The sequence below is a fragment of the Triturus cristatus genome, chromosome 7 (genome assembly GCF_964204655.1).
Source record: "Triturus cristatus chromosome 7, aTriCri1.1, whole genome shotgun sequence".
Classification (NCBI taxonomy): domain Eukaryota; kingdom Metazoa; phylum Chordata; class Amphibia; order Caudata; family Salamandridae; genus Triturus; species Triturus cristatus.
Window position 1 is genome coordinate 1282994497 of NC_140590.1, and position 144179 is coordinate 1283138675.

General features: G+C 45.0%; 1 protein-coding gene across 1 annotated transcript; it reads right to left on the minus strand.

Moving 5' to 3' along the window:
• Positions 1 to 19571: 19571 nt before the first annotated feature.
• On the minus strand, positions 19572 to 76576 carry LOC146811884 (sulfotransferase 1 family member D1-like). The gene is made up of 8 exons (XM_085618848.1): positions 76352 to 76576; positions 75912 to 76060; positions 75484 to 75609; positions 74781 to 74878; positions 45525 to 45651; positions 38313 to 38407; positions 28593 to 28773; positions 19572 to 21219 (listed from the first exon to the last, which is right to left on the minus strand). Exons 2-8 carry the CDS (start codon positions 76057 to 76059, stop codon positions 21107 to 21109), a joined length of 888 nt encoding a protein of 295 aa, XP_085474974.1. The 5' UTR covers position 76060; positions 76352 to 76576; the 3' UTR covers positions 19572 to 21106.
• Positions 76577 to 144179: the final 67603 nt, after the last annotated feature.

Genomic DNA, 144179 nt, shown 5'->3' on the forward strand with positions numbered 1-144179 from the left:
TCAGCCAGGTTTGCTTAAATCCAGTGGCAAAGCGAGCAAGGGACTCACGTCTGAGCATACCCTGCCAACTTATGGCGAACAAAGCAGTACAAAAGGGGGTGGTGATGGGCGGAGTATCAGAACCAATCAAACACTCACACCCAGTCAACAGTTCTGGGTTTGATCCATCACCGTTCTTTAGCCCACTCTGCCACCCCAGTTCAGACATGGCCATATGCAAATCAGTCTGACCCTGTGCCTCATGGGAACAGTCCAGCCCGAACTGCCAAGCCATGCCTTCCCTGGACCAGAAACAAGCTTCCTAGGACCGGTTTCTGGCATTTCAGCCGTCTTCAGCCAGGCTTGCTTGAATCCAGTGGCAAAGTGAGCAAGGAACTCACGTCTGAGCATACCCTGCCAACTTATGGCGAACAAAGCAGTAGAAAAGGGGGTGGTGATGGACGGAGCATCAGAACCAATCAAACACTCACACCCAGTCAACAGATCTGGGTTTGATCCATCGCCGTTCTTTAGCCCACTCTGCCACCCCAGTTCAGACATGGCCATATGCAAATCAGTTTGACCCTGTGCCTCATGGGAAAAGTCCAGCCCGAACTGCCAAGCCATGCTTTCCCTGGACCAGATACAAGCTGCCTAGGACCGGTTTCTGGCATTCCAGCCGTCTTCAGCCAGGTTTGCTTAAATCCAGTGGCAAAGCGAGCAAGGGACTCACGTCTGAGCATACCCTGCCAACTTATGGCGAACAAAGCAGTACAAAAGGGGGTGGTGATGGGCGGAGTATCAGAACCAATCAAACACTCACAACCAGTCAACAGATCTGGGTTTGATCCATCACCGTTCTTTAGCCCACTCTGCCACCCCAGTTCAGACATGGCCATATGCAAATCAGTCTGACCCTGTGCCTCATGGGAACAGTCCAGCCCGAACTGCCAAGCCTTGCCTTCACTAAAGAACGGTGATGGATCAAACCCAGATCTGTTGACTGGGTGTGAGTGTTTGATTGGTTCTGATACTCCGCCCATCACCACCCCCTTTTGTACTGCTTTGTTCACCATAAGTTGGCAGGGTATGCTCAGACGTGAGTCCCTTGCTCGCTTTGCCACTGGATTTAGCAAACCTGGCTGAAGACGGCTGAAATGCCAGAAACCGGTCCTAGGCAGCTTGTATCTGGTCCAGGGAAAGCATGGCTTGGCAGTTCGGGCTGGACTTTTCCCATGAGGCACAGGGTCAGACTGATTTGCATATGGCCATGTCTGAACTGGGGTGGCAGAGTGGGCTAAAGAACGGCGATGGATCAAACCCAGATCTGTTGACTGGGTGTGAGTGTTTGATTGGTTCTGATGCTCCGCCCATCACCACCCCCTTTTCTACTGCTTTGTTCGCCATAAGTTGGCAGGGTATGCTCAGACGTGAGTTCCTTGCTCACTATGCCACTGGATTCAAGCAAGCCTGGCTGAAGACAGCTGAAATGCCAGAAACCGGTCCTAGGAAGCTTGTTTCTGGTCCAGGGAAGGCATGGCTTGGCAGTTCGGGCTGGACTGTTCCCATGAGGCACAGGGTCAGACTGATTTGCATATGGCCATGTCTGAACTGGGGTGGCAGAGTGGGCTAAAGAACGGTGATGGATCAAACCCAGATCTGTTGACTGGGTGTGAGTGTTTGATTGGTTCTGATACTCCGCCCATCACCACCCCCTTTTGTACCGCTTTGTTCGCCATAAGTTGGCAGGGTATGCTCAGACGTGAGTCCCTTGCTCGCTTTGCCACTGGATTTAAGCAAACCTGGCTGAAGACGGCTGAAATGCCAGAAACCGGTCCTAGGCAGCTTGTATCTGGTCCAGGGAAAGCATGGCTTGGCAGTTCGGGCTGGACTTTTCCCATGAGGCACAGGGTCAGACTGATTTGCATATGGCCATGTCTGAACTGGGGTGGCAGAGTGGGCTAAAGAACAGCGATGGATCAAACCCAGATCTGTTGACTGGGTGTGAGTGTTTGATTGGTTCTGATGCTCCGTCCATCACCACCCCCTTTTCTACTGCTTTGTTCGCCATAAGTTGGCAGGGTATGCTCAGACGTGAGTCCCTTGCTCACTTTGCCACTGGATTTAAGCAAACCTGGCTGAAGACGGCTGAATTGCCAGAAACCGGTCCTAGGCAGCTTGTATCTGGTCCAGGGAAGGCATGGCTTGGCAGTTCGGGCTGGACTGTTCCCATGAGGCACAGGGTCAGACTGATTTGCATATGGCCATGTCTGAACTGGGGTGGCAGAGTGGGCTAAAGAACGGTGATGGATCAAACCCAGATCTGTTGACTGGGTGTGAGTGTTTGATTGGTTCTGATGCTCCGTCCATCACCACCCCCTTTTGTACTGCTTTGTTCGCCATAAGTTGGCACGGTATGCTCAGACGTGAGTCCCTTGCTCACTTTGCCACTGGATTTAAGTAAACCTGGCTGAAGACGGCTGAAATGCCAGAAACCGGTCCTAGGCAGCTTGTATCTGGTCCAGGGAAGGCATGGCTTGGCAGTTTGGGCTGGACTGTTCCATGAGGCACAGGGTCAGACTGATTTGCATATGGCCATGTCTGAACTGGGGTGGCAGAGTGGGCTAAAGAACGGTGATGGATCAAACCCAGATCTGTTGACTGGGTTTGAGTGTTTGATTGGTTCTGATGATCCGTCCATCACCACCCCCTTTTGTACTGCTTTGTTCGCCATAAGTTGGCAGGGTATGCTCAGACGTGAGTCCCTTGCTCACTTTGCCACTGGATTTAAGCAAACCTGGCTGAAGACGGCTGAAATGCCAGAAACCGGTCCTAGGCAGCTTGTATCTGGTCCAGGGAAGGCATGGTTTGGCAGTTCGGGCTGGACTGTTCCCATGAGGCACAGGGTCAGACTGATTTGCATATGGCCATGTCTGAACTGGGGTGGCAGAGTGGGCTAAAGAACGGTGATGGATCAAACCTAGATCTGTTGACTGGGTGTGAGTGTTTGATTGGTTCTGATGCTCCGTCCATCACCACCCCCTTTTGTATTGCTTTGTTCGCCATAAGTTGGCAGGGTATGCTCAGACATGAGTCCCTTGCTCACTTTGCCACTGGATTTAAGCAAACCTGGCTGAAGACGGCTGAAATGCCAGAAACCGGTCCTAGGCAGCTTGTATCTGGTCCAGGGAAGGCATGGCTTGGCAGTTCGGGCTGGACTGTTCCCATGAGGCACAGAGTCAGACTGATTTGCATATGGCCATGTCTGAACTGGGGTGGCAGAGAGGGCTAAAGAACGGTGATGGATCAAACCCAGATCTGTTGACTGGGTGTGAGTGTTTGATTGGTTCTGATGCTCCGTCCATCACCACCCCCTTTTGTATGGATTAAATGGGTAACAGTTCTGACAGTAGAAACACAGCTGTGGCATAGTACCTGTGGGAAGCATGTAGTGGGTTTGGTAAGCTTCCAAGCCTTGGACAATATTGGTATTTCAACTCACCCATCACCCATCATTCACATACCCTTCATAGGTGTAAGCATTCTATAAGTGACTTCAAGATCACATTAATACCAACCATTTCCTACACGACTACAAATCGATTTTTGTTCACGTTGCAGCACAGAGATAGATACTTTCCATATCATAGATGATGCAGTCCTGAACACAGAAAAATTAAACCCCTGCTTCCTGATATTGCTAGATCTCTCAGCCCCCTTTGAGACTGTCGATCATGTCACCCTCAACAACACCCGAAATCTTGAAATAGATTCACTGGCAATGTCCTTCACTGGTTCTGCTATCCATTCAACCAAACCCATTTTGCTCCCATGGGTGCCTACATGTCCCTAGACATATTTACTACCTGTGGAGTCATGCAGGGTTCCATTTAGTTCCATTTTGTCTTCAACCTCTACATGGAGCCCTTTGGTGCTCTACTCACTATTAATAGCATTAACATTCACCAATTTGTCAACGACATACACATCAACTTGAAAGGCTCCTACAATCCAGATATCCAATTTCTCAAACACCTCCTACACCTCATTCTGGTCTGATTATCCAGCATTTTCTTAAAGCTCAACTTAGACCACACACAATTCCAACCATTCGCCAAAAAACAGCATTCAACAACTCGTCCAAATCTGGCTAACTGACATGACTTAAATGGATTTGAACCTAACTTTCACTCGATGCCTGTTCACTCATATTTATCCTTGATACTGACCTTAATCTCAAAGAACACATTGCCAAGAAGACAAAGATGGCCTGGTTCCAGCTTTCTCTACTAAAGAAAGATAAATCATTCCTCCAAGAAAGTGATTCAGAAGATTCCCAAGTTCTTCTTGACCAAGGAAGAAGTGCTCTGCAGTGTATTCAAAGAGCTGCTGTGTAACCAGGGCTGGTGTCAGCCTGACAGCCAGTCTCCTAGAGGTAAGGAGACATCACCTCAATGTTTCTGTTAGAGAACCTGAGGGTCTGCCTAGAATCCTGCCTACCTGTTAGGGATGGAAGGAGAGTGCTTGTTTCCAGAAGAGGATATTATCTATGAGGAGGTGCCTAAAATGATTACCAGTAAGGAGAACACCAGAAAGCGGAACACCCAGCAGAGTGTACTAGGAGAGGCCCTGTGCCGTGAAAAGATCTCTTCGACCTTTATATGCCGTTATTTGAGTGAGCTGTGTCAAGTCAGCTGGCAACTGATTTCTGATTTGATAAACTGATGCTACTGCTACTGGCAAGGAGTGGAAGACTGTGCCAAGGCCAGCTGAGAGCCTGATCAGGCCTGGGAATACCCCTGCCGCCCAAGAGATCACTTCAGAAGATTCAGGCTAGAGGGTCAAATAGCCCCAGGAGAGCCTGCCCATAGCGGACTTTGAAGGTTACTGGGCCAGGCACTTCCGTAAAGACCAGACTCCCCATGTCTGTCTTCTGAGCCCACCAAGAAGGCAGCAACTCTGGCTCCCCATCAAAGATTTGTGGAAATATGGATTTTTCTGGTCAGTTATGTCCCCTATCTTGGACCCCAACGGTTTCATGTATAAATCACAAGTACATGTATGTTCCCTCCAGTTCCAGTTATGAAGACGCAAACACATGTGCGTCCACCGCCAACATGTCCTCTTTCAGATCCGCCATGAATGGGCTGGATATTCCATTCCTAAGTATGAAAGGCCACCGCCTTTATATGGTTCACTTATGCCATTTTACAGTCCAGGCAAGTAGGCCCTGTTTCTGCCATCAAGCCTTTTTCTGCCTTCTGCCTCTGAAAGCTCCAGTTTGAGCTCGCATCTGTACCCATGAACTTTGTCCTACTCTCTGCGCAGCTAACGGTGCCTGACATCAGCCTGTTGCCTGCCAAAAACTGTATTTCACCTTCGAAATTATCTGCTCCGCTCCCTACCCAATGCATTCCTGTCTAGTAGTTTAAGTAAACATTCTTCCAGCTACCGAGCAAAAGGCCCGGTTTCTCTGTCTTTTTGCAAGTAATTCATAGCCCTGTTACTATGGAAGATTCCTGCCCTCGCATCTAGTGTAGACACTTAGACGCTTGTACACGCACTAACAGTCAGTATAGTCAGTATAGAATAAGATTCTACTCTAAGAGACCTCTCTTTTGGATAACATAGTTCTCTAAACATAGGATGTTAGATATGATTTGGGATTAGGTTGACTTGACCCTCCAGACTTCTGTCGCCACATGTAGAGCTAAATGTCAAGTCCCCTTCACCCCCTAGTTGCACGTCAATCACACGTCATGCTGCTGCGCGCGCATTTCTGCCAAGTATTTCTGCTGACATTGCGAAATTCTTTCATGGAACCACCCTATTATGACATCATACCTGATGACGTTCTTTAGTTACGCCCAGTTACACCCACTCTAGCTACGCATGTATGTTTTATCTTTACTATCAATTGTTACGCCTCCTCCATTTGTTTCACTGTAATGCCTATTGTATAAAAATGATTACCTATCAATAAAGTACAGTCTTCACTTCCTGAACCTTCGTGGTGATGGAATCTGGAGCTCATCGATTTAAATTGATTATGGAATAAAGCCCGTTCCGAACCTCTAATACCACGGATTCTGCCTCTTATTTTACTGAGCTATTGTTATAGATTTTCCGCATCAAATTAAGTCCCGGTAATTAAATTATTTACCACATAAATGGCGCCCGAATAGGGACACTTTCTCATCTCACGCGCCGGCGGTGCGTTGCAGGCCCGGTCTCCTGTCACAGCTGGACGGACAACAACGCGTACCCACAGGATTTCCTGTATCTCCCTCCTGCCGAGCGGGGGTAACTGAGGCTGCGATCAACACCCAGACGAGGCGGTGAGAAGTGCGAAGTATCCCGACCAGAGCCTAGCTGAGAGAGCAAGATCCGAGGTATACAGAGGCCCACCAGTTCCGAAGTTCCGAAGTTCCGAAGTATCGAGTCGAGTCCAGTCCGGTCCGAGTCCAGTTCAGTTCAGTTCCGAGGCCTTCCGTTCCGAGCTACCCGGTGAGTACCATTATCGGGGAGGCGTTCTGACGTGCACATAGGTTGTGCCGGTCAAGACGGGTTTGGGTACACAAATCCGGTCTGCACTGTTTCAGCAGTGTATCTGTACTGTTTAGCAGTATATCAAGTATGTCTAGTATATGAAGTCAGAATTATCTAGTTAGTATCGAGTATTATGCTTAGTGAACGGCCATCATTGTTGTTCATTAAATGTTAAATGTTTTAAATACGTTCTGCATATTGTGGTGTGAATGACTGTTCATTATTGTATTTTCGTTGTATTAAACGTGTTCAAAATTTAGGTATCAGATCAGATCAGTTCTCAAAATGCCGCTCTTTTCGAAATTAAGACAGATCAAAACTAGAAAAGGGTTACTCGAAGAAGCTGTTCCCATTCCTCCTAGGGACACTCCAGGGTACTTTATGTATCATAAACATGGCCTAGACGCCATATTATTTCTTGATTTATGGGTAGACTACACTAAGGAATTACCAGAAAATCAGAGGTGGCCCGCAGCTGGGACCTGGGATGCAGATTGCATCGTGAAAGTAGAGGAAGAATTATGGAAAAAGAAAGCTAGACAATCACAGAAAGACGCCATTGAATTATGGCGTAAAGAATCGTATAGACGCACGGAAAAAGCACGTAGACAGGAAGAGAAGAGTAAGGAGAATTCAAATAAGGTTCGAGAAAATATATTAATTGAAGAAGGTATTCGAGTAAAAACAGAACAAGTAGACAGACAACGAAATACCCTTATGAATGGTATGTATCCTCTCCTGGCCAAAGGATTACCTAAGGCTACTCCGGAGATACCAAAAGACTTGCCACCCCCATTGTTTCCGATAAAGGTACATCCCAAAGGACATCCCAGAACCGCAGAAGATGTTTTTCTTTCCTCTTATTTAGACGACGCAGCTCCCGAGTATACTAATGCTGCGCCACACAGACCGCCTGCAGAGGGGGTTCAACGCCAAGACCCTCTTCCGTCTGTACCTCCGCAACAGCAAACTCCGACACAAGTTCAGGCAAGCACATCTGCTTCGACATCTGTATCCACACCTATAGTTGCTATATCACGTTCGACGAATCCTTTCACATCCAGCACCCCAGGTGGGGCTACCGGAGGTACATCAAACATTTTTTCCACGCCACCCAGAGTAAATAAACTTTCCTTTCAAGAATTAGCTCATCAACGTACGCCCAAACTAGTAACTCCCAACACGCTCAAGGAACTTCTAATAGATTGTAGATATGACCCGGTGCCCGGAAAAGGGGACGAAATGATGCTAGCATCATTACGTATCCGACGAGCTGCTATATATTTAGGGAAGCTACCAGGAATGACTACGCACTTAGAAAATATATATCACTTTGTCCAGTCAGGACGAGATTCCGAAAATATTGACAGAGCCATGGAGTACCAAAAAGTGGAAATACAGGGGGAACTGTTACGTTTCCTCATAAATTGTGTGATCAGAAATCAAGACCGACCAGGGGTAAATCCGAAAGAAATGCAAATTCTTACCACATGGAGTCAGAATATATCAGAGGGGAGACATGATAAACGATCATGTATAGTAGCCATGTGCCGAAAGATCCGCAAAGAAATAGAACGAATACACGAAGACAGATTAGCAGTGGACGAACCTGAACAAACCGAGGAGGAGGAGGAATTAGAACTGCCCACAGGACAGTTAGAAACCATGGCCTATGTAGGTAGAGGAAGATCTTGCAATAATACTAGATGCTTCACTGATCCGATACGTACGGTACGTCCAGATAATAACAGAAAATTCCAAACTCCTATAAGAAATATAAGGTCCCCCGAACATTCATTCCAAGCCGCTGACAAATTACTCCGAGAACGAAGGGGTTATCATATACTCGATTCTATGGACGAACAAGAATTAGCCAGGTCAGCCGTTCACTGGGTTGATAGTCCTGGAAAATATGGTGATGATACACTAGTACATACGTTTTTGAACCTCGCCCCAGATGAACAGCGTTTAGCTGGTACCTATATGATTCAACAACTCCTTATATTATATAAAGGCCAACACTCCGATCCTGGTCAATTACCTGATATACTGACTAAATTACTCACGAATAAATGGAGAGGTTCAGGTACTGAGTTAATTAGAGAAATACTAGAATCCAGAAAGCAGTACATTCTTTTTGTATGTCCCGAACATGTTTCACTGCCCATCAAGGAAAGAATGACGTACTATATGGATAGACAGAATCCCTTACGCGAAGTGCACCCGATAAAAGGTGATGACAATCAGTTTAAACGTGTGTTTGTATACACACCCATATCTAAAATAGAACTATTGGAAATGAAGAAGGTGGTACCCAGTCATGACAAAGACCCAGCGGGTTTCCACCGTGAAATTAAAGATATGTTACTCATGGGAGAATATACCTACCCCGACATTATGACAATATTGAAGGTATTAATGCCTGCGGGCATTTACGAAAAACTCAAGGAAAAGGATTGGGAGGTGGGAGACCAGAAGATAGATTGGACAGCATTAGAAAACGAAGAAAAAGCTCGAGGTCCAGGTTCAGGGCTCGGGGACAAGATCAAAGCACTACCAGGTTTACTAGTACAGGTACTGCCACGTTTATTAACTACGAAAAAGGAAGACTGGGGTGCAATCTCAGCCTGTAAACAAAAGCAAGATGAAGACACTAGTGATTTCTATGCCCGATTCGAAAAATGTTTTGGTATAAATAGTGGAATAAAAGCAAGTAGCGAATCGTATCCACATCTGTTTGTAACAAAGTTAGTTGAAAATTCTTTGCCCCAAGTTAAGAATAGAGTATTGAAATTCGAGAGTACCTGGCAAGGTAACACTCCGTCGCAAATGTTACAAATGCTACAGTACCATCACAATAGAATTAGAGAAGAACAAGAACATGAACAAAGACGCATGAAAGACACGAAAATGAAAATGCTAGTTTCCCAGACAGTTCCAGCTGACGGTCATAAAAAGGGTATGACACAGTCCAGTGTTTCAACAGGTCCTGTAAAAGGGACGTGCAACTATTGTAAACAGCCAGGTCATTATGTACACGATTGTCCAGTTTTAAAACATAATATCGCCATAGGTAATACAAAAGAAAGACCACGGCCACCTAGACAGGATCAGAATCAACAAGGAGCTCCGCAGCATGCACAGTCCATGCCAGCTCCGCAACAGTCCATGCCAGCTCCACCACAGCAGCCTATTGCTGCCACACAAACAACGACACGACAGATGTACCAGACCGCACAGTATGACTATCCTGATTATCAACGATACTCATGAAACAGCCTAGAGAGGGAACTTGGCTTACCCCTTATCGAGGTCCCTGTAGATCAAGAAGGACCTTATGTACACAGTGAACTATTAGGTCAAGACAGAAAATTTTTACTTGATACAGGGGCAAGCCGAACAACCATAAAACGTAGTGAAGTTCCAGGGGCACCCCTCTCAGGCTCACAGAATATTTCCCTTGGGTTTTCAGGAAAACCTATCGTTAACGAAGTATCACAGCCTCTTCCCCTTACGATTGGTCCTTTGACACGAACTACAGATTTATTGCTTACTAAATCATGCCCAGAAATCTTGTTAGGTATAAAAACTTTGAAAGCTCTAGGAGCTATAATATGTTGTTCTCCGGAAGGAGTAAGATTGTTTTTACGTGATTTCAAAGGGCACTATGTGTCCCGAGACATGGATTCCCGACTGCAGACTTTACCCACACATTTATGGGCACAAGGCCCTACAGATGTTGGTTGCATGAACATTACACCATATCGAGTTACACTAAGGGCAGGAGTGGTACTACCACGAATGCGACAATACAAGTTACCACCAGATGCTGTAGTGGCTTTACTGCAAATCATTGACGAGCTTATTGGCCAAGGAGTGGTTGTGGAGACCGACTCCAATGTATGTAATTCACCGATAATTCCGATTCTTAAACGAACTGATCCAAAGGCTCCGCCAGTATATCGATTGGTTATTGATCTGCGCGAATTAAATAAATGTATTGTACCACAATACCCCGTAGTTCCAGACATTTCTTCATTACTGACAGCTATTGATTCCGAAGCAACATTCTTTACTGTAATTGATCTCAAGAATGCCTTTTTCAGCGTCCCAATAGATCCGGAAAGCCAATACTTGTTCGGATTTAGTTTAAATGGACGAAGCTTTAAATTCACACGCGCACCTCAAGGATTCACAGAAAGCCCCAGCATCTATAGCCAAGCACTGAAACGAGAACTTGACAGTATACATATGCCAGTCAACACTGCCCTGCTTCAATATGTCGATGATCTGCTGATCACCGCTAGAAGCGAACCTGAATGTGAAAAAGCCTCACTGACGGTATTACAATTTTTGGCCGAAAAGGGGCACAAGGTGTCCCCTTCTAAGCTGCAATTCTGTGTCCAGCGAGTTGTTTACCTTGGTCACTCGCTGTCCAAGGAGGGAAGGCAGCTTACACCAGATCGCATCCAGTTAATTGCTAACATGCCAATACCCAAGACACAAAAGGAGGTGCGGGTTTTATAGGTCTCACTTCATATTGTAGGCAGTGGATCCCTCAGTATGCATTTCTAGCAAAACCACTCATTCAGTTGACAACACAGGAGGCGGCCACATCGACTGTCCTCCCTTGGACACAGGAACATACACAAGCTTTTGAAAGCCTAAAGAAAGCTTTATGCCAAGCACCCGTTTTAGCAACACCATGTTACTATAAACATTTTACACTCTTTGTTACAGAACGCGAAGGTACTGCTTTGTCAGTACTCACACAGGAACAAGCAGGATCACACAAACCGTGTGCTTATTTTTCTAGTACATTAGATCCCGTAGCCCAGGCTTTGCCTGCGTGCCTGAAATCAGTGGCAGCAACAGCTTTAGCAATTAGACAAAGCGATGCCATAGTGTTAGGACACCAATTGACAGTACAAGTACCACATGCAGTAGAGGTTCTCTTGAACCGCACACAGACACAACACTTGACTATAGCACGACTTACTGGTTACGAATTAACATTGTTTCAGCCACATATAGAAATCAGACGTTGTAGTACATTGAATCCTGCCACACTGTTACCAGTAAACGGAACAGACCCACTTGCACATGATTGTATTGAAGTTATCACTATCACGACGAAACCTAGACAAGACTTGACAGACGTCCCATTGTCAGATCCAGACCTGACGTTGTATGTAGATGGTTCATGTATGAGAACAAGCACAGGAGAGTTAGTGGCCGCGTATGCAGTCACAACAGACACTGAAGTCATTGAAACAAATCGTATTAATACCTTGTCCGCTCAAGCAGCAGAGCTCATCGCTCTGACACAAGCCTGTATTCAAGCTACGAATAAGAAAGTCAACATATATACTGATTCACGTTATGCATTCGGAGTTGTACATGACTTCGGCGTGCTGTGACGAGAGAGAGGTTATTTAACTTTTCACGGTGCCCACATTCAGCACGGACCCCTTATTCATGCCTTACTAGATGCAATACATCTACCTACTGCAATATCAATTATGAAATGTAAAGCTCATACGAAAGTTACTGATATCATTTCCCAAGGCAATGATTTAGCTGACAGAACAGCTAAACAGACTGCTCAAACCCACACGTCTGACATGACAAAGACAATAGTTCCGACACCCACACATTGCATGATGGTTAAGGATCCCGCTCTTGACGTAATTGACATACAGACACATGCTACACCAGAAGAAATAAAGAAATGGACTGAATTAGGAGGGACCTAAACGGATCAAGGATGGATGACGAAGGAAAAATCTGTGTGGTTCCTTCCTGATTCAATGGTCCAAGTTATCATTAACACTGTACATAGTCCAGCGCACCTAGGAGAAAAAGCTATGCTAGACAGCATTCAACACATTTGGTTCAACAAACATTTACGAGCAGCAGCTAAACAAAAAGTCCGTACCTGTATGATCTGTTGTCAGTTTAACCCAGGTAAAAGCATTCCCGTAGAACAGGGTGGATTTCAGCCTCCTGATCACCCTTTTGAAGTCCTCCAGATGGATTATATCCAGATGGAACGATGTCGAGGATTCAAATATGTTCTCGTAGTTGTTTGTGCTCTTTCCCGTTGGACAGAGGCATACCCGGTTTCAGATTACACTGCCCCGACTACTGCCAAACAGTTGGTTCGAGAATTTTTCCCACGATACGGTTTACCACGTGCTGTCTACTCAGATAACGGCCAACCGTTCTCCTCCGAACTAATGAAACACGTTTCACTTTTGTTAGGCTATCAGTGGAGATTCCACTGTGTCCGACACCCCGAGGCAGCAGGTCTCGTGGAACGACATAATCAAACTCTGAAAATTAGATTGTCCAAAATATGTAGAGAGAAAGGTGTCGATTGGGTAGTAGCCTTACCCGTTGCACTTTTTTACATGAGAATGGTAGCACACTCTCGAACAGGGCTATCCCCTTATGAACTGATCTTTGGTAGACCACCAAATATGTGGGGGACGCCTATACCACGAAAAATAACTGATGTTGACTGTAATATGATGACAGATTACTTGGCTTCCTTGATGTCTGCACTACAATCTTGTCGTTCACAGGTAGCTGCAGCCTTTCCCGACAACACCGAGGTGAAACCCCATGACGTAATTCCAGGGGATTTAGTTTTAGTGAGGAACTTTGATCGGAAGTCTCAGCTGGATCCTAGGTGGAAGTCGCCTCAGCTCGTACTGCTAACGACGAGGACAGCCGTAAAGATCGAAGGACGAAAAGGCTGGATACATTCAAGTCATATCAAGAAATTTCATGGACTACCGTCAGACGTAAACGACACACCTTGCGTGTCTTACCCGAGTGACTCTAAACTTCCTTTGGTTGAATTGAATAACCATGAACAATACAAACTAAAACTTAGGTCTAACAAGTCAGGCAATTTGATTGTTTAAGTCCTCTCCAAGGTGAATCGGTCGAATTTGTCTCTGACATGTATCCCTTAGACCTGTACAGAGAAAGAAACAGAAGGATAAAGTTGAAACGACATGCGTACTGTAAATCACTGCGTAGTCATTGCACAGTGACGTTATTAATTTTGTTTTTCCTAAGTCTTTTAATAATTACTGCAAGTATATTGTTGCACACATATTATCCTATTTCTAGACATGTTTATAATGTTACTGCTGAACATTCTTTTAGTGAATTACCTCCGCATGAATTGTCTTATAGATTTGCGCTGCGCAATAACACTTTTATTAGTATGTTACATCATTCCCATCAGGTTAGCAATGCTACAAATTGTTGGATATGTGGCCGACTCCCTCCCTATCAGAACTATAAAGGAATTCTACCTCTCTTCCCATACCCGTTCACACACAACGGCTCCTGTGGAGCATGGTTTAGTTTAATTAATTCCCTAGATTCGAATTCTGCAATTTACCAGAATAACTGGGTATGGGGAAATCTGAACTTAGTTTTACTCAAAGTCTGCCACCCCAACAAGGAGGGACTTCCCAAAAGAACAGGAACTGATCTAGAAAATGAAGTATATGGATTAGGTAATTTTACGCTCAATCTCATGTTCTTGAATGTCGAATCCGAAGCTACTCCAATTTTGCCCGCCATGTCAGTATTTCCAGTTAAAGGTGAATTATGTGTAAGAAAGAATGGTTCCATACATATGGGCCATAGTAGATGCACCACTGTAATAGAATTTAGTGATCAAGGCAAGTCTACATTTAGAGCTTCTCGCCATTCCTACTTTGTGTGTGGTCAGACTGCATATATACGTTTGCCTCTAGATTGGGATGGTACCTGCTATATTGGATTCCTTTTGCCACCTGTTTTCCTAGCTCCTCCTGATTATCACAGAAATACTCATTTAGTACACAATAGAGAAAGGAGAGATCTCCCAATAGTCGATTACACTGAGACAGCATGGGAAAAATACACAGATTTCAATAAAGGTCTCTTTCCCTATATAGGTACAGTTACCAATAGTAAGCTGATACGTAGATTAACCAGAACCCTTGAAGCAGTAGTGAACGAAACTATTTCCGCCTTAGGCAATTTAACAGAAGAGCAGTCCGCTATGCGGATTGTTGTGCTTCAAAATCGTCTTGTCCTTGACGTCATCCTGGCCGATAGGGGCGGAGCTTGTAGGGTCATCGGATCAAGTTGTTGCATTTTCATACCAGAAAATTCGCCATCTGTATATAAAGCCATAACTCGCCTTCATAAGATTGTAAGCCAGATACACCAGAATCCAGGCACCTGGACTTGGTCCGGTTGGTTTTAGAGTGTATTATCTACCTTTGGATGGAAGGTCCTATCCTTCCTAGGTATTGGCTTTCTCATACTATTCAGTTGCTGTCTATGCCTACAATGTGGACCAGCGATCTGTGGTCTGTGTGCCACATCGTGTATTCCACCACCAAGATTTCATTCATCACGGAAGAAGAAAGAAGAACAAATGATGCTATATGAACAGATCGATGGATTAATGAAGATTGATATCTCTTGACGGGCAAGTAGGGAATGTGGAAATATGGATTTTTCTGGTCAGTTATGTCCCCTATCTTGGACCCCAACGGTTTCATGTATAAATCACAAGTACATGTATGTTCCCTCCAGTTCCAGTTATGAAGACGCAAACACATGTGCGTCCACCGCCAACATGTCCTCTTTCAGATCCGCCATGAATGGGCTAGATATTCCATTCCTAAGTATGAAAGGCCACCGCCTTTATATGGTTCACTTATGCCATTTTACAGTCCAGGCAAGTAGGCCCTGATTCTGCCATCAAGCCTTTTTCTGCCTTCTGCCTCTGAAAGCTCCAGTTTGAGCTCGCATCTGTACCCATGAACTTTGTCCTACTCTCTGCGCAGCTAACGGTGCCTGACATCAGCCTGTTGCCTGCCAAAAACTGTATTTCACCTTCGAAATTATCTGCTCCGCTCCCTACCCAATGCATTCCTGTCTAGTAGTTTAAGTAAACATTCTTCCAGCTACCGAGCAAAAGGCCCGGTTTCTCTGTCTTTTTGCAAGTAATTCATAGCCCTGTTACTATGGAAGATTCCTGCCCTCGCATCTAGTGTAGACACTTAGACGCTTGTACACGCACTAACAGTCAGTATAGTCAGTATAGAATAAGATTCTACTCTAAGAGACCTCTCTTTTGGATAACATAGTTCTCTAAACATAGGATGTTAGATATGATTTGGGATTAGGTTGACTTGACCCTCCAGACTTCTGTCGCCACATGTAGAGCTAAATGTCAAGTCCCCTTCACCCCCTAGTTGCACGTCAATCACACGTCATGCTGCTGCGCGCGCATTTCTGCCAAGTATTTCTGCTGACATTGCGAAATTCTTTCATGGAACCACCCTATTATGACATCATACCTGATGACGTTCTTTAGTTACGCCCAGTTACACCCACTCTAGCTACGCATGTATGTTTTATCTTTACTATCAATTGTTACGCCTCCTCCATTTGTTTCACTGTAATGCCTATTGTATAAAAATGATTACCTATCAATAAAGTACAGTCTTCACTTCCTGAATCTTCGTGGTGATGGAATCTGGAGCTCATCGATTTAAATTGATTATGGAATAAAGCCCGTTCCGAACCTCTAATACCACGGATTCTGCCTCTTATTTTACTGAGCTATTGTTATAGATTTTCCGCATCAAATTAAGTCCCGGTAATTAAATTATTTACCACAGATTCCAAGCTGCAAAGAGGAGATAGTGTAGCTACCTACAAAAAAGATTGTGGAGAACATTCTTACAGCTAAACTGTGGGGCTCAGCCTGACAGAGAACGTGAAACACGAAGACGGACTGGCCAATCCATCACACCTGCATGAGACTATTATTTTGGTAATAAAAAAAATATTAAACTGTTGGTAAACCTAGATGCCTATTGAAACCATTGAAAGCATTTGAGCTAACTGCACCCAAACCTATAGAAAGTGTGTGATGATAACAGTTTTACTCTTGGCCCTGGAGGGAAAAGAGAAGGCTCATTGGAATGGAAGAGGTTGAAGCACATTATGATCAAATTCGGAAATCTGCAATCCTGCATGTTTTATTCATTAAATAGTGCAGTATTTAGTTGTGATGTGATATTAATAGCACTTTCCTTAACATAAAGACAAGCACTGGGCTGTACAATACCTCATTGTGTCAATTGGTTGATAGTTGAGTTCTGAGGTCTTGCTCCCCACACTACCTCCATGAGAAGTTTGTGACATCTCATCCTCACTACCCTGAAAGTCAGGTGTGGAAAGGGTTGCACTTAGGCCAATTTGCAAAGTCATGGAGAAGTGTGGCTCAATGGTTAGAGTGGCAGACCCTGATGCAGAGGTCTGGCCCGGGACCAGGGTTCAATTCCCGCCTCGGTGGGTCTTGTTCTCAATTTCCTCGGACCTGTTAATTCTCGCCTTGGTGCCTACTCTAATCATGGGTCCCACTCTGCAACTCTGGGCAATAGCTTGCTTAATCTCCACAACGGCCCCAACAGCGCTGGGATGCCTGGCTTCACCTTGGGGGTGCCCAGGAGTGGACATTTCACAGGGAAAAGCCAGGAAGGGTTCCCAGCGGTATGAGTACAGCGCCAGGACACCCTAGGGTCACAGTGCGCTATACAAGTACAACACATTTACATGGTAGGACAGCCCCCAGGACACCTGCGGCAAGAGACCTCAACCACCATGGTTGGAGTTCAGTAGCCCTTGTCTTTCTCAAGGTCCTAGAATGGGGTTTGACTCCTTGCCAGCTGAGCTGACACCATCTTCAAAACCATCTGCATCATCTGCAAAGCCATTACAATTAGCACTCATGGCTATAGGGCGGACAAGAGAAGCACTTCTGGGGGCGCTTAGCCCACCCACACACAAGAATCACAAGCAGGGGACATATACATGGAAAAAAGGGAAAAACAAGGCAACAGGCATTCTCCTTTTATGCACCCAAGGCAGCGCAGTCTTTACAGCAGGGAGGAGTGTTCCAGTCTGGCTTCTGTTAGTCAGGACATGCCACTGGAATTTTGGATGACTTTGTTTTTGAGAGTTAGGAATTCAAGTGTTTAATATGCCTCTGTCAAGTGTTTGACGTATGGACTATTGTGTCCCAAGACTTTGTCCCCATATTGTAACCTTAAAAGCATCCCATTCTATCAATTTAGTGGAGGGTGTGTCGCTGTTATTGTTGACGTATTCGGTGGTCGCGGCATCAAGGGAATCACAAAAGAGTGAGTCTTCTCGAAGTGAATGTTGTAGGCACCAGCTAAGGATGGGAGAGGGGTATATGTCTCAAGCAAATTGTAGAGTTTGAGAGTTGTGGTCTGAGTGGGTTTGACCCAAATAGTCTGTGTTGGATATTGTTGGGAGTAAAGAGAGTGAGCTAATGATTCTATCAATGCTGACATTTAATTGGTGAGGGGCACCTTCGTGTCTGGGTTGCGGTACCACCTGATGTCAGTTAAGTACCAGTGTTGGAGCCAAGTGTGTAATGCTTGTGCAGTGTAAGTGGCGGGTTTTCGCGATATGGGGGAAAGGAGCAGCCAAGAGGGGTGTCTAAGAAACAGTTGAAGTCCCCTTCTATAAGCCATGGTAGCCATTCCAGCAAGATAGTATCTCTATTTCAATTTGCTTTGTTGTTCTTGCTACATTCAAGTGTAAACACACACACACACGCACACCCACACAAACACACACAACTACAAAACTGAGGGCCTTAATTATGAGGCCTTGTGATACTTTTGCACCGTCGTTGCATCACTTTTTGTGACGCACCATCAGCGTAAAAAATGCACCATGTTGCGCCCTATTTACAAAGTGACGCATCTAAGCAGATGTGTCACTTTGTAAAGCCCTGCACTACATTATACCTGCGTCAGGTATAATGTATGCAGGGTGGGCATTTCCACCTAAAAAGTCACGTAGAAGTGGCGCAGTGAAATCTATCAGATTTCACTGCCCCACTTCTAGGACGTCACTGTGTCAAAATCTTACCCCTGCCTCACAGCAGGCGTAAGACTGACACAGGGCCTTTCACATGGGGCTTGCCCCATGTGAAAGGCCATATTGCTGGAGTTGCGTCACATTTGTGACACACTCCAGCAATGCATCATTACTGTGCCTACAGATACGTCAGGAAAACTGACGTAACAGTGACTTCTTGGTTCATGATGCCTCATACAGGAAATATTATGCATCTATCATGTCGCAAGGAGGGTGCAGTGAAAACTGTTGCATCATTATTTTCACGCAGCGATGCAACAGTTTTCATAAATAAGGCCCTGAAAGCTTTGAGGATATGCTGAACCATGGCTTCCATGAAGATGTACACAAGTGTACAGTACCAATGGATTCGGAAAAATTATTTATAAAAACACTTCTAGTTGAGGGGTTTGGCAGAAAAAAATGTTTTGAGAAAGGTGCAATATTGTGTCATTTAGAACGGTGAGCACACTGAATATCGAATCCAAGATATCGAGGCATGCTGCTTTGAGGTTAGTAAAAATACATGTATAATTTCCCGTATGCACTTAGATTTTATACTTTGTTCCTCGATATTCTGGCCAGGATATTCTTGTATGTCAATATTCTTGGGCTCGATTTTCAGCAGTACAACTATTTAGATCACGTAAGAACCAGTACATTTGCAAAACAAATTAATGTTAGTGTCCTTTGTTTGCACTGTTTGATTGGCAGCTGCATTCCCTCATAATCACTCATCTTCTCTCACTCTTTCTGATCACATTTCTCTCCCAGGTTCTGGTTGAAGTTGTTCGAACCCAACCACAATAAGGGAGTCGACCAGGGGAACTATAAACGAACCCACACACAACACTATTCCGCTCTCCCCACACTCTGTTCTCAAAGTTCATAGACCTCAAGAATAAATATGTCCGACTACATTCTTGTTTAGCCAAAAACATATGCTGGCCTATGGAAGCAAAAATATAAACCTCGGCACTCTTATTCAGTTTTCTATTGATTCATAAAGTTGTTTAGCCAAGTCAATCCAAATACCAGCAGGACATCAGTCAGTATAATTCTTGCTGAATCCATTTAATATGAGTATATAACAAAGTCTGAAGTTACAAAGTTAAAAAGCAGTAGCAACATAGTCAGGATTAAACAGCTTGATGTGACAATCCATGCGTTGAACTGGCAGCCGACACATGTTTCGTTTCTTAAAACTTTTTCAAGGCTTTAATCAGTATTTGCATAGGCGACCAAAAAATTTTAGAAAAATGTCCAAGTCTTGCAGAAAGAAATCATCTGTCCCTAGGTATGTTTTAGTACCCTGTTGTAACAAGCAACTGCGTCTCGTATTTTTCTTATAGAAACACTGGTTATTTTCTAGTTTTGATAGTCACACAATCTTGTGCTATGGTATGCCCCTATTTGTATTGAAGATTCCCTCATGGCGCAGACGTTCCCGATATGGCATGCTGGCCTATGACAAGTGGACCCCCTCATAATATTTGGGTACCGTAAGTTCTTATTCTTGGCAGGAAACACAGAGACAGGCTCGGTCTGCACCAGAGGGCACATATGGAGGGGTGTAATAAAGGACCTTGCATGCAGCTCTGGGGGGAGCAACCTTTCCGTGGGTGGGGGCCGTCATGAGTCCCACGCTCAGCCCTTGGCCAATAAACATCTGCGTGTTATGGGGCACTGAGGAGGCCCCTTCTTACATTCTGCAGGTGGGCCCCACCATTTCGCGTTATGCCACTGCACATATGGCACACAAGCAAATATTTGGCTTACACCGGGAACACTCTTCTTTATGCACCTCTGTGAATGGCTTTTATGTACTATGCTTGGCCATGTAACTTAAGTTGCCATGTACTGTAGTCTTTAATGAATATTTTCAGGAGTTTTGTTTTAAATAAACAATATTTGGAAGTGTACAAGCAGGCAGTAGTTATGAAGAAATAAAGAATAACAAGCATTAGCAATTGTTCTAGCTTGCATTTTGAGTCCTCACTAATTCATTTAAAACGCGTGCAGCACTGAAAAAACATAACAAAAACAAAAACAATTGTTTTCTGTACACAGTACATCTATGAACTAAACAATGTAATGTGTGATGATTCGGAGTGATTTTGCAGTGAAACAATAGTCCCTCATGCATTGCAAAGCAAGAACTCCAACATGATGAGGTAGGAGGGAAATACTCCGTTGGGTAAAGCCAAAACCTACTCTATGTATATTTAAAACATTTATAACAGAAAATAAGGTAGACAACTGCACTGTCAGGGCACATGTAAAAAGGAAATCAAAATATTACTGTTTGGTAATATTCTACTGCAGTAAATCGGATACCTGGCAACTTCAACTCAAAAATGAAATATATCTACAAATGGTTTTCTTATGTGAGAAGAACATCTCATTTGCCATAATATTGCCATAATATTGATAAAGACCTGAAAGAAAGAAATGTATAAGAGGTAAACAGTAGTAACTAGGAGGGAGATTAGCCATTTAATCGTTGGAGAAATGATTTATTCTTCTTTCGGATTTAAGCTAAAAATATTACAAGTCCCTGTATCAATGTTGGGGGGAGTGCTGCATGTGGCCCTCATATCGCTGTCCGGAATCGCAGCGTGCTCCCTGCCATTTTCATTTCATAATCTTCATCAAACGTCTCATTCTGGGCCACCGTGAACATGTTCTTCCAGTCCCCGGAAATCCCTGTGTGGAAAGACAGAGTCAATGGACAATATACAATGTCACTTAGTACGCCCTGTTCCAAATTCTTTTGCAGTACTTTTGCATTGCTCTAAGACAGGGTAGGACTAGGACAGAAACTAGCCTCTGTCACCAAAATAAAAGTGACACCTATCAGGGAATCAGATAGATAAAAGAATGTCTCACGTTTGCATGTCTGGGCAGTTCAGGACTTGTACAGATGCGTTGCACAGGTGTTTTACTAGGTATGGGAGACTGCATGCATTTGAGTGTGGTAATGAAGATCAGGTAGCGGAAGTGTTGCTTTAACTTCTTTATTCCGTCTCAGTTGCAAGTTGGCAAATCCATGAACAGCAGCCCCACCAGGAGCAGTCTGTTTGATGCTCGGCCCATACTCCAACTGTCACACTTCACCTCACAGGCACCCAAACATTCCATTCATCATCACCACTCCAACATTCCATGCAGCACATTCACACTGGCTGAGCAGCTAAGGGCACAGAAACTTGAGAGAAGCATGAATGCATTTGCAAGATACTACATCGAGATTGCAACAGGCAATACTTGTGGTAATATCAGGGAAGTTAACAGTGAATACCAGCCCACCAGCCCATAAACCAGGCCCAAGAACAGCAAAGTAAAATAAACTGTCCACAACCTGACTTGTTAGACCAGCCCTTAAGGCACTGCCGGATCCTCTTATAGGCCAGTCCAATCATCCTCTAAGAGGGACCATAAACTCCCCATAAGTGTTGTGGTGTTTTAGATGCACTCCATAAGCAGGAGCAGTTCTCCACGGGACATACCTAGAGAACTGTCACGAGGAGCCCGGCCTAAGAGGGGGTGATGGCCTACCTATACTAACTGTCCGTGTGAATCCCCTCCTCTCCCCTCTTTGTCCCCAGCAACCAGAAGTACGAGCCAGAGAGGATAGCTCGCTGCATGCGAGCAGACCAGAGGACGCGTGTTTCTTTAATTGGGCTGAGCTGGACACGCACCCCGCCCACACGGATGACGAGGATAAAAGGAGGAGTCCCGAACCAGGAAGAGGTCAGCAACCGGGAGTGGAGAGAGCGGACGGAGCAGACGAAGAGTGGAGAGCGTGCGTAGAGGAAAGACGAGACCGAGAAGAAGACGAGAGACCAGAGACCGGGACGACGGAGCCTGGAGGCCTACGACCCCACGACTCGCCCCGCCACGTTTCCGGAGAAGCGTGGCACCTACAGGTACGGGACCGTATCTATGGTTGGGCGGGACGACGGAGGCTAAAGAAACCTTAGTAATCGCACTTCCCAGTTCCCATACCCTCACCTCACCGCCACTTGAGGGACCTAAAGAGCACTGTGTGTATTCCTCACTCCCGACCCTTCACCGTAGTTGTTCCCCAGCACACCTGCCTGACATCGGTGTTTCTTGTTTTCTTTTGGGGACGCCGACACCGGGGACCGGAGAAAGCCGCACCGGCCCGAAGAAGCCGACATCCTGGACGGGAGCCGATACCGAGCGAAGAGTCCTCACCAGCGACCAACCCTTAAGCAGGAAGCCGAAGTCCCCCTTCCCTATTATAGGCCCAGGACTCACAGGAAAAAGGTGTTACAACCAATAAACCCTACCGTAACTGCACACTCTGACTCCGTGCCTCCTTTGCACCCGCTACAAGTGGTGGAGAATGCGGGCATAGGAGCACCCATCTGTACGGCAAAGATGGACGAACTAATTCAACATTTGGTCAAGGGGCAGGAACAGCTGGGATGGGCCGTAGAGCAACAGCTGCACGCCGCTCAAGCGGACCGGGATTCCTTAAAATCAACGTTGACCGCCCACCTCAAAGGCCTACGGACGACGTTCAGGGACCCGAGTTCAGACAACCCTCCACCCCCTCGTCCCGTTAACCCCGGACCCTCCGGGATCTCGTTGCAGAAGTATGTGGCAGGCGAGGACCCTGATGCCTTTCTGCTGAATTTCGAAAGGGCCGCGTTAGCATGTGGGTGGCCTGTGGAGAAATGGCCTTTCTTTCTGGCTCCGTTGCTGACGAGCGAGGCTCAGGCAGCCTATCAGGTTGCCAATGCGACTGGCAATGTACCCTATGCCACCATTAAAACGGTGATCCTAGATCATCTGGGGATGGATGCGGAGGCATATCGGGTACGTTTCCGGAAGGAGAGAGGCGCCATGGGGGAGAATCCCAAAACGCTATTTCTACGCCTCAAACTGGCTGCAGACAAGTGGCTGACCCCGGCCTCCAGCACAAAAGACGAGATAATGGACAAGATCTATTTAGAACAGTTCCTGGAGTCCGTACCATTCGCCACCCAGAAATGGTTACGGCAACACTCTCACTTGACCACCGCACAAGCCATTGAAATGGCCTCTTCCTATGCCAGAGCGCAACCTCGCACAAACCCTGGGGACTATGAGAAACTCTCCCGGCTCATGCCGCATAAAGGAGAAAGGAAAACCCGACCGACAGGGGAAGCCTATCCGCATAAACCCGTGAGAGCTGAGCCCATCCCCTTCAAGGGACCTCAATGCTTTGAGTGCGGAGCATGGGGACACATTGCCCGATTGTGTCCCCACCGGAGGCCCTTGGAAGAACCCATGGAAGTGGGATACGTCCCCAAACCGGTTCTCTACACAGCGGAGCTGGGCAGTTCCTTCTACGTGAGTGTAAGGGTGAATGGGAGACCGGTCCGGGCCCTACTAGACTCTGGGTGTAGACAGTCCGTGATAAGAGGGGTGTTCATAGAAGCCCGACAAGTGGTTCCCCAAACACGGGTTTGCATTAAATGTGTACACGGGGACACGAAGCCCTATCCGGTAGCTCACGTCTCCCTAGAAACCCCGGAGGGTGGACAACACCACGTGAAGGTAGGGGTACTAGACACGCTACCAGAGGAACTGATCATAGGAACGGACAATCCCAACTTCCTGGACCTGTTCACACGTTCCACACATATACAAACCCCCCCCCACGAGGACAAGGCGAGAGTAGAGACGTCCCGTCCAGCATACATCACACCAGAGCCATGGGCAGGGGATAGGAACTTCAAGTTCGCACAGGCCAACGATCGCTCCCTATATAATGCCTGGGAACAGGCTCACCACACCCAGGGAGACGCCTCTCCAGTCTTTCCCCGTTTCCTTATACACAATGACTTGCTGTATCGCCAGGGGAAAAAGGAGGAGCCCTTACAGCTGTTAGTGCCGCTCTCCTTTAGGGAACAAATCCTGTTCTATTCTCATTCTCATCTCCTCGCTGGCCACATTGGTACGGAAAAAACGACACAAAACGTCCTGCGACATTTCTACTGGCCAGGCATTTACGCAGACATCAAACAACACTGCAGGGCATGCGAGCTCTGCCAGAAAAAAAACACCCACAGGCCCCCTGGAGTTCCATTACGACCCCTTCCCGTCATAGGGACCCCGTTCGAGAGGGTAGGCCTAGACCTGATAGGCCCATTGCCCAAAACCAGAAGAGGGAACCAGTATGCACTGGTTATGGTGGATTATGCAACCCGCTTCCCAGAAGCCTTTCCCTTGAGAGCCCCAACATCACGAGCCATAGCGGAGAGAATGATTGAGCTCTTCTCCAGAGTGGGCTTCCCGAAGGAGATATTGACGGACCAAGGGACCCCCTTCGTGTCCCGGTTGATAAAAGAGGTATGCAGCCTGGTGGACCTACGGCATATCAAGACATCGGTCTACCACCCCCAGACCGACGGACTGGTAGAGCGGTATAACGGGACGCTCAAGGCCACGATAAAGAAGATGCTGGCTGTGAGTGGAAAAGAATGGGACAATCTTCTACCTCTGGCCTTATACGTCATTAGGGGACAAACGCAGAGTAGCCTTGGCTGTTCTGCGTTTGAGATGTTGTATGGGCGACAACCCCGAACACTGCTTGAGATGACAAAGGAGGTCTGGGAGAAGGAAGCAGGGGAGAGCCAAGGTCTGCTGGAGTATACTCAGGACCTAAAAACCAAGTTGGGGAAAATACGTGACTTGGCCTACATCAATCTGGAACGGAGTCAACAACGACAAAAGACTGCATATGACAAAGGGAAGAAATGGAGGAGGATGGAGGTGGACGACTGGGCCTTGGTGTTGTTACCATCCGCGACCCACAAGTTCCAGACCGAATGGAGGGGACCCTACAAAGTAATCGCCACCGTAGGCAAGACCAGCTACAAATTGCAGATGGCCCCCCGAAAGACCCAACTCTATCACATAAATCTACTTAAAAAATGGATTGGGCCCCCCCCTCAAGACATACATCTAGCCCTACCGACAACCGGCTCCTCCTTGTCCACGTTACAGGAGTTGGTCATCAGCGAAGACCTCATACAAAACGAGAAAAGGAGCCTACACGACACATTGGAACAGTTCTCCTCTGTGTTTTCCGATGTCCCCGGGAAAACCACAGTGATAGAACATCGCATCGAGACTACCCCAGGAGTGGTCGTCGCAAAACGACCGTATCGGATACCCGCTGCACGGCGACCTGCCATACAGAAGGAGGTCCAGGAAATGCTACATATGGGGATAATCAGGCCTTCCCGTAGCGAATGGTCATCACCTATCGTGATGGTCCCGAAACCGGATGGCAGCTCCCGGTTCTGTATGGACTTCCGGGCCCTAAATCAAGTTTCTTCCTTTGACACATATCCGATACCACGCATAGACGAGCTGATCGAGCGCCTCGGAAAAGCCAAATATATCAGCACGCTAGACCTGACGAAGGGCTACTGGCAAGTTCCACTGAGAGAGGAAGACCGTAAGAAGACTGCCTTTTCCACCCCAAGCGGGTTGTTCGAATTTAACGTCTTGCCCTTCGGCCTACATGGAGCTCCCGCGACGTTCCAACGACTGATGAACGAGGTACTACGGGACCACCAAGACTACACGTCCGCATATCTTGACGACATAATCATTTTTAGTCCCTCATGGGAGAGCCACCTCAACCACCTAACCCTAGTCCTTCATGCCGTAAAGAAAGCGGGCCTACGGGTGAATGCAAAAAAATCGAGAGTAGGATTCCACAAGGTGAAATATCTGGGGTATGTGTTGGGCCATGGGGTCATCGAACCCCAAATAGAGAAAGTCCGGGCCATTTCAGATACCCCGTTTCCCTCAAACCAAAAAGACATGAGAGCGTTTTTGGGACTCGTCGGATATTACAGGAGATTCATACCCTCGTTTTCAGAAATAGCCACCCCTCTCACTGATACCCTTAAGAAAGGGACAAGCACCCAGCTCTTTCATTCCCCCACGCCAGCCATGTGGAACGCGTTCTCCACCTTGAAAAGGGTGATAACCACCAACCCCGTGCTGGCCTCACCAGATTACACCCGACCCTTCATATTACACACTGACGCTTCCGACTGTGGAATAGGGGCGGTATTGTCTCAGACATCCGTGGAGGGAATAGAACACCCCATTCTCTACATAAGCAGGAAGTTGTTCCCCAGGGAGGTGAAGTACCCCACGATCGAGAAGGAATGCTTGGCGATAAAGTGGGCCGTTGATAAGCTTAGATACTACTTGGAGGGCCACCCATTCACCCTTTTCACGGATCATGCCCCGCTGCAGTGGATGAGCCAGACCATGTCCCACAATCCCCGGGTATTGCGGTGGTTCCTTACACTCCAACCCTTCTCGTTCACGGTACACCATCTGAAAGGCATAGAGAACAACAGTGCGGACTACCTATCAAGGCATCCTCTCCCCGAGCGGGAGAATCCAAGGGGGGTGGTGTGTCACGAGGAGCCCGGCCTAAGAGGGGGTGATGGCCTACCTATACTAACTGTCCGTGTGAATCCCCTCCTCTCCCCTCTTTGTCCCCAGCAACCAGAAGTACGAGCCAGAGAGGATAGCTCGCTGCATGCGAGCAGACCAGAGGACGCGTGTTTCTTTAATTGGGCTGAGCTGGACACGCACCCCGCCCACACGGATGACGAGGATAAAAGGAGGAGTCCCGAACCAGGAAGAGGTCAGCAACCGGGAGTGGAGAGAGCGGACGGAGCAGACGAAGAGTGGAGAGCGTGCGTAGAGGAAAGACGAGACCGAGAAGAAGACGAGAGACCAGAGACCGGGACGACGGAGCCTGGAGGCCTACGACCCCACGACTCGCCCCGCCACGTTTCCGGAGAAGCGTGGCACCTACAGGTACGGGACCGTATCTATGGTTGGGCGGGACGACGGAGGCTAAAGAAACCTTAGTAATCGCACTTCCCAGTTCCCATACCCTCACCTCACCGCCACTTGAGGGACCTAAAGAGCACTGTGTGTATTCCTCACTCCCGACCCTTCACCGTAGTTGTTCCCCAGCACACCTGCCTGACATCGGTGTTTCTTGTTTTCTTTTGGGGACGCCGACACCGGGGACCGGAGAAAGCCGCACCGGCCCGAAGAAGCCGACATCCTGGACGGGAGCCAATACCGAGCGAAGAGTCCTCACCAGCGACCAACCCTTAAGCAGGAAGCCGAAGTCCCCCTTCCCTATTATAGGCCCAGGACTCACAGGAAAAAGGTGTTACAACCAATAAACCCTACCGTAACTGCACACTCTGACTCCGTGCCTCCTTTGCACCCGCTACAAGAACTTTTTATATTATAAACATAAAATTCCACAATCCTTCTATAACACAGCCCACGCCTACTTTCCGTTTTGATTTGTATGCCTTGCATCCATCTAATGCACCAGAACATCACACATATGGACTTAGCGGTGCATGACTTGCAGTTATGCGTTCAATTAAGTTATTTGACAGGGCTTCCTTATATACTTGGTGACAGGAGAGGCTATTAAGTCATATTCATATGTTATTCTAGGACAATGGGGGTTCACTAGAATAACCACTTTTTGGCCATTCTTCTGGGTATGCTACAAGAATATTGGCTGATGTAAATATTGTATCGTAAATATCATCTCATTGAGTTTAGATTTTCTAATATTATCTATCTCCAATGGGGCTATATTTTTGTAAACGATATTTAGGGCACAATATTTACATCATGAAACAATATTGACAACGATATTCTGACATACAATTTCTTTCTGTGTTGTTCAAAGTTCCACATAGTCCAGCTAAAAGGAGTTATGGGCTGAAATTGGGAAATACTAGGTTTCGAAGAAACCACAAATCCCATTTTTCCCATAGACTTATCAACTGCTAGAAACATGTGAATGTGCAGGAAGGAGGAAAAACAGGTGGGAATAAGCAAAGAAACTCCTGTTGCTAGTCATCATTTTGGTTTGACTACCTCAGAATGGCCCGGTAAGCCCACATCCCAGATTTACTGGTAACCGTGGGTCAGTAAATTTTTTTTTGCCCTGCTGCTTTGAGGATTGGTTGGGCTTTGAATCGTCTTACCTTTTCTCATGAAAGGAGACACATTTTGGTCCATGAGCGCGTTCGGTATGGCTCTATAGTTTGCCATGGGGTTGTTCTTCATCTCTTGGAAGGATGTGTGGTGCAAAATTTTCTCCAGAACTTCATCTGAGACTTCCCGCTCCAGGAATCGCAGCACTTTCAGGACCTCACGTCTTGGATCCTGAGAAGCAGACACGGAAATTGTGTTATACAGCAAAACAGGCTAAAATATTACTGGGAGATTAATCACCAGAAACTGGAGAAAAAGATCATGGTCATCAGTAAATATAGTCATCCATTTTAGGTGTAATGTGGGAAAAATGCATTCTATTTTACTTATTCTGATACCTACAGCATTTTTCTAATTCAACTTAAATCGAAAACAAAATAGACTACAGTTTTGATATGACATTAAGACTTTAAATCGAGGGACACTAAAATAATAAACCACAAATTTTTATTTTAACACACATACATAATTTTTATGTCTTATTGCTCATTTAAAGTTTTCTAGATTTTAATTTTTTGCTAATTCTGAAAATGTTTTTACAGTATTTAAAAAATACTTCTCCTAATGAAATGAACTAACGCAGCCAGATGTTCAATCCTAGTGAGATCACGGCGACAAACGGTGTTATTTACATATGATATGAATGGATGGCCCAGCCAGCACAAGTCTGACACATGGTTCATTACATTTACATTGGTGATTAGTGGGGAACAGCTGCAGCAGAAAAGGTGTAATGTACAGTACAGCCTTAGAAACATGTTTATCTTTAGTGATGCTAATAGGAGGAATGGGATCACGTGCAATAAAGCAGCCTATCTGACGGCCAACTGTACATTCAGCTGGTAACTGCCAGTTCACCCAATTGGAGCAACAAGTCCCACATCACAAAGTGTTCTTGTCTAAAAAGACAGGCTGATCAAAAGTTTCAATCACAAAAGACACATCCACTAGCCAGCTTAATGGGTTTATATGCAGCCTCTTCTTCCCCTTCCCTAAACACAGACATATTCGTGCAAGGGAGTATACGACTTTAATTAACAAAGATTGAATGGTGTTCCCCCAACCTTTTAGCTAATCTTTTGGAATTGGAAAACTGTGTCTCCTGTAAAATGAATGTTGTCCTCATATAAAGATCTAAGGATTTGTCAGAACTTGTACAACCCACTTGTTCTGCAGAAAGCTGAAACTCAATATTGGCTGCTCGTGAAGCAGTGCTAGGTCATGACAATGCAGATGAACTGCCAACCTGCATGGTTGGCAAGCCACCTTAATGGGTGGAACTATCAGCTGGTACTGGCTTTTTAGCCAACAGCAACTTTGCATTTTGGGGGTTTGTAGTTTATCTGTAGGACCGTGCCTGTGAAGAAGTTGGCTAAAAAGCAAGAAATAGATTAAAGTGTCGCTCATACTTCTAAATCTTTCCCTTTACCTTGAGAAGAAGTGGGAAGGGAAGCCTTGGAACAACATATTTACTACTGCTTTAAAAATCATTAGCTTATTTTAAAAACCCACTAACCGTAAATATAGTCCATTCTAGGCTTTGATAACTGCTGCTGACTTTGTGGCCAAATCTGCACCACCAAAAAGACAACGATGTTAATGTGTGGTCAGGCATGCAGATAGTCTTTTTTTAATATGACACCCTGTTTGCATGCAAGCGTACAATGCTGCAATTCATAACCAAATTATTTGTTGATCACAAAGGACCTGAAAAGGAAATGCCCCACTACTCTAGTTCTGTAGTCTGAGAGAGATTTGGGCCTTGGGCAGAAGTCAGCGCACATGATGTGTAGAACACACACAGCATCCATTTTAGGACATCCTCATTACTCACTACTCATCCCTACTTTTTATCCATCATTCCTACTTTTCTTCCATCAGCCCTACTTTTCATCCATGTTTCTCATCAATACTTCTCAACCATCATCCCTTTTTCTCATCAATACTTTTCATCCATCATCCCCACTTCTCATCAATACTTCTCATCCATCATCCCTACTTCTCAATCCAATCAAATCAAATCTTTATTCAACACTTAAAAACGTCATAAAAGTTTACATTGATAAAATACGTGTATTCATAGGACAAATCCAATAAAATGTCCAAATATTTTAAAACTACATCTCATTACAATTTTAAAAAACAGAGCAATAGAAACTGGTGCATAAAGCTAAAAGGATCTGATTTAAAAGTTTGCTGTTCATTACGGTTTCTGATTTTCAAAGGCACCCTTAATAAAATTCAATATACCAGTGCGTATCTCGTAAGAGGATAAGCTTTGTAAAAATTTCATAGTGGGCAAATAATTTTTAAAACCAGCTTGGTGCACTAACGGTTTTAAGAAAACAGATCCTGGCCTTACATACAGGGGACAAAACAGGATAAAGTGAAATGTACATTGCTTGGATACATAATTGCAATGACATGGTGGCAAATCGAGGTTCCAGGTACATTGAATGGGGAAGGCCACTTTAAAATGTATAAGATTAAATCTAAAAAGAGTTAAAATCAAATTATTAAAAGGATTTTCAATCCAGCACAAGTATGGTTCAAGGCTTTTAACTGTCACAATGGGGATATAAGCTTTCACAGTCTTCATATTCAATATCTTACATAATCTTTCGTTGACATAAAATTCCTGAAAGCGCAACTTCACTGTGTCTTTTGCATGACCATTAATTAATGAAGATTCAATGAACATTTCCTGGAGGCCAACATTATCAAAGCATGTTTTTTTATATATGTCAACCATGGTATCTTGGACATGTTTTGGAGATACAAACAATCAGATATACACTGTCTTGTCAAACCTGTCTCAGGATTTAGCCAACATTTCAACCAAAGCAAAAGTGGCGCCACTTTCATTTGGTCCTCTAAAAATGAAAGGCTCACTTCTTCATGGCAGAAATGTGCTACATTTTATGGGACTGCCAGTCTGTGTATGAAGCTGTTTTCAATATGCCCATATTCTGTTTCCATAAATAGCAGCTGAGATGCATTCTGTTTTAAATAAAGTGATCATCTCTGGCAATGGCTTTTGTATCCTTGAAAAATGGAAAATGGCTTCTATATTTCTTCCTGTTTATTGAGTTTTTATTTGAATATGTGCCTTCCAGCTTCAGTTGGAACTAAAAGTAATCCCCAGATAATTAAAAACTTTGTCATTACTGGGCGTGGTCCCCCATGCTAAAAAATCTGAATTTAATGTTTCAGGGTCCACATGTCTTTGTATAGGATTTAGACTGGTTTATTTTAAGACCCTGTCCCTCCATAAACTCGGTAAAAATAACCAAGCAATTTCAGGAAGCTTATGGGTGTGTGGGCAAGCAGAACAGCAGAACCGCATCATCAGCATATAAGAGTATGGGTAGTGAATGGTCAACTACCCTTAGTACATCTACTGCATCATTCTTACTTCCCATCCCAACTTCTTATCCATCACCCCTACTTCTCATCCATAGTCCATACTTCCCATCTATCATACCTCCTCCCTACTTGTCATCAATCATCCCTACTTCTCATCTCTACTTCCCATCCATCTTCCTTACTTTACCTGCATCATCCATTATCCCTACTTCTCACCCATCATTCATCATCCCTACTTCTCATCCATCATCCCTACTTCTCATACATCTTCCTTACTTCTCATCCATCATCCATCACTCATCATCCTTATCTCATATCCCTACCTTTTAAGAATTATCCATCATCCCTACTTCTCATACATCATCCTATGTCTCATCCCTACTTCTCATACATCGTACTCCATCCCTACTTCTCATTCCTCATCCCTTAGTCTAACCATCACACTTTCAATGTTGTGAAGCACACCTTCACACAGATTGTTTGGCACCAGCCAATCAGACTTAAGAGAGGGCTCCGTTCTTTTGGTCTAGCTGTGGAAAAAAACTGCCTACTCATTGAACACTATGCAGATGGTTCCATTGAATTCAAGTGTGTACAGCATTTAATTTTTATTTAAGTTTTTGTAGGAAGCCGGCTCTGTATATACTATACCAAAAAGAGGTATAGTGTGCACAGAGTCTGGTGAGTCCCCAATGCAAAGGCAGAGGTTAAAGTGAATAACACCTTACTCTCATTTTAGTGGTAGCTGTGCTGAGAAGTTAAACTTATCAAAGGGTAGTGCGAATGTACTTGTTGTACACACTCATAGAAGATGGGACCAAGCGCTCAATGACCAACTCCAGACTAGTGTTTTGCAAAAATATTACTTTAGTTACTTTTATTTAAGGAACCAAGTTGAACTCAGTTACAGGTAAGTAGTACTTTAAAAAAGGCAGTAGAACTATTGTATTATCTTGGAAATACTTTTGTTATTGTCAATCCGAAATAGTAACAGATAGTACTGGCACAAGATAGACAGTTGTAGCTAATCCAGAAATTGCAATGCAATCCTAAGGAAGGAATACAGGGTTATGCATCAGCAGGTAAGTACACAACTTACTTTTCCAGTCTTTGGGGAGTTTTTAGGCCAGCCCTGGGCAAGGGTCAGTTTAAAGTGGGCAGTGCACCATCAGCAGCACTTTGGCAGCCCGTTGCGGAGTTTGCTGAGCCTAAGGCTAGTCAGTAGAGACTGGGGATCTCCGAAAAGGTGCGTAGTTCAGTATCTATGCCGCGGCGGTTGATACCGGCAATGTTGTCCTCCTTTCACAGTTGGCGGAGAGCAATAGGGGTAAATTGGAGTCAGTAAGCAACCAATGCCAGGACCGTCGCAGTCATCTTCAGCAAGTTACTGTAGGCTGAACGGAGGCAGTACCAGCCCAGCAGTCACGGTCTTGGGAATGGAGATGCTCACGAGTTAGAGAAGTTCCGCCAAGGTTGGCCTACCTCAGAGAGGCGGCAGTTGAGCAGGCGAGCAGGAAGAGGCCGACAGGCCCACTTGGGGGGGGGGGGTGGGGTACTGGCTCTCGGTAATGGAACTGTGATCAACTTGGGCCGTTGGGCCGAGAGGATCCCTCCAGGTTGTGGGGGCCATCCAGCAGGGGTGCTTTCTTCTTGCACGGCAGAATCGCATTCACACAAGTGTCCATCCACTACCGCTGCGGTCTTGCGGTTCTTTTAGCAGTAGTGAGTCGTGTTGACACCAGTGTCGGTCCTCAGCTACTGTGGTTCTTTTACCGGTGGACGCCAGGTGCTAGAGCCTCTAGCTCAAATGAAGGTTCTTGTAGATTGGTTGAAGGCTGGAATGTCTCTGGAGTTTCTTGGATGCCTGACAGGGTTTTGGGAAGGACAGCAGGCCCAGTTGTTGAGCTGGTTAAAGGCGGCTGGGGTTCTTGCCGGGTTCTGTCTGCAGCAATTCCGTTCCTGGTCCGACAGCGGTTTTATTCCATCTACTTCTTTGGTCCATTGAATCTGAGGAACAAGGTTCAGGGAAGCCCTTAAATATGACATTTTAAACGTTACCGAAGTCGAGGGGCAGCAGCCAAACAGCTACTGTCCCTTAGGATGACCACACCCTTTGGGTGCTCCCTCCCTTTGGGGAGAGGGGCACAACCCTCTTCCTATTGGGCCTAATTCTCCAATTCAAGAGGGAGAATTTTAAGAGAGGGGTTAACCTCAGGTCCTGGAGACCCTAGGGGTGTGCCAGGCTGAAGAGGACACTCCTACTCTGATTACTAATTTTCACACCTGTCCTACCACCAAAAGTGGGGTCCGGACAGCGGGTTGAGCATCTCAACTAGTTGGAGCTAACAAATCAGCACATCACAAGGTGACAGCATTTGAAACTCACCGTCAAGGGTTGCTGTTCCTTCCAGAGGGAGGTGTGAAGCATCTCCACCAAGCAGGCCTTGTTCCTGACCTTCGGTAGCACAAAGGCTCTCACCCCATGAGGTCAGAAACATGTCTGGTGGTGGCTGGCTGGCAGGAACCAGCCAGCCAATACAATAGAAGTTGGTCATTTTCAGGGAGCATCTCTAAGATTTTCCCTGAATGAATTTTATAATAAATCCAACCCTGGCATCAGTGTGGGCTTATTATTCTGAGAAGTTTGGTACCAAACTTTCCAGTTTTCAGTAAAGACATCATGGAACTGTGTAGTTCGTAATGACAAACTCCCAAACCATGTACTCAAAATGGTTTCACTGCACTTACAATGCCTGTGGATGGCACAGACACTGTAGGGTTATATTGCTCATGCAGTTATGCCCTCAACTGTGATCTGGTACACCCTGCCTTCGGGTGGTAAGGCCTGATAGAGGGGTGACTTTCCCATGCCACAGGCAGTCTTGGTGGGCATATGTGCCATGTCGACTCTTTAATTTGGTCTGAACCAAAACATGCAGCCTGCAATGGGAGTGTGTGGGTGTTAAGGTGAAGGGTCTCTGAAGGTGTTATGATACATTCTGCATTTCTTCAGAGACCCTCTCTGGTCACAGGGCTCTTAGTACCAGGAATATCTTTTACAAAGGACTTATATGTGGCCCGTAGGTGTGCCAATTGTGGAGAAAAAGGTACAGTTTTGGGAAAGAACACTGGTGCTTGGGCCTGGTTTTCAGGGTCCCAGCACACATGCAGTCAAGTTGGCATCAGACATCTGGCAAAACATTAGGGGGTAAACCTGAAAAAAAGGGGCACTTACAATGTAGTTCTATTTACACAGGCCTCTGCAGAAAGCTCTGGTGGTTTGGGAAAGAAAAGGGACCTGGCTTGGGACATTTTTCAACACTTGGAGACTGGGGCACACAGGTCATGATAAAATTTGTCTGGTTTCAGTTTGATATTGTGACAAAGAAAATGTTTAAAATCAACTCTAGGAGACAAAGTAATACAGTTTATCACAAACCTTTTTTAGTTTCAGACTTATTTGCAACAAAGAAAATGTTTTCGTCTTAGGCTGTCTTTAGCTCAGAGAGCTGTGTTTTTTCTTTCCTTGCAGTTTGCAGATATAATGGACTGGACTTCAGTTGTGTATGAAACCAGGAAGAGCAAGGCCTGGACAGAGTTGTTACATATGACACTGTAGCCAGAAATGTTTTCCCAATGAGCTCTATAGCCTCCATACAAGAGCTGATTTATTGCCCAGGTGGAAGAACCTTTGTCTTCCCCAAACCATTAGAGCTTTCCACGGAGGCCTGTGTAAACAGAAAATCACTTACTTAAATACAACGAAAAGCTTTACAACCTTGGATTCACTGGAAGCAAACACTATTTGTGTTTCACCTCCACTGTCCTCAACAGACATGTGCAATGAGATGGCTATATTTTTCAGTGACGGGACCAATGGAATGCAGCCCTCTTTCCTAAATCTGAGTGGTTGTTGCCAACCAATTAGTGTGAAGGGGTGTTTCACAACATTGAAAGTGTTTTGGTATGACTGAGGGACGACTAATGATAAGAAGGGATGTTGGATGAGAAGTAGGGATGAGAAGGAAGTGTCTTAGTAGAGAAGTAGGGCTGAGAACTAAGGATGATGGCTAAGAAGTAAGGATGTGAAGCAGGGATTATGGGTGAGAATAAGGGATGATGGATGAGAAGTAGGAATGACGAATGAGAAGTAGGAACGAGAAGCAGGGATGAGAAGTAAGGATGATGGATGGGAAGCAGGGATGATGGGTGAGAAGTAGGACTGTGAAGCAGGGATTATGGGTGAGAATAAGGGATGATGGATGAGAAGTAGGAATGACGAATGAGAAGTAGGAATAAAAAGCAGGGATGAGAAGTAGGGATGATGGCTGAGAAGTAGGGATGGTGGGTGAGAAGTAGGGGTAAGAAGCAGTGGTGAGGGATGAGAAGTAGGGATGATGAAAGAGAAATAGGAATGATGGATAACAAGTAGGAATGATGGTTTAGAAGTAGGCATGAGAATCAAGGATGAGGGATGAGTAATAGGGATGGTGGAAGAGAAGTAGAGATAATTGGTGCGATGTAGGAATGAGGAGTAGGGATGATGGATGAGAAGTAGTGATGATGGATGAGAAGTAGGGATGATGGGAGAGAAGTAGAAATTGCGGATGAGAAATACGGATGATGGGGAGAGTATGTAGCCTTACGGCTAGAGCGGTCGACCTCGAAGCTGGGGAACCGGGTTCGAGTCTCAGCAACGATGATCAACATCCTGTGATTCTGGGCAAATCACTTAATCTCCCTGTGCCTAACAAAAAAAATGAATGTGTCCTCATGTAAAGCGCTCTGATACCCGATGTCTCGGGTCTAGTTCGCGCTATATAAAACTAAAAAAAAAAAAAGAATGGATGACAAATAGGGATAAGAAGTAGGGATGAGAATTGAGGAATGAGGATGTCCTGAAATGGATGGTGTAAGAACACCAACTGTCCTGTCTTTTCCCTTTTAATCGTTTCAGCCCTGAATCTTCAGCTCCAGCCGTTGGATGCAGACACTGGGATATGCACCTGGGCGCCACCAGCATTAGGAGAGCGTGTATCATCCAGCAGGGACCAGGACCTTTAACAGGTCCTACTGAGGAAATTATGCAACAGGTTTCATCAGGTGCTACAGGTAGCACTTTTGCTTGATACATCCCATTGAGGCAGACAGACCGGACTTTAGTGGGAGGAACTGTTTGTAGGTATAGAGAGAACAGCTCCAACAATGCTAATTTACAAGACAATGTCCATAGGTATGTTCCATGTGACAGGCTCACAAGGTAAGCTTTCGAACAGGTGGGGGTCATACTCCAAAGACATTTAAAAGAAAATTGCAATTAAGTTGGTTTAAAAATTTCAAGACATGATCTACGTTAGTTTGGAGGTCCAGTTGTGCCCTTCTGTTGTCCAGCTGGGGCGAGAGACTGAGTCCTTTGTGCGATTGTGATTGTCCTTAACCACAGTGGGTACTTATGTTTGGCCACATGCAGTGAGCAATGATATATCATCTCAAATGCAGCGAAGTGAATAAATATACATTTAAGATTCTGCTGTCAGAGTTCTGCATCGGCTGATTCGTTATTTGAGGTAATATGGGTCTTCAGACTAAATACAATATATTTGTGACTTTTGGCAGGGCTGAGTGTACTTTTCAGATGTCAAATTGACCCTTTGGAATACATTGGAAGGACATCCTAGGAGGTGCAATGATACACCAAACAGCCAATGCCATTAGGTGAGAGGTGTACACTACTCCAGATGATAAATGACGGGGCTGACCTAAAGCCTACTCTCTGCACATTGAGTACAATTCATCTTTCGGACAGCCATGCTGTCAAGACACACCTAATTAGAAGTGAAGAGGACTAGTGTGTAAAGTAAGATGGCACAGAAGAAGTAGAAGTGAAAGACTTAATAGCAGATTTCATTTAAGAGCATCTATGGAACCAAGCTCTGAATTGCGGCCAGAGAGGATGAAAGTTGACTTGGTGGGCATTCATTTTTTCCTATGGGTTGGATTTGATGGTCATGTCATCCTGGCTCGTTTATTCATCATAAGCAAAGTGGGAGTGACCGGCTGGATAATTGGGATTGAGTTCCATAAATGACTGGAGCAAGATCTGTCAGATGCCAGGCTCTCTCCATTCTTCAGTGGCACTTGGGCTGTTGTTGGGAAATATCACAATTTCTAGTTGACCATTTTTCCACTGTTCATGAGTTTCTTTCAAGGCACCAACACTATGCTCTAATATACTGAAATAATCTCCCTTATTTCCGTTAATGAGACAGAAAACCTCTGCATTAAAATCTCACTGGTGTCGTAAGTAGGATTCAAGATGGCAGTTTCTATCCTGGAGCACTCACCTCCTTCATATCCTCATAGAACAGGTAGAGTATGGGGTGGTCCCGGGCTTTCTCCCACCAGCCTTTCACATGGTCGTACCAGGAGCCAAATGCCACTAGGTTTTAAGGGGAGGTGACTGTTAGAAAATTAACAAAGCAATCACTAGCACAAACAAAGCATACAATAAGAACACAAGACAGTGACAACAACTCATAATTACATTTGGGGTGAAGATGAAACACAATATAGAATGTAACAAAGGCAGGCCAGGCTTCAGGGGATTTTACTAACACCCAACTTGCCAGCCCTACTAACAGCCTTGCATGACTAAGTCCTCCTTTCACCCATGTTAGACCGTAAATGGCATGGTAGAGAATCTGATCTAATTCTGCACACCGTTTTAGGTCTCGCCTAGGCAGCGCGCAAGCACTGCTCAGGATATGACCTTTAGAAATCGGTCTTCACCTTTTCAAGCACACTCGTGCTTGTGGTGGCATCCACCTTGCGGGAGCGAAGGGAGGTGCGCCGACCATATGTTTATAATTAGCATGGCCATGCGCCACTGCTCCCGTTCCCGCAAGGGGCAAGCTAGCACAAGCACGAGTGTTCTACATTGCGCTCTCTCACCCATTTGCTTTTTCTGCTCAGCTTTAAAGTCGGCAGCTTTGGCCGTAAGTCCACATTCTCCCCCCCCCCGCCCTCTCCGCAGCAACAGAAACAACAAGCATTTGCAATGCAATAGGTCTCGCATTATTGAAGTTTGAGCTATTGGCATTGCTAAATAATGCAACACCAATAGCTCAAACTTTAATAATGCGAGACCTATTGCATAGCAAATGCTTGTTATTCTTGAAGACAGCTTCTAAAAATGAGCAGCAACTGCAGAAAAGAATCTAAAAATATAAATGCGTCAAGCAAAGTGGCAAACCAACTCTTGACTATGGAAGAGAGAGAGAGAGATTCACCTCGGGTATTCTAAAGGGGCTTGAACTGCTCAGCGTCTTTCTGCAGCTCTTCATCCGTCAGAAACGTGTGAAGTGACAGTTTTGATTAGGCAAGAGTTGCATGTATTTAAAATAATCAAATCCTTTTCATGGATGTCACACAGTGTATTCTCAGCCTGACAAGAGGGTTTTTTTGCCCAGGAAGCCTCCTTTTCAAACTGATTAAAGCCTGGGAAGCAATCCTCAACATAATAAGACCAACAAAAGAATCTCTAAAATGTGAAATAACTGTGATCACATTCCGTTAAAGAACTGCTGTTGTCTATAAAAAAATATAAAACAAAAGCAAATAGCCTTCTTGGGAACAGCCCTTTTAACAGAGCATTTCAGCCAGTATCCTAGCTTAAAATCAGTGTTACGATGTTTCAACCCCATAATTTCACGTGCCACCACCTGATACAACTCTTCTTATCAAACATCGCACAAGCACATTTTAGCCACCAAAATAATAAGCAAAAGTAATACCTAGCTAACTTAAGTTAGAAAGCGGTCCATTTATCAGAGGGTGTGGCTTATCAGCCAGGACGGCCGACTTTGAAACAGAGGAACCAGGTTCGAGTATGGCCGAATGGGGCCAATCACTTAATCTCCTCGTGCCTAAAAATAAATATGAATGTGTCCGTCTGTAATGCTACTAGTGCTCATTTTAAGGCTTTGATACCTTCCTTCGGGTCGAGTTCAAGCTATATAAAAACTGCAACAAAAAACATTAAAAAATTGTGCAAGGCAATGAGGGTCGGTAAACATGTCCTCGTGCATAGCAAAAAAAAATTGTTTTTTATTCTGTACTTTTATGGCTTTTTTTGAATCGCCGGAATAAATATTTTATGATTGACCGGCCATTTTGTACATTAAAAAACGAAAGCTCTTTACAGTACATTTGCAGCAACTGACAATAGCTCTACAGCTGCACCACCACACGAGGGCACAGGTGTTGGAATTCCCAAAAGGTCCCGTCGTCTAATTTAAAAAAACAAAGCCCAGCAGCAGCGAGAATGATGAGACGTGCAGGCTAACAACATACGGCTCCGCTGGGTACTCTCTCTGTAACACAAGTGTGGTTTTCCAGCTTGCCAGAAACCGGTCCTAGGAAGCTTGTTTCCGGTCCAGGGAAGACATGGCTTGGCAGTTCGGGCTGGACTGTTCCCATGAGGCACAGGGTCAGACTGATTTGCATATGGCCATGTCTGAACTGGGGTGGCAGAGTGGGCTAAAGAATGGTGATGGATTAAACCCAGATCAGTTGACTGGGGGTGAGTGCTTGCAATGTTCAACACTCCGTTCATCATTTCCTTTGGTTTTTGCTTGGTTTTCCAGCTTGTCATCGTGGATTAAGCTCCAAGAGAGGAAAGAGGTGACTGAGCCTCGAGCACTTGCCACTCCTTAACCCCCTCCATGCTTCTGAACCATGCAAAGCAGCCCATGGTCTTTAATCAAACCTCCCAAACCAAGAGTGACAGACCAAAGATAAAACATGAACAATAGACTGCGTTCTCTCCAGAAAAGAATAATAATGTGCCAGCGGTTTCACTTTATTCTGTGGCATACCTTAGTCATTCGCTGCATGGGAGTGACTCACTGTGACTGTGCCAACACTCCCACAACTTTCTATGTATAAAAATGTGGTGACATCACAGCTGAACAAGATGGCTTATGTGGTAGTTGGTATAGATACTCTTAACAAACCTCCATTCAAGACAGAATTACTACAGGAGAAACTGTGTTTTTACACTTGAAACCATTAACAAAGCAGACGCTCAGTCTCGCCGTGAGGACTGCCTCTCCTTCAGAGAACTGTGGAGAGCAACACTATCCTACTTATCAGAACCACAGAGAAAAGCCGACTCGGTGCTAAAAAAAAGTGATCGCTATTGTTAAAAAAAAAAGACAGGCCCGCGAGTGGTGCGCGCGTGTGCGCCACTGCGAGCCATATGTTTTCAATTATCGCGCCCGTGTCTGGGCACGATAATTGAAAACATATGGGCTTTGGTGTGCGTAACAGACACCAATACGCCATGGGCGGAGCAATGCCCCAGCCTTTGGCCTATTGCATGCTCTGTTTAAAAAAAACACGCACGCAAAGCCCAATAGCGGAACCCCAAATGAAAAGCACACGCACAAGCGTGTGCAATTCCAGGGTCCGTTTTGGAACCCTCCACAAAAGGGCTCTCGCCTGCGCGAGCAATGCTGCGCACTGCATCGCTAGGGGCGAGCCCTAAAAAGTGGTCTTTCACACTGATGTTTTCTTTAGGCTTGTTTGAGCTCTGAAATGTTACACAAAATCCTTTTGCAGCATGAACCCGCTGTCGATTGATTTGCACAGGCCTGCCATCTAGTGGATTTATCCAGTTTAGTTTTATATATATTTTTTTTTTACGCACCACACCCTCTTTAAATAGACAGAGGAATTGTTTACAACCAGACTTTCCAGGAAATTCATCATTAGCTCTAGTTAAACAAATTTTCAGAGAGTCCCCCAAAACTATCGGTGTATATCTAGGCTGCCTGCCTCTACCCGTGTCTCTCTATGTATTGAAACGAACACTACTCCTACAGTGATCAACTTTTGTCCCGGGAAGTAGTTTTTCCAATGCCAATCGTGTCCAATACTGAGTCCGTCTACAAAAACCTAGAACTGACCCTACTAGAACGAATCCAAGCGATCTACTCTGTCGAAATTCAGAGCTGATGCTACCATGTGGTCATAAAGTTAGTTCGAACTGTCGCATGGGTAGCGGGACTGGCTCTACAACTTCTGCTTTGCTATGCCCCGGGCCATCGTTAGAATTAATAAATGCCTTACACTCTCAAGTTCAAACGAACAAGAGCGAAGTATGTCCCCAAATTTGGGCTGGTCCTCGACTCTCCCCATGCCTATCATTCAACTGAATGTGTCTCTGCCTCCTCCATTTTTCCCTCAGATGCACCTAGACACCTCTTCATTGATAATCCTTTTATTAAAAAAGTTTTAAAAAATGACCATTTCACCAACATGACTGTGTTCACCCACACTTTATCAAATTTACAATCGACATAAGTAATTCACAGCCTCACTTACCCATGGACCTGCCTTTCAAGCAATGGCTAGAAATATCAAACCATTACCAAACAGAATTGTCGCTTACTATCAAATAATGGTTTACACTCCCTACTACTATAATTTGTCTGGTCAGAATTTGTTATGGGGAGTGCACAAATGTGTAATGATCGTTGTGTAAGCTTTCAACTCATTTGTGTAGAGATTTCCTGGCATTTAGGAAGGGAGAACGCCTTCACATGTGCTTTTGTAACACAATATCACAACTACCAAACAAGGAATGGTTGTATATTTGCTTAATTGAAGCAATTAAGGGTAAGGTGCACGTTTCCTTGTTTACAGCAAGCTAACTGGGGAATTTGGTATCTAAAAAACATATCAAATAAATATGAAAACTGTAGCGGGCAGAAAGGTTTGTAGATTGAACTTTTAGATTGCAGTGTTGGTTTTTAAACCTGCACTTTTGTCAGAAGATAACACTTCCAAATAGTTTACACAGACTTGTCTGAGATCATGCCTGCAAGTTCCATTGAGGATGAAATGTTGGAATTGAAAGACTAAATTGTGATGTTGTTTCATGGGTGTGGTGAATTTCATACTACTTTATTGTGGTGTTCAAATAAAATCCATAGAAATAAAGTCAAAACCACGTGTCTTTAAAATGCCACACAAGCATACTGCAAATAAAAAAACTGGGTGTTTGATTGCGCATAAAAGCACATAGCAAAGACAAACTTACAACAATAAACAGATATCAATACTGTTTCCTTAAGATCACTTCACACAAGTGCAGAATCCGGTCTATTCTGCTGAGCTAGTAAACATTTTATTTTCTCTCCTTGTCCTTACTTTAAAACACACCCTCACACCATAATATCTTTGCTGGCATCAGCTGTTATAATATTGGTAACTGTATAGCTCATACCGAATACAACTTTTACATAATTACCACAGTTACAGCTTGGATATTTCAAAGGATAAAATCACATTACAGTTCTAGAGTCACCCTAACATGTGGTGATTTTGGGGAATTAACACTGATTAAGGCCCATTTACTGTCCAGACTTCAGGGGACTGTTACAAAATCTCCTCCCAGGGAAAAGGCAGCCAGCGTGTAACACTATTTTGGTAAGGTTTCAGTTTGATTACTTTGTTTTGTAAAGCATATGCTTTAGCCTCCCTCAAAAGACCCACCCGCTCCTTCCATTGACCCTCAATTGACTAGTGACCCACCGTCCTCTAGACATGTCCTGAGTCAGTGTACCACCCCTCCTTTCCCTCATGGTTACGTATCCGCGCCTCATCACCAGTAACTCTCTGTTGCATGAGCCATTGGATATTCAAAGATCACACAGGAAAAAAGATATGCATGTTGTATAGACTGGTTTCTGGTGCCCCTTGACATCTGACCTCACACAAGCCTTCCAAGTGTTGGTTATCATAATGCCACCCAGGAAGAAGTGCATGGCAGAGGCAAGCATATATTCCTGAATCAGACTGCATGACCCAGTGTGTAGTAATTATATAACTATTCAATCCGTAGCAGGACAGCTCCCGGGATAATGTGCTGCATCGCTAAACACTTAGAAGGTCCCAAAGGCGAGACCTATTGGCTATGCCAGTGCTTGTTATAGGTTTCAGGCGGTTGTAGATACATCTTCTAGGCAAAGCCCTCTGTAAAGAAACTGAACACACCCACTACGAATGTACCAGCAGCCCCAGGGGTAACTCGCCATTCAGGATACAAATCAAGAGGGGCAGGCAGAGACAAACTGGAGCTATTGTGGTAAAGTGGCTGCACAAATCAGGCAAAGCCAAAGAAGAAACAAAAAGCACAGGAATGTAAGCAAACAAGAAATATGCAAATATAAGGCAAGGCAGAAGTGCTCTTAAAGGGTGACATTTTGATTCTACTGGTCCTTGAATATGAATACAACTAGCCCAACATCTATGATGTTTTCATTGACTTTAGAGCTACTTGAAAAGGATACACTTGACCAAAAATGTGGGACCCTATTATTCCTAGCCTACCTGAACTCAAATGTGACTCCAAATAATTTGCTTACACACATGCAAAGCCTCATATTGGCACCACGGCTAAATATCGACATGGCTGCCCCTGGATTTTCATGTTAGCCACCAAAGATTTTCAAAGGAGAAAGGATTTTTCCGTGTTTAGGTTCCTCACCTAAACAAGGACATATAAAAAATAATTCGGTATAAGACTGACTCGGTGACTACCTTCTGAGTATTCCTGCAGCCTACAGACTACATTGTGAAAACCTGCCATCTGATCCTAAATATAAGAGTGTGCCTGTCACCTCCAGAAGTTGCCCGTGTTGATGTGGGACATGATGGGACATTTTCAGGTGAGTTCAGCTGCCTCCATATATTTTTAAAGTTGAATATGGAAAATGCAATCGACAGGGTTGTGTAAGGGGATTTCAACTCTCACCGTCCATGCCCTGTAGTGAGAGATATGGAAAACAGGAAGGTGATGCTGGATACACCTGCCACATTGGTGATTGTGGAGGTGGCCATCAAATTAGCACATCATTGGTCACCTAACAGGATGTGGGAAGCACACTGGCAGCAGCAAAAGAGGTCAGACTATGGCATGTGGACAGCACATAAAGTACAGTGGAAAAGGTCAGTCTGCAGCGTGTGCCCTGTATGAGAACGGAAATGGGAAGGTCAAAAGCTGAGAGATGCATGGACTAGTATTAATTGCCAACTACAGCAAAAGGTGTTACGTTTTTCCTATGGCATATAGTTATTACAAGGGTGGCACGTGGGGAGGGGGCAGTTTATCACACACTGGCAGTATCTGTGTGTGAATAGAAGGGTCAGGCTGCTCCAGTTTATTGGTATGTGGATAACAGTGGCGGTGCCAGCCGGTAGCGCAGGGGTGGACTGCTGGGGGTAGAGGCAGCCAGAAGCACCATTAGTAAATGGCAGAAGTGATGGGGAAGGTCTGTGATACATAAGCAGTAATGGAAGGCTTGCATTACATGTTCAGTCCTTTCACATACGTGGAGAAGGATGTTAGGCTATACCAAGTGTCCAGTTTATGACAACATAGTCAAAATGTGCTTCCTTACTATACTGCTGGTGACAGTAAATGCTAACATAAATAGATTCTATGTGCGAACGCTAAGATCCTACCATACAGTCCCCTGCTTCCTTCTCACCATCTCCAGCCATAAACGTTTCCAGGTACTCTGGCCAGGTGCCAGGCTCTGGATGTACCTTCGCCATCTTGTAGAAATTGAAGTAGGACACAGCTGAATCCTTGGCGTTGCGTGCCACATAGATTATCTGTGGCATTTTGGGAGAGCAGAAGAACATAAGGTTAGGAGCAGACTCTGTAAAATTCTTCAGTGCATTAGTAGAAGCCAGAAAATTACAAAACCAGACAATTCTTCCCAAATTCTGAAGCTGCCCTTGGTCGACTTTAAAGACTCCCTCTGACCTAAATCCCCCTCGTTAGCAGTTATCTTTCTTTGGCCCTTTCTTAGTTCAGGTTGCAGGTCTTCCTCGGTTAATTATATATAGAAAAATGATCAGATGGGCGAACAGGGTCCCTATACTTTAGATGAATCCATATTTAAAGTAACATTTGTCTAATTTGACTTAACCTCCCTTGCCACTGTTGTTTCTTTGTCCTCCTCATAGTGTAATATGTGGCACACTTTCCCCATTGTTTGATAAGGTTACAGGTCACAGACTTTGATGCATGTTATAGTGGACCTTGCGTGTGCTCTGAATGGATCCGAGTGCATGCCAGAAGTACTAAGGCTACAAAATTCTAGCAATCAATAATGTGGGCTTTTTAGCTTCAATTCTTGGTAACAGAAATTGTATATGCTAACTTATGGCATATTTTTGCTGCTCATGTATGGATGTATGTCGTTACAACGCACACTTTTACAACGCATGCATTTACAACGCATTTTTTACAACGCAAAATCCATTACAACGCACTACACTTACAACGCATGACACTACAACGCATTTTTAAAAACTACCTTTACAACGCATACCATTACAACGCATAATATTAAATTGCATTTAAGGTAAGTATTAGATAGTATAGGGGTAAAAATTACTTTTCTAACTCCAGGGGGTGCAACAGTAGGGTAAGTGTTGGATAGTATAGGGGTAAAAATTACTATTCTAACTCCAGGGGGTGCAACAGTAGGGTAAGTGTTGGATAGTATAGGGGTAAAAATTACTATTCCAACTCCAGGGGGTGCAACAGTAGGGTAAGTGTTGGATAGTATAGGGGTAAAAATTGCTATTCTAACTCCAGGGGGTGCAACAGTAGGGTAAGTGTTGGATAGTATAGGGGTCAAAATTACTATTCTAACTCCAGGGGGTGCAACAGTAGGGTAAGTGTTGGATAGTATAGGGGTAAAAATTACTATTCTAACTCCAGGGGGTGCAACAGTAGGGTAAATGTTGGATAGTATAGGGGTAAAAATTACTATTCTAACTCCAGGGGGTGCAACAGTAGGGTAAGTGTTGGATAGTATAGGGGTAAAAATTACTATTCTAACTCCAGGGGGTGCAACAGTAGGGTAAGTGTTGGATAGTATAGGGGTAAAAATTACTATTCTAACTCCAGGGGGTGCAACAGTAGGGTAAGTGTTGGATAGTATAGGGGTAAAAATTGCTATTCTAACTCCAGGGGGTGCAACAGTAGGGTAAGTGTTGGATAGTATAGGGGTAAAAATTACTATTCTAACTCCAGGGGGTGCAACAGTAGGGTAAGTGTTGGATAGTATAGGGGTAAAAATTACTATTCTAACTCCAGGGGGTGCAACAGTAGGGTAAGTGTTGGATAGTGTAGTGTAATAATATGCGTTGTAATGGTAGGCGTTGTAATGGAATGCGTTGTAAAGGTAGTTTTTAAAAATGCGTTGTAGTGTCATGCGTTGTAAGTGTAGTGCGTGTTAATGGATTTTGCGTTGTAAAAAATGCGTTGTAAGTGTAGTGCGTTGTAAAAGTTGCGTTGTAAAGGTTGTTCCCCCTCATGTATTAATAGCTAGAGATGAATTTTACCAATATCTCCAGCATCCCACAGTAGCTACAGATTTACTTGCAAGTTGACCTTGTGGAAGTTCGATGCTGGTGTCAATAAGAAGGTACAATTCAGTGGCGCAAGTATGGTTCCTAATCAACTAAAAATAGTATCTTTGTTACAAAGAAGAAGCATACGAAGCGTAGTTAAGTAAGGAGTCTGCTTTATTCGTTCCTTTCACCATCACAGGTTCCAGTCAGCTGGAGTAAGCTGTGGAATGTTCATCTCACTTCTTTTGTCCTTCAAACAACAGGAAGGCAGACGTGTGAGGGCTCCCCTTTGCTCAATAGACGCCAGTGCATGAAATTGGAATAAAACACCCCAACATTGGCATGGGCAAGCAAGCTGACTGATTGTTGGTGAGAGATACTGAAAAACAGGGATCTGATTTCAGGCCTCCGGGATGCAAGTACGTGGGGGGGAGGGGCTTTATATGAAATATTTTTAAACAAAAATATGTAGCTGCAAGCCAGTTAAATGTAATACAATTAGAATTTTTTTTAATTAAAAGTTAGGGATGTGTAATGAACAATGTTTGGAGCGTATTTGCAGTTCACTCGTTGTATTTAGTTGCCAAGGTGCCTACTGTTTTGATGATAATTCTTACTCATCTACTTTACCTGAGAATAACCCATAGCGAATCCTAACTCAGTATAAAATGTCTAACATGTGTGCCCACTAATTGTGGAGTTGAGGGCGTGGCTTTGTGACATTTCCTTCATATGTAAGAGTTTCTCTGACCAGTTTCTCTGGCTCTAAAACCCCTAATCCACAAGAGCATAACTCGTGAGAAAAGTGAGAGCAGCGCAGTAGTCATAAAAAATCAAATACCCCCCACTTTGCACCATGTCTCAAGTATCTCTGAGTGAGAGAGTGAGGCACCTGATTTCAGCAGTCATTCAGGGAGTTGCTACTTCTGACGTAATTCTGAAATTGTAAAATTTCCCATCATTCATTCTCCCCAACTTTCTTTCTGCGTATTTCCATTTTGCTTTAGTTCCTTTTTCATTTATCTGTACTTTCAAATTCATTAACTCATCCATCCATCTATCTATCTATCCATCCTTTATTCCTTCTTTCTTTGCATCCATGCATCCTTTCTTATCTCCATCTTTATGGTATCTGCCCTTCCTTCTCTTCATCTTTCTGTCTTCTTCCTTCTTCCCTTTTTGATCCATCCATCTATTTCATCCATTCATCTTATCTTCCGTTCTTCCACCCATCACTTTATTTTCTTTCCATCCATTCATGCTTCTCTCCATCCATCACAATCCTTCTCTCATCTAACCCTCCATCCACTTCTCCATCCTTCTCAGCTTCCATCCCCACATCCTTTCTCCATCTCTCCCCCTCTACACCCCCTCCCTTTCTCCTACCACTCCAAAAGGTTGTTTTAATGATTGTTTTGGAAACCAGAGCTTGTCATCAAAACAAAACATATAGCATATCAAAAATATCAATTACCACAGTATTGCTCACAATATTATTGCTAATATAACTAACAAATCCTTAAACATACCCCCCAAACTAATTCAATTTAGAACAATTATTTCAAATAAACCCAAAACTTATGATAACCAAAAAGTAAACAAACACCCCCAAAAAATCATAAACCTAAACCACATATATTTAAAAGTACCAACATAATTATTATCAATTCTAAACATAAGAAAACGTATTAATACAACAATATATATATATATATATATATATACGCAATAATTCATATATAAATAAAGCAAACTATATATTATACTACAAAAATAAAACATAAATCAGCGTTTACCAAACAACTTTCAGCAATAAAATCCAACATTTAAGCCAACAATATAAAAGGCACACTAATTATACAACAAAATGCTCCAAAAACGATAAACGCTGCAAGAGGAGGAAACTGTTCCAGATTCTCGCAAGAAACTATTAATACAGAAATAAATCATCCCAACAACTAAAATTTCAAGTAAGTATTACACATATTTAATCCAAAAATTAACTGGTATTAATCTCAAATGTACAATTTAATAAATAAATTGTAACACACTCTGTAAATGTTATCTTTTTACAAAGACTACCTAAAGGAAAAGAAAACCATCGTCCAAATGAACAAACTGCCTGAAAATATCAGCTTTAACAAAGTGGCAAGAAGATATAATAAAGTAAGTATATATATTAATTTTAAAACTCTCACAACCAAAGACCAGAAATAAACCTAACTCCTTAAACTCTGGGAAACTTGCAACAAAATGCCATGTTTAATTAATATAACAGTTTTTTCTCTTTCCACAGAAAACTCAACACTTGCTCCATGTTAAAACTAGATAAAAAAAGCTTCAAAACGGTTCAAAACATCTCAACAAAACTTACAAGTAAGTAAATAAATAACAATTAACTGCATTTTTTAAAATTTGCAAAAATGGAGGAACAAAAGAAACAAAAGTCAATTTATTATATATATATATATATATTTCCACCACACACCCAAAGCATTAAGGACGCACTCGACAACTGGTGCAAAACCATCCGGTTTATTTCACAAAGGCCAACCAACATCTTCATTCCGTTTTTTTTTTAAAATCTTGTGCCTAGCACGTTTAGGCTCCAGCCTCTTATTTATAGGCAGCTTAGTGAATGCCTGACAGAAAGCTCTCAAATAGCAAGCTAATTATGTGCATGCTGTTATGTTACCGCCCTCAGTGGGTGTTGCTAAGTGCATGTTTGCTCCACTTTACATAGATGCATGCTGGGATTTATAGTCCGTTCTTAGAGCACTTTTGACCCTGAGTGGGTTCTGTTAGCATTCTTTGCAGCAGAAATGATTATCCTTAAGTAGCGCTCCGGATAGAGCGTTGGTTATTTTTACCGCATCAGTTGTGCTGCATAACGGGCGTGGAATCGTTCCCACCATGCAGCCTCTCCTTTGATCTTGAGATGGTGCAGTCCTCCATGGGAGGGCTGCCGCGTCCATGTATTTCCACCAAACGTCCAAAGCATTAAGGACGTACTCGACAAGTGGTGCAAAACCATCCAGTTTATTTCACAAAGGCCAACCAACATCTTCATTCAGTTAAAAAAAAATCTTGTGCCTGACGCGTTTCGAGGCTCCAGCCTCTTATTCATAGGCAGCTCAGTGAATGCCTGACTGAAAGCTCTCAATTAGCAAGCTAATTATGTGCATGCTGTTATGTTACCGCCCTCAGTTGGCGTTACTAAGTGCATGTTTGCTCCACTTTGCAAAGATGCATGCTGGGATTTATAGTCTGTTCTTAGAGCACTTTTGACCCTGAGTGGGTTCTGTTAGCATTGTTTGCAGCAGAAATGGTTATCCTTCAGTAGGGCTCCGGGTAGAGTGTTGGTTATTTTTACCTCATCAGTTGTGCTGCATACCGGGTGTGGAATTGTTCCCAATATGCAGCCTCTCCTTTGATCTTGAGATGGTGCAGTCCTCCACGGCAGGGCTGCCGCGTCCATGTATTTCCACCAAACGCCCAAAGCATTAAGGACGCACTCGACAACTGGTGCAAAACCATCCCGTTTATGTCACAAAGGCCAACCAACATCTTCATTCCGTTTAAAAAAAAATCTTGTGCCTGACGCGTTTCAAGGCTCCAGCCTCTTATTCATAGGCAGCTTAGTGAATGCCTGACAGAAATCTCTCACTGCTTGTTGTTATGTTACCGCCCTCAGTGGGCGTTACTAAGTGCATGTTTGCTCCACTTTACATAGATGCATGCTGGGATTTATAGTCCGTTCTCAGAGTACTTTTGACCCTGAGTGGGTTCTGTTATCTTTCTTTGCAGCAGAAATGTTTATCCTTAAGTAGGGCTCCGGATTGCATGAGTAAATGGAAAAATGACCAGAATAACACAAATAGAATAAAAATATAGAATGCTAGTGGTAAAAAAAACATGACCGCCAAATGAAAATATCTCCCCATAGAAATCAATGGGAAATATAGAAAAAATGTTTAATAAATGTTAAAAAAGTGTAATACATGTTTTCAAATGTTAAACTTGTCAAACAATGTTGTAAAAAGGTTTATAAAATTTGTAAAGTATAAATTAAATAATAATATAAAATGTATATAATTATTTAACATATACTGATAAAAATGTTGCAATATTGAAAAAAATGTATTTAAAAAGTCTAAAAAAAGTAATACAGTTAAAAAAATGTTAAACCCTTTAAAAAAATGTACACAAATGTTAAATAAACTTCTAACGTGCATATTAAATAATAGTATAAAATATATACAATCATTTATTATATATTAATGAAAAGAATGCTAGACTAATTTAAAAAATGTAATTAAAAAATGGTAATAAATGTATTAAAATTGTAAGTAATGAAAAATAACAAATGCTAATGTACATTATACAAATATATTTTAAAAGATGTACTACTTTTTCACAATAAGTAATTAACAATGGGCTTTGAGGGGCAGCCAACTGCAGGGAGCTGTGCCCCCCGGGGAGATTGGGACACGGTGTAGCCCGGGCTACATGGGCTTCTTTTGGGCTCCTTTTGGGCTTTAAACCCATTATGTAACCAGTCAGCCATTTTATATGGCTAATCACCATTTTGTGGGTGGCCGTCAGTGCTTAGTTAGTCGCATTGTATTGCATTTTTCAAGAGCGACTATAGCGTAATTAATGAGAAGTGTTATGGAGGATTTGCGAGTGCAGGAGGCCATGTAACTGCTGACTGAGGTAGGCTGCACGGATTTACTCACCTTGAGCACAAGGATCGTGACGCGCCTGGCAAGGTTTGGTGCTGAAAAAAGAACGGGCATTTTGGCTCATACAGCACTTGTCATGTCCAAAGAGGAACTTGGTTAATGACTTTATCCCAGGTGAGATGACGTTGGTTTCACATTCTTCAGTGGATGGGGATATGGCATTGGTGGGGCAGATTGGAAAGGGCACACTCACAGCGAAGTGTGACATGAAGTCAGTCTTCTGGCTGTTGCCAGTTCATCAGGAGTATTTTTAGTAGCTAGGCATATAGTTTGAAGGCCAATGGTATGTGGATAAGGCATTACCCATAGGCTGTGTGATATCTTGTACACTGTTTGAGTGGTTCAACTCCTTCCTACAGTGGCATTTTACATCACACATGAGGAAGAAGATCATAACGCACTATCTGGATGATTTATTTTTGTGGGGGCTGCCCGGTACTGCAGACTGTCAATGCCAGTTGTCAAGTTTTCAAGAAGCCATGGGCAACATTGGGGTACCACTGGCTCTGAAATAACCTATGGGGCCATTGACGGTGCTTTTGTTTTTCGTTTTTGGGTATCAAACTGGATTCTGTATCCATGGAAGCACCCCTCCTGGTGGACAAGAAGATGCAAATGCAACTGTTATTGGGTGAAGTGCTGCACAAACCAAAGGTGACAGTGAAGGAGGTGCAGGTCATGCTGGGATATTTGAACTTTGTGTGTAGAGTAGTCAGGAAGGGTAGGGCTTTCTGTAAGCGCCTGGACATGTCTCTAGAAGGACTGTCCTTGACCCATAATCATATGCGTTATATGTGGGCACAAGGGAGGACCTGCGCATGGGGTGCAGGGTCCTGGACTATTTCAATATGATACCATTGGTCAGTCCAAAGGAATGTGAGTGGGACATGCAGATATTACTCAGACACCTCTGGGGGATAGGTTTGGCCTTTACTGGCGGGGTAGGTGGTGTGCAGAAGAGTGGCCGGCACTGTGGAAGCAAGGGGGTAGGAGCATTGCTTTTCTGGAATTCTTCCCATTATTCGTGGCAGTGATGCTATAGGGGCAGGAGTTGCACACAAAAAAGTTTTACTCAGAGTCGGTAATATGTCAGTTGTACATGTAGAGAACAGGCAGTCAGCGAGAAATGAACATGTACTTAAGCTCCTGAGAGTTTTCATGATGTGGTTTTTGAAGCATGATGTTGCCTTCAGAGCAAAGCACGTGTCAGGGGTGGACAGTGTCATTGCAGACGCTTTGTCTTGTTCACAGTGGGAGAGGTTCCATGGGATGGCCATGGAGGCAGACAAAGACAGGACGATGATACCAGCAAACTTGTGGAGCACAGCAGAGAGAAGAAGCTGCAGTTGGTGGTAGGGTCACTGGCTGTATCCACCAGAAAAGCATATGCTCTGGACTGGAAAGAGTGACAGGGGCTAGGTGGCGGTCAGGGCAGTGGGGAAGGGAAAAGGATGTAGTACAGTACATCCTTACACTGATTGGTAAAGGTCTTTTTCGAGGGTCACAATTGAAAGAAAACTGGTGGGCATTGTCTTCATGCGCAAGCTTGTATGGAGCTACATGCCTGCGGGAGGGGAACTGGGAAGCAGAATGTTAGATGGATGATCCAGGGAGAGGGGTCCTTGGTACCGTCTGAGGAGGGCTTTATCCAGGCGGTTCCTCTGCAAAATGATAGCGATGCTTTCTCAGATATGCAAAGAAAAGGGGACATTTTTTTTATTCAACTGTCATGTCCTGGATGTTTTTTCGGGGCCTCTTGGGTTTCAGAACTGCTGGTCAGGAAAGATACTCCATGGTTGGACTGGGGAGATGTGGAAAGCCAGGATGGCAGGCTGGACCTGTGCATTCAACAATCCAAGACAGACCAGAGGGTGCTAAGGGAGAGAATGAGGCCCAGGATGTGTGTCCAGTACAGTGGGGAGCGAAGTGGTGGGAGGTTAACGGGGCATCAAGGGGGGAAGACGTTTGTCACATGGACGGGTCCAGGTTGACTGCTCATCAGCTTCTGTGGGTCATGCAAAGAATATTGGAAAGCATGGGGTAAAGCCTGGGGGACTTCGGGACACATTCTTTTAGGATTAGTGGGGCCAAAGAGGCAGCCGAGAGAGTCTAGGGCAGGGAAAGGATTATGGCATTGGTCATTGATTCAGGCAATATGTATGTGGGGAACAGGAAGGGGGTTTGGTTTATGAATGGTGTAAATTGCATATCTCGCATTTGTGTTCTTTTTAGGTGAGGTAGCTATGCTGAAAACAATTGATTTGTCGATATGGATCATGGGACATTTATTTCTTAAATGGGCCAAAAGTGAAGAAATCTAGAAGGGTGACGGCTGTAACCTTGGACTGGATGAGCAGCTTTTTACAGTAAAGTGGCATGGAAAAGGTGGTATAAGATGGCAAGAACTTCTGCATTGCTTGAATCAGCTACTGAGGAGGCACAGATGTTCTGACATTCAAGTGTTTTATGTAGGTGAAAATGATTTACTGGTATGTAAAGGCCTTTACAGGAGGTGGGCCGGTGGGCCTTTTCTGAGTGATGATGTTGCCAATTATATAACAGCCAAATTTATAGTGCTAATCACCATTTTGTAGGTGACACAGTGGCCGTAAGTGCTTAGTTAGTCGCTTTTTTTCCCACCCACCTTTCCCAAGGAAAAAACAGTTTCTGGGTTAGTTAAAAGGGGGGGGGGGTAGTATTTGGAAGAGTGTTTGGCAGTTTTGGTTGAACACAGGTGCGAAAAAGGGGATTTTGTACTTGGTTGTCGCTTGGACCAGGTGCAGGCTGTGGGAATTTCGGTTGCCATGGTTTTACATTAAGATGATGGTTGTGAACATAGGGGAAGCAGGGCAGTGGGGGGTTGGTAATAAAGCCCAACCTGGAGGAAAGAAAGGAAAAGTTAAGCTTTAGGATACTTAGTTAGATGATAATAGATGTAGGTTAAAGTGTTTATCAATGTAAAAGTTGATAGCCAATGCCAGGGTAGGAGTTACAATTGCAAGTGTCAACCATGCAATATTGTTGAATCGGGTTGCTGCAGCTGGTCTCAGAGGCACTGCCTTGGGTTGGGTCAGATCCTTTTTAGAGGGCTGCAAGCAATTTGTATGGCTCTCACCCTTTCAAGTCCAACACTGTAAATATGAATTGTGGAGTCCCGCAAGGTTCTTATCTTTCCCCGATTCACTTCAATGTGTAGATACGCCCACTCATTTCCAGACTTCGTCAGATGGAAATTAAAATATATAACAATGCTGACGATATGCAGCTAACTTTTACCATTGAAGAGTCACCTAAATCAGAGGAATTTGTTAGGAACTCAATGCTGTTCATCAAGAATTGGATGAACAGCAACCAATTAAAACTGAATTCGGAAAAAAACGAATTCATTATCCCCAAAAACAAATTTCTGTATTGGACTCCCGCACACTGGCCTTTGGAGTTAGAGGTGCAGCTCCTCACCCTAAGCCCATGATCAAGAATTTGGGCATACAAATAGATGCGGACCTCTCAATGAGTTTGCAGATTGGCTCTGTTACATCTGCTTGCTTTGTCCAACTTCGGAAATTGCGAAAGATTAGAAGATTTTTCAGCAGAGAAGCTAGCATCCAAATCATTATCGCCTTGATACTTTCCAAAATTGATTATGGGAACGCGATATACCTCGGCCTCCTGCACAATCAGAAGCATTGTTTGCAGATGATTCAGAATCAAGCAGCCAGAATCATTTACCAACAAGATAGACGGTGCCATATTAGGCCGCTGCTGAAAGAGCTCCACTGGCTGCCGGTGGATCAGCGATCTCTGTTTAAAACTGGATGTATTCTATTCAAAGCCATACATGGTCTGGGTCCCAAATTCATATCTTCGAGAGTCCTCAAATACTCCCCTCAGCGCACCTTAAGATCCATGCATATGAATCTTTTGGTAGTACCGAGATTCAGACGCAAACGCACCGGAGGGTCGCGGTTTTCTGGACTGGGCCGGAAACTGTGGAACTCTCTGCCAATTACCCTGAGACTTGAAGAAGACTATCTGCGTTTCAGAAAACTGCTAAAGACTTGGCTTTTTACTCTAGCTCATAATTTGACTGTTTCTGGTGTCGATCTCTCCTACTTAAACCTTAGCGCCAAGAGACCTGCTGGTGTACGTGCGCTTTAGAAATTTACAATTAACATAACATGTCAAGGGGGGTGGACAATTTAGAGGTTTGGGCTAGGGGGCATTAAATGAAGTACTCTATAGAAAGGTCTAGTTTTGTGAGGCGAAGACCTACGGTGAATTTTAGGTGAATTCCACCTGTCTGCATTAAAGCAGCCCTTTTCACATAAGAAGCTAGTATGTGGTCTGGATTGCCTAAAGGGATGCAGTATTCCAGGACCTGGGGGCCATATTATGATGGCATCTGTAGGCCCAGTGCAGAGTAGAGTGCTTGTTTTTATGCTTCTGCAGTGCGTAAAGTGAATTCATTCAACCCAATATTTCTACAGAAAGAGGCAAGCCCTGCCCAGAAAACGCCTCCTCAACTTGTGGATTCAAGAGTTCTTGGTAAACCTGCTCAGCATGTCCCCTGGAGGCATTCCTAGCACTGGCAGAATTAGCCTACTATTCTTTTATATTGTTATGATGCAGATGGACTGCGCCATCTTCCAAAGCGTGCAGAGTGATGAAGTGGAGGAGGCAGGAAAGTGGGAAATGGCTAAAGGAATACAGAGTGCAAGGACATGGGGCCATATCATGATGGTACCCGCTGGCTCAGTGCAGGGTACAGCGCCTGTTATTATGCTTTTGCAGTGCATAACGTTAATTAATTTAACCCAGAATTCCTCTGAGTGGGTGCACTTTTTTAGACGCACAGCTCAGAAACAGAGAGGCAAGGCCTAACTCTGAAAAAAATTAGGTTAAAGGAATTAAGTTTCCGCACTGCAGGCACCCGGCTCTGTGCTGAGGCAGCGGAAACTATCATTTTAGGCACCAGGAGAAAAGCTAGATTTTTTTTCCCATTTAGTAGTAGTCGGAAGCAGATGTGCATCTGCAAAATTTCCCTGACCCGTTACCTGCCACAGATGGATAAAAATGGAAGGCAGCAAGCAACCCCATTGTTACCTAACCACACCATGTAACAGGTAGCTCTTCTTCCTGGACCTCATATTTCTGGCCAGGAAGAGCCACATGAAATGCACAAAGTGATTGAAATCCTTCCATTCCTTCATTTCACCAATGGGTATTATTTTCACAATGCGTGTAATTGTCAAAAAAAGTATTTTGCCATCTTGCAATTCACCACTTGTTTGCCCATCTATAGGCCTGGGCATAGCAGCCTCAGCATCATCTCCAAACTTTATCTGATGCTAAGCAGGAAGACAAAGAAAACAACACAACCAGACACTTGAGGGCATATTTATGAACCCCTTGTGCCTCCGTAGTATCACTGTTTGTGACGTTTCAGTGGGGAAAACCACAAAATCATATTTATGATGCCACGCAAAGCTACTTTGCGTAGCTTAGAATGACCTCATAGATATTGAGTAAGGCAAGCCAGAGCAAATTGCTGTGTTACCTTACTCCGAGCTAGGGAGGTGTTCCATGGGTGTTGGGTGGATGTTCCCATGCAACATCCATAGATTTTGACGCTTCCCCAAGTTTTTTAAGACCATGCAAACCTGGAAAGTGACAAAATGTTACGCCTTCCCAGGGGTGGTTGAAGGAGGCGAAATAACTTTATTTCTCCTCGTTTTTCATCTTTCTATGTGTGCTGCATTCTGCAGCACACCCAAAAAGAGGAAAAAGCATCCCAGGATTGTTTTTGTTCAGAAAAGCTATCCTGGCGACAACACAGACACCCGTGCACCTTGGTTTAAGGGTGCTTGCTCTCGCACAAGGCTGCCACAATAGCGCCAGCACAGTGTGAAAGGACAGGAATGCACCGTATTAGAGAAATATGGTGCATTCCTGCCCTTTCACTTTGACGTAGGGCAGCGCAGCAAGGTGACCTGCTGCACTGCCCTAGGCCAAACCCCCATAAATCTGCCCACTCAATTATTGCTTGTGTGATTGGTGCCCAGGGTATGACTGACTTTGAGTGTAGGCTGTTGAGCAACTACAGAGAACACATTCGCCATCAGGAATCGAAATCAGTCATGTGATGCCCGCCCGAGTGTCGGTCTATCTTACATTTAGCCTGTAATTCCAGGTCTCGCATTGCTTGTGAACAACCCAGAGAATGAAGATCTGTAACGTAACATGCACTTGAGTCGAAACGTATCAGCTTTCTTGAAAGTATCTCATTAATCACAACCAGGGATGCATAATCGCAGTGAAGCAAGCCTCAATAAATGATGTTGCATTGACCATATAAATTTATTGCCTCCTACAGTACTTTATAAGACATCCTGTTTCATTGTTTTTTACAGCATAGGGACATAATATAGGGTGCCAGGAACATGGGGCTTGATATCTGCACCACACATCCAATAAACCTGGGCAATACAGAACACAGGGCCAGATGTACGACTTGATTTTGCATACGCAAACGGGTTTGTGAACCCGCTTGCACATGCATAATCACTGTTGGCCATGTACAATTCCTAAATAGTCGCAATTTATTTGTGACTCACTATTTAGGAAATACGAGTAGCAATTAGGAAGTGGCGTTCCCTTCCTAATTTGCATCTGCAATGCTATGTGTGAATGTTCTGTGATCGCAATTGTGGTCGCAAAACACTCACAAATTACCACCCTCTTTAACAGGGTGGTAATCCAGTCGCAATTTGGAAGGGGTCCCAGAGTAGAGTATCAGAGTTCAGGGTTGTAGAGTGCAGGGTCATGGAGGGCAGGGTCATAGAGTGCAGGATCGTGAAGTGCATGTCCTTAGATTGTTGCAGAGTAGAGTGTTGCAGAGTAGAGTGGTGCAGAGAGTGGTTATGTAGAGTACAGTGGTGCAGAGTAGAATAGAGTGGTGTAGATCGCAGTGGTCTAGAGTGACATAGCATGTAGTGGCATAGAGTAGAATGTTGTAGAGTATAATGGAGTAAAGTGCAGTGCTGCAAAGTAGTTGACACAGGTGCAGTGGCATAGGGTGCATTGGTTTTGAGTAAAGTGGCGTAGAGTGCATTGGCTTAGAGTGCAGTGGTTTCGAGTACAGTTGCATAGCATTGGCTGCAGTGGCATGGATTGGAGTAGAGTGCAGTGGCAGAGAGTTCAGTCACACAGATTGTTTCATAGTACAGTGAAGGAGTGGAGTGGTGCAGGGTAGTGTTGAGTGGTGCAGGGTATAGTGGAGTAGTGGCCTAGAGTGCATTAGCATACAGTGCAGTGTTGCAGAGTGGAGTGTCCTAGACTGTAGTGGTGTAGAGTGCAGTGTCATAAAGTACAATAGATTAGAGTGGCATTGAGTGCATTGGCATAGAGCGCAGTAGAGTAGCATAGAGTGGTGTAGAGTAAAGTGGCACAGAGTAGAGTGGCATAGACTAGAGTGGCATAGAGTTCAGTGACAAAGAGTGCAGTGCTGCAGAGTAGAGTGTCGTAGAGTGCAGTAGTGTAGAGTAGAGTGGCACAGAATGCACTGGTGTAGAGTTCTGTGGGGTAGATGGTGCAGAGTAATGTGGCAGAGTGAAATGGTGTAGAGTGGCGTAGAGGGCAGTGTCAGAGTATAGTTGCGCACAGTGTAGTGGTGCAGAGTAGATTGGTATAGAGTACAGTGGCGTAGAGTATACTGGTCTTAAGTAAAGTGCTGTAGGGAGCATTAGTGTAGAGTGCAGTGGCATATAGTACAGCAGTATAAAATTGAGGGGTGCAGTGGAGAATGGCGTAGATGGGATTGGCACAGAGAGGAATAGAGTGGCGTAGAGTGCAGTGGAGTAGATTAGAGTGGTTTAGAGTGAATTGGTGTACAGTGGAGTAGAGTGGAGAGATGCACAGTAGAGTGGTGTAGAGTTCAGTAGCAATGAGAGCAGTGTTGCAGAGTAGAGTGACATTGAGTGATGCAGGGTAGAGTGAAGTGGCATAGAGTGCAGTGGTGCAAGGTAGAGTGGGAGTGCAGTAGCATGAGCGTGGAATGATGCAGAATAGAGTGGTGTAGAGTGTATTGGCATAGAGTAGAGTGGTTCAGTGGCATAGAGTACAGTGGTGTAGAGCGCAGTCATGCAGAGTAGAGCCTCACAGATTGGGGTGTCAAGAGTGGTGCAGAGTAGAGTGGTGCAGAGAGCAGTGACATAGAGTACAGTGGTGCAGAGTAGAATCGAGTGATGTAACATGCAGTGACATAGACTGCAGTGGCATAGAGCAGAATGTTGTAGAGTATAGTGGTGTAAAGTGCAGTGGTGCAAAGTAGTTGGCATAGGTACAGTGGTATAGGGTGTATTGGTTTTGAGTAAAGTGTAAAGTGAATTGGCATAGAGTGCAGTGGTTTAGAGTAGAGTGGCTTAGCATATAGTGCAGTGACATAGAGTGTCACAGCTTACAGTTTAGTGCGTAGAGTGCAGTCGAGTAGAGTGGAGTGGTGCAGGTTGGCATTGACTGCAGTGGAATAGAGTGGAGTGGTGTAGAGTAGATTGGTTCAGAGTAGAGTGAAGTGGAGTAGAGTGGAGTGGTGCAGGGTGGCATTGACTGCAGTGGAATAGAGTGGAGTGGTGTAGAGTAGATTGTTTCAGAGTAGAGTGAAGTGGAGTGGTGCAGGGTATAGTATAGCTGTGAAGGGTAGAGTGCAGAAGCATATAGTAGTGGCATAGAGCACAGCGGCATATAGTACAGTAGCATAAAATAGAGGGACGTCGAGTAGAGTGGCACAGCGTTGATTTCAGTGGCGTAGAATGGAGTGGGGCATTGTGGCATAAAGTGCAGTGGCATAGAGTGTAGTGGCATAGAGTAGATTGTTTCAGAGTAGAGTGAAGTGGCATAGAGTGGGGCATAGTGGAGCGGTATAGAGTAGAGGCATAGAGTGCATTGGTGTAGAGTGCAGCGTTGCAGAGTGGAGTTGTGTGGAGTGGTGTTGAGTGCAGTGGTGTAGAGTGCGGTGGTGCATAGTAGATTGGTGTGGAGTGCACAGGCATAGAGTAGAGTGGTTCCGAGTAGAGTAGAGAAGCATAGAGTGAAATGGTTGGTTCATAGCAGATTAGAGTGGCATAGAGTGCATTGGCATATAGTGGTACAGAGTAGAGTTACTTACTATTAACCCTGTCAAGTGGGATCATTAATAAATAAGTATACAGGCACCCACATAAGCAGTTTTAATCAAAAATACTTTCTGTATTAGGGATCCCTCCTTTGGAGCACTCTCTCATTTTTTTCTTTTGTCTTCTTTTTTAAAAAAACAAGCGCTCCACCCTGAGTGTTGGTCTGCACCAGGGTGTTGTCAGCTGCCCAGTGATGAAGCATGCCACTGCATAATGGGTGAGGGCAGTCTTAAGAAACCTCTAGGACCTTTTTCAACAGGTTTGGGTGTTTATTGGTATTTTCTTTCCTTCTGTTATCTTCCTTTCTAACACATTTTATACTTATCTGGACAGTATCCTTTTTTTCCAGCTGTCTTTAACAAGCAGCTGTTCACTGTCCTTCTATTTGTGTGAGGTCTACAGACTTATTAGGGAGAGCTAGGGAAGGCTCACTCTCTTCTCTCTTGTATTGTGTGAATACGGGATAGGAACCACTGATCTAATCTAATAAAGCATGTAGAAGTGTATTATCTTCTTCTTGCATATGAAAGAGACTCAGCAGACAGGTCGAAGTGATTGTGTCCTGTCTGTTATTTAATACTTTCATTAATGATGTTTTCCATACTGTAAGGTAGGAGTCATTTCATTTTAAATACCATTATTTGCTGGCCTATAGCTCAAGCATTAAAAATTGTATTTTTGTATTCATTTTATTGTATTTATCTTTTATTTTGAGTACGAACAGTCCTGATGAAACCTGCAGAAAAGAGTGAAAGAATGTCTATCACTGATGAAGGAGCAAAGTTTTAAGGTGGTTTTGGAATATCTGAAAGTAGGTGACTAGATGAATAGAACTAGGAGGAAGATTCCAAATCTTGAAATCAAGGTAAGAGTAGGAGTGACCTGCTAGTTTGTAATTAGGGCTCCCGGTTTTATGGTATTTATTTTTTTGCCATTTCCGTCTGTATTTATCCACATTTATTTTTGCCGCAAGAAAAAGACGACACTACAGCTAGTATTTTTCCACATTTATTTAAATTGACAATGCACACATGCACCCGGTTGTTATTGGTCAACACTATACATTAATCTGAAAACTTTGCCATTTGCAGAAAGTCCCAAATATTCTTAAAAGTGCTATAACAAGCCATTTGTCTCAGAGCCTTGCAGTTTCTGTCATCGTCAGAGTGCCACATCCTCTCCCCCACTGAACACAATACTGCCCCACTGAGAGAAACTCGCACTGCCTTCAGCTACAACTCAATTGTGCCCCGCTATAAACACCTGGAAGCAATTCAATTCAAATTATGCACTAGACTACACTAATCTGCTGCCTGAAAAAAAGTAACAACATACTGGAAAAAAGCAAACACTCATAGGGAATACAACTTAAAGCTTTTACACTCATTATTCAGAAATCAATGAGTGTTTTTGCTTGAAAAGCTAACAACATGAAAAGAAAAGTCTTTGAGGAAGTGAATGGCAGGTGGAGGGTGAAATTTCGAGAGGCCCCAGCACAGTGTTCGATGAGTGTGAATGGTGGATGGAGGTTGAGATGAGAAGAGCCACCGGCACAGTGTCTAATGGGCAGGAATACAGGTGGGAGTGAAATAACAAGACGCACAAGATATTACGAGAGAAGCAAGCCCAATGTTGGATGGATGTGAATTATGGGTGGAGAGTGAAATAACAAGAGGGGCCAGCGCAGTGTTTGATGGGTATGCATGGAGAATGGATGAAGAGAGACGCTAACACGTTTGATTGGCATGAATCCAGGTGATGATTAAACAAACAAGAGTCACCATGTCCAGCTCAGACATTATCATACATTCTGAAATCCTTATTGTTGGTGACTGCTCATCCTGCCAAATTTGGTTAAAAGACATTGTGGGATCTGTTTTTCCTTTTCATGGGTTGGACCTCCTAGGCCACGCCGGGATGGTGATATCCCGGTCGTCACAATGAATATCCAGACATCACGGACAGCCTTGTACTTTTGGAGTGTCTGATGGTCTAGGAAAAAGAACTAAGGGTCAATGCTGAAATGTAGCGCCTTGATGATGCGTGATGCTCGTCTTTCACTGGTGTGCAAGGACATTTGAGGGACACGCACACTCGGCCTAACTCAGAGATGTTACTGTGAAAGTTGCACAGGGTCACTTTGCAAGCAGTGAAGGCTGCGGGTCTCTCTCCCTCGTCTACAGAAGCACTGAGGACCAGGCAAAACAGAAGTCGCCCATGCTGAAGTAGCTGAGTCCACACTCAGTAACCAGTCTCAATCCTGCACCAAGGCCGCCATTCACAGGGAGACAGCAGAGATCTTAGTCTCGTGCCCATCCAGTCGTAGGGTAGCACAGGGCTCATACCTGCTGAGTCCTTGCCACAACTAAGGATAGATTAGCAGTATGTACCCATCCCTTCATTGGACTCTCACCACTGTGTGCCATCCCTAGATCTCCCCTAACGATAAGATGGGGGCCGAGATCGGACAGTGGATTACCAGTGGAACAGAACCTGTGCGCGTGATACATGTTCGTACCGTCCTTCGCCTGTCACTGGAGCAGTACCTCTGAGTGCTAGTATGAAGCTGGTTACAGAACAACAAAGCTTCATTAACAAGCAAATGGTCTTTCAAAGACCTGTGAAGTACTCGCTGTTTCTGCCCGGGCTGACACCTCTTAACCCTCTAAGGAGGGGGAGACACCAGATGGTTGGGGGTGTGATTCTATTGATGTCAATGAAGACCTCACTCGAGGGGCGGAGCGGAGCCCCGGGAAATGGCTGGGGCATCAACAAAAGCGTTTTGTGTTACTGTAGGCAGGTCTGCTGGCGCACGGCAGCGCGGCAAAATGTACTAGCATTTTCCCGTTTTTGTATATAAATACAGACAAAGGAAAACTTGTTTACCGTCTGTATTTATATGTAAAAGACTGTTTAAACGGAAAACCGGGAGCCCTATTTGTAATGCTTGGTCCTAGGGATTAGAGTAAGCATTTGATTAGTAAACCACATGGATTGCTAGGATAGTGGGGTTGGAGACTTTTCCTGAGATAATCAGGACCTGTAAGTCTTGAAGAATGGCTTAAACCCATTCACTGATGCCTGATACCTCTTTAAAAGATGTTTGGTTTGTGAGATCCAGTTACATAATGCTTTCCAACCACTTGCAATGCCCAAAGCAGTCTCTGATGGGCGAGTAAGTAGCTACTCCATTTGTGGGTCATGGTCAGATGAGTGAGGGGTGAGGTGTGACCAATGAGTAATATGTTTTGGTAATAAGCTTGAACTTTGGATGTGTGTTACAAAATGACTGTGTACATATTGGCTTTTTTTCTTTAAATAAAACCAACATGGCTCTAAGTCTTTTTTTTTAAAGTATTTTTTAGCCCATAAAATGTAATTAAAAAAACTACCACAAGAGGGCCCTGCACTCCATCTGGAGAGCATAAAGATCCAACTAGGAGTGCTTTAAAAAAATATGGTAAGCTCTCATGGGGTCATGGCTTAAAGACCCAGGAGACTTACTGTTTTTTTATATTGCTGGGGGGCTGCTTTACTTCCTGCAGCCCCCCACAACATTAAAGAAATGCATGTTGGTGCCCCTCCTTATTCAAGGGGCACCGCTAAGGTTAAACAATAATAATCAAAAAAGCTGTTATAAGGCATTATGGGGTGGTTCAAGAAAGAGCAGTGAAAAATAAATGAGTTGCTCCTGCCGCTTATTAATTCTTCTTCTTGGTGTCCCGGTGCCCAACGGGGACACAATTTTAATTTTAATTATTGGGAAGGGGAGCACTTGGCCACCGTACCTGAGCCTTTACAGCCTAGTAGACCCCATCCCCCGGGGCCTTTCATTTTTATTAAGGGGGGAGCGCACCGCCCCCCTCCTTGAGCCACGTCTGGCCATGGGGATCCCAGCCCTTGGAACCTTTATTTTTTAATAAGAAAAGTGGGTGCACGGCCCCCTCCCCTTGCCACTTAGGGCCCTGTGAACCTTATCCCCTTTGGCCTTTTTTTAGAGGAACCAATGCCCTGGAATGGGCAGCCCCCTCCATGAGGCACTTTGGGAGGACCATGTGCACCTACAGCACACACTGTTAGGGTGCGCGGGGGGATCCCTAGGGCCCCTATACCCACCCCATCCCAGGTGCATTGAGAGTCAGCTTTGCTCTTGCTTCTATGAAGCAACTGTTTTAGGCTTGGTCCCTCTGGGGTGGGAGCAATCTGAGTCTCCCTACCCTCAATTGTGCAGGCAGAGAAACACGTCAGAATCCACGCAGTGGGGGCATTTTTAGTGCTCCGGCCGGGAGGGTGCAGACATACCATCTATGCCCATGCTCCTGCTGGCATGGAAATGACGGGTGGGCTCCTCAGGGCACAGTCTTTGAGCCAGTCCCGGCGGATGGGATACCTGGTGCCATTTCAGGCTCAGAAAGGGGGACCGTGTGCTCCTTTTGCTGTTTTAATATTTGGTTCTGGGATATTGGGTCCCCGGGCCTATTAGTTGCTCAGGGAGAGGGCCTGCATGACCCCTCCCCTGTATTTATTGTTCAGCCCGAGGGAGTAGGCTCCAGGGGTCCATTATTGGCTCAGGGAGTGGGGCTGTGAGACGTTGGCCTGGTATATGTTGTTCACTAATTAAAGTGGGCACCTTGCACCAGTCCAAGCGACCCTTAGAATGTATGAGGTCAAAGATAACCTTTAGAAAGCTATCCTAGTGGTAGTTGTGGAGAGCAGCCTTCAGGCCTAATCATGAAGGAATGTAAAGCAGCTCGTTTTACCATAATATCACATTTAGTATTAATTAAATGAAAGGAGAACCACACAGTAGTTATAAAAATATGTTTTTATTTATGTAACACTCCCTAGTATTCTCTACACAAGGGTACAACACAAAGCACACAATACTTTAGCAAAGAAACAGTTGTAAGTAGCAAATACACAGTGGGTTCCAGGGGGAGACCAAACCATGTACTAAAATAGTGGTATAAGAACCACGCCTGGAGTCGAGACAGTGTCTGGAACGCGTAGAATCACTGGGACCCCAAGGAACCACCCAAGGTGAGTAGAAAGGGACTCCACAGAGGACAGATGCAGTGTGCTAACACGACCGCAGGCTCCGTAAAATTCTATGGGGAAGTCATGGTTACAATTTTAAAGTTAAGGACTCTTCTCGGTGGACTTCGAGGAAATCCTTTGGAACTCAGGAGGTTGGAGAGCAGGGTGGATACGTCTGTAGTGGTGTCGGAAACCACCGTCATTTTCAATGGAGGGCTTCAAAGAAGAGCGGCTACCGGGAAAGAACTGCTCAGGGTCAGGACTACACGGAGTCCAATGCACAAGCTCAGGAATCACCAACAAACATATGCCCTTGCAAAAGTACGCGTTGCACAGGGGTTCGGTCCCCACGAGGGATGCTGGCCTCAACCTCAGTGAGAGGACAGCTCGTTCTCAAGGAACTTCGGAACCCACCTCCTGTATTGCTGAGTCCGTAGGAGCTCAGGATCAGCAGTTCAGCTGCGTTACGGTGCCTACAAATGCAGGGGAGTGACTCCTTCACCCCAAGGGAGATTCTTCAGTTGTCCTTAATGCTACACAGGTCCTGCACGGAGCCTGTATCGTGCAAGGGCACAGACGATGCTTTGGACGGAGAGGGAGATGAAGGCGGGCCCAGTTGAAGTCCAGAGTGCCCAGACGGTCGAGGGTCAGTGGTTTCTTGTTCAGAATCTTTTCCACGTCAAATCTAAGGTCCTACAGCCAGGTAAGCCCTTATGTACCCACGTGAGAGGGTTGGGCAGATTCAGGGGATCCTGCTAGGAGAGGGTCAGGACAGAGGGGAGGTTACTCCCATGTCCATTGTCCAGTTTCGTGCCAGAGCAGGAGCCAATGGCTCCCAGAACTGGTTTGAGCTGGACTATGCACAGGGACACCAAATGTGCCCCAGATGCAGACTTTTAGGCACTTTGGAAGTGTACCCACCCAGCCCCAATACACTAAATCCTGTCTGGGAGGTGGTCACACCTCCCTGAGACAGGATGCCTATTGTGCTGCCTTTGTCTGCTCGAGCCTGGGTCAGCAGCAGGAGGGCAGAAATGTGTCTCTGGTGGGCAGCATCCATTTTGTGCTGTTCGATTCGAGAAGGCTGGCACCGGAATGACCAGTGACCCCACGAAGCTCGCTTCAGAAGGGTGGAATCATACCTCCCACACCAGTTAACCGTGTAAAGGTATGACTCCAAGGTGTTTGATACCAAACACGACATGTTTTATTTCAGCGGTTTTCGAGATAGCTTTTACCGCGAGGTTATAATGCACCTCTATCTATATTTCTGGCTGAGTCACAGACAACCCGGGAGAATGGGCTCCGAAAGCTGCAGAGGGGCCCTGCACCCTCTCATGTAAAACCCAGTGCCCTACTTGTAGGATTGTTAAGGCCTGCTATAGGGGTGACTTATAAGTTTTAAGTGTAGTGACCTATAGATATAGTGAACCTATATCTAAAGTAAGTGGTGCAAGCACCAGCTTACACAGGCTGCAATGGCAGACATGTAGTTCCATTTTGCATGGCCTCTCATGGGTGGCATAATACATGCTTCAGCCCATGGGAGGCCTCTGGGGTACCTATGCCCTGGTTACATGTGTACCATATACTAGGGGCTCATAAGGGTACCCCAGTATCCAATCTGGAGTGTACCAAAGTACATGGAATAACATTTTAAGGAGAAAGCAGATAGACTGGGGTCCTAATTAGCAGGATCCCTGTCAGACTAGCCAAAACAGTGTTACATCAGGCAAAAAGTGGTTGTAAACATAAGAAGCAAATCCTACTTCCCTACAGGGGCCACATTTCCCATTCCCCTATTTTTAATATTCAGCCCTGCGGGATGGAGTCCCCGGGGCCTAATGGAGACTCATGGAGCACTCCTCCCTTTTAAAATCCATTTGTGCTCAGGGGATGGGTCCCCAGAGTGTCTCGGGTTTTGGGGCCCCACTCATGCCCCCTTCCCAAATATTGCAAAATACAGACTCCAAGGTCCTGGCCACCTGGGGTTCAAATTGTTTGTTTTAAAATGCTGAGTGGTGTTTTCCTTTTTATTTTGACCCCAGGTGATCCCTCACAAAAGCTAGGCATTCAAGGCATCCATCTCAGCTTACATCTTTGTTTTAAATAAACTCAGCACAGGGGACTAAGTCCCCAAGTGCTGTAATGGCTGCCATCAACATGTTTCTCATGTTACTGGCAGCCAATCAGAATGCTCGCTCCCGCTGGATGGCCCAAGGGAAATAAAGCTCCCTGGGCCAATCAGAATGATCTATATTTAAATTGCCGCTCCTGCAAAAGTCTCTTGAGAGTAATCGCTACTTCCAACATATTTTCTGATGTTGCAGGCAGCCAATCAGAGTGCTCGCTCAAAATGGAGAGTCACTCCTGTGGAAGCCAGAAGGCCCAGGGGAAACAAAAATCCCTAGGCTAGGCCAATGAGAGCGCTCAATTTTTCGTGAGAGTCCCTCGTTCCCAATCGTCCAGATATACAAATAGTTTTGATTCATAATTTCTTTAAACCTACTGAACGGATTCAAACTAAATCCAGTGCAGCGAGGCCCCCTTTCCCTGAGCCTTAAAGGCAGGAGGATGCCATCCCTGGGGCCAGCACAATTAGTCTGTCCCAGTGAGTTCACTCTTGGGACAGTGTCATTTCCCTGCCTAAACTAGCACAGAGAAACATGTTTGCTCCCTCCTGGCAGGGTCATTTTTAAATCTTCCACCGGGTGGGAGCAAACATGATCGCGGGCAGGAAAGGCAAGTCTGCTGCCAGCCTATGGGCAGGGAAACAGATACTGCTCTCGCTCAGAGGGGGCATACAATGACAGCTCCTCCCTCTGGGCAGGAGCAAAGCCGGCTCCCACACCATGTGGAGAGCCGGTTGGGGGCACCACGGCTCTGGTGCTGCATGCCCCCTTCCCCTAATAATAGAATTTGGTCCCACGGGGATGGGGTCCCCCGATCTATTAAGGCTTGGGGGGGAGGAGCCATGTGGCCACTCCCCCCTTTAATAATAGAAATGGACCCCGGGGATTGGGTTCCCACGGTCTATTAAGACTCGGGGAGAGTGCCACGTGGCCCCTCTCTGCTTAGTAATAGAAATGGGCCCCATGGGATGGGATCCCTGTGCCCTCTTTAAACTTGGGGCCACATACCTTCTCCCCTATTATAAGTGATTGGGCCTGGTGGATGGCGTCTCTGGGACCTCTTAAGGCACAGGGAGTGAGGCTAGGTGCCCCCTTACCTATTGTGAGCAGTTGGTTTCAGCAGATGGGGTCTCCGGGGCCCATTTGCGCTCTTGGAGGGGGGCTCACATGCCCCTCCTCAATAATAACTGTTTTTGGCCCGGGCCTATTAAGGCTTGGGGAGGGGGGGCATGTGCCCCCCTCATCTATTATTATACTTTGGCCCCGGGGAATGGGGTCTAGTGGTTCATTTGGGCTTGGAAAGGTTTGACCATCCGCTCCTTCCCCTAAAATAATTGTATTTGGCCCCAGGGGATGGGGTCCATAGGGCCTCTTAATGCTCAACGTTAGGTGCCACACACCCCTATAGTTAATATATGGCCCTACGGATAGAGTCCCCAGGGTCCATTGGGGCTCGGGACGGGGGGCGCATGCTCCCCTCTATAATAAATATGCTTGGCCTTGGGGATGGGGCCTCTTAAGCCTTGGTGAGGGGGTCCATGCACCTGCTACGCTATAATTAATGTATGGCCTGAGGGATAAGATCTACATGCTCCCTTCCCCCAATATAAATATTTTTGTCTCCAGGTGATGGGATACCAGGGGTCTGTGAAGGCTCGGGGAGAGTGGCCACATGCCCACTCCCCTAAAATAAGTGTTTTTTGCCCCAAGGGATGGGGTCCCGAGGCCTCTTAATGCGCGGGAGGGGTACTTAACATACAGCTCTGGAGGAGGGGTTGCCGGGACCCATTTTGGCCACGGAAGGGTAGCAGTGCACCCTCCCTTAAAATAAATGTTTTTGGCTCTGGAAAATGGGGTCCCCTGAGTCAATAATGGCTTGGAAATGAGGGCCACGTTTCCTCCTCCCAAGGCAGGGTCAGTCAGGGCCTGTGGCCAATCACACACAGCACACTGCTTTCCTGCGAGGAGTTCTTCAGCCATGTGCGGTGAGGGATTGGCTTTATGTATGGTTATATATTACTTGACATAAAAAAAATCTAGACATTCATTAAAAAACACCTTATAAATTCACTGAAAAAAACAAAGGTTAACGCGATGTTATAGTTAGGTAAAAATTTCAGTGCCAACGTAACATTTCGAACTAATAAAACACCGAACTTCACCAGTTAGAGTTACCAGAGCTAACTATAAATTGTGCCCCTGCCATGCACTGCTTATGACCTCACATATTACATCACTGATGACAGGTTCTATGGCATAATTTATAACAATACTGATGACAGCTCAAATGGCAATGTGTAAAGTATTTATGCAGCACTTAAACAGTAATGAAGTGGCACAAGAAAATCAGACACAAATTTTGAAAAATATAGTAAATGTTAATACATTATCGGACACCAAAATGACATAACTCCAATCAGTAGAACTGGAGTTATGCGTTTTTAAAATTTAAAGTGAAAAATAGCACCTAAAAGATCAAAGCACCCACTGAGGACAGTTAGTCGCATGTTATGGCCGACCGTGGTGGAGCTCAATTTAAATACACAAAGTGGACTGGGCTTGGTCTCCATTTGCTTTTAGACTTGATACATTTTTTCAAAAAAAATGGCTGAGAAGGTAAAGTTCAGTGGGTCAAGACAGCTGCCGGTGTCCAAGGAGGAGGGATCGTTTTGCGGGAGCTGCAGGAAGACATTGCATTGAAGAATTCTAGGTTTAGACTTAGGGGCATATTTATGAGTGGGGCTGTGTTGCGCTTGCACCACATAACAAAGGGCATGCGCAACGCAAGCTCAAAATTCGATATATGAAGCCATGCAAGGCCAACTTGCATGGTCTTGAGTGGCATTATAAATCCAGAGTGATGCAGCGCAAATCCCTGCATTGCAGTACTCTGTGCCAGGGAGGCACTCCATGGGTGTTGCAAGGGTGTTCCCACGCAACATCCATTGATTTTGACACATTCACAGACTTACCAAAAGTGGTAGACGTGGGAATGTGCCAAAATACTTCACCTTCTCAGGTGAGGTGTAGCGAGGAGAAACATCTTCATTTCTGCTCGTTACTTTTTCTGTGTGTGCTGCATTCTGGAAAATGCCTCAGGGGATTGTTTTTGTGCAGGAAGGTGCCCCTTCCTCCACAAAAACAATCCTCCTTACAACGCAGGCACCCTTGCACTGTTTTGCTGAACATATTTTAAATCTAAATTTTTGGATTTAGGTTATCTGGGCACCTTTTAGAACCACTTCCAACGGTCCAGGACTGGAGGGGACGTCTTGGTCCGTTGCAGGGTCAAGACGTTGGGAGCCTTTTCTGTCCCTGAGACTCTGATCAGGAAGCTAGCCAACTACCCCTTGGAGTCACTCTAGACGTCTTGGGTTCAAGCAGAAAAACAGGTTTCAAGCAGCATTTCATGCCTCTGAGGGCACAGGGCAGGTATCAGGCCACAGGGCTGTTCTCTTGGTGCAGCAGGATAGTTCTATAACATATACAACAAGCCACAGGCAGGAGGGCAGTCCCCAGAGAGTCCTTCCAAAGGTCCAGAAGTGAACTTAAGATTGGGTCAGATGGTCCTAATTGTATACCTGATGCCAGTGTTGAAGTAAAATAAACTTCTGGAGTTTTTACCCCGCAGACGTGCATGGAATTTCCTGCCTCCCTGCCATGATCACAGACTGTCTGCAGTCACAATAAGCTAATATGAAGTTCTTTGTGTATGAGCTTAGGCAGTGTCTTTGAAGTGGGGCTGTGCACAGCTCCACCCCCTCATTCTGCTTGGATGGCCCATCCTGCCTACACCTAGTCCATTTCTTGTGTGACTACCCGGGAGGCATACCCAAAGGCCAATTTCTTCTACACCTAGTTATGTGCCCCAAGAAACAGACTGCAGGCAACAAATGGTTAGGACAAGATAATGTTAACTCTCTAAAAGAAGCATTTTCAGAATTGACTTTACCATTAAAGAGGATTTAAAATAATTCCTGGACACCAAACATGACCTTTCCACATTCTCCCAAACAAAAGTTAGCACTTTTTAAATGTAACAAGATGTAGGCCCCACAGCAGTAAAAAACAAATTTGAGAATGTTTCACTGACTGGACATGTAAAACTTAAAAGTACATGTTCAACTTTTTTTTTTAAATACCTTGCACCCTGCCCTGTGGGCTGTTTAGGGTCTAAACTAAGGATGACCTAATTTTATTAAAAAGAGTTTTCAGCTTGGCAAAAGGATTGTTTTGCTGTGTCTAATTTGCAGATTAAAAGTGCAGACAGGCTGCAGTGGGGGGGGGGGGGGGGGCTGAGACATGTTTATACTTAAGTGGGTGTCACAATAAATGCTGCAGGCCCACGATTAGCATTTCATTTTCAAGCCCAGGGTACATGTAGTACCACTTTATTAGGGGCGTTTAAGTAAATTAAATGTGCCCATTGGTTGTAAGCCAATTTTACCCTATTTAAGCGAGAGAGCACAAGCACTTTAGCACTGGTTAGCAATGTTTAAGTGCACAAGGATCTAATGACAACAACAAAAAGAAATTCATCAAAACAGGAGGGGTAAAGGCAGAAGGTCTGGTGTGACCCGTCAGAGAAGGCCGACTCCAACAATGTTGATTCGAATACTGTGAGGCAACGAAAGTTAGCAAATGAAGTACATTGAAACATGCATGCAGTGTGAGGCACATGCTTTAAGCAAAATGAAGTTGATTTAAATACGCCCACAATGCTAGGCACAAGTTGTGGGCAAAGTGAAGTTAATTTAGATGCGCACGTCCGTTCTCTGCGCTTGCTTTACAGAGCTGCTGGGTACACAAGCGTTGGCAAACACAATAGCTTTGACGTTTGCACTGTGTGGATATACCTTCCAAATACAAAACCCATTAGCTTTGCTAATTTTGTATTTGTTTTTTACTGAAAGATATAATGAACTTACTCTCAAGGGAAAGAACCTTCATCTTATTTTAGACTTTTGTCTGTTAATCTCTTTACCAGAGCTGATTGTGCGGTGTGCATTTCAGCCTCAGCTCTACTGCAGGTGTGTCAAATGAGGCAAAGTCCCCTGCATGCACTTAGCGCTTAGAGGCCAGCAGATGTCAGCAGATTGTGTGAGGTACCTTGACAGGTTAATGAACCGTCAGACCAGAGAGGCTCAGGGCCCGCTGGGTTACAGATAGCATCCGTGCCAACATTTAGATAATTTGCGTAAAAAAAATAGGGTACTTTATTGAAGCTCCTGTTTTAGCTGTACTGACTGTGTTTGTAAGCTGTGCGGCCCAGATTCAGGATACCTGGTTAACTCCAGCCTGCGGGGAAGGGAAGGGAAGGGTTACTTGTGGCGAGGCTGGCAGCTCACCGCACAGAGATAATCTCTTTAATCAAGGAGCACGTGGAGAAGGGGCCGGTAAGGACCAGCAGGGCCGGACTGGCCGTAACGGGCACCGAGCAATCCCCCGGTGCGCCGCAAAGGTGGGGGGGCGGTATGGACCAGCTGCTGAAACCCAGCGTCCGCTGCCACCCCTGCAGCTCCTTCAAAAACATGTTTTCGTATTTTATGTACTACAATCACTACAGCTACCTGAAACATTTTATACTGATGCGTGGATTTCCTTTTCATGTTCATGACATTTTGCTTGTTTGCAAAATTACTAGACAAATCAGGTCTCCCAATTTCCAACAGTAAGAAATTCTAGCCTCCTAGTCTTTCTTCTTTTGTAGATGAGAGGGGCAAGACCAGCTTGGACATTAAATACCATCTCATGGCATGTGACCAACCTCTACATATAGAAAATGATATGCCAAATACTTTGTTTATTCCTTACACATATTAGTCACCACAGGGCCATTTACCGATGAGAAGGGAAAGAATGAATTAAGTCACACATGAAAAGGTCATTCAATCTGCCCGTTATCTAGGAGATAAAATATCCTGGACCGTTCAGTCTGCCTAGTTATTTGCACATAAGGCTACAAGACCGCAACTCAGTCTGACCATCTTTTTTTAATTTTTTTATACAAATAAGCAGTCTGCCCAGTTTTGTACAGATAAGAACACTAGACATATCACACCAGCCTATTTTACTACGCATAAATATCACCTAGGTCCATCTAGCCAGGCCATACCCATCTCCAACACACTAAATGCCCCCTTATTTTCCCGCTTTATTGCTGCTTTTCTACTCTAGGTGATGCTAATAGCTATGTCACTGCCCACCCATGTTGCTCTCTTGACCAGCAGTGACCCCATCTTGTTGACTGTTGCTCTACCACTCTACTGCTGACCCCTGGCATGGGTTACCTTGCTCTTTTTGTCCCAGAAGGACTTTGGCAGGAGCTGGGCTGGAAGGTGAGTCTTCCCCAGGCGTGGGGGTTTCATAACATTCAATTGCTGCACCCCTAAAAAAAAATGGTGTCACGTAAGAAAACGTCAGTGCTGAAATTCTTGAATTCAAACAGAGTCATGGATTCACTGGCAATGTCCCTAATCCTGTCATTAACCCCCACGTCAGCCTAAAGTTTGTTTTTTTAAGAGTCTGAAAATGTGAAGGCAAGGACGGTATCCAAGGGCTGTACAGAGATTATTTGATTTCGGCCTGCCATTGTCAGCCATGAGTGTATGGACTCCTAACTGCAATGCACACTGAACATCTGATGCGCCACAGTTTATCTCCGCCCCAAACCCAGCTTGGGTATGACCATTTCTGACCATTTTAAAAGATGTGGAGAAGATGCATCCAGATGTAGAAGGAAACCCCTGACTAACAGGTAGAATATGCGAGGCATGCTGTATAGAAACAGGTGATGGGGGCATAATAACTTGCCAAATGCTGTCAATCTGTTCGACCCACTCCCCTTTAAGTAATGTAAAACCAGTGCTTGTGCACAGCTTGTTATCTGGGACATTCCCACACCTCATCTATTGCCCTCTCTTTGAGACTGTGTATCTTCCAAGATCCCCCCTTCTTCCTTCCGCCAGCTGATCTATACGTGCGCAACCTCACCTGTTGGGTGTCCCGGAAAGGTAGCTTCAATAAAGGCCAGACGGACATGGATAGAGTCACGTTTGCATTTTTCAGTATCACCGTTGTTGTAGATCATGTCCACAATTTCACTGATCCAGGTAGTCCCTTAGGAATGATAAAAAAAAAAACCTTCATCAGGACTCACTTCTATTGGTTTGTGTTTCAGATCAGTAAGGGCCAGGCATGGCCCATGGGATGACTAACCGGTACCTCTGTATCCCAGAGTTGGTGCTTTTGGAATGGATCTGGCGTGTCCTACTTTGGAGCTATAATGCTGTTTTTTGACTCACCGTGGCATTTAGTGCCTAACTGTGTGGACTTTAAAGGCACAAGTGAATCTTACATGCTATGAAATGGGAGATCAACACTGCCCTCCTCTTAGGGCTTGAGACCCAAGAGAGACTCACCTGCCTTGGGGTAGGTGGCGATGATCAGGTCATCAGGCCTGGCTTGAGTTGCTTCTATCTCCGGCCAGTTGTCTGCAGTAAGTTTAAGCATAGGCACCCCCTGCACCGGCACCAGCTTCAGGCGCAATAAGTGGTCGAAGTTCTCCATACTGCAAATCAAGATGCAAACACTTGTCAACACATAATGGACATTGAAGAAACCATGCCAATAGTCCATTCCATCACCTCACAGGTCTCAAAAACCTGGAAAATGTAGGTACTGAGATCACCTTCAAAAGGTGCCATCAGTGGAACCACCAAGAGGTCCACGCAGCGTGACAGCAGCAGCCCACCACAAAAAGATGGACAAGTCAGATGAGGAAAGAAAGGAATGAATACTGTCTCGAGGTGATTACTTCAGCAAGCAGCAAATATGGCACAGGGAAAAAAACAACACCTACCTCTGAAGTGTGTGCTTCCCCACGGATTGCCCTCCAAGTCCTATGCCAAAGACTCTGTTGGTGGTCAGCCTCCGAACACCAAGCTGCTTGCCCCTTCACAACGATGGAGTCTGAATCCCAGCAGCTAGAAGGGAGACCAGGGACTTGAGCGGTGTCTGCACCTCGTTCAGGCTTGAGGAAGCAGAGAACTTTGTCTGCATCCCTTCTTGGCACCTGTCCAACTGTAACACCGAGCAAAGGTCGGAGCTATATCAGCAAGCAACGCCCAACACCAGCAGACCAATCCCACCCAGAAAAATGTCCTTTGTAGCAGCAGAGCATTCTAATAAAAGTCTTTTAGCGTGTAAGCACACAAGGTCACACAACTGACCCTCCTGCCTCTGTTGTTTATGTGTCATACAGAAAGAGTATCACATTGCAGTGATGCAGTGAAAAGTAACACATGCCGAAATACAGAAATTAATTTGGTCAACGCTTTCACAAACGCCAAGTCTTTTTCAAGGAGTGAAGGCGAATCTGGGGGAGACACATCTACTGCTGGGGCGGGCACTGCAGAACAAAACCTTTAGCTAAAACCTAACAAAAAAAAACCTCCTCTCGATTACTCGGAGGAGTTCTGTGCGCCCAAGGTCAGATTTGCACTTTTGTGCTTTTTGCCTCTAATTAATTCTAGACAGATATTTGCAAGCATGTGCACATTCCACATGTTATGGCCTTATATTTCATGTGCACTGGGGTAAAGGTCTGTGGAGAGAGGAGGTTTAAATGCAAAAAAAGACACCTATCGGCTCCTATGCTGCATTTTCTATTTTTATGTTTAATCAGCTTTATTAAAGTCAAAAATGCATAATAATAAATAGATCTCACAAGAAGAATATAAGACAACTAAAATATGCATATTTACAAACATGAAACACGAAAAAACTGTTTATACTTTTTATATAATCTAAAGGAAAAGAGGGAAGTGTACAAAAAGGAGGGGACAGAGCAATGTCAATACGCAATTCAAGATTGAAAAATGTAGTATGTATTGAAATAAGAAAATATACATAATAAATAGAAAAGATACAGCCAGTAATATAATACAAATTTGGTACATAGCAAAAAGCAGAGAAAATTACATTTAAGGAGGTTTACATTTTTCAGAACGAGTAAGAGTTGCATGTTTATTAGCAAGAAAACACAAATAATTAGTTAGTGCCATCCAATATATGTCACTATTAACCTGCGATCTACACAAAGAAGAAAAAACAGCGTCTAACCTATGATAATGGCAAACATTATTGCACCAGGCTATGATCTATTTTCTAACAGACGTCCTAGATTGAACTTGAAGATTTGAATTAAGGTGGTAGAGGGTATGGACCCGAGCATAACTTGAGCAGGGGTTTGCCTGCGCTCATCCCTGGACCTATTGGAGAGAGCCAGGATTCATTGAGGTTTGTGCAGTCATTATTGCCCTCTACAGGTCCTAGACATTCATACATTTTGCTTGAAAGGAGCACTGCTTTATTTTTTTTTATTTTTTTTTTTCATTTCAGAAGATTTTTATTGATTGTTTCCAATGCAAGGACTTACTTACAGTACAATACATGGGGGTTCTAACAGAATAGACATAGACATATCAAAATAAACAATAGGAATAGAGCAATAATTACACGACCAATCATCGTCACAAGTACACAGAATGATATGCTGTATCTTGCAGAATAGCACATGTAGTATCCCTGTAATAAGGCTATAACACTCTTTGTTCGGCTGAATCTGTCGTCGCTCACATGGGGAAAATTGAAGGGACATCGGAGAGAGTTAGTAGAGAGCCCTGGCATAAGAGGTCTTGTAGGGGGATATAGCTATAAGTGGGGAGATTCATGGAGGCTTGTGAGAGGTTAAAGTAGTGGTCAAGGGTGTCCCACATGTGTCTGGAGGAAGGCCTCCATGGAGAGTTCTGGAGAGTTATATTGTCCGCTCCCCTTAGGTTAGTGATCCAGTTTAGCCAACACTTAAAGGAGGCTTTGCGGGTGTCTTTCCAGTTGTTAAGGATAGTCTTAGCGGCAGCTATAAGTAGTAAGTCAAGAAGTGCCTGATCATTACCGTTGAGTGACCCCGCTTTGAGAAAACCAAACACTAGTGTCAGGAGATCTCTACTAGGGGAATATGAAAAAAGATCATGTATGAATTTGAAAATCTTGTTCCAGAATGGTGTCACACAATCACAATGAATTAGTAAGTGTTCGAGGTCCCCTGTTTTGTCTTTGCAATTCCAGCAGATGGGGTCCTCCCTGAGTTTATGGGAGTGGAGTCTGGCTGGAGTCCAGAAGGCCCTATGCAACAGCCAGAATTTTGTCTGTGACAATACTGGGCTGATCTTATATCTCATGGTTTTATTTTTAAATTGGACTCCTACCCAGTCAAAACGGTGGTGTCACCAGTAGTACTCAAGCCCTCTCCTAGGTCCTGCCACGCCATGATGCATGAATAGTAGCTGGCTCGTCTACCATAGGCTGATTTGAGCCAGGGTAGGCCAGACTAGCACAATATTTCCAGTGCGCCTCCTGCTCACCGGTCAGCAATATGGGACTGGCTGGCTTCTGTGGAAAAAGCTTATCCAGTGTTACAAGTAGGAGCTGTCAAGTTGACTCACCCAGGCCAGCCCAGTAATCGATCCAACCATGATTTTTTAAATGTAATTCTGTTACTCGTAGTTTGTTTTGTGTTATAAATTCTGGACCGCAAAGAATACCAGAATACAAAATTAAAAACGAAAGTGGACAAAATTACTCACATCACACTTGGAACAACTCTCTCTCTCTTGAAGAGAATAAAGTGGTCTTCAGCCACAATTGAACTACTGGCGCAAAGAGGCGAACAACACCTACAAAACACCTGGAGCAACAGGAAGTCTGAAAGGGAAAACTGGGAAGCATTAACAGACTATTTTCCCAACCAACACGCCTCAAGAGTCTACCCAAAAAGGGCCCCATTAGCAGCTCACTCACTGAATAGCCGAAATCAGCACAAGAGCGGGGCAATGCAACTACTGGAATGGAAAGTCAATAAGGCCTTGCGAGCAGTCTGGCACTCTCCACACAATTCAATCTGCATAGCGGAACTGAGGCACACAAAACGGGAGATAAAATGTGCAGCCTGGAGTGCAAAGACTAAACACAGAGGCCTTTGGGTCCAAATTAATCGGGGATATCAAGCACATTACTCCAACACATTCTGGTGAACAGTGAATGCCTTAAGAAATCCCTTCCAGCCTTGCCTGGAATCCAGCCTCTCAGAGGAAGCATGAGATACTTTCCAGTATGCCCATTTCAACTCATACCCGACACAGCGGCCACATTAGAAGTTGAAGGGGACGCTTCATCTGAGGGAAATGGCATGCCAAGCAAACAGCCCAAAAAGATCCATCCAGATAGTGTGCCTATCACTGAAGTAAATGCCATACATTGGCAGATAACTAATGGCGGAACCACCAGAGCCCCAGGTCCAAATGAAATCCCCCAGGCCATCTACAAGGTCGATCGGATAAAATGCGCTTAGCATATGGACCCTCTGTTCGATCATGCTCTTATAGGAGCGATGATACCAACATCATGGAAGGGCTCCATTACATATCCCATCTTCAAAGGAGGCGACAAATCAGATGCAGCGAATTACAGACTTACATCATTGACAATGAGGCAAAATACTATGCGGGCATTCTACTGGAGCGCCTCCTTGACTGGGTCACTACAAACTCAAATATCCTGATCAACCAGACTGGGTTCACAAAAAAAAAGGGACTTCGACAAACATCATGGCCCTATTCCTATGGTCTAACTCCTCAAAAGCCGCTAAACTTCCTCTTTACCTCTGTGCATTGACTACAAAGCCGCTTTGGGTTGCGATAATCGAAACAGGCTCTGGAGGAAATTAAGAAGCTGGCTCATTCCCCTGGTGCTCCTAAGAACAATTGAAAATCTGCACTCTAATACCTCGGTCAGAATCAAGTTGGGAAACGGAGCCAACCTTTCCAGGGCAATTCCAACATCCTGCAGACTTAAACAGGGGTGTATCCTGGGCCGCCCCACTTTTCAATCTATTTCCGGCAGACCTTACGCCCATGCCCCGAAGCTTGGTTCCATACTTCTCTCAAATCATCTCTACGCTGATGACCTGGTGTTGATCAGTCGGAAGAAGGTCGGTCTGCAGGGCCTTATGAATGCCACCCAAGGATACTCCACCATAAACGGCCTTACAATAAACACTAAGAAAACTAAAATTATGAATTGCTCCGGAAGAACGAATGGAAAGGCTAGTTGGTTTCTTGACTCCATCAAGTTTGACGGAACAAGTGTATATAAATACCTCGGCCTGTTATTTGACAGCAACGGATCTTTCAAACCCCAGAATGAGGAAATAAAAAGAAAAGGAATTGCCCAGGCATTGGGGCTAAGGGCCCTTTTTAGAAATCTAAATGATCTGGATATAGCCCGACTCTAGAAATTGCCATGGCATCAGTGGTGCCTACCCCGGCCTTCAGAAGTGAAGCCGTATGGGGCAGAGATTCAAATGATCTGGTCAACAGGGTTGCAAGTATACATAGGCAAACTTTCCAACTCCCCAGCTACACTTCTCCGGCACAGATCAGGCTGGAGTTTGGTTTAGTTGAGCAGTCATTTCGCAGGCATGCAGCATTTGTCTCAGCATGCTTCAAATTTATATCTGCCGAGGAGAACATAAATTACCATGCATGGTTGGAAATGACCAAGAGATCCCACTCAACTGCCAGAGACTAACTCAATGCAACAATTGATTTGTTTGGTGTAGCAGAATTATGGTCCTTAGCAGAGTACTATGAAACCTTCAAAAGAGCTGTCAACAAAACGTCCAAAATGTTATCATCTCTAGACAACAGGGAACACCAAGAGAAGCGTTTACACACCTGGATGGTACTAGACAGCTATACATCCTTGAAACCACAGCAATATCTGAGAGAAGTTTTAAATAGCAGGATAAAAGGCCAATACTGACTGGGGATCTTGCCTTCAAACTTACATGCCACCCCCTGGTCAATGGCAGAAGGAAAGGTGGCTTGCAGGCTGTGCGGCCATCCAAAAGAGTGCACAATTCACATTATATACCTTTGCAAGTCTACCCTAAGCCTCCGTCCACGCTGGCTGCATCCTCTTTGGAATCAGTCCAGGGTGCACTCCTGCAGACAAGCGACACTGGGCTGCCTTAATTCAGTTGAGTCACAATCAATGCCTCGAACAGTGAAATAACTTCAGGGGTTGAAGGAGCCCTAAAGAAGGCATTCAATCGGTTTTAACAATATTACCCACCCTGAAACCTCACCCCATCAAGAAAGGCAGAGAGACAAACCAGCCTTTGGGTCAACCCAGTTACAGCAGTTAACACATTTTTTTGGTACTCCGGGGTGGCACTGAACAAAATTCCCTCCATTGAAACTGTGCCTCAACAAGGAAAGGGTGAGAGACCCCAGCCTTTAGATCAAATCAGACACACCATTTAACAATTTCTTGCCACTTCGGGTCACACAACCGCACTCTAACCTCCCCCTTTTTAATTCCCTGTTCACCAAAGACCCAATCATCTGTCCTGCAGGACATGCCATATAAGGGACAGCTAAGTATGGTGGAAGCCCCAGGGCACCCTAGCCAGCCCTTTAGCTATATCTTAGGATCAACCGTCCTGATCAGGTGGGGGAGGACTTTTTAATGCCCCGACAATGGGGCATATCAACAACAACCGGCGATAATTATCTCTAAGCGCACTTAGTGCTAGGATAATTATCGCCGGCTAGCGTGAATTTTTATCGCTGAGATAGCGTGCTATTAGCAACGCTTATCTCAATAGCGATAAAAATCCTCACGCTAACAGGCTAACGTGAGATTATCGCAGGAAACCCAGCGATAATCTCACGTTACCTTGTTGATAGGGACAGGCAAACTTAGCCATGATATCCTCCTTCCATAGGATATCATGGCTAAGTCAGAAAAATACCAGACGTAAAAAAGCAGCGTTAACCGCGGTTAGCGCTGCTTTTTTTTGTCTCTAACAGGGTTAGCGACATTCTTGATAATAGGAGAAATGTCGCTTAGCGACATTTCTCCTATTATTTTACTCTGGCACGCCCCCTTTGCATCTCATTAGAGATGCAAGGGGAAGCGTAAAAGGGTGCTAACATGCAAATTTGCATGTTAGCACCCTGTTGTTGATAGGGCGCTAGTTTTATCTCTCCTTTTTTGGCTTTTAAAGCCAAAAAAGCAGAGATAAAGCCCTTGTTGATATGCCCCTAAGCTCGTCAGATGAGTCAACCCAAGTGGCATCAAGGGGGACACATTCTAGCATCGCAACCAATTCCTCAAACTATTACCCCCCATTTGTTTTAGGCCTGCCATGTCCCTCTGAGGCCACATCAAAGTAACATAAGAAGATCAAGGAATACAAGAAACCAATAATACTTAGGATCTGAAGCTCAAATACAAGCCCTCCAGATAAATCCTCTTTTGCACCCTCCATTAAAATGAGACAACCATCCTTCAAGTTGTTTTAAAGGGTTTTTATTCAAAATCAATGCTGGGTCTGTATAGGGATACATTGTGGGAGCTTTGCACAGTAAATCATTACTTACACACTCGGCCAAAGGACGAACCTAAAAGGCAAGAAGAGCAGGTCGCTAGACGCTGTTGCTTATTAAAATCAACAAAGCAAACGGTAAAATGCTGAATAGAGCTTGGCATTTCTACAATGTTGTAAAATTGTGCCTAGGAATGTATGGAGTGCCGTGCAGAGCAAAAGGGCTAAATTAGGAACTATGGGGCAGATTTATAAGAACTGACGCATCTCCGCATGGTAGCAGAGATGCGTCAGTTCAATTGCATCATGCAAAAAAAATAAGGATTGCCAGCTGCGTCACGCATCTGCTGGCGTAAAGGCAACGCATTGCTGGACATGTCGCAAGTACGATGCACATCCAGCAATGCTAAGGAATGCCTATTCCTTTTGTTCTGCGTCACTCCTTATGCCTGCTTCAAGCAGGCGTAAGGTTTTGACGCAGTGGTGTCGTAGAAGTGACGCAGTGAACTCTTGTAAATTTCCCTGCGTCACTTTTACGAGGCTTTCTTGCATCTGAACGCCCACCCTGCATACATTATACCTGACACAGGTATGCTGTAGCGCAGGGCTTTACAACGTGACTCATCTCCCTAGATGCGTGGCGTTGTAAATGTGTCGCAATGTGGCACATTGTTTACGACGCCGCTGCGTCACAAAAGTGATGCAACGGCGGCGTAAAAGTGTCGCAAGAGGCTTGTAAATCTGCCCCTTTGTCTGAAAAAAGGACAGGATAATTGAGGCAGCAATGGCAACTGCAGTGGGCCACTCAAGAAGTGTGTACTGGAGGGGACAACCATTATATATTAACATTTTAAGCTCTACAACTGTTTTGTTTACTTCTTAAGCACTGGACAGCAGTCTTAACCCAAGCAGACATTATGAACAGGTGAGATGCCTTGTAGTGCTTCATTTTGTAAGGAGCAGCATGAGTCCTTTGGCACAATTAGCTATGGGACCCACATCTGGGCCTTAATGTTGTGCATAGGCCATAAATGAGATGGCCTAAGTGTAACTGGTAGAACGCTTGAAATAATCTCAATTAAAGGTAAACTGCATAACATTCAAGTGCATCATCTTTTGCTAAAAGCACCGAGCACATAGGACCCGATTCACAAGGCAATCTGAGACAAAAGTCTAACTTTACAACTTTTGGTATTCACAGAGGTCATTTACGAGGCAAATCATTACGTCCCCAGTCGGGCTGGAAGGTCAGTTAATTCACATAAGATGGTTTTGCGGGGAAAGCTACTCCAAGAAGTCCGGGAGGGAAGGATGGAGGGGCCATTTACAACTTGGCTGCTGAGATATTTGATCATTTCACCTATTGGGTTAGTACCAAAGAAAGACGTGGGTCAGTTTAGGTTGATACAACACTTGTCTTGACCAGAGGGAGCTTCCTTCAATCATATCAGTGGGATTAAAGCAAACACAAGGAGATGATGGACGGAGTGCTGAAACTTTTCAGACACTCACCCCCAGTCACAGATCTAGGTTGAATTGTTCTTTAGCTCACTTCGCCACTCCAGTTCAGACCCAGCCATATGCAAATCAGTCTTGACCCTGTGCCTCTTAGGAACAGTCCAGACCGAACTACCAAGCCAGGTCATCCCTGGACCGGAAATAAGCATCCTGGGGTAAGACCCATCATCAGCCAGGCTGGCTCGAATCTAGTAGCAAAGTGAGCAAGGGACCCACGTCTGGGCATATCCTGTCAACTTAGGGGGAACAAAGCAAACACAAGGAGATGATGGATGGTGCTGCTGAAACTTTTCAGACACTCACCCCCAGTCACAGATCTGGGTTGAATCCATCATCATTCTTTAGCTCACTTCGCCACCCCAGTTCACACCCAGCTATATGCAAATCAGTATTGATCCTGTGCCTCCTGAAACAAACCAGCCTGAACTGCCAAGCCAGGTCTTCCCTGGACCAGAAACAAGCATCCTTGCTGGGTCTGAACTGAGTGTTTGCTGTGTTTGAAAATACCACTTTTAGAAAGTAGGCATTTTCTTGCTTAGCCATTCTGTGTGCCTCTGCTGGGTTTGTGGATTGACTGGTTGAGAGAGTGGGACAGAAGGCAGAGATGGCAAAATTAGACAATGTCAGCTTTTCAGCTGTTATCGGTGAATCCAGATGACTATTAGCTATCGGGCATTCAGTTTGAAGGACACATTTTTGTAGACAAAGCAATACCTATGGGGTGTTCCATATCTTGTGCCCTGTTCAAAAGTTTTAGCTCATTCTTGCACTGGGTGTTCACATAGGCAAGCCGGCAAGGATAAGGGGATGCATTACCTTGACAACTTATTTCTGGTGGGCCAACCTGGTTCAACGGACTGTCAACAATATTTGACTAGTTTTCCAAGAGCTCATGGAGGTATTAGGAGGGTCACTGGCACCAGAGAAGACACAAGGTCCAGGCTTGGTGTTGTCATTTCTGGGGATCGAAGTGGATTCTGTAGCAATAGAGGCATGCCAACCGACAGACAAAAAACTGCACTTGCACATGTTGGCTGAATCAAAGGTGACAGTCAGGGAGAAACAAGTCCTGTAAGGACATCTGAATTTTGTGTGTAGAGTAGAACGGACATGTTGGTCATTCTGTAGGAGACTGAGCATGTCTAGCAGGGCTTTCGCTACCACACCACCACATGTGTTTGTCCGCAGGGACCAAAGAAGACTTACGAATGTGGTGCAGGTTTTTGGAAGAATTCAATGGGATCCCCATGCCGGTGCTCAACAAATGGGAAAGGGATGTACAAATATACTCTGATGCTGCAGGAGCTAGTGGTTTTGGATTATACTGGCAGGGTTTGTGGTGTGCGGAAGAGTGGCCAAGTCACTGAAAACATTGGTACAGATGTATACATTTCTTAGAATTCTTTTCTCTAGTTGTATCGGTCACAATCTGGGGACTGGAATTCTCACACAGGAAGGTCATTTTCATGGTGGACAATATGGCAGTGGTACATGTGATCAACAAACAGTCGGCCAGGGATGAACAGGTGCTTAAGCTCCTGCGGGTCTTCATCATGAGTTGCTTGAGACATGACATTGCATTTAAAGCGGATGCATGTCGTTACAACGCACACTTTTACAACGCATGCACTTACAACGCATTTTTTACAACGCAACATCCACTACAACGCATTCCATTACAACGCAGGACACTACAGTGCATTTTTAAAAACTACCTTTACAACGCATTCCATTACAACGCATACTACCTTTACAACGCATACCATTACAACGCATAATATTACATTGGATTTAAGGTAAGTATTGGATAGTATAGGGGTAAAATTACTATTCTTACTCCAGAGGGTGCAACAGTAGGGTAAGTGTTGGATAGTATAGGGGTAAACATTACTATTCTAACTCCAGGGGGTGCAACAGTAGGGCAAGTGTTGGATAGTATAGGGGTAAAAATTACTATTCTAACTCCAGGGGGTGCAACAGTAGGGCAAGTGTTGGATAGTATAGGGGTAAAAATTACTATTCTAACTCCAGGGGGTGCAACAGTAGAGTAAGTGTTGGATAGTATAGGGGTAAAAATTACTATTCTAACTCCAGGGGGTGCAACAGTAGGGTAAGTGTTGGATAGTATAGGGGTAAAAATTACTATTCTAACTCCAGGGGGTGCAACAGTAGGGCAAGTGTTGGATAGTATAGGGGTAAAAATTACTATTCTAACTCCAGGGGGTGCAACAGTAGGGCAAGTGTTGGATAGTATAGGGGTAAAAATTACTATTCTAACTCCAGGGGGTGCAACAGTAGGGCAAGTGTTGGATAGTATAGGGGTAAAAATTACTATTCTAACTCCAGGGGGTGCAACAGTAGGGCAAGTGTTGGATAGTATAGGGGTAAAAATTACTATTCTAACTCCAGGGGGTGCAACAGTAGGGCAAGTGTTGGATAGTATAGGGGTAAAAATTACTATTCTAACTCCAGGGGGTGCAACAGTAGGGTAAGTGTTGGATAGTATAGGGGTAAAAATTACTATTCTAACTCCAGGGGGTGCAACAGTAGGGCAAGTGTTGGATAGTATAGGGGTAAAAATTACTATTCTAACTCCAGGGGGTGCAACAGTAGGGTAAGTGTTGGATAGTATAGGGGTAAAAATTACTATTCTAACTCCAGGGGGTGCAACAGTAGGGCAAGTGTTGGATAGTGTAGGGGTTTTAATGTAATATTATGCGTTGTAATAGTATGCGTTGTAAAGGTAGTATGTGTTGTAATGGAATGCGTTGTAAAGGTAGTTTTTAAAAATGCGTTGTAGTGTCCTGCGTTGTAATGGAATGCGTTGTAGTGGATGTTGCGTTGTAAAAAATGCGTTGTAAGTGTAGTGCGTTGTAAAAGTTGCGTTGTAAAGGTTGTTCCCCATTTAAAGCTAGACACATGCCAGGGGTGGACAATGACATTGTGGATGCTTTGTCTCATTCACAGTTGGAGACGTAACATGGGCTGGCCAGGGAGGCGGACAGTGTCCAGACAGCAGTGCCGGCAGGGATGTGGTCCATTGGCGACAAAGCATGCTGCAGTTGGTGGTAGGGTCTCTGGCTGGTTCCACTGGGAATGTATATAATCAGGTTTGGAAGAAGTTTTTGGTTGGGGGTGCACAGAGGAGGTCAGTAGCCTGGCACAGGGAAGTAGATGTTTATATTGACAATGATTGAAAAAGGGTGGTCCAGGATTAAAATTGCAGGCAAACTAGCGGGAATTGGCTTCATGGGTACGCTATTCTGGGGTTACGCTCCTTCTGCATGTCAGCGGGGCAAACGCATTCTTGAAGGATGGGCAAGGGAAGCAGGGAACAGGTCAAGGGCCAGGAGGCAGTTGTCGAGGGGACTGTTGTCAAGTATGTTAGGAGTGTTGCCAGAGATATGCAGAGGGAGTGAGTAGACAGCATTGTTTTCCACCTTGATGTCTTGGATGTGCTTTGGCGCATTTAGGGTATTGGAGTTCTTGGGGAAAAAAGGAGTGCCAGGGTTGTACTGGAAGGAAGTGGAGGGTGGGAGTAGGGATTTAAGGAGTGTAGCAGTGAGACAGAGACACTCTAAAACAGACCAATGAGGTAAAGGTAAAATAGTGCTGCTGAAAGCTTACTCAGAGCTAGCTTTGTGCCCTGTCCAGTGGGTCCTTAAGCTGAAGAAAATAAATGGCACCAGCTTTGGGGCAGTTTTTTTCAGAGACACTGGAGAAATGGTGACCCCCGTCCAATTGCTGTGGGTTATGCGTAGGGCTCTGGTAAAGCTGGGGGAACCCCCAATTGAATTTGGTACTCACTCTTTCAGGATCGGGGTGGCCACAGATATGGCACAACAGGGTTGGGATAGGGATAGGATAATGCAGTTGAGGTGATGGACTTCAGATTGCTTTTGCCGGTCCGTCAGCCTGGGGGATTAAGTATATTGAAAAATGTAATTTATGTTAGTGATTACATGTGTGTCTTTTTCAGGTGCAGTAGCGGTGCCAGATGCGGCGGAATTGTCAGTCTAGGACACTTTTACAAGAAATGGGCTGAAAGGCACAAACATCATAAAGGGAAATGGCTGATTGTTGAGCTCAAGACTCGTTGTGTAAGGTCTTTTTGCCTGGGAAGAATGGTTTGCTTTGGTGAGATCTGATGCAATGTTTGAGCAATATGATGAGGCGGCACATTTGTCCAGTTGTTTTAATCCTACATTTAGGGGGAAATTATTTGGTGGTGTGTAAAGGTTTAGTGTTATTGAAACAGATGAAAGGGGATTTACTGGAAATCAGGCAACAGTGGGCTGGATGTATCATCATGTGGATGGAATTTATTCCACGGAGACAGTGGAGGGGGCAGATAGACCTACAGCATTTGACAAAGCCAGGAGAAAAATCAACAGGGACATGAGAGCATCTTAGAGGGAGGAAGGTTTTGGCAGGGTTGAGCACCCAGAGTTTAAGTTTATGGCACTTGATTTCTTTAGAGGGGACAGGTCCATTTGTCCCGCTTTGGGATTGAGCTGTATTTGATTCAGATAAAGGAAGCATTGGACAAAATACTGAACATAAGGAGGAACCCTAGCTCTTCCTAGTGAGGCAAGGGGTCAGAAAAGTTGGGGAAGAGGAAGGATTTTTCTGAGTGGCATTTGGCAGCTACTTTTTGCATGGCTACAAGTTAAGTTTATGGTTGTGAAGGGGGAGCGTGCCCAGGCTACCGCCCAAGATGGTCGCACAGTGCTGAAGCTCCGCCACTAAGCCCGACATACTGGCCCTTTCCTATGCACATTCTGTGTAACCTGCCCGAGATTTGTGTGCTGTGTCGAATGAGGAGATCCTGGCTGCCAAGTGGGAGGGAGCTGAGGTGTTTGAGAGCGAGAGAAGTGGCATTTGCCTGCGAGTCCTACGCGCGGGCTGGATTTACGGAGGCTGTTGTCTCATCTGCGGTGGCGGTTCAGAAAGCGGGTCTAGATTCCACTGCCCGTGACCCCCCGCTCGCTTTACAGTGAAGTCACCCTGCCTGTCCCCTGAGGCCCTGCGGCGTGAGACAGAACGGGCTGACGGTGATGGTGCAGGGGGGCTCTGAGGTTCTGACCCATGTGGCAGCCTGATGGAGTACATCGCTTCAGTCGAACCGATCGGAGCTCCTAAATTGAGCCACCAGGTGTGTGGTGTGTCCCGGCTCTCTGAGCCTGTCCCTCCGGCAGCTGGAGTGATCCAGGCCTGCTACTGGAAGGAATTGACTGCGACAAATACTAGTAAGTGGCCCCCGGCCTGGACACGGTGATGCCTGCATAAAGCAAGATCCATTGCCTGCTAGACATTGGGTGTTTGTGTGCCCACGTGTAAGCATTATTGTCTGCTGCAACCATTTTAATATACTTTGGGTGGTGCCTGTTTGATGAACTGCTCCCCTCTCATGGCTGCTTGAGAAATCGCCCACTACCCTCATTTTTGGGCGGTTAGTGTCTGTATTCGTGTGCATGGTCTGGGATATGGGACGCAAGGACCCGAAACAGCGCCTACTGCAATTTGGCCGCCCCAATACGGCTAAGTGGAGACTGCTGTAAACAAGGCAGAGGGGGCAGTGGAGGGTGCTAGTTTGATTACTCCCCTCGCCCCGGGCTCAGGGGCTCTGATGCGAGAACTCAGGACAGGATTTAGAGTGCTAGGTGGGCGTTTTGATGCCCTAGAAAAATGGCTGGACACTTTGGGGGCCAAACTCAATACACACGAAAGGAGGCTGTATAATGTTGAAGGGAGGGATTCGGCTTGGAAGATGACGCTGCGCAGTCCACAAAAAGAATTGATCAGATGGAGAAAAGCCTTAAATCTGTAGTCTTAAAGAATGAGGACTTGGAAGCGCGCAGCAGGCGCAATAATATTCGCATTTTAGGTGTCCCGGAGTCCACCAACATGGGGCGAATGGACTTATTTGTAGAAAAGCTGCTTATTGATCTTTTTGGCAAAGACGCTTTCACTCCCACCTTCCTAGTAGAGCGGCACATCATTCCCTTGGCCGTAGGCCCAATCCAGAATGCCCTCCCAGACTTATAATTGCCCGCCTGCTGAACTTCTGAGAGAGGGACACAGTGCTTAGACTAGCTAGAGAAAATGGCGCCACAACCTGGCAGGGTTCATCTTTGGCGCTGTTCCCTGACTTCACAGCTATGGTCCAGGGAGCGAGAAGAAAGTACACGGGAGTGAAGGCCACACTCCGTAATCTGGGCCTGCGTTATGGCATGATATACCTGGCATGCCTTCGGATGGATGTGGACGGCAGGTCCAGATTCTTTGATACCGCTTATGCGGTCCAGGCGTTTTGCCAAGACTATAAAGCAAATTCCAGTGGAAAGGCCAAAGATATATCCAGATGCTCCTCATCGCACAGCCATCGTTGGCTAGTGGAGAACTTTTCTCATCCGAATGATCTATGTCATTGTATCTTGTACACAAAGCTAATGTTTTTCCATCCCTTTTTGCAATTAGGGCTATTGTATATACTGTTAATGCCTTGCCACTAGTGTTGTATTCCCTTTAATCTTCTATTTCTGTTGGAATGTGCGTGAAACTGATTCCTTCTTGCTATACATTATGTTCCCATGATACATTCTACAGGTTTGCTAGTGGGGATCTTCCCTGTTTTGGTCTGAGCAGGGATGGGTGGGGGGTGGGGCGATTTGTCTCATTTGGGTTCTATTGCGCACAGTGTTAAATGTACACCATGATGAGATTTGTACTTGTTGTCACTCATACACACGATCAGGCTTAAACTATTATTATTGCTTCAGGGGGTAGGCTTTCGGCATTTTCAGACCTTACATTAATCACTTGGAACGTGCAGGGACTTAATAATGTCAGAAAATGGAAGCAAGTATTGCAGTATCTACTGTGACACCATGTAGATGTTGCCTTTTTGCAAGAGGCGCATTTGCCGAAGTTAACTTCCACTTGCTTTGCTTCCTACTTGGGCCCCCATCGTTACTTTGCAAATTATAGTACATATGCCAGGGGGACTACAGTTTTGCTACATAGGTGCTTGCCTTTCCAGGTGGAAAGTGTCCGTAGCGACATTGAGGGTCGCTATATGATGGTAACGGGGTGATTATTGGGCTATCGGGTGGCATTTGTTTGTGTGTATGCTCCAACTACTGATAACCCAGATTTTGTTCGTGACCACCACATGCAGCTATTGCAGCTTGATGCAGACTACATTTATATGGGCGCTACGTTTAACTTGTTGTTAGACCCAACAATGGATAGCACGTCTGGCTCCTCTGATTAAAAGCCGCAGTCTCAATGTGCATTATTGGAGCTCTGTAACTCGCTGGAGTTGGTGGATGTGTGGCGGCCCTGCCACCCCGGGAAAACTGCCTACACCCACTACTTGGCACAATATGAAACCTGGACTAGACTAGACTTCTGGTTGCTGTCCCCAAATCTAACTTCTTGGTACCGGGAGATGAAGCACCTTGCCAGAATGCTCTCCGAACACAACCCCTGTGGTTTTCACGGTTAGGGTTCCAAGACCAGAGGATTGTGAAAGACAGTGGAGGTTCCCAGGTCAGGCATTGATGGACACGGTGTTCAATGCTGAGCTCCATTCAGCTTTCATAGAATACTTCAAGTTAAATAAAGGTTCAGTGCAGATGTGGGCCGTACTATGGGAAGCATTTAAAGGCTATGTGCGCGGAGTTTGTATTGCTAAACATTCAGGGGTGTTGAGAGATCTAAGGGGCACATTATCTCGCACTGAGCAGCAGCTTAAGGCACTTGAGAAGGAGCAAATGGTGCAACCTGACCAGACCAGACAGAACCGCCGATTGACGCTCCTACTGGAGTGAAGGGGAGCAGCGGAGCGGTAAATGCTTTTTTTGAGCAAATACGCCACCGCTCGGCGATATGGCAAAGGTGATCGGCCTGGCCGCACCTTGGCACGCCTCCTTGCAGCCTGAGATGGGTCAGTCTTGTATTCCCTGTATCCGGTCCTCTGATGGCAGGACACTGACTGACACCCGGGAGATACAGGACGTATTCCTAGAGTATACTGGGCTATATTCTTTGCACACTGAGCACAGTGACGAGGTCTGAAATGGCTACTTATCTGAAATCGCACTTGTTTGGCTTGATAAAGTGATGCAAGAGTTCTTGGCGGAACTATTTTCCATTGAGGAAATCATTAGCACAATTGATGCCATGTAATTTTTAGAAAGCTTACAAGGACCTCTTAGCTCCTTATCTTCTTGAGGTGTATAATGAAGCGCTGGAGAGCAAAGAATTGCTGACCATGCTGCGTGAGGCAGTAATTATCCTTTTACCCAAGGTTGGGAAAGATCCACTCATGTTAGGATCATATAGACCGATATCGCTCTTAAATCTAGATAAAAAAATCCTTGCCAAACTGATTGTGCTAAGGTTAGCCCTTCTGTTAGACCGTATCATCTCTCCAGCCCAGTCGGGGTTTGTCCCCCATAGGTCAACGGCATTAAATCTCCGAAATCTGTTCAAGGTCCTACAAAGGATATCACCCAAAGTTCCTGCTGCGGCCGTCTTATTAGACACTGAAAAGACTTTTGATTCCTTAGAGTGGCCCTTTTTTCTTACGGTCATGAAGAGGATGGGAATGCCCAAGGGATTTGTGGAGCTCACTTCACTTCTATATACCTTGCCAATGTCCGACTCCGAATAAATGGTAGTTTGTTTTTGCAGTTCCGGCTCTCCTGTGGCACTCTGCAAAGATGTCCGCTCTCTCCTTTACTCTTTATCATTGCGCTTGATCCATTAGTTCAACATTTCCAGGAGAGGCATCTACACAGAGGCCTCCAGTTTAAGACGGGTCCTTTATTAATTTGACTCTATGCAGATGATATTATCCTCTATGTTCGTCATCCAGAGGAGAATTTAGATCCACTAATCAGGGAAATTATTTGATATGGGGGTTTCCCTGGACTTGGCATTAATTGGGGTAAATCAGTAATTTTCCCTCTAACGTCTAGCATTGTAGAATGGGATTGTGGGTTTCCCTTGCAATGTTGCGTGGAGTCCACTAGATATTTATGAATTCAGATACACCGGGACTCTCAACAGCTTATAATGCTAAACTATGGCCCAGCTATTTATAAGCTTGAGGAGCAGATAGAGCGCTGGCTAAAGCTCCCCTTATCAATGGCGGGCCGTGTTGCAATTATAAAGATGGTGGTGCTCCCAAATTTTTTATATCTGTTTCACAATATCTCCATACCACTCTCCAACTGTTTTTTTAAAAACTATTCAATCCCATCTTATCAGGCTTGTTTGGGGTGGAGATAGGGCCAAAGTTGGCTGGGACACCTTGACCCTGTGATACAAGAGTGGTGGGTTTGGGGTTTCAAACTTCCAGGTATATTATCTGGTGACTAAATGTAGCTTTGCGCACTCCTGGTGTCACCCTGATGCCCGGATCCCTTATGCGAAACCTGAAACTGACTTGGTGCTACCTGCCCCGCTGAGAACAGTTCTACTGCTGGGATTCCCTCAGTACCCTGTGACATTCAAACAGTCTCAACAAGAAGTTAGGCTTGGCATAAGATGGCTCGGGTGACGGGCGAGTGTGTATTGTACTCGTCTGAGATTCCATTGAGTAATAACCCATGGCTCCCCGTTACGGAGGAGAGATTGGTACAGCGTACTCTTTCTTACTATATCCCTGGAGAAATTCAGGAATTTGTTTCTGGGGGGACATGTGTTCAGCAGTTTGGAAGATGGGCGGTTCAGTGGAGCCACTTTTATGAACCAATTTGTCTTGTGTAGAGTTCGTAGAGTTCTTAGAGAGAGGCTTTCTAGCTTCCCTCTGCAACAGGAGTCCTTCTCTCCATTAACGTTATTGATTACCAGCAAAGAGGGATCACTTGATTTCTAAACTTTACAGAGCATCCATGGCTCTGGTTCCTTGTAGAGATGCCAGAGTTAGAGTAGCGTGGGAGCGGGATTTGGGACACCCAATACAAGACTCACATTGGGCATATTGCTGCTCTCAGACAAAGGAGGTTTCACTAAACAGCAGACACAAGTTGATTCATTTCAAATATCTGTGGAGGACAAACATGTCAATGGCGAAAATCAACTCTATTGACTCTGATAAGCCACACAGCTTCCCGAAATGTGGGGACCCACATGTCGACTTCGCACATATGACATGGAACGGTGCAAAAATAGGAGAGTATTGGAGGTCTATTTATGAGATTTTGTCGCACATGGTAGGACAGGAGATTGTACCCCTACCAGAGGTGGCTCTGTTGGATTATGTTCATGGTTTCCCTAAGAAATTGCGGAAATTCATAGCAATTGCTTTACTCCTTGCGAAGAGGGAAATCGCTATTCGCTGGGGAATTAAGGTCACCCCCACAACTAATGCCTGGCTGGCGAGCCTTACGTATTGTAACACTAATTGTGAACTATATGCATCCTTGCAGCCCCCTGCATCCAGGCCCAAAGACATTTGGCGTCCCCTGAAGGGCTACCTCCTTCAGATTAGCTCCACCCTGTCAGCATCACAGCCTGCTGGTTTTGTCCCCACTGGTGTGGGTTAAGTTTTAATTGAGAATGTTTTCCTTCAGCTTCTTTGTACTTTACTACGTATGAGATGTGTAGACTGGGTTTCTCTGATAGGAACTGACCAAATGCATCATTTTGAAGGCCTTGTGGGGTGGGAGAATATATGTAAACTGATTGGACAATCTAATGTACTCTTGTGTGTGGACCAAGTATGGATTATCCATTGCAAACACTTGTTGCAAGTACTCTGTCATGTTGTATGAAAATGACATTCCTTTATTGTGAGCATTAATAAAAGGATAAATAAAGTTTTTAAAAGAAATTACGGTTGTGAACAAGTTACACAGGGAGGTAGCAATACATGATGGGTTAAGATACAGATAGATAGGTAGATGTTTGGAGAAGTAGTGTCAGGATCTCTTACCTTGTGCCAGAGTTTTTCCACAGAAGCAGATGATAGCTCCCAAATCCCCTACGCGGTTGTCAAATCAGATTTCTGAACTTGACACTCACGAGGGGGAAAGGGGAATTGGATAAGAAAAGAGAGACTGCTGCACGTTTAGGAACTGCCCAACCTCTTCTATTAGAAATCTTCAAGTGGAATTTCCTCATAAGGAATTTGATTGTGAGGAAATCGGGCCGGACCTGCAGAGGATGAAAGAACAAACTTATGCCTCAAATTACATTGCCCTACTAACTCCCTCCTTAACCCTCTGGGAAACTGATGGCTACCTGAGGAACACTGCAGACTAGCTTCTCTCTTACTGGTAACCTTTGACTTTTATGACGTCCTGAATATACTCAAAATTCGATATAACCAAGTCTCTTCAAGAATTGGAATAGCTGTCAATTGTTCAAGTAAACCTCAAAGGATACAGTTCCAGCGGAGTAGTTCTCACAAGACAATTCGTCTTACTTATCTCTGGTAGATTGGTAGTTCAAGAAATGATAGTCTCTTCTGGGAATTCTTCGAACTTCAAAGACCTCTTCAAATCCTGACGAGAACTTCTCTCAGGAAAAACGCAAGATTCAAAACTAAATCGTTACTGGGAACAGCGTTCCCGATGTGCACATCCTTTCCGCAACAGCGGAGAAAAAATCATGAAGTAAACAAGGTGAAATTCTCTTCAGAACAGGAACAGGAAACAAACGTTGCTCTCAGCCGAGAACTTCAGTTGAAGTGCGCGGTTTGTCGGGAGCTCGCGCTAGAGATTCGCTTGGGCTCGAGACTTTAGCCCAGAGACTAGAGCGCTCAGATTTCGCTCGAGGGTTGTCGCCATCTTGGATTTCCTCTACGCCGGTTTCAGCAATCAAGAGGAGCAATCTCTGCATTAAGATCCATAAGTGCTGCAATGCTCTTCCATACCTGGAACGAGGAATCATTCTTCTTCTTCTTTTCTTAGGGGAGGGGGTAACAACGGCTACTAGTGAGTTCTTGACAGTACCTCCCTCTAAAGATCGCCCCACCAACCTTGGCTTGTTAGGGTGAGTGTCATGAAATTGTTTCACTAATCTAGCTGCGTGAACATTATCTGCTGGTTCCCAAGATCTTTCTTCGGGGCCATAACCTTTCCAGTCTATGAGATAATGCAACTTTCCTCTCTTAACTCTTGAGTCTAAGATTCTTTTAACTTCAAATTCTGGATGAGAATCTATTGTGACTGGATTCGGAGGGGTAGTTAGTCTGACATTAGTTGGACTCTTTTTTAGGAGAGAAACATGAAATACTGGATGAATTTTCATTTGAGGAGGTAAGGTAAGTTTAACTGTCACTGGATTGATAATCTTGTTGATCTTAAAGGGGCCCAGAAATCTAGGTGAGAACTTCCTGTTTCCCTTGAGATGCAAATGTCTAGTGGATAACCAAACCAATTCTCCCTTGGAATAATTTGGATTCGACCTTCTTTTTACATCAGCATTCTTCTTGTAAGTCTCTTTTGCTAAGTTTAAATTTTTTCTGGCTGATTGATAAGTTTCTTGAATCTTATCTTTAAGATCTTTAATTGCTGGGACCTTACTTTCTGACCTTCCCAAAATTATATTTGGATGTCTTCCAGAGTTCAAATAAAATGGAGAAAACCCCGTGGAAGCATGAACCGCATTGTTATATGCGAATTCGGCTGTCCAAATGAGGTCTGGCCATTCGCCTTCTTGATCTAGAAGGTACAGACGAAGATATTGTTCAATTTCTTGATTTACTCTTTCTGTCTGACCATCTGTTTCTGGATGATAACTTGTCGAGAATCGGGAATCAATTCCCAACTCTTGCATGAAGGCCCTCCAAAAATGAGAAACAAACTGGGTTCCACGGTCAGAAATTACAACTACTGGAATTCCATGTGCTCGAACTATGTGTTGAGAAAATAGTTTGGCCAACTGGGGAGCGGTGGGAAGCTTCTTTAAAGGGATAAAATGACTCATTTTGGAAAAGGTGTCTACAAATACCAAAATGGTGTTGAACCCTTGACTAGTTGGCAAACCTACTATAAGGTCCATCGTGACAGTGTGCCAAGGATGAGGGGCTGTGGGGAGAGGTTGGAGTTTTCCCTCAGGGGCTTGTCTATTGGATTTTCCCCTGATGCATTTGTCACAAGAGCGAATGTATTGTCTCACTTGAGGGATCATGGTGGACCACCAGAAGTATCTTTTTAGCAATTCTGTAGTCTTCAAAATTCCCTTGTGCCCAGCCAAAGGATCATCATGACAAGCTTGCAATGCAGACTCTCGAATTTCTTCAGTAGGCAGATACAAAGTCTCTTTCATATAGGGAAGATTGTCGATAACAGTTCTTTCTTCATCCTCCTTAGCCCAATTCAGAATTTCTTCATCAGACATTGATTCTCGAACCTTTTCTTTTATTTCAGAAAATTGTAGAACACATATAAATTTTTCGGCAGGTATGATTGGTTTCTTCTGGGTCTAGTTTAGGAACTGTTCCCAATCGGGATAAAGCATCAGCCTTTCCGTTAGCTGCCCCTGGCCGGTAAGTGATCGTGAAATTGAAGTCAGCAAAAAAAAGCGACCATCTTAATTGTCTGGCAGTGAGGGTTTTCGCTGATTTCAAGAATTGAAGATTTTTATGGTCTGTAAATACTGTAACCACATGCCGAGCGCCCAACAAATAATGGCGCCATTCTACAAAGGCGTCTCGTACTGCTAATAGCTCCTTGTCAGCAATCGAGTAATTAATTTCAGGAGGAGTCAACTTTCTGGATCTGAATGCCACTGGATGGAGTTGTCCCGTTTTCTTATGTCTTTGGGATAATATACCTCCAATAGCCAGATCCGAGGCGTCAGCTTCAACATAGAAGGGTTCTTCAATGTCGGGGTGAAGGAGAATAGGTGCCGAGGTAAAGGCTTCTTTGAGAAACTTGAAGGCTGTCTCAGCCTCACTGGACCAATGAAAAGTTTCTCCCTTTCTTAATAGTCTGGTGATGGGAGTTACATGTTTAGAAAATTCTTGAATAAAACGACGGTAGAAATTGGCAAACCCAAGAAAACTTTGGATTTCCTTTACATTCTTGGGAGAGGGCCAATCCAAAATTGCCTGAATCTTAGCAGTATCCATGGAGATTCCTTTTTCTGATAAAACGAATCCCAAGAACTCCACCTCTTTTTCATGAAAGGCGCATTTTTCAAGCTTCACGTACAAGTTATTTTCTAATAACCGTTGAAGAATTGCTCGAACATGTTGTACATGTTCCTGTAGATTCTTGGAGAAGATCAGAATGTCATCTATGTAGACCACTGCGATGCGATCAAGGTATTCTCTCAGGATGTCGTTGACAAAATGTTGAAATGCGGCTGGGGCATTGCATAAACCATAGGGCATTACTTGGTATTCGAATAACCCGTATCTAGTCCGGAAGGCAGTCTTCCACTCATCTCCCTCAGCAACTCTGATTAAATGATAAGCCCCACGAAGATCTAACTTCGTGAAGATTTTTGCTTCTTTCACCTGGTCTAGAAGCACAGAGATGAGTGGTAAAGGATATCTGTTCTTTACCGTAACTTGATTCAATGCCCTATAGTCGATGCACGTTCTTAACTCAGCATTCTTTTTTTTAGGAACGAAGAATAAAGGAGAGGAAACAGGAGATTGGGAGGGACGAATGAAGCCATTAGCCAAATATTGGTCTAAGTATTCCTTCAAGAACTGATTTTCTTTCTCCGTGAGAGCGTAAATTCTGCTACAGGGCAGATTTGCTCCTGGCTCCAATTCGATCTTGCAATCATATGGCCTGTGTGGTGGGAGTTTTTCAGCCTTAGACTTGTCAAATACGGCCTTTAAATCCTCATAAACTTCTGGAAAGGTTACGGTTTCAATAGCTCCAATCACATTCGGTTTGGTGGCTAAAGACTTGACTGGAGAGGTCAGAGGTTGAGGTTCAGAAAGGTTGAAACAATGCTGGTGGCAGTAGTTCGAATTAAGTTTCACTGTTCTGGTCTCCCAATTTATTTCTGGATTGTGCTCGGTAAGCCATGGTAAACCTAGGATCAGCTGAAACTGGGGAGCATCAATAAGATTGAAAGAAATTCTTTCAAAATGCCCTTGATTATGCTTTAGTTCCACCAATTCAGTTTCACATGTAATTGGACCTGAAGTCAAGTTGGTACCGTCCACTGCTCGGACTAGTTCGGCGGTCTTCTTCTTAACAAAGTTTATTCCAATTCTTTTGGCGTATTGTATGTCGCAAAAGTTACCCGTAGCTCCAGAATCTAACATCACCGAAACATCTTTGATCTTGTTGGCTTCAAAACTCAAATCAAATGGTACTGTAAGATGTGGAGAAGCTGATTGTAGGGTGTTTGCCAAATATTGATATCCAGGAGTTGACTTAATTTGATGATCCATCAGGGCAACTCTTTTCACTGATGGAGCTTCTCTTTTAACGGATTATTATTTGTCTTTGGTCTTTTAGGACATTCCTTCACAAAATGCCCCGACTGTCCACAATACAAACATAAATTTCCAGATCTTCTTTTTTCCTTTTCTTCCTTGGAAAGGGGGCCTCGAACACTTCCAATCTGCATGGGTTCTTCTGAAGAGTGCAAATCAGGAGTCTTGGCATTGTCGGTTTTGCCCCGATCAAATCGTGGAGGAATGGTTCTATATTCCCTTTTTCGTTCTGACCTTCTTTCAAACAACCTTTGGTCAATTTGTAATACTAGATCTATTAACTTGGAAACTTCCGTGGGTCTATCCGGAATTTGAGCCAGGGCGTCCTTTAATTCTTCCTTAAGGCCTCTGTAGAAAATTGCTGCTCTTTTGGCTTCTGGCCATTCAGTCTCTACTATCAATTTATTGAATTGAGCCAAGTAGGAAATTAGATCTCGATTCCCTTGTCTTAACTCAAGTAACTCGTTATCAGTCGCTTGAGAAATGGCTCGACGGTCGAAGATCCGGAGGAATTCACTTTTGAAATCTTCAAAGTTGTACAGCACAGGATCATTACGGGAGACAATAGGCATGGACCAAGAGGCTGCGTCACCACTCAAGTAGGACAATACAAACGCTGTCTTGGACTGGTCTTCAGTAAAAATGATTGGTCTACAAAGGAAGTGTAACGAGCATTGGGTTAGAAAGATTTGTGCCTTTTGAGGATCCCCATTAAAGCGTTCTGGTGGGGCTAAAGGAATTATGGGGGAAATGGAATGTATGACTTGAGTAGTTATTTCGGAATTGGGGCTAGGGAAATCTTTTCTTTCAGGTCCTCTAGTCTGAGATGAGGAACCGGGGGTATAGGCATTTAACTTCTGTAAGAGCTGTTGATTTTCAATCTGAGACCTTTTAACCCCTTCCTTTAATTCCTTATTTTCCTCTAACACTAGGGTCAATTGTTGCTGCATGTTTTCAATTAGGGCTGCTAAGGCATTAACATCCAATCCTTCTGCCATCCTGCCTGGGTGGAAACAATTGGCACTTCAATCTGTCAGGATCTCTTACCTTGTGCCAGAGTTTTTCCACAGAAGCATATGATAGCTCCCAAATCCCCTACGCGGTTGTCAAATCAGATTTCTGAACTTGACACTCACGAGGGGGAAAGGGGAATTGGATAAGAAAAGAGAGACTGCTGCACGTTTAGGAACTGCCCAACCTCTTCTATTAGAAATCTTCAAGTGGAATTTCCTCATAAGGAATTTGATTGTGAGGAAATCGGGCCGGACCTGCAGAGGATGAAAGAACAAACTTATGCCTCAAATTACATTGCCCTACTAACTCCCTCCTTAACCCTCTGGGAAACTGATGGCTACCTGAGGAACACTGCAGACTAGCTTCTCTCTTACTGGTAACCTTTGACTTTTATGACGTCCTGAATATACTCAAAATTCGATATAACCAAGTCTCTTCAAGAATTGGAATAGCTGTCAATTGTTCAAGTAAACCTCAAAGGATACAGTTCCAGCGGAGTAGTTCTCACAAGACAATTCGTCTTACTTATCTCTGGTAGATTGGTAGTTCAAGAAATGATAGTCTCTTCTGGGAATTCTTCGAACTTCAAAGACCTCTTCAAATCCTGACGAGAACTTCTCTCAGGAAAAACGCAAGATTCAAAACTAAATCGTTACTGGGAACAGCGTTCCCGATGTGCACATCCTTTCCGCAACAGCGGAGAAAAAGTCATGAAGTAAACAAGGTGAAATTCTCTTCAGAACAGGAACAGGAAACAAACGTTGCTCTCAGCCGAGAACTTCAGTTGAAGTGCGCGGTTTGTCGGGAGCTCGCGCTAGAGATTCGCTTGGGCTCGAGACCTTAGCCCAGAGACTAGAGCGCTCAGATTTCGCTCGAGGGTTGTCGCCATCTTGGATTTCCTCTACGCCGGTTTCAGCAATCAAGAGGAGCAATCTCTGCATTAAGATCCATAAGTGCTGCAATGCTCTTCCATACCTGGAACGAGGAATCATTCTTCTTCTTCTTTTCTTAGGGGAGGGGGTAACAACGGCTACTAGTGAGTTCTTGACAAGTAGGTAAGAGGTTATGGGAGTTAAAGTTCAACAGTTACTGACAGAGTAGGGCTGTTAACAGTTGCAAGGAAAGGATATAAGGGTAAACGTTAGGGGTAGGGGGTCGGTGAAAGTAGGTGAATAATGGATAGTGAGGTTTAGTTTTGTAAGGCAAAGGCCAAGGTTTGCTGTTGTGATGTGCACCAGTCTTCAATAAAGTGGCCTTTTTCACACATAAAGAGTGTGTTTGTGGTCTGTGCTGTACCTCCTTTGGCCCAATGGGGCTTTGGAGGGACAGCCGACCGCACGGGAAGCATGAACCCTTCGGTGTTTGGGCCAATGGTGCAGCCCAGGCCCTTTGGGCTCTATTCTTGTGTGGGTTTTTTTTCTGGTATATAAACTGCCATTTTAAGCTCTGTGTTACCATTTTAGGTAAGGTGACAAGGCAGCCTGCCAATTTTTTTTACTAGAATACTTTCCCACCCTCCCATTTTTGGCATTTGATTTTAGTATGTACTGGTTTTACGGTTTTCTGGACCACAGGTGTGCAGAAGGGAGAAACATTGTATATGGTTGTCACTTAGAACAGGTGCAAGGTGGTTGGAAGCTACTTTTTACATGGTTACAGGTTAAGTTTATGGTTGTGAACAACTTTCACAGGGAGGAAGCAATAAATGTGAAGTTAAGGTAGGAGATACTTAGATAGGTAGTTGTTTAGAAAAGTAGGTAAGCGGTTACAGGAGTTAAAGTTAAACAGTTAATGAGAGAGTATGGGTTTTAACAGTTTCAAGGAGAGGATATAAGGGGGAAAGTTAGGGGTGGGGGAAGAGGTGAATGCAAGAGAATAAATGTATAGTGAGGTTTATGTTTTTTAAGGCAAAGGCCATGGTTTACTGTTGTGATGTGCACCTATCGTTCAATAAAGGAGCCCTTTTCACACATAAAGAAGTGTGTTTCTGGTCTTTGCAGCTCCTCATTGGGCCCAACAATGAGTTGGCGCTTGTCTCCTTAAGTACAATGAACTTGGCACCCATGTGTGGGCAAACCAGCCGTACTCAGGGCTGTGCAATGAAAACATATGAGTGTAATGCTTGAATTAATCTCAGCAACTGGTAATTGGTGGCTGGAAACTACAGAGGGTGGTGGGGCGGGCAAATGGGTGGTGGGTGCATGGACGTGCAAAATTACATGCCGATGTGCATTATGTTATTGTTTTTAAGTTTAAATGCTTAACTTTTAAAACGTTAACTTAATGCATGTCAGTAATTTAGTGCAATTAGAAGAATAAAAAAAAGAAAAAGTTGAACAGGACAAGGGACCAAAAAGGTATGCAACACTTTCACAAACCAATCGACCACCCTGAGGAACAGTCCAACTTCATCCTACAAAAAGGAGTCGATACATTCACACAGACGATGCCTTGCTGAGGGTCATTCTTATCAGAAAATAATATTTACCACGATTCCCTCTGCTGGAGATATAATTTGTTTATTTTGGCTCTCTTGTTTATCTGTTTTTGAGTACCTAATTTCACCGCATTTAGTATCTTTCCATGTCAAATGGGCATAATTCCCTAGCTGTACTTTCAAACTCTAGCCTGACCTTCCGCCAAACTCGATAACACCGTACCCACTCTTTGTAATGGTGTTTGGATGGTTATACCCTGATTATGGTAAACAGTATTATAATAAAGAGTATTATCGCGATTATGATTAATAATAATAATGACGATGATTAAGATACACACACCTCAGAAGGAGGAAGCTATCTTCAGCCTGACACCCGCCGACTGCCCAAAACTACTGAAGCACGCGCATTAGCTGACTGAGCTATCCATATGCACAAAATGCACTCTGCAGCTGGCTTTAAGCCCTAATAGAATAATCAAATGTTAACAAAAACAATGCATGGGACTCTTGTTATTCAAGTGGCAGAACACAGTTTACTTTACATTTTGAGTCATACATTGTATAAATTTGCAATATGATAATGCACATAGCACTCAGATGCCCTGCATTTGCTTGGGTTCTTTGAGCAGCCATTTTGTTTTTCTAGTCAATTGGATAGTTTTGTTCCTGTTTTGCTTTTTGTTTGCATTCCGTCCATGGTCGTATTGCATTAATGTCATTCAGTGCAGAGCAGGGGCACAACTAGACCCAAACTTCGAGGAGGAGGGCTAGCACTAAACAGTATTGGTGGGTCTACCATTTCACAAACTGGGAGCCGAGACAGCAATAGAATACATGTTTGCAAGGCCAATAGGCCCAGGTTTAATTTGCTAATGCATGACAAAGGTATATGTTCATGCCTATTCTTCAGTAGCACATTAAAACCAGATCTTTTGTCTTTGACAGTGCATTCCCCTGAGACACCAAGAACTGCTAGAGCTCAGAGAGTGTCCACCAGACCTGCCAGCATCGGATGTCATCAAGATGATTGGTACCAAGCGAGTCCTGTGCATATCAAAAATGAAAGCACTGAAATCTTACTGGAAAAGTGTCTTTAAAAAAAAAAAAAAAGTAGCATGAACCTCAGAATGATAACATTCCATGGAACAAGATGATGTGTGTAGTGGTATCTCCAAATAGGCACAATAAAGTGCTCCCACAGACATTGAGAAGTAGACTTGAGGTGCGAAGAATAAACTAGGATAAAGAAAATCGTGGGAGCTTCTATCTAGCTGTCACAAAATGAGGTGGGCTTACCAACAGCTCAAAAGGAAAAGGTATCCACAGAGAATGATAAGCTGGGTACCTGTTCACAATGTAAAAGCATGCACATGCTGGTATTTCTATAGCATGGACCTAACCCAAGAGCAACAGAGCATTGCCCATTATGGACAGTGATGGACAATTATGCATGATTGTATTCATCAATGGTGGCTTATATCTTTTTGTTACACACACACTTACACTAGTATCTCACACATTTAAATTTTAGGCACATTATGATTAAGTGATTTCACAGAACTTTTCTATTTGTAGTCAGTACCAAGCTGGATTCAAATCAAGGTCCTCAGATCGACAGCTCAGCCTCTACACCACATCTCCTTCCTTAGTTGATGACTAGAGCTTTCAGAAAAGCTTCAAACATTCAATTTCACCATTCTTTGTGAACACTCATGTTCCGTTGATGTTTTGACATAGCCACTTTCCTGCATTCCTCAGACTGTTTAGTGAGTAGACCAAATGCAAATTATATTAGTATTTGTATTCTATACATGGGTAGCATCTAAATTAGTTGTCTGTTGTTTAAGGTTGTGGTTTATCTATTTGTATTTACCCAATGGTTTAAAGTTAAGTCCATATAGAGCATGCATAATGGGTTACTGTGTAATCTGGTCCAATAATGGCATTGAGGGGTTTCGGTCTTGCATCTTGTACATGTAACATTTACTGGTTTATATCCTTTGAGATGTGACTGTATCTTGAATTTGGAGTAGGCACCGTTCTCCCTTTGGAATAAGGTTTTCCAGCCACCTACTACCACTTGCAGACACAGTAAGGATGATCAAGATGTAGAACACATGAGGGCAGAGCAATCAGTGAGAAAACATGCTATTGTGGCAGAAACCTTTGGTGGTCGAAGAGCCAGATGCTGTCTATCCGCAGTGTCATTTTGATCTGCCTCTTTAGTCTATTATATGTCTGTTGTCTTGCATTTGCGAGAGTTTGAGCTATTGGCACTGTAAATGACAAAGCCTTTTATTTATGTGTTTTGAAAATCTGCAAGCAGTATGTAAACACGCACTTTGTACTTATTGTTGCTACTTATGAGAAGCAAGGCTGGCAGTAACTATGCCTCATTTACTGCCAGCCTTAGTTCTTGTAAGCAGGTGGTTATAAGTACAAAGTGCATGTTTACGCACCACTTGCAGGTTTTCAAAACATATAAATAAAAGCCATCGTCATTTATAATGCCAATAGCTCAAACTCTTGCAAATGCGAGACCTATTGCATTGCAAATGCTTGTTTCCTTGGTTAACATGTACACTCCTACCGACAGGTCCCAAGTCATGTGGCCTCTTACTCCTGCCCTGAGTTTTGTCCAGCAACACTATGGTGCCGATTCCGTTCCTGGAAAAATTTTCCCCGTACGAATCGTATCCGGATTTTTTTCCGTACGAATCGTACAAGTACCGTACAAACTGGCAAGTACGATTCGTATGGGAAAAAGTCCATACGAATCGAATTGGGAAAATTCCCCCACACGTCCTCGGGTCGGAAAAAGTGTCCGACACGTCCCCGGACGATTATCCATACGAATCGGAAAAATGAAGTCCGAGCGCGCAAGTACGATCTGTCCCGTCCGTCCGAATGTACACCCGTATGGAAAAAAGAACGTCCGGAGCGAACTTCAATACCAACCATGGAGACATGTGCCCGCATACATACGAGACGTACCCCCACCCGTGTATGTACACCCGTGTATGTACGAGACGTATCCCCACCCGTGTATGTACGAGACGTACCCCCACCCGTGTATGTACACCCGTGAATGTACACCCGTGTATGTACGAGACGTACCCCCACCCGTGTATGTACACCTGTGTATGTACGAGACGTACCCCCACCCGTGTATGTACGAGTCGTACCCCCACTCGTGTACCCCCACCCGTGTATGTACGAGTCGTACCCCCACCCCTGTATGTACACCCGTGTATGTACGAGACGTACCCCCACCCCTGTATGAACACCCGTGAATGTACACCCGTGTATGTACGAGACGTACCCCCACCCGTGTATGTACACCTGTGTATGTACGAGACGCACCCCCACCCGTGTATGTACACCCGTGAATGTACACCCGTGTATGTACGAGACATACCCCCACCGGTGTATGTACGAGACGTACCCCCACCCGTGTATGTACACCCATGTATGTACGAGATGTAACCCCACCCGTGTATGTATGAGACGTACCCCCACCCGTGTATGTACGGAGCGTACCCCCACCCGTGTATGTACGGTGCGGACTCCGCACCGTACATACACGGGTGGGGGTACGCTCCGTACATACACGGGTGGGGGTAGTCTTGTACATACACGGGTGGGGGTACGTCTCGTACATACACAGGTGTACATACACGGGTGTACATACACGGGTGGGGGTACGTCTCGTACATACACGGGTGGGGGTACGTCTCGTACATACACAGACAAGGAGCGTACTGCTGGCAGGAGCGTTACGGCGCTTTCTGTGCAACTTTTAAACTCACCTGTTTATTTTCTTTTAGGTACCCGGATTCGCGCTTCTCTGCTCCCCTCACTTGCACTATAATTGTGCCCCTCACCGCCGTTTGGCGGGCTGGTTCTGGGGAGGCGGACATCTTGGTTTGGGGTGGTGAGGATTGGTCCGACAGCGCTCATTGCGCATGCGCCAGCGGGGGAACGCATATTTAAAGCGAGTCCCCGCCTTTCCCTCCCCCTGACAAGGAGCGTACTGCTGGCAGGAGCGTTACGGCGCTTGCTGTGCAACTTTTAAACTCACCTGTTTATTTTCTTTTAGGTACCCGGATTCGCGCTTCTCTGCTCCCCTCACTTGCACTATAATTGTGCCCCTCACCGCCGTTTGGCGGGCTGGTTCTGGGGAGGCGGACATCTTGGTTTGGGGTGGTGAGGATTGGTCCGACAGCGCTCATTGCGCATGCGCCAGCGGGGGAACGCATATTTAATGCTCCTCCCCTAGCGCAGCGGGATCGCGCAGCGGGATCGCGCAGCGGGCGTGTCTTCACGTGGCCGGAGTCGTGCCAGAGTCCTGCCCGTCTGCACCCGTCTGCGCCCGTCCGCGCTAAGGCCGTGCGGGACGTGGCGGGCTCCGGTTCGTGATAGCCATAACTACTGGTTGGTGCCATGCTGACATATTCTAGGGAGAGCCTGATGTCCATCAACCAGGTGAGCCGCTGCTGTGCACTCCCGCCTGTCCACCCTCTCTGTGGTCCGTATCGTTGTCCTTGCAATGGTCTGATACTTGACCCCCCATTGCCTCTCCCTCGGAAATTTCCCTCTGTTGTCCATCATAGCAGGGTCTCCTCTCCCTCTCGGATAATGAACCTAAATGTGAGGTCGATCTTGAAACATCAGCAGAATCTGTACGATCTCATTGAGGATGAAGCTCCGGATATCCTTGCTATAACTGAAACATGGCTTCAGGAAGCTGACACTGCCATTCTCAACCTGGCATGCCCCTCTGACTATTCGATGTACACCTTGAATAGAGCATCTAGAGGGGGTGGAATAGCGCTGATAGTTAGGTCTTGCTTTCCCTGTGTGTGGAACAGCCTTAAGATCGCTGGTTGTGAAAGCGCCTCTTTTAAAGTCTCTGTCAACCCAGAGTTTACACTCTCTAGGATGGTGGTATATCGTCCGCCGGGCAGTGACGTGCTGTTTAGAAATGCTTTTTCGGATACTGTCGGCACTCTGATCACTGACTGCGCCAACTTTTCTATACTGGGCGATTTAAATCTGCATTTCGATACACTGTCCAGTTTGACAGCTCGTGCCATCTCTTTGGACTTAGAGGCTTTTCAATTGTTCCAGCTGGTTTCCCAGCCTACGCACATTGGGGGACATACTTTGGACCCTTTCTTCACCAACTTGACTGAGGCCAAAGTCACTGCGATTACCCCAGTAGAATGGTCTGACCATTTCCTGGTGTCTATCCAGTGTCCCGTATCAGTGACTACTCCCACTTCTTCAGCTAGACGGGTACTCAGGAGATCTTGGAACAAACTCAGGCTGGAAGACTTTCACCATCTTTTGTTGGTGGAGCCCTTGGGCCCATTGAACAATGTTGATGAAGGGTATGACCTCTTCTGCTCCTGGCTTACTAGGGCTCTGGATGCTCTGATACCTATTGTATCGACTAAGATCAATCCTCGCGAATCGAGTCCCTGGTATGACGGGGCCTTACGCGCCTTGAAGGGAGCCAGTAGACGGGCGGAGAGGGCCTGGCGGAAGACATATGGGGCTGATTTAAAAGCCGCATATGCCGCGTCAGTTAAGCTCTATCATCGGGCCATATGTCGTGCTCGTGCGGCCTTCTATGCTGAAGAATTCCGGAACAGCACCAACCCGTCGAAGGCCATCTTCAAGGCGGTTAAAGACCTTATGGCCAAACGGACTATCTCTTTAGCCGAGAGCTCTGTCTCCCACTGTGAATCCCTGGCTTCCTATTTTTTGGGAAAGGTCCAAGCCATTTATCGGACTTTCCCTAGCATTGGGGTTCCGCTGGGAAGTTCCAATGAGACACCACGTCAGATCACCCTGCCTTCATTTCCCCCTCTCACCTCGGACGGGTTTGACAAACTCGCTTTGCAAGTTAAATCTGGATCTCCATCTGATCCAGTAAGGCCTGCTCTCTTTCGAGACCAGACCTTTTTGGGGCGCCCTGTTGTGCGTTCCCTTGTCAACCTCTCCCTGGAGTCGGGGGTAGTTCCAACTAAATGGAAGCAGGCGGTAGTGTCTCCGATCATCAAAAAACCCTCCTTAGACCCGTCTAAGCCTGAAAGTTTTCGCCCCATCTCGCTGTTACCTTGGCCGGCAAAGTTGACAGAGGCCCATGTCAATCTGGCCCTGTCAGAACATCTAGCCCGGACCAACGCCCTTGATCCCACACAGAACGGTTTCCGTGCTGGTCACAGCACGGAGACCGCCCTCCTCGCAATGGTGGAATATCTGCGTGCAAGGTTGGATGCGGGTCAGACGGCGGCGCTGATATTGTTAGATCTCAGCGCCGCCTTCGACACTGTATCTCATGGCATCCTCCTGCACCGGCTTGAGGAGATCGGTGTCAGTGGTCTGGCGCTGCAGTGGTTCCGCTCCTTCCTGGACAACCGTTCCTTCTGTGTGGCCATTCCTCCCTTTTCGTCCAGTTTCCAGCCTCTGGCCATGGGGGTCCCGCAAGGGTCCTCGCTAAGTCCCACGTTGTTCAATCTTTACGTGAGACCGCTGGCTGATGTCGCGAGGCAGTGGGGCCTCACTTTGGTCTCATATGCCGATGACACTCAGCTGGCGGTTACCCTTAGCGGAGATGTTCAACAAGATGCCCCCCGGTTTCAGTCTGGACTGAAGGCGGTGGCTTGCTGGTTGACAGAAAACTGTCTCCAGCTCAATGCCACAAAAACAGAGGTGATGGTTGTTGGGAAGGGAGTGGAGCTTTGGGGCGATCAGTGGTGGCCTTCTGAGCTGGGCCCCACTCCGACCCCAGTGTCGGAGGTGAAAAATCTTGGGGTCTGGTTGGACGTTGGCCTTACCTTCATAGGACATACCAAAAAAACGGCAGCCTGTTGTTTTGGTCTGTTAAGAGGACTTAGACCAGTTCTCAAATATTTTGATGCCCCTACCAGACAGCTTGTAGTCCAGGCCACTATCATCTCTCGCCTGGACTACGCTAGCTCTCTTCTGGCTGGGGCTAATCAGGCTGAGTTAACCCGCCTACAGCGGGTTCAAAATGCTGCGGCCAGAGCCATTGTTGGCCTACCCAGATTTTGCCCGGTGGCGAATGTCCTCCGCTCCTTGCATTGGCTCCCTGTAAGGAAGCGTATTCTTTTCAAGGTCCTTTGCTTGGCTTTTAAAATATTAAGAGGTATAGGCCCTGAAATCCTGTCCAATTTTATTTCTTTCTATGTCCCCACCCGTAGCCTCCGATCTCAGGGCCAGGCCCTTGCTGTGGTCCCTAGATTTAGACTCAGTCGGATGGGGGGTCGTTCCTTCAGCGTGAAAGCTGCACTAATCTGGAACACCCTCCCAGTTGAAATCCGTCAGTTAGACGATCTGCTTTCTTTCCGGAGAGCCATTAAGACTTTTTTGTTTTAGTTGTTCATCTCAGGTTTTCCCGTTTCTGTTGTGTTGTGTTTCTCCTTGTCTTTGCGCCGGGACGCTCCTTGGCTGGAGTAGCTGTGCGCATAATAAATCAATATAACATAACATAACATACACAGGTGGGGGTACGTCTCGTACATACATGGGTGGGGGTACGTCTCGTACATACACAGGTGGGGGTACATCTCGTACATACACAGGTGTACATACATGGGTGGGGGTACGTCTCGTACATACACGGGTGTACATACACGGGTGGGGGTATGTCTCGTACATACACGGGTGTACATACATGGGTGGGGGTACGTCTCGTACATACACGGGGGCTGGGGGGGATGGCGCGTACATACGGGGCTGGGGGGGGCGGCGCGTACCGGGCCCCCTATACCGCTCGCATCACGGCGTACTTACCTTTTCCGGCACTTTTTGGGTGCCGTAAAAATATTGCCGTCCGGACTGCTGTCGGTACGAATCGTACTTGCTGGTACGTAAAAACATGCCTAACTCCGTCCGGACGTCACGTCCGCGGTGTCCCGGATCACATTCGTATGTATTTTACTGTCGGTCGGTGTTTTGTCCGACTCGTACGGAAATGGTGTTTCAGTACGAATCGTACTTGCAAGTTTGTAGGGTTTTTTTCCTGGGTACGAGTCGGACGGAGAAAACGCTCCGACCGACGGTTCGTACCCGGTTTTTCCAGGATCGGAATCGGCACCTTAGTGTAGGTGAAGTTCTTGGCCAGATAACAGTCCACAAATAAAAAGATTGTCGACTATGATTGACGCTGCAAAGCTTGACATGGTGCCACTTGAAAAATTCCCATATACAAGTCACAGTTGTCGTGAGTGCAGTTTCGCTAGTGCCAATTGTGCTTTCCCATACCTAGTCTGTATTCCACTTCATGGTTCTCTAAATTGAATGAGTCACACTTACAGTCAAAGGTCCTTGATCAGCAGTGATTTTAAAGTGGTTTTCCTTTAATCTGTTGAGTGCTGCTCTGGCAGCATCAGCACAGGTCTTTTAGCAACTACAGAAACTGGGTGCAAAGTTCACAGAGTAAATTATAACCATGGCTTACATCCCAGAGCTGAAAGTCTAAAACCACTCAGTGCGTCCAAACACGCAACAAACTGATTTTAACATTTTTAACAAACGTGCCAATTAAAATACATGCCACATTTTAGATCTTGAAAGCAGGATATTTTGGAAAAAAAAAATCTGGGGAGTTTATTAACTTCATTGAGTTATATTTAGGAGGAGATTGGCTTGAAAAATTGTGAATCTCCCGCCAGAATCTTGCCTATTGCACTGAAGGCTTTTTATTCTCCATGTAGCAGAACTATGTATTACACAAAATGTAGGATTGCCAGTAAAACATGCCAACTTGTCCACATCCTTTAATTTATTTAGTTACTTTCGTGTGTAGTCTTGATCACACACCAGCTCAATGATCACAGAGGCAGGATATGGGGTCTTACATTATCTGAGCCTGAACGCTAAGGCAATCTTTTTTTTTTTTTCTTCAAATAGTTTTTATTGGTTTTAGCAAAACAGTGCAAAGAAACAAAACTGCAGTGAAAATTGTGCATTAGACAGTACAGGTAGTAGGTAGTTGTTTTGTTGTTATTTGGTCGCTGTTCTTTACAAAAGATATGTATTGATAAGGCAGAAACAATAAATCTTAACATGTATTATTCTCAAGTTGAGTGACCTGTTATAAATTGGTGACATGAAATAACCCCTCGGTTCAGGCAATTCAGAGACATTGGAACAAGCTGTGCCACTTATGGTAGTATGTAATATATAACTTCTATTGTTATACAAAAGATGGTACAGAATAAGAAACAATGAAGAAAATAAAAAAGAAGCCATTCGTGGTCAAGGGGGTGCTCTTAGTATCTTTTAGTAGTCTGCAACGTCCCATCATTGCTGCGATTGGTATATATACCGCTATATATCACCTTGTATATATTGAGGTAGTGGGCTAAAGGTGCACTTCTTGAGACACCATTGCTCCTGCCATTTTAAAGTCAGGCAACCAGGGTTTCAGCCTCAAAACAGTATCGAGTTTTCAAGGAAATAAAATTGACAGGCTTACTTATTTCTACCGGTGCCGATGGTTAATTTGTCTCTTGGGAGTTGTCTCCAATCGGGTGATAGCTTAGGGTAACGCAGACATCAACATCGGCATCGGCAATGCGGATGATCTCGTAATGGCGTCCGTGGTGCTGTAAAAGCCAGTCTGTGTTCAGATGTTTCCATGCCAAGCAAGTTTTTTATTTCCAGGCACTCAAGTCGGAGCTGAGATCTCACTCTGCCATCTTTTCTGTTTCCCAAGCCATGCCCTGGCAATCTTCATTTATTACCCGACTTTGTCTCCGCTGTCAGTCACTATGGTGACACACTATATTATCGTGATGTAAGCAATAAGGAAAAATTAAAAAACTGAAGATCATACCTGTGTCCTGGTAATACTTGGGGGCTGAGGCATATGTGAGACATGACATCTGACGACACAAAGCTGGGATCAAAATCATCACCAGGCGTGTGTGTCCGTGTACCTCATGATGTACAGAAGAAAATGGAGCCAGGAACCCACCCTGGTCCACCTATCAATGAAACGCCATGTCGGGAGCCTAGCCCGGTCGCAGGAAGAAGATTGGAGCCAGGAGCTCACCTTGGTCCACCTGCCAAAGAAGCAAGACGTCGGGCGTCTACCCTGGTCACAGGAGCGTGGTCTGAATGCTAAAAGAAATCCAGCGATGTTGGGAGCCCACCCCCATCGCAACAAGTGAAGGAAAGTGGCAAGAGACACCCCTGACTACCCGCCGCCTAGCTGTGCACATGACTGTGCCCACAGCTGCCTCAAGAACAAAGAGAAAGCCCGAGCCTCCCATGTAGACTTCAAGCAGAAATATCACGAGATCTCAGCTGCCATCCTAAAGTCAGGCAAAACTGGCCAATAGCAAGCAGTGAAGGCCCAGTGGCCATTTTGAAATCAGGTAAATGGAAAAAATCACTGGAAATGCACAGAAAGTGGAAATAAAAAGGAAATAACGGCAAATAATGAGGGAAGGCAAGCATAGAAAAAAGGAGCAGCCCTGTGCAACACCAAGAATGATGGGGGAAGGAAACGACAGCACCATCGCAAATGTCATTTTCCGCAGACCACTACTGTTTAGCGTGTCGGACTTACAGACAAAAGGCATTCACTAGGAGCGATGGGTCACACAATTCAGACGCTGCATGCGTGGAACATGCAAAGAGTACACGGACCAGCAAAAGATAGACTTGTTTTTACATTTTGTGGGTAATGAAGTCGAAGACCTGCTGGTAATATTCCCTCCAGAAAAGATATTAACGTATGAAGGGCTGATGAAGTGCCTCACTGACAAGTTTGACCCTCGGAGGAATGGGGATTTTGAGAGATACACATTCAACACCACATGCCAACTGACAGAGGAATCCCTCGATGACTGCGCAAACTGGTTGCATACTGCAAATTTGATAAATTTGACAATGAGCAGGCAATACGACTGAGCATCATCGAAGACTGTCAGTCAGTGGACATTCGTGCCCAAATACTAAAAAAACCTTACACATTGGAGAAAATACTAACACTTGCCCGTGTAGAGGCCAGAGCAGCAGCCCATTCCAGACCGATGGAAAACGGGAGAGCACGGATTTTGGAACAGGCCAATCGCATGTCTGGGAAAGCCCGAAAACGTGACAAAACACAGCCGCCCCGGCAGCAGAAACAAGAAATGACATGCTATTGTTGTGGACTCAAATTCCTACATGCTGGCGCCTGCCCAGTGATGGGTCACAAGTTCTGAAAACATAACAGAGAAAAACAATTTGCAATGCCCTGCATGAGCGGGCAATTCAAAACTGAGTGAAGGAGTCCAGAAAAACAATGAACAGCGGCACATAGACACACAACAACGCAGTTTGTCAGCTGAGTCAGATGGAGCAAATCCACAAGAGGCAGCGGAACGGCTGTATCTGTTGTCATACATACCAACACAGGGCCGCACATCAGAGCACATTCAACAGGTTGACAAACAACAGATAAAGAAAACAGCAACAGTGAACATCAAGGTAGGATTTCACAGCACAAAATTTGTACTAGATAGTGGTGCCACATGCAACATCATGTGCATTTTAGAATATGAAAAGATGAAACCGAAACCAAAGTTTTCACTGTCCACTGTTGATGTCTTCACATGGGGCTCAAGGAAACCAATGGTGATAATGGGGAAGTTCGTAGAGACACTAACATACAAAGAAAGATCGATAAAATAAGAAGTACATGTCCTACACGGAGACATCCCAGCACCGTGTCTACTAAGCAACATCACCGTGCAGGTGATGGGTTTCCTAGCAATGACAGATCACATGTCAGAACGACACAACATCCTGAGAGAACCCCCCGCAAAACTACATGGACTAAGAAAACTGAGACACACAAATAATAGATATAGACAGCACGGAAGGGACAGCAGACAGCAGTAAGAGACGGGACCAGGTTGAAGGGATACTGAATAAAGGAGCTGAAATGTCCTGCCCATAGAGAGTGAGCAGAAAGCAAACAAGACTAATCGAAGAAATATATTGATGGGGTAGCAAGCAAGATTCACCAGCAGCAAAGCAAACAAGGATGATCAGAATGTAGCAAGACAATGATGACAGTGCTTGCTGTCTTGTGACCTGCCAGTGTATTTCTTTTCTCTCTCTCTCTTCTCTCGCTCTCTTTCTCTCTCTTATTGTTTTCTTCTTTTTTTCTTCTTTTCACAAAAGGGGGAGATATTGTGATGTGGCGAAGAGGGCACTAGGACCCCGCACCAGAGTGAAGGGAGGGGCCAGCCAACGGACACCGGTTCCAGGTTAGGAAAGGGGCTGGGGGCAGTGCCAGGTGAGAAAGGAGGAAGTAGAACGTACCTGAAAAATAAAGAAACTAAAGACCATACCTGTGTCCTGGTAATACTTGGGGGCTTAGGCATATGTGAGACACAACATATAAGAAATGTGGTCTAATCAATATATCAAAATTGATTAGTTTTGGCAATAAGACAATAAAAAAAATCCAATTGGTCTGTTGGGTCAATGCTACTGAAAACCTAGTTAGCCTAATGCCAATATGTCCGCCTTATTTTAAAATTAAGTAAATAATGGCTGAAGGCCATCAGTGATGTTACTGACCATGTCATGAATGATGTAATATGTGACGTCTTCAGCAGTGTATTGTGGGGGCGCGAGCTATAGTTAGCTCAACTAACTATAACGGCCACATTTTTCTGGTTTTGTACGAGTAAAATGTCCAACTAACTATAACGTCCCTGAAACCTGTGTTTTTTCAGTGAATTTCTGAGGCTTTTTAAATGCTAATTTCTAACTATAACGTCCCTGAAACCTGTGTTTCTTTCAGTGAATTTCACAGGTTTTTTAAGTGCTAATTCCTAACTATAACTTCCCTGAAACTTATGGTGCGTGACTAATTGAAGGAGTGCATGAATAATGGCTGAGTGATTGTATAACTGCAATGGTAGTGTCTGGGTGATTAGAGGAGTGCATGGGTAGTGCCTGGCTCAATTTGTAAGTGCTTGGTTAATGCCTAGGTAATTGCATGTGTGCACAGGTAATGTATGGGTGATTGAAGAGTGCATGGGTAATGCTTGACTGATTACATTAGTTAATGGGTAATGCCTGGATGATTGTATCAGTAGTACCTGGGTGATTGTAAGAGTGCAAGGATAGTGCATGGTAATTTTATAAGTGCCTGGGTATTGGTGGAATGATTGGATAAGTGCATAGGTACTGGCTGGGTGATTGGAGGAGTGCATGGGTAGTGCAAGGGTGATTGAGCAGTGCATGAGTAGTGCCTGGGTTATTGCATGAGTAGATGAGTAGTGCCTGGGTAATTGCAGGAGTGCTTCGGTAATGCCTGGGTGATTTTGTAGGTGGATAGGTATTGTTTGGATGATTTTGTAAGTGCATAGGTTTTGCCTGAGTGATTGCATGCGTTTATGGGTAATGCCTGGATGATTGCATGAGTGCAAAGGTAGTGTGTGGATGATTGCATGAGTGCATGGATACCGCCTACGTGATTGGAGGAGTGCAAGGATAGTGCATGGTGATTTTATAAGTACATGGGTATTGACTGGGTGATTGGAGGAGTGCATGGCTACTGGCTGGGTAATCGAAGGAGTGAATAATTAGTGTCTGGGTGGTTAGAGGAGTGACTGGGCAGTGCATAGGTGATTGAAGCAGTGCATTGGTAGTGCCTGGGTTATTGCATGAGTGGATGAGTAGTGCCTGGGTGACTGGAGGAGTGCATGGTTAGTGCCTTGGTGATTTTGTAAGTTCTTGGTTAATGCCTGGGTGATTGAATGAGTGCAGAGGTAATGTATGGGTGATTGGAAGAGTGCATGTGTAATGCCTGACTGATTGCATGAGTTTATATGTCATACCTGGATGATTGCCTGTGTGTATGGGTAGTGTCAAGAATTCCTGTCATACAAGGGAAACACGCCCTTATGTAAACAGGAGAGCTGTTACATAACTCAAGGAAAACACGCCCTTATGTAAACAGGAGAGCTGTTACATAACTCAAGGGAAACACGCCCTTATGTAAACAGGAGAGCTGTTACATAACTCAAGGGAAACACGCCCTTATGTAAACAGGAGAGCTGTTACATAACTCAAGGAAACACGCCCTTATGTAAACAGGAGAGCTGTTACATAACTCAAGGAAAACACGCCCTATAAAGGGAGGAACCGGGAGGTACAACGCTGTCGGATATTGTGTTCACACCGACGTACCTGCTTCGTGAAGAGCAGTGTTCCGGAGTGGTGCTCCAGTAAGGCAAGAACGGAGGTAGGTCGAGTCGTTACTCCCTGGGCCGTGTCTTGCCCCATCGTCACCTGTGAAGGACCCGGAAGCTCTACCGGTCAACCATTGAGCTTCGCTTTTTGACTCGGCTGAGTCCAAGCGCAGTGGCGCTTTTGCTGGTTGGAGTCGTAACTCCCAGCCCGACCAGAGACACAGGGACTGCCAGCTGTAACGCACACCAGGAGGTGTTTGCCGCGTTACAGACTCGGAAGTCCACAGGATCGATCGAGCGGCTGCTCTCGGTTCAGTCTTCTTGCTTGTGATTGGGGTATCGGTGACGCATCACCAGGAGGTGACTCCGCGTCCCGGTGCAGTCTGAGGAAGAGGTTGAGCGGCTGCTCCCTTCAGGTAGAGACCCCGGCTGGGTGTTTCCCTGACTCCTCGATTCTCCCCAACACTCTTCGTGCCCCTCACAGCCTACCGATTGGCATTGTCGGCCATTTCATTTCTGCCCTCTGTTGGCATACGCCGGGACCGGCGTATATGCAGAGGACGGTTAGGACCATCCGTGCTGTGGGCTGGTAACGTACTTAGCCTGGAGGATTCCAGTGACTATAACTTGTTTATTCTTTGTATTATATTTGCCTTCATTAAAACAACTAACCCTTCACTAGTGGTTGCGTCCTCATTGTCGTGTCTGTTAAACGATCCTGAGACGTTCAGGGCGTTACAAAATATCCGACCTTAATAACACTAACTGTCTCCCGGTCGATAACAGACATGGCAACACTTGATGATGTGCTGGCTGCTTTAGCGGCCATGCAAGTTGAAGTGGCTGCCTCTAGGCAAGAAACAGCCGATGTAAAAGCCAGACTGGATGCTATCCAATTGGACCCGCTCACGCCCAGCACCTCCCTCACGAATCAGACCCCTGCGGTAGTAGTGGAAATGCCGGTAGCCATCCCCTTGGCGACACCAGAGAGGTACAGTGGGGATCCTAACACAGTGCAGGTATTCCTCACACAAGTGGCGCTACATTTATCGTGCAAACCAAAGGCGTTCCCCACGAGTCAGGCTCGTGTGGCTTTCCTTATATCCTATTTGGCTGGAAACGCGGCACAATGGGCCGTACCTCTGGTGAGCAGGGACGACCCCCTCTTATGTGATTGGGGTGCTTTTCGCGAGGAATTCCTGAAGGTATTCGACAGAAGGGCTGACTCGTACACGGCGGACCGTGAAATGCTTGAGTTGAGACAGGGATCCAACGACCTGGTGCAGTATCTCAACGCGTTCCGAAGGCTGGTTGCGGAAACCAAGTGGCCTGTTGCTAAACAGACGGCGCTCTTCCATCAAGGGCTGTGCGATGAGCTCAAGGACGCCGTGGCTCATATTGACCCTCAACCCAAGACATGTGAGGGCCTTATCAACCTGGTATTACGGCTGGAACATAGGCTAAGTGAAAGAAAGGGGGATCATGGGAGAAAAGGAAAATCCCTTCCATCCTATGTGACGGTGGGAAGTCCTGAAACTTCCACCGCATCCAAGGGAGAACCCATGGACATCGGCGCAATACGAGCGAGCCTCACAGCCATGGAGAAAGAGTCACGCCGTAAACAAGGATTGTGCCTATATTGTGGCAAAAAAGGCCACTACGTACGTGAATGCCCTGCCAAACCGAAGACGTCACGTTATCGGGCCAACCGGTCGGTAACAGCCGTGGTGGACATACCGGCGGAAAACTAGAGGACTCCAAGACCAGAGAAGGGACATCTCGGAGTCACTCATCCATCCCTTCACTTTCCAACTCGGTCACTAAGGGACAACGACACCTGTTTATCACGGTGCACGTGGGAGTGCATGACCAGTGGATACCCGTTGTGGCCATGGTGGATTCAGGGGCCACTGGCATGTTTATGGACCACAACGAGGCATGCAGGCTAGGGCTAGTGCTTCTTCCCAAAGCTGTACCCGAAGACGTCTATGCTGTAGACGGAAGGCGATTGGTGACGGGGCCCATCGGGCAGCACACGGGGGTCCTTCCGATGAGATATGGGTGGAACCATTTGGAACAAATCGATTTTAACATCATCCGAGCGCCCCAATATGGCGTCATATTGGGATTGCCGTGGCTACAGAAACACAACCCCTTTGTGGATTGGCCAACACATCGCATCGAAATGACGTCACCGTATTGCATCCTGCATTGTGGAATAAGAACGGAATCCCTTGACGCAGATGAGAGCGGGAGTCAGACGGTGGCTACAGCGGCAGAAAAAGATGTGGCTCTCCCCCAGGCTTATCACAGTTTTGAGGATGTATTTGATGAGGTGAAGGCGGAAGTGCTACCACCACATAGACAGTTTGACTGCCAGATCGACCTGGTGCCAGGGGCCAGCGTTCCCAGCGGCAGGCTGTATGCCCTGACGGAGCCTGAAAACGTGCATCTCCGGGGGTACCTGGATAAACTCATCAAGCTAGGATTCATCCGCCCGTCCAAGTCTCCGGCCGCCTCGCCACTCTTCTTCATCCCGAAGGCTAATGGGGAGCTGAGAGCCTGTGTGGACTTTAGGGCATTGAATGCGATAACCATAAAAAATCGGTACCCCTTGCCTCTCATCAGTGTACTTCTGGAACAGGTCAAGAAAGCTCGTATCTACACCAAGTTGGATTTGAAAGGGGCATACCATCTGGTGCGCATGAGGGACGGAGACGAGTGGAAGACCGCCTTTAAGACCAGGTTCGGCCTTTTTGAGTACCTCGTCATGCCGTTCGGTCTGTGCAACGCCCCGGCAGCCTTTCAGTACTTTTTGAATGAGGTATTCAGAGAGGAGTTGGATATCTACGTGGTCGTATATATCGACGACATCCTCATCTATTCGTCCAGTGTGGAGGAGCACGTACACCACGTCAAAGCTGTGCTCCAAAAGCTGAGGGAAAACATGCTGTTTTGTAAACTCAGCAAGTGTGACTTCCACGTCACATCCGTGGAATTCCTCGGAGTGATGCTGAGTCCAGAGGGACAGGAGATGGCAGAACGAAAGATCAAGGCGGTGAAAGAATGGCCGGTGCCCCAAAGCGTGAAGGACGTCCAAAGTTTCATTGGCTTCGCCAACTTTTACAGGCGGTTCATAGATGGATTTTCAGGAGTGGTGGCCCCAATCACACAGCTACTGAGGAAGTCCAAGGAGTTTGTCTGGTCCCCTGAAGCGAACAAAGCCTTTGAGGCCCTGAAAAGCGCCTTTGGTAAGGCGCCGGTGTTGGCTCACCCCGATCCGGATCTCCCCTACGTGGTGGAAGCGGACGCGTCGGATGTGGCGCTGGGGGCTATCTTGTCCCAACGCAACCACGACACAGGGGTGCTTCATCCCGTTGCGTACATGTCCCGCAAACTCAACGACGCCGAACGCAACTACCATATTGCGGAGAAGGAGCTTCTCGCAATCAAGGACGCCTTCACCGAATGGAGGCATTGGTTGATGGGGGCAAGACATGTGGTATCGGTGTACACGGACCATCGGAACCTACAGTTCATGACTGCCACTAGACACCTTTCTCCCAGGCAGCTGCGGTGGATGATCTTCTTTGCGGGGTTCAACTTCCGCATCACATATCGGCCGGGGACGGAAAACCGAAAGGCGGACGCCCTGTCCCGTCAATCTGCAGTTAAGGAACCATTGCCTGCGACCGAGCGTTCCATCATTTCCCCGAGGATGGTATTGGGGGTTATCCAACCGGATACTTTCCTGAGGGGAATAAAGAGAGGGATCAGGTCATTCGCATGGCGGAGGTGGCTCCTCAGTCACAGAGAATGGCAGCTGCAGGACGGGATACCCCTGAAGGGCAGGTGCCTGTTGATACCCACGCCTAGGCTAAGGAAACAAGCATTCATCTGGTGCCATGACTCTCCATGCGCAGGTCATTTGGGCTTTGAAAAAACGGTGGCTAGCATGGGACGGCATTTCTGGTGGCCAACCATGCGAGTGGATGTCAGGAGGTGGGGACAGGAGTGTCCTACGTGTGCTACCATGAAGGCCGACCATGGCCGAACCCAAGGGCTCTTACATCCACTTCCAACCCCGGATAGACCATGGGATAGCATATCACTGGACTTCGTGGTGGGCCTACCGGTAGACCAGGGGATGACGGCAATACTGGTGGTGGTGGATTACTTGACGAAAATGGGGCACTTCATCCCCTGCAAGAGAGTCCCTACGGCCGGGGAATTGGCGTCACTACTCCTAAAGAATGTGGTACGACTGCATGGATTACCTGGGGTGATCGTGTCGGACCGGGGGTCGCAGTTTACTGCGCAATTCTGGAAGACTTGGTGCACTGCGCTGCATGTTAAGACCGCCCTGTCCACCAGCTACCACCCTCAAACGGACGGCCAAACCGAGCGCCTGAACCAAACGCTCAAACAGTATCTGCGATGTTTTGTGGACCAGGGCAGGGAAGAATGGGTCGACTTGCTATGGGTTGCAGAGATAGCCTATAACAACGCCACTCACAGCTCCACACAGTCATCTCCGTTCTATAGCAACTATGGCCAACATCCCAGGTTCTTGCCATTTCTACATCCGTTCAGAGAGGACAGGATTCCCGCCACAGCGGACAGGGTGGCACACATAAAAGACACATTGATGCGCTCAAGGGCTGTCCTAATAGAGGCCAAGAGAAGATACAAGGCTGCGGCAGATAGGAAGAGAAGGCCCGGGCCACTGTACCGCACTGGAGACTACGTCTGGATATCCACAAGAAACATGAGGTTTCGAAAGAACAGTGTGTTCCATCCCAAGTACATGGGCCCCTATCGAATTACCAAGTGTATGGGTCCCGTGAACGTGAAGGTGTGCTTGCCCCAGTCATTGCGGATACACCCTGTCTTTCATGTATCATTGCTCAAACCAGCACCCTCCAAGCCGTCTGGGACACCTCGGCCGGTATGCGTGGAGTCGGAGGTGGAGTATGAAGTGTCGGGCATACGGGCGTCCCAATGGCGCAGGGGGAAGCTGTGGTACCTGGTTGCGTGGAAAGGCTATGGCCCGGAGGAGCATTCATGGGAACCGGCTGAAGGGGTTCATGCTCCGCGCTTGGTCTCCTTGTTCCATCGGCGTTTTCCTGCCAGCGCTGGACCCGTGGGGAGCCGCTGAGAGGGAGGATGTACTGTCAAGAATTCCTGTCATACAAGGGAAACACGCCCTTATGTAAACAGGAGAGCTGTTACATAACTCAAGGAAAACACGCCCTTATGTAAACAGGAGAGCTGTTACATAACTCAAGGGAAACACGCCCTTATGTAAACAGGAGAGCTGTTACATAACTCAAGGGAAACACGCCCTTATGTAAACAGGAGAGCTGTTACATAACTCAAGGAAACACGCCCTTATGTAAACAGGAGAGCTGTTACATAACTCAAGGAAAACACGCCCTATAAAGGGAGGAACCGGGAGGTACAACGCTGTCGGATATTGTGTTCACACCGACGTACCTGCTTCGTGAAGAGCAGTGTTCCGGAGTGGTGCTCCAGTAAGGCAAGAACGGAGGTAGGTCGAGTCGTTACTCCCTGGGCCGTGTCTTGCCCCATCGTCACCTGTGAAGGACCCGGAAGCTCTACCGGTCAACCATTGAGCTTCGCTTTTTGACTCGGCTGAGTCCAAGCGCAGTGGCGCTTTTGCTGGTTGGAGTCGTAACTCCCAGCCCGACCAGAGACACAGGGACTGCCAGCTGTAACGCACACCAGGAGGTGTTTGCCGCGTTACAGACTCGGAAGTCCACAGGATCGATCGAGCGGCTGCTCTCGGTTCAGTCTTCTTGCTTGTGATTGGGGTATCGGTGACGCATCACCAGGAGGTGACTCCGCGTCCCGGTGCAGTCTGAGGAAGAGGTTGAGCGGCTGCTCCCTTCAGGTAGAGACCCCGGCTGGGTGTTTCCCTGACTCCTCGATTCTCCCCAACACTCTTCGTGCCCCTCACAGCCTACCGATTGGCATTGTCGGCCATTTCATTTCTGCCCTCTGTTGGCATACGCCGGGACCGGCGTATATGCAGAGGACGGTTAGGACCATCCGTGCTGTGGGCTGGTAACGTACTTAGCCTGGAGGATTCCAGTGACTATAACTTGTTTATTCTTTGTATTATATTTGCCTTCATTAAAACAACTAACCCTTCACTAGTGGTTGCGTCCTCATTGTCGTGTCTGTTAAACGATCCTGAGACGTTCAGGGCGTTACAGGTAGTGCCTCTGTGATTGTAAGAGTGCAAGGGTAGTGCATGATGATCTTGCTTGGATATTGGCAGAGTGATTGGATAAGTGTATGGGTAGTGCACGGGTGATTGGAGGAGTGCATGGGTAGTGCCTGGGTTATTGCATGAGTGGATGAGTAGTGCCTGGGTGATTGCAAAAGTTAATCGGTAGTGTCTGGTCGATTTTGTAAGTGGATAGGTATCGTTTGGGCGATTTTGTAAGTGCATAGGTAATGCCTGAGTGATTGCATGAGTGCATGGTTACTGCTTCGGTGATTCCATCAGTGGAAGAGTAATGTCTGGATGATTGAAGGAGTGCATAGGTAATACTTGAGTGGTTGCAAGACGGTAGAAGTAATGTCTGGGTGATTGCAGGAGTGTATGGGCACTGCCAACTTGATTAAAGGTATGGATTAGTAATGCCTGGGTGATTTTGTAAGTACATAGGTTATGTTTTAGTGATTGAAGGAGTGCATGAGTATTACTGAGGTGATTTGAGTAGTGAGATGATTGAGTTTGAAAAAATGAATAACTGCAATAAAAGTGACTGTAAACATTAATTCATATTGTTATGCTTATTACATTATTTCATCTTACCTTCTGTATTGAAGTATATATCAAACTCATTGAAACTATTTTACAGTTGTTTCATTGTAAAGTAAATGTAAAACATTTTCAAACTTTAGTATTACTTTCTGTAAAAGAGAAGAAAAAATACTGTTATAGCAAATAATATTATAGGTTTAAGAACACAACATAATTTTAGAATTACATAACATATTCAGGTTCTCTTTTTTGCTGTTTTCAGATTCCATTGAATTTCCCCATACACAGTGATTTCAATGTTGATCATCATATAACAGTAAGCAAAAAAATACAATCAATAAGATTGTAAAAAAACAAATCTCTTTTCAAAATATTTACATGTTCAACTATCTGTTTACATTTTCAAAAATAATCACTCTCATTTACATTGCATATAATACAAAAATCAAATATATTAACTACTTCTTTCTAAAACAATTTTCCAAATCCAATATTAAAGAACAAAAATGATAATTCAAACACTAATTGTTCACATCTTCCTAATAGGCTGAATCATGTTTCCGAAATCATTTGCATTGAAAATATCCAAAATAAACTCGTTAATTTATGTCTACATCTTCCCAATAGGCCGAATGATGTTTTCAAAACTTTGGCATAAAAAATATCAGATATGAATTTGGTAATTAGTAAGGCAACCGACATTTGAAGTCCAAATGGGCATCATTACAATGTGTCCATCCTTTATTGCATCTTAAATACACAGTATAGTGTCCAGATGTTGTACTAGGTCCACCATGGAAAATAATAGCTACTGCTTTAAAAGTTCTTCCTTAACCCCTTCGATGCTCATGACGGAGCGGTTCCGTCATGAGCATCGGTTGGGCTGTGCTCATGACGGAACCGCTACGTCATGAGCACAGCCCCTGGGGGAAGCGCTGGCGCTCCCCCCCTGGGGCATCGATCGTGCCCCCACAGAGGGGGATGGCAGCAGAAGAGTTTCCGCTGCCACCCCGAGCCCCCCCACGCTTCCCCATGATGTCAGCGCGCACAGCGCGTGCCAACGTCATCAGGAAGCGCTGGGACGCCTGGACGCCATTTGTTTCCAGGCGTCCCAGCAAGGAGCAGGTAAGTTTGGTGCTCCGGTGGGGCCGCGGGGGGGATTTTCTAAGTATTGAGGCATCTGATGTCTCAATACAGGGCATTCCTGCTCCACGATCGCGCACAGCGTCGCGATCGTGGAGCAGGGATGCCCCACTAGACACCAGGGATGTGTGTTTTCGTATTTTGGAAGCGACCCCTTGGGCAAGGGTCGCTTCCTGGGCCCCCATAATTATTGGAAGACTTTTCTGCCCCCTCTGGGGGCAGATCGGTTTATTCTTTCGCCGTTTCTGCTCCCAGGGGGGGGCAGAAAAGCCCACTAGACACCAGGGATATAAATACTATCGTAGGAAGCGACCCCTTGGGCAAGGGTCGCTTCCTTGGGCCCCTAATTTTTTTGAAGACTTTTCTGCCCCCTCTGGGGGCAGATCGGTGTTATTTTTTCGCCGTTTCTGCTCCCGGGGGGGGGGGGCAAAAAAGCCCACTAGACACCAGGGATCTAATTATTATTGTAGGAAGCGACCCCTTGGGCAAGGGTCGCTTCCTTGGGCCCCTAATTTATTTGTAGACTTTTCTGCCCCCTCTGGGGGCAGATCGGTTTTATTTTTTCACCGTTTCTGCTCCCAGGGGGGGCAGAAAAGCCCACTAGACACCAGGGATCTGATTATCATTGTAGGAAGCGACCCCTTGGGCAAGGGTCGCTTCCTGGGCCCCCTAATTCATTTGAAGACTTTTCTGCCCCCTCTGGGGGCAGATCGGTTTTATTTTTTCGCCGTTTCTGCTCCCAGGGGGGAGCAGAAAAGCCCACTAGACACCAGGGATCTGATTATTATTGTAGGAAGCGACCCCTTGGGCAAGGGTCGCTTCCTGGGCCCCCAATTGTTTTTGAAGACTTTTCTGCCCCCTGTGGGGGCAGATCGGTTTAATTTTTTTGCCGTTTCCGCTCCCAGGGGGGGCAGAAAAGCCCACTAGACACCAGGGAATTAGTTTAAATAAAAATAGAAGTGACCCCTCGCTTCCAGGGTGCAATGTTTTATAATATGTATTTGGCTCACCCTCCCCGGGACTGAGTAGCCTTTTTTTTCCTGCTGTTTTCTGCCCCACCTGGCACACAACTTTTTTGTTCTAGGTGAAGGCTTTTCCTCTTTTCAGTTTGCCGTTTTGTTCTGCTGTTTGATTAGTTAGGTAAGAGACTTTTTTTTGTACAATGTAAATGTGTTTGATTTCTCTGCCTGTTTTTTTTTTTGCAAATGGTTTAATAATAGCAGTATGTTTGGTTTTTGAGTGTCAAAAACTTTTTGCATTGGTGCTCGATGTGTATTTTGTTGTCTTGTGAGTAATTTGTTTTTTTTTCTTCTTTCTAGTTGGATATCGTTGGTTTTTGCTGTGTCACTGCAGAGTTGGTTTCTGGTGAGTGCAGCTGTCTCTTGTAATTGAATTGTATAGTTTTTGAGTACATTGATCTTTGTGATAAAGGTACACATTTCTTTACTTACTTGGTTTGCACATTGTTGGTTGTTGTTGACTTGTTTGTGCAGTCTTCTATCTTAGTAAGTATAATGGCTAGCCGCAGGATTACTGCTCAGCAGGTTGTTGGTTTGCTGTTTGAGTCTTCCTCTGACCATGGTTCAGAGACTGACTCTGCATCTGAGGGAGAGGAGGCAGGGGACGATTCTGGCAGTGAGTTGTCTCTCCGTATGGAGTCATCGGATGATGAAGATACTCTTAGTGCGGATGAAGTGCCTGTGTTAGAGGAGGAGACTGATGTGCCGATAGTGCCGCAAGAGGCATCTGGGCTGCAGCCTGGGGCTGCAAGGCTTCCCGTTGTTGTAGTGCGGCAAAAGGCATCTGGGCTGCAGGCTGGGGCTGCAAGGCTTCCCTTTGAAAGTGATGACCTCTGGGTTGCCCCTGGCATGGTGCAGCCGGCATTGCCAGAGTTTACTGGTGTTCCAGGGTCTAGAGTGAATACTGAAAACTTTTTGCCGGTAAATTTTTTTCAGTTGTTTATGGACGATGTGTTTTTTGCAGAGATTGTTGAGCAGACTAATTTGTATGCCGAACAGTTTTTGAGGGACAACAGTGCCAGTCTTAAGCCACACTCTAGAGCTACCCGGTGGACTCCCACAAATGTTGAAGAGATGAAGAAGTTCTTGGGTTTAACTTTTTTGAGGGGATTGCTAAGGAAGCCATCAATGTCTTCTTATTGGTCTAGCAGTCCCTTGATGGCAACGTCTATTTTTCCGGCAGTCATGAGTCGTGACAGGTATTTGCTTCTGCTTCGGATGATGCATTTTGTTGATAATGGTTTAGCGTTGCCACGAGATCACCCTGACTGTGACCGTCTTTTTAAGATTAGGCCTGTCCTTGATCACTTTGTTGATCGTTTTTCTGAGATTTATGCCCCTGGGAAAGAAATTGCAGTGGATGAGTCTTTGGTGTTGTTCAAGGGCCGCTTGGTTTTTAGGCAATACATTCCTAGTAAGAGGGCACGCTATGGAATAAAGCTGTATATGCTGTGTGACAGTAGGACTGGATATGTCTCTAATTTCAGGGTGTACACCGGTAAGGAATCTAGGATTAACCCCCCTGGTTGTCCGTCCACTTTTGGAGTGACTGAGAAAATTGTTTGGGAACTTGGTAGAGGATTTTTTAACAAAGGCCACCATTTATATGTAGATAACTTCTACACTGGTGTGCGGTTGTTCAGGGAATTGGCCAAAGTGGACACTGTTGCTTGTGGCACAATCCGCTCTAACCGCAAAGGTTTCCCGAAAGAACTTGTTTGTCAAAAGCTTGTGCGGGGACAGTGCAGTGCGTAGCGTTGCCAGGAGCTTCTTGCTGTGAAGTTTTCAGACAGGAGAGATGTCTACATGCTGACTACCATCCATGATGAAAGCACTGCACCTGTGACTGTTTGGGGTCAGGTCGCTGAAGCGCGCAAACCTGTGTGCATTTTAGACTATAATAGGCACATGGGTGGTGTTGACAGAGTAGATCAGAGGTTGGAACCTTACACTGCTCTTCGTCAGGCTTACATTTGGTACAAGAAGTTGGCTATCCATATTTTTCACTTGGCAATGTTTAATGCTTTTGTTGTGTTCCAGGATTCTTGCCCTGAGTCAAAGATGACTTTTGCTAAGTTTCAGGAGTCTGTAATAGGCAGCCTTGTTGTAGTGGAACAGGCAAGTGTTCCTAGAGTTGGAGTGGTGGAGGATGTTGCTAGATTGAAAGATCGCCACTTTCCAGATCACATTCCTCCCACACCCGCAAAAGATTTTCCCAGTAGGAGATGTAGAGTCTGTTGGCGAAGAGGTTCGCGGAAGGAGAGTCGTATGTACTGCCCCGACTGTCCTTCTCATCCTGCACTGTGTGTCCCTGCTTGTTTTAGAGCGTACCACATGCGAAAGAATTTTTGGGAGTATTCATGAGTGGTAAAGTGAACTGCCTGGTCTGTATTCTTTGGATAATTTGGTTCTGTTTCAAGGTTGGTGTTAGTGCAATGTATTTAGTTGCTGATTTTCTGTTAGAAGATTTGTATCTATTTGCGATTTTTTTGTGTTGTTATTTTTTTCAAAAAAAATCCTAAATGTGATGGCGGTGTGTGTAGGCTTGCGCTTGGCTGTTGGTGTGTGTGGACTGGCACTTGGTTGGTGGTGTGCATGGAATGGTGCTTGGCTGGCGGTGTGCATGGACTGGCAGTGTGCATGGACTGGCGGTGTGCGTGGACTGGTGCGTGGCTGGTGGTGTGCGTGGACTGGAGCTTGGCTGGCTGTGTGCGTGGAATGGTGCTTGGCTGGCGGTGTGCGTGGACTGGTACTTGGCTGGCGGTGTGCGTGGACTGGTGGTGTGTGCGAACTGGTGCTTGGCTGGTGGTGTCAGTGGACTCGAGCTTGGCTGGTGGTGTGCGTGAAATGGTGCTTGGCTGGTGGTGTGCGTGGAATAGTGCTTGGCTGGCGGTGTGCGTGGACTGGTACTTGGCTGGCGGTGTGCATGGACTGGTGGTGTGTGCGGACTGGTGCTTGGCTGGTGGTGTCCGTGGACTGGAGCTTGGCTGGCGGTGTGCGTGGATTGGCGATTGGCTGCCGGTGTTCCTGGACTGGCGATTGGCTGGCAGTGTGCCTGGACTGGCGCTTGGCTAGCGGTGTGCGTGGACTGGTGTTTGGCTAGCGGTGTGCGTGAACTGGCGCTCTGCTAGCGGTGTGTGTGGACTGGTGCTTGGCTGGCTGTGTGTGAGTAGTGACTTTCTGCTGGTCACTACACACACTGCTAGCTGAGTGCCACTCCACGCAATCCATCAGCCTGTGTAGTTGCTGTGTTTGGATTGTGGGCGTGTGAACGTGATGGGCCCTTGAATGGCGCTGTGTGCTGGTGTGAGTTTTGTTATGCGATGGGCCCGCGGCTGGCGGTGTGAATGGTTTTGTATGTCTCACACGTATGAAAGGTGTATGAATGGCCTGTAAAGCGGTTGGTGCCTTGTCGTGGCTTTACAGCTCACGAGCAGTGAGTCAATGGTTCAGTTTCTCGCCCTTTCAATTATTGCCAGTGCATTTCATTTCTGTGAAATCATTTGCTAATACAATTGTATCTACTGAACCATCACTCACCCTCGTGCCAAATCCAACCAGTATGTGTGTGTGCTTGCGGATTAGATGGCTGTGCAGTAATATTTGTCTTTCTGAAGCAGGGTGTACCTTGTCCCTTTTTGGTGAATTTTGTAATGTGTTGCTTTTGTGCCTGGTGGGGCGAATGGTCTTGTATGTATCACGTATGAAAGGTGTGTGAATGGCCTGTAAAGTGGTTGGTGCCCTGACGTGGCTTTACAGCTCACGAGCTGCGAGTCATTGGTTTGGTTTTTTGTGAATTTAATTATTGACAGTGCATTTCATTTTTGTGAAATCTCTTGTTAATAAAATTTAATACACTGAACCATGACTCGCCCTCGTGCCAAATCCAACCAGTATGTGTGTGTGTTTGAGGAATAGATGGTTGTGCAGGAATCTTTGTCTTTAGTTTCTCTGCCAAGGTACACTTTCCATGCAAGAATAACCCACCAACTGTAGATATTGTCGAAAACCCATGGGAGTTCATGGTGATGTCTCTCTTGTGAATTCAAAAAGTTTTTTTATCCCCAATGTCCTGCAAACCTCAAAATGTCTGCCACATTTTCTTTGCAATACTATTACAAAATTCTCACGCTGTAGGAACATTAGTTAATCTGGTTTTGCAAGGGGGGTTACTTTGGTTTTTGGCCTGGTGCTCAGCGGCCATCTAGGGAAACCTACCAAACCCACACATTTCTGAAAACTAGACAACCAGCGGCTTCCAGGGAGGTATGGCTTGCGTGGATCCCCCAACGTTTCCTTACCCAGAATCCCCTGCAAACCTCAATTTTTGCTGAAAAAATCACTTTTTTCACACATTTTGGGGTGGGAAAGTTGTGGCATCACCGGGCTCACACAAATTTACCACCACCCAGCGTTCCCCCAGGTCTCTTGGTACAAATGGTGCCTCACTTGTGTGGGAGGCCCAAGTACCCGCGGCAGGCAAGGGCCCAAAACGTAGTGAGGCGACATCAAAATGGCCTATCGCAAAACCACCAGGTTTTGCAAGGGGGGTCACTTTGGTTTTTGACCCGGTGCTCGGCGGCCATCTAGGGAAACCTACCAAACCCACGCATTTCTGAAAACTAGACACCCGGCGGCTTCCAGGGAGGTATGGCTTGTGTGGATCCCCCAACGTTTCCTTACCCAGAATCCCCTTCAAACCTCAATTTTTGCTGAAAAAATCACTTTTTTCACACATTTTGGGGTGGGAAAGTTGTGGCATCACCGGGCTCACACAAATTTACCACCACCCAGCATTCCCCCAGGTCTCCTGGTAAAATGGTGCCTCACTTGTGTGGGAGGCCCAAGTACCCGCGGCAGGCAAGGGCCCAAAACGTAGTGAGGCGACATCAAAATGGCCTATCGCAAAACCACCAGGTTTTGCAAGGGGGGTCACTTTGGTTTTTGACCCGGTGCTCGGCGGCCATCTAGGGAAACCTACCAAACCCATGCATTTATGAAAACTAGACATCCGGCGGCTTCCAGGGAGGTATGGCTTGCGTGGATCCCCCAACATTTCCTTACCCAGAATCCCCTGCAAACCTCAATTTTTGCTGAAAAAATCACTTTTTTCACACATTTTGGGGTGGGAAAGTTGTGGCATCACAGGGCTCACACAAATTTACCACCACCCAGCGTTCCCCCAGGTCTCCCGGTAAAAATGGTGCCTCACTTGTGTGGGAGGCCCAAGTACCCGCGGCAGGTAAGGGCCCAAAACGTAGTGAGGCGACATCAAAATGGCCTATCGCAAAACCACCAGGTTTTGCAAGGCGGGTCACTTTGGTTTTTGACCCGGTGCTCGGTGGCCATCTAGGGAAACCTACCAAACCCACGCATTTCTGAAAACTAGACACCCGGCAGCTTCCAGGGAGGTATGGCTTGCATGGATCCCCCAACGTTTCCTTACCCAGAATCCCCTTCACCCCTCAATTTTTGCTGAAAAAATCACTTTTTTTCACACATTTTGGGGTGGGAAAGTTGTGGCATCACCGGGCTCACGCCAATTTACCACCACCCAGCGTTCCCCCAGGTCTCCCGGTAAAAATGGTGCCTCACTTCTGTGGGAGGCCCAAGTACCCGCGGCAGGCAAGGGCCCTCACTTGGGCCTCCCACACAAGTGAGGCACCATTTTTACCGGGAGACCTGGGGGAACGCTGGGTGGTGGTAAATTTGTGTGAGCCCGGTGATGCCACAACTTTCCCACCCCAAAATGTGTGAAAAAAGTGATTTTTTCAGCAAAAATTGAGGTTTGCAGGGGATTCTGGGTAAGGAAACGTTGGGGGATCCACACAAGCCATACCTCCCTGGAAGTCGCCGGGTGTCTAGTTTTCAGAAATGCATGGGTTTGGTAGGTTTCCCTAGATGGCCGCCGAGCACCGGGTCAAAAACCAAAGTGACCCCCCTTGCAAAACCTGGTGGTTTTGCGATAGGCCATTTTGATGTCGCCTCACTACGTTTTGGCCCCTTGCCTGCCGCGGGTACTTGGGCCTCCCACACAAGTGAGGCACCATTTTTACCGGGAGACCTGGGGGAACGCTGGGTGGTGGTAAATTTGTGTGAGCCCGGTGATGCCACAACTTTCCCACCCCAAAATGTGTGAAAAAAGTGATTTTTTCAGCAAAAATTGAGGTTTGCAGGGGATTCTGGATAAGGAAACGTTGGGGGATCCACGCAAGCCATACCTCCCTGGAAGCCGCCGGGTGTCTAGTTTTCAGAAATGTGTGGGTTTGGTAGGTTTCCCTAGGTGCCGGCAGAGCTAGGGTTCAAAAACTACAGCTAGTCACTTTGCCAAAAAAAGGGTCATTTTTCACTGCAAAATTGAGGTGTGACCACGTTGCGTTTTGCGCCGTTTCCTGTCGCGGCCACTGGGCCGACCCGCACAAGTGAGGTACCATTTTTCTCGTAAGACTTTGGGGAACGCGGGGTGGGTGGAAATTTGGGGATCCACGCAGATTCCAGAACTTTCCACCCCAGAAATGTGGGGAAAATGTGTTTTTTTTGTCATTGTTTTACATTTACAAGGGATTCTGGGTAACAGACCATGGTGGAAGGCAGTCAAGTCACCCCATCCTGGATTACCCTGGGTGTCTAGTTTTTAAAAATGGATAGGTTTGCTAGGTTTCCGTAGGTGCCGGCAGGGCTAGGGTTCCATGACTACAGCTAGTCACTTTGCCAAAAAAGGGTCATTTTTCACTGCAAAATTGAGGTGTGACCACGTTGCGTTTTGCGCCGTTTCCTGTCGCGGGCACTAGGCCGACCCGCACAAGTGAGGTACCATTTTTCTCGTAGGACTTTGGGGAACGCGGGGTGGGTGGAAATTTGTGGATCCCTGCAGATTCCAGAACTTTCCATCCCAGAAATGTGGGGAAAATGTGTTTATTTTGTCATTTTTTTACGTTTGCAAGGGATTCTGGGTAACAGACCATGGTGGGAGGCAGTCAAGTCACCCCATCCAGGATTCCCCTGGGTGTCTAGTTTCCAAAAATGTATAGGTTTGCTAGCTTTCCCTAGATGCCGGCTGGGCTAGGGTTCCATAACTACAGCTAGTCACTTTGCCAAAAAAGGGTCATTTTTCACTGCAAAATTGAGGTGTGACCACGTTGCGTTTTGCGCCGTTTCCTGTCGCGGGCACTAGGCCAACCCGCACAAGTGAGGTACCATTTTTCTCGTAGGACTTTGGGGAACGCGGGGTGGGTGGAAGTTTGTGGATCCACGCAGATTCCAGAACTTTCCATCCCAGAAATGTGGGGAAAATGTGATTTTTTGGTCATTTTTTTACGTTTACAAGGGATTCTGCGTAACAGACCATGGTGGGAGGCAGTCAAGTCACCCCATCCTGGATTCCCCTGGGTGTCTAGTTTCCAAAAATGTATAGGTTTGCTAGCTTTCCCTAGGTGCCGGCAGGGCTAGGGTTAAAAAACTACAGCTAGTCACTTTGCCAAAAAAGGGTCATTTTTCACTGCAAAATTGAGGTGTGACCACGTTGGGTTTTGCGCCGTTTCCTGTCGCGGGCACTAGGCCGACCCGCACAAGTGAGGTACCATTTTTCTCGTAGGACTTTGGGGAACGCGGGGTGGGTGGAAATTTGTGGATCCCCGCAGATTCCAGAACTTTCCATCCCAGAAATGTGGGGAAAATGTGTTTATTTTGTCATTTTTTTACGTTTGCAAGGGATTCTGGGTAACAGACCATGGTGGGAGGCAGTCAAGTCACCCCATCCAGGATTCCCCTGGGTGTCTAGTTTCCAAAAATGTATAGGTTTGCTAGCTTTCCCTAGGTGCCGGCTGGGCTAGGGTTCAAAAACTACAGCTAGTCACTTTGCCAAAAAAGGGTCATTTTTCACTGCAAAATTGAGGTGTGACCACGTTGCGTTTTGTGCCGTTTCCTGCCGTGGGCACTAGGCCGACCCGCACAAGCGAGGTACCATTTTTCTCGTAGGACTTTGGGGAACACGGGGTGGGTGGAAATTTGTGGATCCATGCAGATTCCAGAACTTTCCATCCCAGAAATGTGGGGAAAATGTGTTTTTTTTGTCATTTTTTTACGTTTGCAAGGGATTCTGGGTAACAGACCATGGTGGGAGGCAGTCAAGTCACCCCATCCTGGATTCCCCTGGGTGTCTAGTTTTCAAAAATGTATAGGTTTGCTAGCATTCCCTAGGTGCCGGCAGGGCTAGGGTTAAAAAACTACAGCTAGTCACTTTGCCAAAAAGGGGTCATTTTTCACTGCAAAATTGAGGTGTGACCACGTTGCGTTTTGTGCCGTTTCCTGTCGCGGGCACTAGGCCGACCCACACAAGTGAGGTACCATTTTTCTCGTAGGACTTTGGGGAACGCGGGGTGGGTGGAAATTTGTGGATCCACGCAGATTCCAGAACTTTCCATCCCAGAAATGTGGGGAAAATGTGTTTTTTTTGTCATTTTTTTACGTTTGCAAGGGATTCTGGGTAACAGACCATGGTGGGAGGCAGTCAAGTCACCCCATCCTGCATTCCCCTGGGTGTCTAGTTTCCAAAAATGTATAGGTTTGCTAGCTTTCCCTAGGTGCCGGCAGGGCTAGGGTTCAAAAACTACAGCTAGTCACTTTGCCAAAAAAGGGTCATTTTTCACTGCAAAATTGAGGTGTGACCACGTTGGGTTTTGCGCCGTTTCCTGTCGCGGGCACTAGGCCGACCCGCACAAGTGAGGTACCATTTTCTCGTAGGACTTTGGGGAACGCAGGGTGGGTGGAAATTTGTGGATCCCCGCAGATTCCAGAACTTTCCATCCCAGAAATGTGGGGAAAATGTGTTTATTTTGTCATTTTTTTACGTTTGCAAGGGATTCTGGGTAACAGACCATGGTGGGAGGCAGTCAAGTCACCCCATCCTGGATTCCCTTGAGTGTCTAGTTTTAAAAAATGTATAGGTTTGGTAGGTTTCCCTAGGTGCCGGCAGGGCTAGGGTTCAAAAACTACAGCTAGTCACTTTGCCAAAAAAGGGTCATTTTTCACTGCAAAATTGAGGTGTGACCACGTTGCGTTTTGCGCCGTTTCCTGTCGCGGGCACTAGGCCGACCCGCACAAGTGAGGTACCGTTTTTCTTGTAGGACTTTGGGGAACGCGGGGTGGGTGGAAATTTGTGGATCCACGCAGATTCCAGAACTTTCCATTCCAGAAATGTGGGGAAAATTAGTTTTTTTAGTCATTTTTTTACGTTTGCAAGGGATTCTGGGTAACAGACCATGGTGGGAGGCAGTCAAGTCATCCCATCGTGGATTCCCCTGGGTGTCTAGTTTTCAAAAATGTTTAGGTTTGCTAGGTTTCCCTAGGTGCCGGCAGGGCTAGGGTTCAAAAACTACAGCTAGTCACTTTGCCAAAAATGGGTCATTTTTCACTGCAAAATTGAGGTGTGACCACGTTGCGTTTTGCACCGTTTCCTGTCGCGGGCACTAGGCTGACCCGCACAAGTGAGGTACCATTTTTCTCGTAGTACTTTGGGGAACGCGGGGTGGGTGGAAAATTGTAGATCCAAGCAGATTACAGAACTTTCCATCACATAAATGTGGAGAAAATGTGTTTTTTTTGTCATTTTTTTACCTTTGCAAGGGATTCTGGGTAACAGACCATGGTGGAAGGCAGTCAAGTCACCCCATCCTGGATTCCCCTGGGTGTCTAGTTTTCAAAAATGTATAGGTTTGCTAGCTTTCCCTAGGTGCCGGCAGGGCTAGGGTTCAAAAACTACAGCTAGTCACTTTGCCAAAAAAGGGTCATTTTTCACTGCAAAATTGAGGTGTGCCCACGTTGCGTTTTGCGCCGTTTCCTGTTGCGGGCACTAGGCCGACCCGCACAAGTGAGGTACCATTTTTCTCGTAGGACTTTGGGGAACGCGGGGTGGGTGGAAATTTGTCGATCCACGCAGATTCCAGAACTTTCCATCCCAGAAATGTGGGGAAAATGTGTTTTTTTTTCATTTTTTACGTTTGCAAGGGATTCTGGGTAACAGACCATGGTGGGAGGCAGTCAAGTCACCCCATCCTGGATTCCCCTGGGTGTCTAGTTTTCAAAAATGTATATGTTTGCTAGGTTTCCCTAGGTGCCGGCAGGGCTAGGGTTCAAAAACTACAGCTAGACTCTTCACAAAAAAAGTGTAAATTTTCAGTGTGAAAATGTGGTGCGTTCACCTTAGGTTTTGAGCCACTTCCTGTCGTGGGCACTATGCCTACCCACACAAGTGAGGTACCATTTTTATCGGGAGACTTAGGGTAGTTCAGATTTGTAAAGCAACTGTTATTACCTATTGATTTTTGATGCATTTCTCCCTTCCAAATGAAAGACATTGTGTAAAAAAAAGTCATTTTGAAAAATGACTAATAATTGTCATGCAAGTATGAGTATTCCCAATTTCGAAAATGTGCAAATATGCACTGTTTCTAAACTCTGTAATTTGTTCCCATTTCAGAAATACATAGGTGTCTTTTATACCGATTTTTCCATGTATACATTTTCCCACAATAATTGCTATATACCCAGAACAAAAAAAAAACATTACAAAATGCTGCTCAGTTTTTTACTCTAGGTTCTTTGGGCTCTTGGTGAACCTACAAGTCCTATATATCCCCACAACCAGGAAGGTCCACCAGATGTAACGGTATATTGCTTTCAAAGAGATTTCATAATTAGAAGAAGTTACAGGTGAAAACGTTGACTCAAAAGGCTGCTTTTTTCAACAAATTTTTAATCTTTCCAATATTTAACTGTTAATTTCTATAAAGAAACCTTGATGGATCTACACAAATGACCCCTTGCTGAATTCAGAATTTTGTCTACGTTTCAAAAATGTATAGCTTTTCAGGATCCATTATTGATTTTCTACCCATTTCTACCATTATCTGGAAGGAGGTTGAAAGCACAAAAAATAGCAAAAATAGGGTATGTCCCAGAAAAATGTCAAAACTGTGTAAACAATGTTGGATTTCTGACAAAAATCTGTCATTCCCTAAAAGCTGGAGGAATGGTGATTTCAGCCCCACAACCCCTTTTTTGATATCATTTGCAGAGAAAAACCCAGACGCTTTCATTTGCAGCCACTTTTCCCCATTTTTCACAAAAAAAACAAAATTTTGCTGTATTTTGACTAATTTCTGGGAACGCTCTAGGAGAATCCAGAAACCCTGGGTACCTTAAGAATCCCCATGATGTTGGAAGAAAAGGATGCAAATTTGGCGTGGATACCTAATGTGGTCAAAAAGTTACAGGGGCCTAAGCGCGCACTACCCCAAATAGCCCAAAAAAGGCTTAGCACAGGAGGGGAAAAGGCCTAGCAGCGAAGGGGTTAAATTGACACTTGACTTGCCACAAAGATACTGTTTTGCAATCTGGTATTGTCAAATATATGAATTGTTCAGTGTCTATTTCAGTGGTAGAAGAAAATTAACAGTCTTCACATTTATGATGCCATCTGCACCGTAGTCCAAACAGATTTTCAATTTGAATTCCTTTATCTTCTAATACTGCAAGCATAAACATAAGAGATTCTTGAGCATTTTATTGTACATTAAGTGTAAATTGTGAAGAACCAGAACATATATCCAAAGGATGCCGAATGCCAGAAGCAGTATGGATTTTAGTTGTATCAGATTTCAACTTTTCAAAATTATAATGTAACAAAGAACAGAATCTTTTTTCTCAATTTTCCATAATTTGACGAAGATTGTCTAGAAAAAAACACGATGTTCACAATTACATTAGTATAGCAGTTGATACTTGAACTATTTTCTAACTGGTATCCTACAATATCATCAACAGTGTCCATTTTCATTTTCTTTGCAGCCTGAACATTCTCTTGAATTGTTTTCTTCTTTCCAACCTCACTAAAGTGTTTCTCATATATTCGTTTTAGACATACTACACGTTTTTCATATTTGGGATATTCACCCAAGTTAGGAGCATACAGTCTTCTCAACCGATTATACTCTCTTACACAATTTGCATCTGCACTAACCTTTTTCTCATCAAATTCAATCAAATACAATCCAGATAATGCTCTTACACGAGACAATGCAACATATTCCATACCCTCTTTAAAAACTGTACTTCCAATATTTACCAAAGCACTGTCTACACTTAAACCTTAAAATGTATGAATGGTCACCGCATATGCTAAAGAAAGAGAAAACTGTTTTCAACGAACATACAAATCTTTAACAAGCAAAAAATGAACAGCACAACATCCAATCTGTTTGACCTCTTCAGTCTGATCAAATTTAATCTTCAAAAATTAAATCCTATCTCTGTTCTGAAAAGTTACACAATCAACAACTTTTCCCATTGCTCCATTCACTTAACCTTTTTCAACATCTAAATTACGCTGTAATATTACCCGACAGTTTACACATATATATGTCTTTTCCAAACTAGCAGTCTTAGATACAGATTTTTCCAAAGAATCTAATTTTGACTGTAACTTCTCTGACAGAAGAATAGTAACTCCTTTGTGTTCCATTTTATCAATGGCTTCCATTTTCACTATTGGTTGTTTCTCCAGCTTCAAAAGTTCTTAATTGAATGTAGAGCACTCTAGCAGTGTTGGCATTAGACAAATTATTGACTTCTTTTCTCCAATTTTTTGGTACATTTTTTCAGGTGCAATATTTTCATTTGGAAACAAATTTGTTAGTAGTCAACTTTGTAAAGCTTCTTTGCCATCTTTTGTCAAGACACTAATTCTAATATCTTTAAGAATGTTTCCATAATGTTCATCACTTGCTGGTCGCATATTTTTAATAAGTTCTTTATATACAAAAAGAGACCAAATGTTCACATTTCCAATACTTCCCAAAGATTTCCTAGTGTCTTCATGGACAAGTGTTTTAAAAACTGGTTGCGCTTTCACAGGAGTAAGTTGTAATAGATCGCCGAATACAATTAAATGTTTTCCACCAAATAAAACCTCACAATCTGTTTTTAAAATCTGTTGCATTCTTAAATGTACAAAGGCAAGCATTACGTTTGAGACCATGCTCGCTTCATCAATTATCAGAAGTTTCATTTTCTTTAGTACTCTTGAAACTTCATAACTAGCTTCTCCAGATAGCTAGTGATATTTCAACTTATTTTCATGTTCAACTGGTAGCATCAGTGAACAATGTAATGTAATCCCTTTAATGATGTGTGCTGCTAACCCAGTTGGCGCGGTCACAACACAAGATAAATGTGATTCTGTGGTTTCCTGTAGATAACTGGTCAAAACTTTAATTAAGAAACATTTTCCTGTACTAGGTTGACCACTGACATACATTAGAATAGATTTAAATGATGTGGAGTTGCATTTTTTTTTTCTTGAAGCAAACCATGCTCTATCTGTTGTGTAACTTGCTGATATATTTCTTTATGTTCAATATTTAGTTAGGCTTCCAAGATTCCCTACTCCATAATCTCCTGTTGTGCTTGTTGCATTGCCGTTTCTACTTCACTCATGGCTATTGCTGCTTCATGTTCAAGAATTGGTTGTCCTAGTGGATCTTGACTTAGTGGAGCAGAACTTTGACTATCTTGAGAACAGTCTCTAGCAATTTCAGCTGCAATACCAGTTTCTTGTTCAATCTCTTTATTAAACATTTGTAGAAAATTTGGAAAAATTGTACATATAATGCTATCTTTACATGCATTTAAAGAAACTTCATAGCACTCAAAATCTCCAAGTAATTTCATTTCAGTACGCCAAGGCTTGAAGAGTTGCAGAAATGCTAAATAGAAAAATTCCCTTTTATCTGCAGTATCACAACTGAGTTTCCTGTGGTTTCCTTTGGTATGTTTTACCAAACATCCATCACAGCCAATTACTGCATATTTTTCTTCATTTATATTTTCTGTAACATTTCTCTTAAAGCTGTAGTATTGCAGTACTTTATAGAGACATATGTTTTTCAGATGTGTGTTCTTTTAGGATAGTACGTATCCAACATGTTTGTTTTAACAATATCTGTACTTTCCAGTTCATTTAATGGTAAGTATTCAATTTCTTGTACAGATTTCAATGCTCAATTTCGTGTTGCAGCAAAACCTAGACTTACCCAAATGATTGCTCTTGACTTTGAATATAAACTTGCAGATGTCAACCGATCCGAACATTCGGATGTTCCAATCTCTTGATGGGAAAGCATCTTCAAACTAAGGCTGTACAATTTGTTACTAAGAGTCTTCTCTTGTAAATTTCTTCCCACATTTCTTTCAAGTCTGTCTTTTAAGATTTTGTTATATATGATGTAACATAGCGAGCAACAGCAATTGAATTATCTGCAGCATACTGGATATCCATATTTGCATTCCACATCATCAACATCACTGGATTGTAATCAATAATGTACTTTGAATATTCACTTCTTTTTTATATTGTAAGTATTCTTTGGAGATTTTCGAGTTATAGTATGCCTCACTGCTGACATGAACCTGTTGACTCTTCCTTTGGGAATTACTGGACACAGGAATCCAAAAGGACATTTTGTATAAAGTTTTTCCTTTGACTTGTATTTCCGTCGACAATATTTCCCACATCGATGACTTTGAAACCGTAAAACTTGGTAACATAGTCTTCAATGAAAACAGTCTCATCAGAATCGGTTCCAAATTTAGGTGCATCCTTGATCCATAATAGCATGTGTATATGAGGAGCACCTCTGGCTTGGTACTCCTTTCTCCAAAAAAAAATCAATTCTTCAAGAGGTGGGTTATTTTTATTGCAGATAAAAGACATCATAGCTTGAAACCTATGATTAAAATATCTGCACACATTTACAGGATACAAGGAACACAGTTCGCCAGCTGTCTTCAATTCAATGTTTTTAATATTTGAATTTGCTTCTCATAGAAATTCAAGTATATCATCCCATGCGTATTCAGCACAACTTAGCGTAACAAACCACATAGGGGTTCCTAAGTTCCTTAACATACATTTAAGTTTTCCGTGACAACGATAACAATACTCATTAATAACACATTGACATGCCATCAAATTAATCAACTGAGATTCTAAATGATCGTGTCTTTGTTGTACTTTGTCCATGAATTCCTTTGCAGAAACATGTGTAAGATGAACACCTGTTTTTAATATGTGGTTCACTGCATATGAAAGTCCAGACAAGTCATTGTCAAACAGAAGATGAAATATATATATGGAATACATTGTCGAAATCTTAGATCTTCTGATTACAATCTTGTTGTACGATATTCTGAAGTTGGAATCTGCACACGTCATTGATCATATCGTCCACCTTTTTAAGTGGGAAAGAGCTGTGGAAAACAACAGGCTTCTAAACTTCTTTCCCAAATACTCATAGGAGTTCCCTTTGCTTTCTTCATTTGGAATAATTCAATAATATTTCCAATCACTTCTTTTGAATGTAAAGTATGTATACTATAATGTTCATAAATTGCTTCACTCCTGGAGACATCCACTTTTTTGATTTTGCCAGTTGAATTTTCTCTATCATCTAAAGATATTTCTTTTTCGTCCACATGTATATTTTTATAATAAATATTGTTTTGTATAAGATATAATGTAGCTTTTTGAAGTTTGGTGACATCTACTAACTCTTGCCATATGTTCCAACTCTTTGTTGGTACACCATTAACTAGAATAACTACAGGTTCGCTTTCCTCTCTCTCTACACCAACAGTTTCAATATTTTTCTTAAAAACTAAAGGTAAATACACAACTCTTCCTTTTAAACCTCTTTGTAAATCTGTTGGAGGCAGTTTACCTGTTTTAAGCTCCATACGGACAATAGCCTGAAACGGATGCACAGATTGAATAAGAATAGATTCATATGTATTTACATCTACTAGTTCTGAAGGAATGCCCACCAACTCTAGGTTATTGTGTACAGCTCTAGCTGGCATTTTATTCTCTTCTAGTTTGCTGTAACAATATTTACAAATACATTGGTCACTACCCAACTCAAAAAGACCTTCCACCAACAAATAAGCACCAAATTGCTCCCACTTATCATTGTTTTCCTTTTCACTTTTTAAATACACATCAACATTCCTAGTTTGACCTCTATAGTGAGTACGTCGACAACAGATACAAACATAGTTTGGTTTTTCACAACAAACTACCTTAAACGTTGTAATTTCTTCTGCAAACTTCTGAGTACTACTATCTCCCAACTCTTCTTTAACACCTACACTTATGAAACTCTCACTTTCTCTACACTCCTCTTCAGGACCAAAGGAACAAAACTGTACATCATCACAATATTTTTACATCCAATACTGAACCATGCAAAAGAGCAGTGTTTATTTCACTTAAACATAATGCAGAACTCTTTACATAGTACAATCTTCTTACTAACTTCCACATTTCTGAGTGATGTACTGCTAACATTCTCAAATGATGAAAAGTAATTTGACACACTTTTCCAGAAAGACAAGCCAGAGAATGACCCTGCAAGCCAGTATATTTTCTCACTTTACAAGGATCTAGTCCTTGCAACATCTTAGTCTTCTATTTAACACTTTTTTTTACCATACTCTTGTAAGAACTTTCGTAAAATATAAATAGATTCCAGTCGTATACTACAAATACTACTACAATCCCACCTATACACTGGAGCTTGTGAACGTCTCCCTTGAACTTCTTCAGCTATTACTTCTTCTACATTTCTAGGAATCATCTCTTCTTTTTCAATTGGACAACCATTTGTAACCTCATAAGAATGACCATTGGTATCATCTGCGTGAACTAATGTATTTTGTTGAAAATAGCTTTCTTCATTAAAAAAAGATTCAGTAATAGAAGTGTGCTTCATTCACCCCAAATCTTTTTGCAAAAGTTAGTTCTATTGACGAGTCTTTTTCTTTTACTTTTCTCCTTCATAAAATGCATTGTTTTATGCAATGTTGTCATTCTTTTCAGAACTAATATAAACAATCTTCTTATCAATTCAAAAGCGTTTTGGACTACACTTTCAATCTGTTGCTTTTTCTTGTAAAATGCAGATCTTCATATATATTTCTTGAATACTTTCATTAAATTTTACATTACTCTACCTTTAAACATTTGTTTCCTAACATCCTTAGATTGTTTCATCCTTCTTTCATGATAGATTATTTTCCCAACACATGATTTTCTATTAATATCTCATTTTTTTGTTTCCTTCTCAATGGTTGTACTACTTTTCTTATTCTTGATAATTATAATAATAATGGTGAGTATCTGAAAAGAAAGAAAAGTTTAAATACTTTTTATTAAATCATTTAGTATGAATAAAATAATTGTATACAAATATTCTCATATGTAAATAAAAAAATATTTTTTATTGCATTCCAAAAGTACGTCAGACACTGCAGAAAAAAGCCCAGAAAGAGGCAAGAGGGGTACAGAAAGACCAAAGACGGTGTGAAAGATACATGAGGGGTGCAAAAAGAAGCAACAGAGGTGTACAAAGAAGCAAGAGGAATGCAGAAAGTAGCAACAGAGGTGTAGAAAGAGGCAAGGGGGTACAAAAAAAAGAGGAGAGGTGCAGAAAGAGTCATAAAAGGTGCAGAAAGAAGCAAGACATGCACAGAAAAAACTCAAAAAGTGCAGAAAGAATGAACAGAGGTGTAGAAATAGGTAACATGGATACA

Bases quoted from the DNA above. Each gene is read 5' to 3' on its own strand.
- LOC146811884 (XM_085618848.1), bottom strand. From the start codon at position 76,059: ATGGAGAACTTCGACCACTTATTGCGCCTGAAGCTGGTGCCGGTGCAG. The intron at 38,408-45,524 runs GTGAGAAGGAAG...CTTAAAACCTAG, and splicing joins AACGTTTATGGCTGGAGATG to TGGCATTTGGCTCCTGGTAC. The intron at 21,220-28,592 runs GTAAGACGATTC...CTTTCCACACAG, and splicing joins GTCTCCTTTCATGAGAAAAG to GGATTTCCGGGGACTGGAAG.